This window comes from Spinacia oleracea, chromosome 1 (genome assembly GCF_020520425.1).
Source record: "Spinacia oleracea cultivar Varoflay chromosome 1, BTI_SOV_V1, whole genome shotgun sequence".
In the NCBI taxonomy this organism is placed as follows: Eukaryota; Viridiplantae; Streptophyta; class Magnoliopsida; order Caryophyllales; family Amaranthaceae; genus Spinacia; species Spinacia oleracea.
In genome coordinates this window covers 117,867,282-118,010,738 of record NC_079487.1, presented here as the reverse complement: position 1 = coordinate 118,010,738, position 143,457 = coordinate 117,867,282, and the positions used below count along the sequence as shown (strand labels likewise).

Sequence of the window (143,457 nt, the reverse complement as noted above, 5' to 3'; positions counted from 1 at the left end):
ACATATCCGCCAAAGAGAGTGGCTGTAACCTGTAGGACCTTTATTATTGTGTTAGGATATTTTCTTCATCCATTCTCTTACACTGGATTTGCTTTAAAATATAAAGTTAATAACATTTTTTTCCTGCAATAGCGCTGATGCTGTGAATGATAAACGTTTTTTTGACTCCAGAGCCTGGTTAAACTCGAAAGATGGGAAAATATTGTTACCATAGTATCTAGTGACATGCGTCATTGGGATGCCCCTGAGAAAGCTGACATTTTGGTAACTTTCTGACTGATGTTTTCTTGTGTTTAGATTCTATATCTTGTTATTTACTCTGCTTTATTACATTGATTTTAGGTTAGTGAGCTGTTGGGTTCTTTTGGTGATAATGAACTTTCTCCCGAGTGTCTAGATGGGGCTCAAAGATTTCTGAAACCAGATGGCATCTCTATCCCATCATCGTATGTATAATGTATCTGTTCGCAAGACAAATTTGGCTCACTAGATTTTTGCCTAATGATTTAAAATAGTATTGAATGTCATTAACCAGCTGCTGCTCAAATTTAGATGCCGCAAAGGGGGCTTTCTATTTTGTTGATTACATTTCTTATTCTCTCAGGTACACGAGCTTTTTCCAACCCATTACAAGCACCAAATTATATAATGATGTATGTACCTTGGCATCCTTATCTGACTTTGTTAATTTCCTTGGCATCCAAATTGTAAAATTTGACTTTCTTCGTGTCTGTTGTAGGTTAAAGTACACAAAGATCTTGCGCACTTGGAAACACCTTATGTGGTAAAACTACACAAAGTAGCAAGGCTTGCTCCATGTCAGCCAGTAAGTCCCACCCCCAAGATATAAAGAAAAAAATTGACCTCCCTCACCCACCCTTTTTTGTGAGCTCCACTGTTCCTGTCCTGACTTCGATTTTTGTAGTGAAGTTGTTTGGATATTTATAGCTGTGTCAATAGATTAACAGTCCTCGAGTAACAAGATCCATCTTGTTTATCACTCACAGGTCTTTACTTTTGTCCATCCCGACAATTCTCCCAGCAAAGACAATCAACGTTACACAAAGCTGAAGTTTGACATACCTGGTGATACTGGGTCGACATTGGTGCATGGTATGTCTTGAGACTGTTGACTGCCATTTGACATTTTAGGTGAATGAAATTATTGTAATTAAGGGACTGAATTGCTCTGTAGTTAAATTACCTAGGATTGCTCTAATACTAGCTATGTATTAGTAGTTCACTACTTGGTATGTAACTGCCAATTTCTTTTCAAGTGAATGAAATCAGTTTAATCACAGGACTGAAAATGACGATGTGCTCACATTTAATCCAAAAAAGTAGTTCAATTTCTAAAATCGAAGTATAAAAACCTTTAAAGCTTGTTGTATGCTGAGGTCTTGATCTAATCTAACTTTTATAGTTATAACTATAGTCTTTCAGTTCTCATTTTCAGAAGATGACCACTAGGTTTAGATGTTACCATTGGGACATATTAATTTAAATTTATATGGAGGATTCGGCAGTGCTTTATGTTCCTTTTTGTTTGTTAATAATTTCGGTCTATTACTTGCTTGGCAGGCTTTGCTGGGTACTTTGATGCTATTCTCTACAAAGATGTACATCTTGGTATAGAACCGACAATGGCAACACCCAATATGTTTAGCTGGTATGTGATGTAAATCTCTTTCAAGTTATTTTATCCGATTTTCGCGCATAGGCATTGACCCTTCATCCCCCAAATTGTTACTCTCAGCTGATATGCTACTCCGTATGTGGTTAGTTTTAGTGTGGTACCCCATTTCATATGGAAGACTGCCTGGTATAAGTTTTAATAAAAATTATAGGTTAAATTGCTTAAAAATGAACTCAGCGCATAGTTGCGAATTGTCCTGTAAAAACTGCACTTCAAATCTCAGACATCAACTCTCTGCATTTTTGTCTTTTCATTGGCTTTTTTCCATTTTCACCCCCTTCCTCATTTGGGCTTGTCAAGTTACTGACTGAATCTTACTCCGTTCAAAATCAACTTCACACTTTATTTGGGGGTATCTCGAACCTTACATTAAAATTTTGTACTCCCTTCAAATTTTTATTTTACATTATAATGTGCCGATCCCGAGTGTGAAGTCATAGGAATATGAGACATGATTTGCACCTCATCTACAGTGTGTTTTGGAAGCAAGATAGAAGGGGAGAGGAGGAAGGAGAGGGTTTCCCTTCCCTCTGCCTTCGTCTTATGCAACAGCTGTTCCTGTATCACAAGTTCCATGTTTATATTATTACTGTTTTTGAACCTTACAAGTGCATCATTGAGGTCTGCTTTATGATGCTCTGCCTCTTTCGTTTTTAGGTTTCCAATCTTCTTCCCGTTGAGGACGCCAGTGTGCGTCCGTCCAGACAACCCTTTAGAAGTTCATGTCTGGCGGTGTTCGGGCTCTACAAAGGTAAAACCATCCTCCCCCCTTCCCTTCCCTTTCCTCCTTTCGTATCATCGCTTTAACTGAGCAACGCTGAGATGAGTTTTCAATTGGATACAGGTTTGGTATGAGTGGTGTGTTGCTTCTCCTTCCCCGTCACCCATTCATAATAGCCAAGGCCGTTCATACTGGGTTGGTCTTTAGTTTGTCAACCCTTTACATCTACATTCAGAAGGGCACATGAAATGACGAGCTCAAGCTTTGAGAAAGGCACAGGAAAGTATAATACCATGTGTGCAGAAAGGCAATGGCTTGCAGCAGCTTATCCTAATCTTCATGGTGAAAATCTGGTGGTCATGCACCAAGTGCTTGATTTGATTCATGTTGGAAAAAGCGATCTTATTTTTGCTCTAAAAGTGAAGTATATAAAAGGGAGCGCCAATCGATCTTATTCATGTTGTTAAGAGCTTTCGCGGTGAGTCTTACATGAGCAGAAAATAGAATAGGAATCTGTATATTTCTGCTGAAGCTGCAGTTAAGTTATGGTTGTACTCAGAAAGTCGCAGTGATGGTATTGTTTTATTTTAGCAGTACATTGGAAGCCATTGTGCATCGGGGTTATTCCAGATTTTGTAGCATATGTTGAAGGGAATGAATGAGTGATGCTAATATCTTTATTAGATCCGTTTATGCATTTCCATATACTCCCTCCGTCTCGGAATACTCGACCCGATTTTACCGGCACAGAGTTTAAGGGACTTGAATTGACTTATTTAATTTAAAAGGTAGTAGTTGATAGTGGGGTATTATTTTAATGTAGTTAGTGAAATGTGGGTTAAAATGTGGGGTTGAGGGAGAGTAGGGGTTGAATTTTTAATTATTTTTTGTATGGAGTAGGGGGTAGGTGGATTAATAGGGGTGGAGTGAGAAATAATATAATATTGTTTGAATATTTCAATTTTTAGAAACAGATCAAGTATTAAGGGACGGCCCGATAAGAAAAACAGGTCAAGTATTCCGGAACAGAGGTAGTATTATTTAACCGTTTCAAGATCCAAATTTGTAACGAATATTCTTTTTATGAATAGCTATTGCAGAAAATTTAAAATAAAAAATCTGATTCTGAAAAGGCATATGGAATATACACAGGGGTGATACGTTAGTTTTTAAGTTTTTAGATGGCAAGTGGTTGAAAACAAATCACTAGTCACTGCGAGGAGGCCTATGAATGATACATATTTGACATTCGTATCTGCTTGGCAAGCTATCAACCTAAATCCACATGAAAACTAACTGAATTTAACTATATACTCCCTCCTTCCAAAATTATAGTCCTACTTTCTAAATCGAGCATTCCAAAATTATACGTCTGTTTCTAATTTTGGCTATTAAAGTCCTCATTTTCTCGTGTACTATACTCCCTCCTTTCCAAAATTATAGTCTTATTTTCTAAATTGGGTGTCCCAAAATTATAGTCTTGTTTCTAATTTAGCTATTAAAGTCTCCACTTTCTCATGTAATATATTAATGAAAAATGCATTGAAAATTCACCAAAGTACTATATTACACTTTCCTATGTACTACTCCCTCCGTCTCTTTTTGTTTTTTACGTTTGGTATTTTGCACGCGTTTTAACGACTAATTAATGTGCATTGAGATTCTTATAAGTTTTTCATGTAAACGAGGAAAATTACGTTTATTTATAATGTTTTCACTATTATCAAAATTCTGATATTGGGAAAATGAAAAAAAGTTAATGTCTTTATGGAAAAGTCTGGGGGATTAAATGACCCAATGGATTTAATTAGTTAATATAATAACTTGCACAAATTTTGATAAAATATTAAATCATTTATGTGATAATATAAAAGGAAATGTAAAGAACATTTTGAAACACCCAAAAAGAAAAACGTAAAAAACAAAAAGAGACGGAGGGAATATATTCTAATTTTCATGTACTTTATTCTACTTTTCCATCCAACTCAATCATCATTCGTACTTTATTCAACTTTTCCTTGTACTTTATTCCACTTTTTCATCAAACTCAATCATAATTTGTACTTAATTCTACTTTTCCATTTACTATATTCCATTTTTCTTAAAACCCGTATTTTTTATCAAACGGGACTATAAATATGGGACGGACTTCATATATTTAATTTCATCCTGGCATGTTATAATAGTTTGGATACCTAGATAATATAAGTTTTTTTATTTCGTTCGGTCAAGTTATAATAGGTTGTGTACGGTCGAATATATTACAATTTTGGGTTAATTTTGAGTCATCTAAGTAAAGGTATCGAATATGAATTGGATTGGAGTTTGATAGGTGTGGACTCATGGTAAGTAACAAGGTTTACCGTGTGCAACACATATTGATAGTTTGCTACTGCTATCTCGATTAAGATTAGTAAAGATTCTAATGTTTGGTGAGTCGGCGCGTTATGAAATAAATACCGTAAAAGTGTGCAAAACCAAATAATCACACTCAATTTCACCCCCTTTCTATTCTCCGCAAATCTCTCTCTACTAGTCTACTTTCTTTTCTTCAATAGGTACGTTAATGGTTTGATTCTTCGTTTCTTCTGTTTAGTTTTCAAGCAATTCTGTACATATTCTGTCGATCGTATTGTTCAATTGATGCATCTAGTGTCAGTTAGGGTTTAAAATCATTGAATTTGACGCAAATATGCCTTGATTTTGCTTGAGATTCGTATAATTTCTCTTATGTCAAGTTGAAAACCCTAACCATCCAATTTCGTCTGTTCGTCAGCTTAATTAAATAGCCGATTAAACTTGCGTAATTGTTGTTCGCTTTGCTAATATTGACAATTTACAGTGGTTTGAATCAAGATGTATAACGGGATAGGGATACAGACGCCAAGGGGTTCAGGAACAAACGGGTATGTCCAATCCAACAAGTTTTTGATTCGAGGGAAGACGTCGAAAGTGGCACTCGATGGAAACAATGGGTTTGTTCGTGAGAGTGGTGATCAGGGTATGGATGGTATAAGCTCGAAGACGAACAAGGCGATTTCGGAGCACGATCGAAAGCGTCAAATTGAGCTCAAGATTGTGATGTTGGAGGACAAGCTTAGTGAAGATGGTTACACTGATGCTGAGATCTCCGAGAAGTGTGCGGAGCTTCGACGTAAACTCGAAGCGGGGGCTGATGTGGATTGTTAAGGAGGCATGCATATTATAGTTGTTAACTTTTGTCCAATTAAGGGTTAATACTCCTAAAAGAGGAAAACTCCAATTAATCACCTAGATATATGTAACTAGATTAATCCCGTGCACGCACGGATTTTGATTTTTTTTTCCCACAAAATATTTAACTGAATATCTCCCAAACTATTGTATAGTTATAACATTTTTAACATACTTTTAAATTTATTCATTTAATATGCAGATTCAAAATGCTAATATGACAATTTGACCAAAATATTGAGTGATATATATTCCATTATTTTGACTAAAATATTACCAATTTAGAAAAATTATTATTACATCGTATCTATTATTACCATAATTTATAAACTAAAATTTGTTTCCATACATAAATAGTTTATAAAAAAGGTAAAGAATAAAAATAAAATAAAACATACTTCCTCCGTCTTTTAATACTCGCAACGTTTGTTAGTTTCACGAATGCCAATGCACAACTTTGATCATTTATATCTTAAATTCTCTTTATGCAAAAATTATAAAAAGTTGATATTTTGAAAATACACATTGAGACGAATCTAACAAGATCCCACATGACTATGTTTTATCTTATATAAAAAAAACACTACAAATAGTCAAAGTAGATTATATGAATAGTGGTAAAAGTCCAAACGTTGCGAGTATTAAAAGACGGAGGAAGTATAAACTTTTTTGGGAAAGTGTCATTCTTGGTGTCTCTTTTAGTGTATATAGTAATAGACTATTTTCAGGGGAGATTTACGTAAATTCATTTGATGTAAATTTTCTTGATTTTTTTATTTTTTTCCTGAATCATCATCAGGAAACGCCAGGAACTCACAATAATCATCAGATCATCAAACCAAACCAGAATATCAAAACACCGATCTAAAACAGCAGAACCAGCAACATCAGAATCACGCAGTAGCATCACACCGGCACAAGCATTACAGACCGGTTCTTAAGCTATGGAAAAAAAAAATTAAGTCTCTACTAGTTGATTTTATTATTCCTTCTTGATGTGTTCGTGTTAATTAAACCTTGTTCTTCTAAGATTTATTTAGCTGAATTGAACTATACTCATCAAAATTATTGTCATATGCTGGAAGAGTATAACTTATTAAGCCTGTGTAACTGTGTTGCTACCAATGATGTTTTGGTCTAGTGGTTAAGAGTGAGGGTCTGTGTACAATAGGTCAAGGTTCGAATCCCCCCGCCCTCATTTATAATTTACATTACCCTTATAACTCATTCGCACCAAAAAAAATTAAACATCTGTTGCTAGGAGTACAAACTTATTGGTGCCAAGTTTTTCTTTTGCCGAAGAAAGTGATTAAAATGCATGTTACAAACAACATGCAGGACTTTCTTGTAGAATACTAGCTCGATCTAATGTCAAAAAGGGCTCTAGTAGCTTGGGATAGGGATGGTCACCCCAAAATTGGTGGTGGTCTAAATGTTATTGCAATTGAAGTATGAAACAACGATGCCATCTACAAGCTGTTTTGAAACATCGCTCAAAAGAAAGATAAACTTTGGGTTAAGAAGGATCCATAAATATAATGTGAAAGGGAGAAATGTTACCACCATGCTAGCAGGCCCGTTCCTGAGTTTATGGGGGTCCTAGGCGAAATAAGGGATTAGGGTCCCTTTCGGAAAAAAAATACATCAAAATTTTCGTCCGATCTGCTACATATTCAGATTCAAATAATACAAAATTATTTTATCCCCTTTTAAAATTTTACTGGCCTGCTCCAAACACTTGCAAATTATTAGTAAAACAGATAATCACTTAATTACGGTATTAGGTAGTCAATATGAATAAATAGGTTTATTATTTTATCCACAAAATTTATTTTAGTATCATTATTTTTATATTAGTAGTTCTTTACATTTGCTACATTAAAGTTCGAACATCTCAACGCCTTACCACTGAGCCAAGGATTTTTTTTTTTTTTGTTAATTTGCTCGTTTATTAATTATTATACTAATATACTGTACATATTTCTATTTTTGGCCCCTAGGCGGCTGCACTCCCCGCCTACCCTCAGGGTCGGGGCTGCATGCTAGTGCCAAATCAGGCCTCATGGGTGGTAAAGAAGATATTTACTGCAAAATCCTATGCCACTAGTAATGTAAACATGCTTCAGCAACCAAAATTCTCTATTAGCCTCTTATATAGAGAAATTAGAGGATCTATGCAAAAGGTGCCTTGGAAGAAGATGCTCTATACAGGGTCAGTCTTGACTTTTTGGTAGTCTATGGGTAAAATAATAAATGGGGCCCATACTTTAAAATGGTTCAAGGACAAAAATAATTTGCTCATAGACGTGCTGTTATTTTTATTGGAAAAAATATTCTGTAAATCATAGAATTTTCACTTTTTAGACTTAATACTCAATCGAAAAGATGGATGGAAAAATATTTAAGGGAGAATGAAATTAAAATTGAGACGATAGTGATGTAGTAGCAGATCATCCAAAAGTTTTTGTAACTAGGTTATTATACAAAGGATTTTTTTTTAAAAGGGCAACATCAAGAATGGATCCCGCGTCCCTGTTGTAGCACAACTCTATCAAAACCATTGTTGTACCTTTTTTGTATTTTTTTAAGTTTGCACACCCCGTTTACCACTCCGACTACATCCCGATCCAACCCGAGTCGGACACCTTGCATATAGTGGTTGAGTCTCAAAACAAGAATTTCTGCATACAGCGAGGCTCGAACACGAAACCTCCCTTAAGAAATACGTAGTATCAATTAAGCAGCTTAACACTTGAGCTAACTCTATGTTGGTGTATACCTTTGTTATCAATATACTCTATAGTAGAGGAATATTTTCAAAGCTTACCTAAATTAGCCTAACAGAATATTGCGCCTTAATTTGTCTTAGTGCCCAGGGCGATCGCCCCAGAGTCGGGCTTTTGCTCTGCAATAATCAACTCCTCTTAAGTGCAACTTTATCGTTTGGCTCACAATATTAAGTCGCCTGACTACGTGTGATAATATGATCAAAATTGGAGTGCAATGTGATCCAATATGTACTTTTTGCAACAAAGAGATTGAGATAATTGGTCGTCTCTTCTTCTCATGAGATTTTTGTGCTGAGTGTTGGAATTTAAAGATGGAAAAGCGCTCAAAACCTGCCTGCCAGGTTTTGGAAAACCGGTAGGTTTTCCCAAAACCTGTCTGCCAGGTTTTCCAAAACCGGCAGGTTTCGAGCGTGAGTTGAAAAACGGACTTAAAAGGCATTTTTTGAAGTGCACCGAAAACCGGCCGGTTTTGAGAAACCGGCAGGTTTCGAGATCGGCTCTTAGTGTTGTCCGTTTTTGATCTTCTCTTTGGATTCCTCTTTTATGATAACCTTTTAAGTATGATTTATGGACAATTATCATTCTGATTATGATGATTAAGTTGGTCCATTATTTCTCTTGATTATGGGGGTTATAAACCCTTCATTATCATGGATTTAATTGGTGATTCAATACCATTGGATTCTTTTGAGTCCTTTGGTTTCTTTGGGTTGTTTTGTATTCTCCTCTAATCCTATAAATACATGCTTCATTTCTTGATTTGTTTACAGAAAATCATTCCCTTATCATCTCCCTTTCTTCCTCTCTTTTGGGCATAAGTTCTGGTAACTCCATCTCACACCCAAGAGTGCCATTGTGTGTTGAGAGTTGTGTAAACCTTAGGGAACGAATCGGTGAATACAATTGTGCACCCCGGTTGCACCGAATCTCGTTTTCAAGGCAGTGGTTTGGTTACCACGGCACAACAAGTTCCGTAAGTCTTACTTTCTTGTTCTTCATTTTAGCCTTGAAAACTCTTAATCTACAACAATTTGAAAACGAGATATTATGTCTATTGTTATGGCTAACTCTATGATGAACAAGACCCTTCCCGACCTCTCTAAGTTGGAGCCTCTTGATGGCAAGAACTACAAGAGATGGTCACAAAAATTATTGATCTTTTTTGAGCAACTTGAAATAGATTATGTGCTCTATGAGGATGTGATTGAAGCAATTGAAGCAAGCAAGGCGGTAGCACCGGATCCCTCCCTTTCGGCGGAAGATGTCAAGAAGGCGGCCGAAGCATTGACCAAGAAGGAGAAAGACAACAAACTTGTTCGGGCTCACATTCTCCATCATGTGAATGGAATCTTGTTTGACCTCCTCATCACCAATCGGTCAAGCAAGTCCATTTGGGACACCTTGCAAAAGAAGTATGGAGCCGATGATGCCGGTAAGAAAAAGTATGTTATTGGTAAGTGGATCAATTTCAAGATGACGGATGACAAGTCCATCATGGATCAAGTCCATGATTACGAGAACATCGTCACCGACATCTTGGGGGAAGGTATGAAGATGTGTGAAACTCTCCAATCCAATGTACTCTTGGAGAAATTTCCACCATCATGGAATGACTACCGCAATTCTTTGAAGCACAAGAAGAAGGACATGAACCTTCAAGAACTCATTGGTCATATGAGGACCGAAGAGGCTAACCGCCTCAAGGATAAGTTTGAATCCCTTTCTTTGAATTCTTCTAAAGCTAACTTGGTTGAATCTAGTGCTCCTATGGCTAAAAACAGGTTCAAAGGCAAGAAGAAAAATCATTCAACCAAAGGAAACTTCACTAACAACCACAAGATTCAAAAGACCAAAGGAGCTTGTTATGTGTGTGGAAAGATAGGACACAAAGCCTATCAATGTGACCACCGCCACAAGAGAAACTCCAATGGTGCCTCCCAAGCCAACCTTGTTGAAAAGAAAGAGGTGATAGCCGCGGTGGTGGTTGAAGCCAATTTGGTGGAGAACAAGGTAGAATGGATCTTGGATACGGGAGCATCAAGACACTTTTGTGCTAACAAGGCTATCATGACGGAATTTGAGGATGCTACCGATGGAGACCATGTTTACATGGGAAATAGTAGCACCGCCGGAGTTCTTGGCAAAGGAAAGGTCCACCTTAAACTCACTTCCGGAAAAACTTTGTTTTTGAATAATGTCTTGTATGTTCCCTCCCTAAGGAGGAATCTTGTTTCGGGTGCCCTTCTCAACAAAGCCGGCCTAAAACTTGTCTTTGAGGCGGATAAGATTGTTATCTCTAAGAATGGAGACTTTGTTGGGAAAGGCTACCTTAGTGAAGGCTTTTTTGTGTTGAATGTTTTGAACAATAATGAAAGTACTTCTTCTTTTGCTTACATCGTTGAGTCTATGGATGTTTGGCACAATCGATTAGGACATTTAAATGTTTCTTACATGGAAAAGTTAAAAAACATGAACTTAATTTCTTTTGATAAAATTGACAAAGCCTCTAAATGTCCTATTTGTGTTGAGGCCAAACATACTAAGAAACCTTTTAAGCAAGTGACAACGAGAAGTACTAAATTGTTAGAGTTGATTCACTCGGATTTAGCGGACTTTAAAAATTGCACTACTAGTAGAGGAGGGAAAAATTACTACATAACTTTTGTTGATGACTTTTCAAGGTTTACTAAAGTATATCTTTTGAAAACTAAGGATGAGGCCGAAAGTGCATTTTTAAAGTATAAAGCCGAGGTTGAAAATCAACTTGACCTTAAAATCAAAAGAGTTAGAACCGATAGAGGTGGTGAATATGGAAAATGGTCTTTAAAAGAATTTTGTGAAACCAATGGAATTATCCATGAGCTAAGTTCTCCTTACACCCCACAACAAAATGGTATTGCCGAAAGGAAAAACAAATCTTTAAAAGAGACTATGAATGCCATGCTTCTAAGTTCTGGATTATCCAACAACATGTGGGGGGAGGCGGTTTTATCCGCTTGTTATGTACTCAACAGAGTGCCCCATAAGAAGTTGGATAAGACACCCTATGAGCTTTGGAAGGGTTATAGTCCTAACATGAGTATTTTGAAAGTGTGGGGGTGCTTAGCCAAGGTTGCTTTTCCAGATTTTAAGAAAACCACCATTGGGTCTAAAACTTTTGATTGTGTGTTCATTGGTTATGCTCATAATAGTGCCGCATATAGATTCATGCTTTTGAGTGATCATTCTATTTGTGAATCTAGGGATGCAGTTTTCTTTGAGCATATTTTCCCGTTGAAATCCTCTTTGTCTTCTCATGTGCATGAGTCAAGTGTTGATGTGCCTTTGGATGTTTCTTTGCCTAGTCCTAGTGTTCCTCCTCCTCCCACTATAGTGGAAGAAGTCCAACCTAGGAAGAGTAAAAGGCTTAGAGTAGAGACTACCTTTGGACCAGATTTCTTAACCGTTTTTCTTGTAGAAGACTTTGATGTGGATTATTTGAGTGAAATTGTTGTTTCTTTGTTTCTCTTAGAAGAAGACCCAAAGACTTATAGTGAAGCTATGAAATCCATAGATGTTAGTTTTTGGAAAGAGGCCATTAAAAGTGAATTAGATTCAATCATGTCTAATCATACTTGGGACTTATGTGATTTGCCTAAGGGGTCTAAACCCATAAGTAATAAATGGATCTTTACTAAGAAGAAGAAACCCTATGGCTCTATTGATAAGTTTAAGGCTAGACTTGTTATTAGAGGTTTCACTCAAAAAGAGGGAATTGACTTTTTTGATACCTACTCACCTGTGACTAAGATTGCCACCATTAGGACTTTGGTTGCTTTAGCGGCAATTCATGACTTAGTGGTCCATCAAATGGATGTTAAAACGACCTTTCTTAATGGTGATCTTGATGAGGAAATTTACATGACTCAACCGGAAGGCTTTGTAGTTAAGGGTCAAGAGCATAAGGTGTGTAGACTTAAAAAGTCTTTGTATGGTTTGAAACAAGCTCCTAAGCAATGGTATGAAATGTTTGATTGTACTCTTAGGAGTGATGGCTTTGTGACTAATTCTTCGGACTCTTGTGTGTATTCTAAAGTGTTTGATTCCTCTTGTGTTATTATTTGTCTCTATGTTGATGACATGCTTATTATGGGCACTAACCTTGAGGTTGTGAATTACACTAAAGATTTTTTGTCTACTAAGTTTGAAATGAAGGATTTAGGTGAAGCCGATGTGATCCTTGGTATTCGTTTGACCAAATCCAAGGATGGGTTCTCAATGAGTCAATCTCACTATGTGGAGAAAATCTTGAAGAAGTTCGATTGCTATGATGTGGAGCCTGAAGGAAATAATGCCCTTGGTCCAAGTATGCATTCTATGTTAAGTCTAATAAATGCGGTTCAGTATTAATTAACAAGTTAATAATTCAGTGAGATCAAGTGAGCTGAATGCCTAGCTAGAGGCCGCTTCAGTTCAAGTGGAATTAATGATATTAATCCACAGCTTACTCTTGACTGAACCCGTAGGGTCACACAAATAGTACGTAAACGGATCAAGTATTTAATGGCATTAAATACTCCATCTATGAATATTCGGAACCGACGGATCTTGGTTTCAGTGGGAGCTAAGATCGTCACAGGCAAGAAATGAATACTCCGGAAACGATGATATTGCCGGAAACGGAAATATGGATCGTATCGGAAATATGAATATTATCCAAGTCGTAGATGTTGCCGGAAACGGAAACATGGTACGTATCGGAAAATATTATTGGAAATGGAAATATTACCAGAATCGGAAATATTGCCGGAAACGGAAATATTGTCAGAATCGGAAATATTACCGGAATCGGAAAATAATTCCGGAAACGGAAATATTAAATATTTGTTCGAAACGGAAATTAATTCCGGAATCGGAAATATTGAATATTGTTCGTATCGGAAATAGATTCCGGAAATGGAAATTTAATCGGAAGCGTATCGTACGAATTAGCATCGGACGAGGCCTGCCGGACGAAGGCCCAGCACGAAGCCAGGCCATCGCCCAGCAAGCACGCACGCCACAGCCCAGCGCGCACAAGGCCACGCATGCGTGGGCCGCGCTGCGTGGGCTGCTGCTCGCATGCGTGGGCAGCCCTTGTGGCTGCCGTGTGTGTGTGAGTTTGAGCTCATGCGAGATTCCTGAATCTGCAAGAGTCAGTGTATGATTAAATGTCTATTCCTATTGGATAAATTGATTAAGTAGAATTCATGTAGAATTCTAATTCCAATTAATTCGCATCCTACTAGGATTACGATTCCTTTTCCATAACTCTATAAATAAAGGCCTAGGGGTCATAATTTATACACAAGTTTCAAAGTATTCAAAAGTGAGTTTTTTGAGAGAAAATTCAAACACCCATCTTGCCCCAAAAGTGCCGAATTTTCTGAGTACCTTAAGGGCGATTCTAGTTGGTCAATCTTAAGGCGGATCCGGACGTGCTGTGGACTTTCTACGGAGGGACGACACTTGGAGTCCTAAAAGACTTGTTCTTGTTCGGTTCGGGCGCAGCTAGGGAAGGCACGCAACAAAGAGTATGCATCTAAACTATGCTAAATGATTATGTGTAAATAATATGTTTCCTGGGTTAATGGTTGTTTCCGCATGATCTATGTAATGTCATATGTATCATAACCTAACAGTGGTATCACGAGCCCCTTATTATTTTCATAATCTAAATTGCATGAACATGGTTAAATATTACAAATTTGCAAGAATTAAAAGGGGTGATTAATTTTCGTAATTGTTAATTAATTGCAAATTGCGTTTATTTAATTATATGTACGCAGTTTTTCGGCAGTTTCTTCATTACTCATCCGAATTGAGTGATTTTTGTGTCAATTCCGCATGTAAAAGGCATTCTAAAATTTTGACAAAAATAGTGTTTTTCTGCCGAACCCAGAATTCTCAAATTCGAAGCCTAACTATGACTTTTCGAAGGTTTTAGTTTTTCGGATGCAAAATTTCGTAAATTTAAGATGTTAAATTAAATATTTGCGATTCCTGTTGATAAATCTTGAATTTTTGATTGACCTACTGCATATGTTTAACAAGTTTGAATGCCTAGTCTTGTTAATTATGCAATCTAATTTGTAATTATGATTAATTTGTTGAAAATTAGAATAATTTAGAATTAATTTGATTTTCATAATTAATTGTAATTTAATTAGAAACCTATGATTAAAAACCACCATAAAAATTGTAAATTTATGATAAATTTTAAATTTTTATGACCTAGACTTGAATCCATATCAATCGGAAATCAATTGGATAATAAATTTTCGATTTTTCGCCCTAAAATTATGAAATTAATATTATTTATTAATTTGTCATTAATTTTAAATATAAATTTTAAATTTTTATGCGATTCGTTCAAATAACTTGCACGCACGAAGCAATGGACGCTTCGTGTTACCCTTAAGGGGTGTTGTATAATGCGGGCATGCGACGACGAGCAAGGGAGCTCGTCGCCCGTGCGGCACGAATGCAATGAGCAAGGCCGTAGTGCACGAGCACAAGGCAGCAGCCCTGCCTTGTGTCGTGTGCCACGAGCAATGAACGTATGGGCATGGGCGAGGGGCGAGCCAAGGCAGTCGCGTGTGGGCAGCAAGCGAGCTGCGCCACAGCGCGCGCTGCCTCGCACAACAGCGCGCAGCCTCGTGCGCAGCGAGCGCAAGCTCGCGTGCCACGAGCGCTGCGCCCAGCATCACTCGCGCGCACCAGCGAGCGATCTCGCGCGCCAGCGCGCGATCTCGCGCGCCAGCGAGCGATGCAGCGCCCCAGCGAGCGATGGCTCGCGCGCACCAGCGAGCGATCTCGCGCGCCAGCGCGCGATCTCGCGCGCCAGCGAGCGATGCAGCGCCCCAGCGAGCGATGGCTCGCGCGCACCAGCGAGCGATCTCGCGCACCAGCGAGCGCGGTAACGCGCGCGCGCTGCGAGCGATAGCTCGCGTGCGGTGGGCGCTGTGCGGAGGCTTGCGTATGGGACAGCAGCAGCTATGCAACGAGCGCATGGGCTGCGCGCACATGGCCAGCAATGGCTGTGTGCGTACAGCCCATGGGCGTGCAACGCGTAGGTGTTTGCGTTACGATTAGATCGTTTTGAATGTTTAATTTGAAAATTTCAGTTCACGTAATTTTTAATTGATTTTAAAATTAATAATTTGAATTAATTTCTTGGATTTTAATTTTGAATATTATAATTATAATAAATGGCATTTATTCTAATTATTTTACTAAAATTAAAATCATAAATTAATTTAAATGTGACTGAAATTAAAATTAAATTTTTGGATTCAATTATAAATTTATATGAGCTTTAAATTTTAATTAAATTTGTATGTTTCCGGTTAGACTAGAAATACAATTTTATGTTTAAAATTAGTAAAGCATATGAATTTATTGGTTTGAGTGGGAGTGCTTTTAGTCATAAACTCTTGATTAGGTCTACAAATCCTTAAGGTTAAAACAACTCGATTAGAATTAATAAGGACTGAATAATTGGTAGATTATTGGTGCCCTTGATTAATTGCTGCAAATGTTTACGTGATGCATAATGTGTTTAACTAACCAGCTATGTGGGCCATTCATGATAATGAATGGGTGAATGGTATATATTGTATATGTACTGTTTTGCAGGTTATGAAGTGACTAGTATGGCCCAAATAGGATAGAAAATATGGTCTGCGTACCATTAATTTGAATGTAATTGGTCTAAAGTACCAAAGTTGTTTTTCAATTCAAATATGGTCTGCGTACCATCAAATAGTTGTAATTAGTTATAACTTATCCTATTTGAAGAAAATGGTGCCTCCCACGGAGATTTTCAAGACGGACTTTGAAGTCAAAGCTTCAAGATGAAGTCGGGCCATACTAGATCACAAATATCTTATGCATGTTTTAAGTTATTTATTGCTTTAAATATGTCTTAAAATGCATGAGATCAAAAGCTTGATTATGTTGCATGATTAAGGATTTTAGTTCACTTAAAATCTAACCAACATAGTAAGAGCCTTAAGTTCCAAACTTAAAAATTGAGTTAAAAGGTGCCATGCCAAAATATACACTTGCTTGGATATCCTTTACATCAATCTAGTAATAGTTTTCGCTCAGCGAGGTGTTACTTATTGGTCCTAAAGGGGCAAGGTACACAAATAATTGTGAGTACATGTTAGTTTTGGTGAAACTCAACGATATAAGTAAGGAGTCCTTTTATGTCGTGGCAAATTCGATAGGTTTACCTAATAAGTTCTTAGACGTACCTATCAACCAAGAATAGTTTCTAGACTATTAGCAAAAGGCTTTTGCTTACCTAAGATGTTCTAGGATTAAGTCGACAAACTGTGCTTAGTTCTTCAATGATTTTAGGATCTTGGAATCATTTTATTCACACCTGCCGGAACACATAACTTGAATAAAATGCTTAATAAACATTGAATTATGCATGTATGCTAGAATTTAAGTTTATTAAGAGAAACTGTGAATGGTTATTTATTTGTTTATTCTTTTCAATTGTAGTTTTAATATGGCAAACAACAATCAAAACATCATCATGGGTTCTGAGCTTATGGTCAAGCTGAACCTGACAAATTTTCTTGAATGGGAAGCTAAGCTAGTTGAAATAGTCAAACTCAATGGACTTGAGTATGTACTATCACATCCCATGCCAAGCTACTATGCCAGAGACATGACCCCTGAGAGATTTTACGCCTGGGATGCGGATCTCAAAAAGGTTATGAGTCTCATGCTGAACAATATCCCTGATGATTGGGCTAGAAGGTTTGTAGCCTATGAACCTTTTACGCTCATCAAGAATCTGAGGGATATCTGTCGTGGAAGTACGGAGGACAGGGACTTGAACGTCCATGAGTTGATTGAATCAATGTCTGGGCTAAAGGTTGGTTCTCCCAACAGGTGTTATAGGATGGAGGTCCAAGAAACACATGTTCAGCTCCTTCGCACTAAACAGAGGGTAGGCGTCCCACTGAGGTTCCATGTGGATCTTATGTGTTCATATTTTGATCGCCTAAGTCTACTAGGAACACCAATAAGCGAAAGGATGGCAGTCTCTGTCTTGCTCAATTCACTACACAGTGGGTTTGGTCGCTTCAAGCAACAATACCTAAGTGAACCAAGAGAAGAAACAGTTGCAGAATTTATTCACCTTGTCAGAAAGGCTGAAATAGTACTGGACTGTGAAGCCAAAGATTTACTCAAGGCTAGAAAGAGACCATTCAAGAAAGGTGGAAAGTCCAAGGGCAATGCTAAATCAAAGCAGGACAAGTCCACATCAAGCTGTCTTTATTGTGATGGAATAGGCCATTACAAAAAGGAATGTCCAAAGCTAAAGGAAGATCAGAAGAACGGAACAGTCGTTCCATCTTCAGGTATTTTCGTTATAGACTGTATACTTGCTAATTCAACTTCTTGGGTATTAGATACAGGTTGTGGCTCACACTTATGTTCCAATCCACAGGGACTAAGAAGAAGTAGAAAGTTAAGCAAGGGTGAAGTCGACCTACGAGTGGGAAATGGAGCACGGATTGCTGCATTAGCTGTAGGAACATACTATTTGTCGTTGCCCTCCGGGCTAGTTTTGGAACTGGAAGAATGTTTCCATGTTCCAAGTCTTACTAAAAACATCATTTCAGTTTCTTGCTTAGATGCTAAGGGATTTTCCTTTATAATAAAAGACAATAGTTGTTCGTTTTATTTTAAAGAGATGTTTTATGGATCTGCTAGATTAGTCAATGGACTTTATTTATTAGATCACGACAAACAAGTATATAACATAAATACCAAAAAGGCCAAAAAGGATGATTCAGATCTCACCTATCTGTGGCATTGTCGATTAGGCCATATAAACTTGAAACGCTTAGAAAGACTTCAAAGGGAAGGAATTCTAGAACCATTTGACTTAGAGGATTATGGTAAATGCGAATCATGTTTACTTGGCAAAATGACAAAGCAACCTTTCTCTAAAGTTGGAGAAAGAGCAAATGAACTATTGGGTTTAATCCATACAGATGTATGTGGACCAATGAGTACAAATGCTAGAGGTGGTTTCAGCTACTTTATCACTTTCACTGATGACTTCAGTAGGTATGGTTATGTCTACCTAATGAAGCATAAGTCTGAATCCTTTGACAAATTCAAGGAATTTCAGAGTGAAGTAGAGAATCAATTAGGCAAGAAGATCAAGGCACTGCGGTCTGATAGAGGCGGTGAATATCTGAGCTATGAATTTGATGACCATCTGAAAGAATGTGGAATTCTATCAGAATTGACTCCTCCTGGAACACCACAATGGAACGGTGTGTCAGAACGGAGGAACAGAACCTTGCTAGACATGGTCAGGTCAATGATGGGTCAGGCCGAACTTCCATTAGAATTTTGGGGACATGCACTAAATACAGCTGCACTCACTATAAATAGAGCTCCGTCTAAAGCTGTCGAAAAGACTCCATACGAATTATGGTTTGGAAAGCCTCCAAATGTGTCTTTTCTTAAGATTTGGGGATGTGAAGTATACGTCAAACGATTAATTTCAGACAAACTTCATCCAAAATCTGACAAATGTATCCTTGTGGGCTATCCAAAGGAAACAAAGGGGTATTACTTCTACAATACATCTGAGAACAAAGTGTTTGTTGCTCGAGATGGTGTCTTTTTGGAGAAAGATCACATTTCCAAAATGACAAGTGGGAGAAAAGTAGACCTCGAAGAAATTCGAGTCGAACAACAAACTCTAGAGAATGCTCAAGATGACATTCAGGATGAAACTCAGAGATCTTTAGAAGAATCTGGTGAGAATCATGGTCAATCTAGAAATGTTACCCCGCGTAGATCGCAAAGATATAGATCTCAACCGGAAAGGTACTTAGGTATTTTGACGAACGAGAGCTATGACGTTCTATTACTTGAAAGTGATGAACCTGCGACTTACAAGCAAGCTATGACGAGCCCTAGCTCCAAGCAATGGCAAGAAGCCATGCAATCTGAATTAGACTCCATGTCTGAAAACCAAGTATGGGATTTGGTCGATTTGCCAGATGGCTACCAAGCCATTGGAAGCAAATGGGTTTTCAAACTGAAAAAGGACAAGGATGGGAAACTTGAAGTTTTCAAAGCTAGATTGGTTGCGAAAGGTTACAGGCAAGTCCACGGTGTGGATTACGATGAAACCTTTTCACCAGTTGCAATGCTAAAGTCTATTCGAATAATGTTAGCAATCGCTGCATATTACGATTACGAAATATGGCAGATGGATGTCAAAACTGCTTTCTTAAACGGCGTTTTAACAGAAACTGTGTTTATGACACAGCCTGAAGGTTTTGAGGATCCAAAGAATGCTAAAAAGGTATGCAAGCTAAAGAAGTCAATCTACGGATTGAAGCAGGCATCCAGGAGCTGGAATATACGTTTTGATGAAGCAGTCAGTGACTTTGGTTTCATCAAGAACGCGGACGAATCTTGTGTATACAAGAAGGTCAGTGGGAGCAAAATTGCTTTCCTAGTATTATATGTCGACGACATATTGCTTATCGGAAATGACATTCCTATGTTGAACTCTGTCAAGATTTGGCTTGGGAAATGTTTTTCGATGAAGGATCTAGGAGAAGCACAGTACATATTGGGCATCAAGATTTACAGAGATAGATCTAAAAAGATGATTGGACTTAGTCAAAGCACTTATATCAATAAGGTGCTTGATAGGTTCAAGATGGCGGACTCCAAGCGAGGCTACCTACCCATGTCTCATGGAATGACTCTAAGCAAGACTCAGTGCCCAAAAACACTTGATGAGCGTAGACGAATGAATGGGATTCCATATGCATCATTGATTGGTTCAATAATGTATGCTATGATATGTACACGCCCGGATGTTGCGTACGCACTCAGTGCTACGAGCAGATACCAGTCAGACCCAGGAGAGGCGCATTGGACTGCTGCCAAGAATATTCTGAAGTACCTGAAAAGGCACAAAGATGACTTCCTGGTCTATGGTGGAGATGATGAATTAATTGTTAAAGGCTATACGGACGCAAGTTTCCAAACCGACAAAGATGATTTCAGATCACAGTCTGGGTTTGTCTTCTGCCTCAACGGAGGAGCAGTAAGCTGGAAAAGTGCTAAGCAAAGCACCATTGCGGATTCTACAACTGAAGCGGAGTACATTGCTGCACATGAAGCAGCAAAGGAAGCTATATGGCTAAGGAAGTTCATAGGAGAACTTGGTGTAGTCCCCTCCATTAAAGGACCAATAGCCCTGTATTGTGATAATAACGGAGCTATTGCACAGGCAAAAGAGCCTAGACACCACCAGAGAGTCAAGCATGTACTTCGTAGATTTCACCTTCTACGAGAGTTCGTTGAAAGAAAAGAAGTCGAGATAAGCAAAATTGGAACTGATGACAACATATCAGATCCATTAACTAAACCTCTGCCGCAAGCGAAGCACAACTCGCACACTGCAGCTATGGGAATCAAGCATATTGGAGAATGGCTTTGATGTCTCTGTTTAATGTTTTAAAGTTTTAGAGTTTAAATCTTTGTAAAACATTATTGGTTAATCATTCACAATAAATGAAAGGAATTCATTTTTCCATTTAATTTGTGGTTTATTAAATGATGAGTCCCTTCAACTTGACGATATATTCAAGATAGACTGTCAGGACCAGTCCTGTGACTAAGAAATGTCTATCAAGTGAACTTGAATGTCAAAGGTTGAAAATGGTCCCTAGTCGGAGTTTTCTATAAAATTGGACGCATAGAAAACGTTAGACGATTAGAATGCAAGATGACTAGTAGTTCTGTTTCTTGAACTATGTGGACATGGCAATGTCATAATCATTTGCATAGATACTTACTTTGGGAAGACTAGTATCGGACAAGACCTATGAAACTTTACTGTAAGAGATGAAAGTCTGTCATAAGTAAATTTCATTAAATTATTAGACACTAAATCCTCAATACCTGAGTGATTTGAGATTACTTGTTTGAGAACTGGTTGCTTTGACGTTGACCAACCGTCGCACCGTAAAAGGAGGCTATAAAGGCAACGCTCAGGTAATCACCTATCAAACGAAGTCTAATCTCAAGATCGCAAGATTGGGATTGTCCTCCCATAAATCGGGATGAGATGCTTAAAAGTTGTACAAGGCCACTCGGAGAGCTAGAAACTGTGAAATGCATGGCCGTGCTCGGATGAATCATAGGCTATGATTATCTGTTTATTTGATCAGTTGAACTCTGAAACCGAGGAACACCTCTGGACATAATAAGGATGACAACTCTTACCTTATGTTCAAGAGCAAGCATCGAGCGACAAAGGAATTAGGAAATGCACACTTGTCCCTAAGGACAAGTGGGAGACTGAAGGAAATAATGCCCTTGGTCCAAGTATGCATTCTATGTTAAGTCTAATAAATGCGGTTCAGTATTAATTAACAAGTTAATAATTCAGTGAGATCAAGTGAGCTGAATGCCTAGCTAGAGGCCGCTTCAGTTCAAGTGGAATTAATGATATTAATCCACAGCTTACTCTTGACTGAACCCGTAGGGTCACACAAATAGTACGTAAACGGATCAAGTATTTAATGGCATTAAATACTCCATCTATGAATATTCGGAACCGACGGATCTTGGTTTCAGTGGGAGCTAAGATCGTCACAGGCAAGAAATGAATACTCCGGAAACGATGATATTGCCGGAAACGGAAATATGGATCGTATCGGAAATATGAATATTATCCAAGTCGTAGATGTTGCCGGAAACGGAAACATGGTACGTATCGGAAAATATTATTGGAAATGGAAATATTACCAGAATCGGAAATATTGCCGGAAACGGAAATATTGTCAGAATCGGAAATATTACCGGAATCGGAAAATAATTCCGGAAACGGAAATATTAAATATTTGTTCGAAACGGAAATTAATTCCGGAATCGGAAATATTGAATATTGTTCGTATCGGAAATAGATTCCGGAAATGGAAATTTAATCGGAAGCGTATCGTACAAATTAGCATCGGACGAGGCCTGCCGGACGAAGGCCCAGCACGAAGCCAGGCCATCGCCCAGCAAGCACGCACGCCACAGCCCAGCGCGCACAAGGCCACGCATGCGTGGGCCGCGCTGCGTGGGCTGCTGCTCGCATGCGTGGGCAGCCCTTGTGGCTGCCGTGTGTGTGTGAGTTTGAGCTCATGCGAGATTCCTGAATCTGCAAGAGTCAGTGTATGATTAAATGTCTATTCCTATTGGATAAATTGATTAAGTAGAATTCATGTAGAATTCTAATTCCAATTAATTCGCATCCTACTAGGATTACGATTCCTTTTCCATAACTCTATAAATAAAGGCCTAGGGGTCATAATTTATACACAAGTTTCAAAGTATTCAAAAGTGAGTTTTTTGAGAGAAAATTCAAACACCCATCTTGCCCCAAAAGTGCCGAATTTTCTGAGTACCTTAAGGGCGATTCTAGTTGGTCAATCTTAAGGCGGATCCGGACGTGCTGTGGACTTTCTACGGAGGGACGACACTTGGAGTCCTAAAAGACTTGTTCTTGTTCGGTTCGGGCGCAGCTAGGGAAGGCACGCAACAAAGAGTATGCATCTAAACTATGCTAAATGATTATGTGTAAATAATATGTTTCCTGGGTTAATGGTTGTTTCCGCATGATCTATGTAATGTCATATGTATCATAACCTAACAGAGCCATGTAAGACTCCTTATGATGCAAGTGTAAAGCTTACAAAGAATAAGGGTTCAAGCGTATCTCAAGAGCAATATGCCAAGGTAATAGGAAGTGTAATGTTTTTGATGAATTGCACACGTCCCGACATTGCCTATGCGGTAAGTAGATTAAGTCGATATACTCACAATCCTAGTAGTGAACATTGGAAAGCACTTCATCGATTACTTGGGTACCTAAGGGGTACCATGGAGGTATGTTTGCATTTTAATCGCTTTCCTAATGTTTTGGAAGGTTATTGTGATGCTAATTGGGTGTCCGATAATGATGAAGTGGTTTCTACTAGTGGTTATGTGTTTATGTTGGGTGGAGGTGCTATTTCATGGAAGTCCTCAAAACAACCATGTTTAGCCCGCTCCACCATGGAATCTGAATTCATTGCTCTTGAGTTGGCAGGTCAAGAAGCGGATTGGTTAAGGAGCCTCCTAGCCGATATCCCATTGTGGGGGGAGAGAACTTCCTCGGTATCCTTGCATTGTGATTCTCAAGCGGCAATTGGTGTGGCTAATAATAGCAACTATAATGGTAAGAAGAGGCACATACGCCTTAGACATAGTTCGGTGAGGCAACTACTCAAAAATGGAGTGATTGCATTGAACTATGTAAGGTCCGAAAGAAATTTGGCGGATCCTTTGACTAAGGGGTTGGCAAGGAACCAAGTTCTTGACTCGTCGAGGGGAATGGGGCTTAAGCCCATGAAGTGAATATGATAAGCATTACTAATATTCCATTCCTATGGCAGTTTGTGTTTGTAATGCTTAGTGTGGGTTGAATTCGTTGGAATTCTTAATGGATTTATACTTACGTGGTAGGTGCTCTAGCTAAGCATTTGAGAAATCCACCGTTGTAATTTATGTGGAGGTTGAGTTTGTTTAAACTCTTAATGAATCCTAAGAGATGTTTTGTGCTATTGAGAAGCACAAGGGATTCACCTACGTGGTTGTGAAGACTCGCCATCTTCCATGGAAACTTGGGCGGTTTCCTAGAGCTTCCATGAGAACTAAGGTAAACGCATGGCTTAAAACGCGTTCACTTTGCGGAGTTTACTAGATCTTTGGGGTGATGTATGTGTTGTGGGGGGCTTGACTTAAATCTTAGAGTTTCAAGGTTAGTCCACTCTTTGATCAAAAGTTTAAGGGTTTCAAGGTTAGTCCACCCTTGGACTTGTAAGTCATTGTTCCACTTCACTAAACATTTGGTTTCAATTTACTTAAATGTAACACCGAATGCTATGTATTGATCTCCTCTTATGCCCAATATTTTCCTCTTCCATTTGATATCTTTTCTCATCTTTAGTGGGGGATTGTTGGAATTTAAAGATGGAAAAGCGCTCAAAACCTGCCTGCCAGGTTTTGGAAAACCGGCAGGTTTTCCCAAAACCTGTCTGCCAGGTTTTCCAAAACCGGCAGGTTTCGAGCGTGAGTTGAAAAACGGACTTAAAAGGCATTTTTTGAAGTGCACCGAAAACCGGCCGGTTTTGAGAAACCGGCAGGTTTCGAGAACGGCTCTTAGTGTTGTCCGTTTTTGATCTTCTCTTTGGATTCCTCTTTTATGATAACCTTTTAAGTATGATTTATGGACAATTATCATTCTGATTATGATGATTAAGTTGGTCCATTATTTCTCTTGATTATGGGGGTTATAAACCCTTCATTATCATGGATTTAATTGGTGATTCAATACCATTGGATTCTTTTGAGTCCTTTGGTTTCTTTGGGTTGTTTTGTATTCTCCTCTAATCCTATAAATACATGCTTCATTTCTTGATTTGTTTACAGAAAATCATTCCCTTATCATCTCCCTTTCTTCCTCTCTTTTGGGCATAAGTTCTGGTAACTCCATCTCACACCCAAGAGTGCCGTTGTGTGTTGAGAGTTGTGTAAACCTTAGGGAACGAATCGGTGAATACAATTGTGCACCCCGGTTGCACCGAATCTCGTTTTCAAGGCAGTGGTTTGGTTACCACGGCACAACAAGTTCCGTAAGTCTTACTTTCTTGTTCTTCATTTTAGCCTTGAAAACTCTTAATCTACAACACTGAGGATTGGGGAGCTAATCTGAAATGGCTTGGTTTTTAGAGAAATATTGTAACTTGGTTTGATGAAATGCGTACGATTGAACAGCATAACAACGATTCTGTGTCACACAATATTTACAGGATGGTTGTGTCTATTTCTGTTTATGTGTTATACATGGGCAGAAAGAAAATGCTCAAAAGTTCTTGTGAGTTCTTCAAGGTGCTAATGTAGTAGTAAGTCATACTCTAACACTTATTTATGCTAGGGCCATATTGTAAAGAAGTTATATAGAGCTGTGTATGCTTCTTTTATTTCTTTTGCCTCTGCTTTATTGCAGTTTGAGTTGTTTGTTGTGTATTATGATAATAATAAATGCATAGAGAATTAGAGATGAACATTGCAATATGATAACAATAAAGTTTAACATTAAATAATAAATAAAGTAATAAGATGAGATTATTAAAAACGAAGATGAGCACAACACCATTATTTTGAAGTGAACTAAGCTGGAAGGAACTGAAATTAAGTAAAAATAAACAGAGTCTAAGTGGATTAACTCGAAAAAGTCCAAAGAATAAAAACAAAACATATTTAAAGTATTTTTTTTTATCTTTACTCTGCAGTATACAAATTAACTCTTAACTCTTAAGGATTTTAATCCATTTTTATAATTTCTTACTATATCTTTACTCACAAGTCTAATTATAAATGTATATAAAAATAAATAAAATAAAAACATCTTCATCTGTATTTAGAAAAAAGTAATTAATTTAAACGGTTTTTTCATGAAATACCCCTGAGGTTTCACGAAATTCACCAAATACCCCTGCGCGTTTCAAAATACATAATATACCCCTATTTTTTTCCTATTGTTCACCAAATACCCCTATTTTGACTTTCCGTTAGTCCTCCGTTATGTCATGTTTATAATTCACTAAATGCACCTATTTATACACTTTTTGCACAATATACACCTATTTGTAAACTTGTTTGCACCAAATACCCAAACTGCTTTTAAACTGCATAATTTAAATCTTACGGCTTTGCAGTTCTAATCAGAGCTGTTTGTAACAAATTAGAGCAGTAAATAGGGATTATATTCCATAAAAGATGATTAATTTGCATAGTAACTTTACAAAAACTTTGATTGCCATAATCTATTTGTGCATAAGGTTTAGGAATCAAAGCTGAATTTTGGTTAGTCCAACTTATATTGCAATGAGCTTTGTCTCCTGGACAAACATCAGCAATCTGGCTTTTGGATGGCACATCTTTTTGTGGCTTCCCTAATCTGTCCCAAACACTTTTCCATGGTTGGTTGATATCGGAAGACGGAACTACTGGAAGTATAGAATAAAGAAAAAAAATCAAGGGAGCAGAACGCATTTGTGAACACTTTGCTACAAACAAAAAGTATTAGAAGAAGGCAATGCTTGTGAAAGCCTTCGGTTGTATGACTTTGCAAACTTGACAAACCCCTGTTATTCCTTGTCCTAGATCGCAAGCCTTTTATTTTAGTTTAATCCTTCACTTGCCGCACAAGAGTGTGTTGGAAATTTATATGGAATAACATATGATGAAGTTTCATTTTCTTTTGAGAAAACGCAAACTAAGGATTTACTCTGATCTTCTCAAAGTTCTGCTCCTCATTTGATCAAGAAATTCCCATTAAAAGTTTTAATCTGTTTTTCGCAAAATATACACAATGGATTGACACCCAATCCCTTATATTATAAAAAAAAACAAAATCTCACTCTTAAGAACTGACTTCTTGCACCTCATATGACCAGAAATTTCAAATTAAAAAAGTGAATGCTGAGCACTTTTATTCTGATTTTAACAAAATATACACAAAGGATTAACACTCAATCCATGTTTTGTTTGATCTTGATGATCTTCTCAAAGTGCTGCAAGTCATTTGATCAGGAAATTCACATTAAAAAAGTGAACATTGAACATTTTTATTCTGTTTTTTTCCCAAAATACACACAGAGGATTATCATTCAATCCCTTTAGCAAAATACACACAAAAAATGACATTGAAAAGCCTGCCAATCCCTTGCAAACCAATTAGCTTTTCGAACGTGATATTTGATCAAAATAGTGTTGAGTGGTTCCGTTCGAAATTATAATAATGCAATTGCAATTTGCAAGGTCTTAGATCGCAATGTATTACCAAAAAGCTTCTTATACCTTCAGCTTGCTCAGCCAATTTGGCCAAGTACACATTCTCTTCCCGAGATCCTTCTACAGGCGACATTGTTTCTCACTTCAAGCAAAAATTAACGACCCAGGAAAGCATTCGGGTCAGGGTTCCTCCGTCTGGAGTTTGGTAGGGAGAAGGAGGTGGTTTGAGGAGAGAGAATTGAGAAGGCGTCGCCGTCTTCTCCTTCATTCTCTTCCGTCGCGCTTAACCCTCTCCTCCCAATGAATTTGTCCAGTAAAATGGATTCGTCGGACTTCCTCGATCTCTTCTCGCCGCCAGCCTTCAAGTCTTCAACCTTCATCGGCGGAAATGGTGGATTCGCCGGACTTCCCACCACCTGCACTACCCAATCACCGGAAGAAGAGGCTTGTATTTCTGGGTAGTTTGAGGTGAATCAATGGCTATTGATGAATTGGGTGTGAGATCGAAGATGGGTTAGAACTAGGAGATGAGAGGGGAGAGAAGAAATGAGATTTATTTTTTTAAGTTAAAATATAGAATATTAGGTAAATAAGGGTATAATCGTAAATTAAAGCTAACGGAGAACTAACGGTCGTTAAATACAAGGGTATTTGGTGCACTTTAAGTTTAAATAGGGGTATATTATGTATTTTGAAACGCGCAGGGGTATTTGGTGAATTTCGTGAAACCTCAGGGGCATTTAATGAAAAATATTTTTCAATCTAACTTAATTGGCGAATACTCAATACGAAGTATTCGTATTATCGTATACAGGGTTGTTAAAATTTGGGCCGATCCAAAAACCCAACCTGAACTGATCGAACCTGTAACCGACCATGACCCAAAATTTTGGTAAAATATGTAACCCGGAACCTGACCTGTACCCGACCCGAAAATACCGATAACCGATTTTAACCCCACGGTGTATGACCCGAACCCGAACCGACACTCGACCGAAAGATAACCGATAACCGAACTGACCAGACTGAATAATGATCCAACCGGATTCGATACCCGACAATGACCTTAACCCGATTTTTACCACATAACCTGTTATGACTTGACTTGTGGAGTAAATATTTTACGATTGAAAATTTTAAGATGACTAAATCAGATATTTATTCGATCTTAACCCGTGTCCGAGAGTGAATTCGTCCTGAATTTTAACCGACCCAAAAATTATCCGATCCGAACTTGATCCCAAACACGAGATTAACCGATTCAAACCCGAACCCGAAATTGAACCCGACCCGAACATGACTCGACCCGAACCCAAACTGTACCCGAAATGGGGAAAAACCCGACATGGTCCGACCGAAAATCAACCCGACCGAACCCGACCTGCACCCGAGTGATAAATGACCCGACACTACCCGAACAGATCATGACCCGAGATGACCCGACCCAGACCTGACCCGATGGTTTGTTTTGACAACTCTAACCGTATAAAGTTACATACAACTGCACAAACACTAAACTTCCATGTAGTGAACCAAAAAACCTTTAATATTCATAAACGAGCTGAGATTGTTATTCCCCCGTTCCTTTTTTTATTGTCCCATGTTATTCTTTAAGACATTCCTTTGATATTGCTACGTACCTTAGTTTGTAAATTTTCTCAATTGCTCTCTCTATCTATTTTATTTATTTATTTAGGTAAGAAAAAAGAACCCACTAAACCAACACATATTACATGTTAGCAAACCCATTTATGTAGGTTTTTGCTTGAGTCATCTTCAAGCATTTCGTAGGTAATGTTGATCGACCATGTGCACAACTCCACGAACTTAATTGTAATGTACATATTTTACACTGAATTTTTAAATAAATTGAATTTTAATAAAGGGGCAATTAGAAAACGACGGAGAGGAAGCATACACATGTGTTAATGTGACTGTTTTCTTAGAAGGTAATAATAACTTTTTTAAATCTTTTTTTGGTTACTATGAACATATTTCAAACTATCTTGGAATTATATTTTAGCAGTTTTCTAAGCTTTCATAATTCATTAGGCTAAGTTAGGATTAGTTCGACATTGATTTTTGTTTTCATTTGTTTATTTTTACAAAATTTAAAAAATAAAATAAAAACTAGAAAAAAATACTCGCTTGAGCTGCGTAGTACTCCCTCCGTATTTATTTAAGAGATACACTTAATCGGACACGGGTATTAAGAAAAAGAATTGAATGAAATAAAGTAATAAAACATGTGGGGTTGGGTAGATATTTTAATAAGTAAAACAAGTGGGGACCATGTGATTTTAGGGGGATGGGGGTGGGGGTGGGGTGTAGCCGTGTAGATAGATTATTTAATTAGATGGTGGGGTTGATAAATTACTAAAAATGGCAAGTGTATCTCTTAAATAAATACGGCCGGAAAAGACAAGTGTATCTCTCGCGTAAATAGTGATTGTCTGCTTTACCATTTACTAAAATTAGAAAAATAAAAACAAACTAAACACTAAAGTATTTTATACGAAGTATTAATTACCATATATAAAACTAAGAATAAATTATCAACGAAAGGAAAAAGTAATTAATCAAATAAGTATTATTGTGTGTGCGTTTTTAAAAGCACACATCACGTGCATAGAAAGTTAGTTACTATAGGTATGGCCATTTTTTAATTCATGATTCAATTTTAAATCGTCATTTCTAATAATTTGCATTAATTCTTAAAAAAGAAACTCAAAATACAAACTACGAAAGTACTAGGCTCTGTTCTATTGGACTTATTTTGACTGAACTTATATTATCTGAATTATCTGAACTTATTTTATATGAAATAAACTTATTTGTGTGTGGAAATATTTGAAATTTTTTTATTTTTGCTGAACTTATTTTTATCTGAATTTCACTGAATTTAACTAAACTTATTTAAACTTTTAACTGAAGTCAAAATAAGTTGAATATAGGAGTCAACTACAAAAAAAAAAAAAAAAAAAAAGTTCCAATAGAAGAGAGCCTAAAAGTTCCCGAAAAAACAATAACGGCAGAACCTAGCCCTTAAATTACCAAACATAGCATTCGGAGAAATTTAGACCACCAGACCGGTTGGGTACGTTTTGAAGCTTTTTTAGGTTAAACAAGCGCACGAAATCAAATTTCAAGTATCACACTTTCACCCCCTTTCTCTCTCCTCCCGGAAAATCATCTTTATACTCAACTCTCCAGGTTTGTCGATTTTAATTCTTCATTTTGCTTGTTCAACTTTTGATTTCTCGAATCAATTTCGTCAATTATTTTGTTAATCGCATTGTTCAATACGATGCATTAAGCATGTAGTTAGGGATTAAATCGTTTAATTTGACGCATTTAGACCTTCATTTTGTTTTTAATTCGTTTAATTTCGCTGTTATCACCCCTAATTTCTTCAATTTTGTTGAATTTTCTGCTTCAATAACGTTTTTTTTAATTGTTATTCGATTTGCTAATTTTAGGGGTTTCTACACTTTGCAGTGGTTTGAATCAAGATGTATAATGGGATAGGGTTACAGACGCCAAGGGGTTCTGGAACAAATGGATATGTCCAAACCAACAAGTTTTTGATTCGGGGGAAGACATCGAAAGTGGCGGTGGATGGAAACAAGGGATTTGGCCCTGATCAGGGTATGGGTGGTATCAGCAAGAAGGCGAACAAGGAGATTCTGGAGCACGATCGAAAGCGTCAGATCGAGCTCAAGCTCGTGATCTTGGAGGATAAGCTTAGTGAACAGGGTTACACTGATTCTGAGATTGCTGAGAAGTGTGAGGAGCTTCGGTGTAAGCTCGAAGCTGAGGCTACTGATTCTGCTCCGGATGGTTATGGCGGTGGCGCTCTTCTTTCAGATAAGAAGTAAGTTGAAGATATATTTTTCATTTTTCATTCTTTCTGTGTGTCAAATAGAAGCAATTCTGACGATAATATATTAAAGAAAGTACCAGCATTCCCCCAAGTTTTATGTAGTTCTTCCTGTTAAATGGGGTTCCTGTTTATCTTCCACAATTAGCTCTAGGTACCTGTAAAGAAGTTGACTGGAGGATGAGAACTTGGGAGTATAGAAGTTGAAGATCTGTTTTTACTTACCAAATAACATAGCAGATTGAAAGTACGTTGAAACTGACATTTGTGATACTACAAATGAAATATTAATTGGAGACCGGTATGATTGAAACCGTCCTGTGATTCTGAACAAGCGTTCCATCCAGACAAGAGAGCTCAGGAGCCAAAATATTACAATTTTAATAGTGTGCTATCCTAGTGAGACTCAAAATCAAACTCTTAATTATTTAATTGAGCTTGTGAGGATTTCTATATGTTTCTGGATGAACTTCATCTCCGACACAAATTAGTTTCCATGATCTTTGTTGTTTTATTTTCTGAAAATGTATCATGTTCTGCATTTACTTTCATTACTTTCACTTCCCCCCCTCTTCCTTGTTTACTCTTTTAACTTCCCGTTCCTATCTTGTTTGTTTGGTCACATTGACGATCTCCTATGTCGATTCATGTTAGCCGACCCCAAATCATTTTGGGACTAAGGCTTTGTTGTTGTTGTTTGTATCATGTTCTGCATTTGTTTTATCTTGACCCAATTAAGGGACAAGGAATGAGCATTATGCAACAAGATTTGAATAATGTTTTATTCTTTCTATTGAAATTTTCCTTAGAATTAGGGAATGACAGTTGGTTGTTGGCATTCATGGGAAACAAACCCTCCGTTTTAGAAGGAAGTTCCACTTTGATTCTGGCACGTATACTTGATGTATCTCCATGACATTGCATATTTTCCCCTTGGAAAACAAGGTGAATAATCTGGCAACATCTTTTGCGAATACATGTATGATTACTACCTTGTTAAAGAAACTGAATCTTTTGCTTGGAAATCCAGAAAAAGTAAAGTTATGGATTGTGATTAATTTGCTCTAGTTATTTGGATTTTCATTTAAAAATTTGCTTTATTTTCTGCATATATGTATATAGATTTATATTGTGGGTCAATGGTTTGATAACAAGCTTTGTGTACACTTGTTTCTTGCTTAGGGTATCAGATACTGAAACTCACCAAATTGCGGCTCGGAAAGAGATGCAAATGGAAAAACTGAGATTTGCCCTTGGAATTACGGAACCTAATGTTGATGCAATCAAGCATATTGATGACAACAGTGAAAGGGAAGAAGGGGAAATTTTGCATGATGAATCCGGTGATGAGGATGTGAAGATTGAGAGGCATTATGATGATGATGACATAAGCAAGAATCAACGGGAGAACACGAGAAAGGAAGAAAAAAGGAAAAAGGGTGACCGTGAGTCTCCTGATTCTGAAAGTACAGAGGAGAGCAGTGATTCAGAAGCTGATTCTGATCGAGAAACGGAGAGGAAGCAAAGATCCACCAGGTTGCCAAAGAAAAATATCTCTAACGACAAGCATGACTGGGATAGAGGGCGTCAAAAGGAGGTTGGCAAGCATGTGTCGAAAAGGCATGATCCAAGCAGTGATTCAGATCATAGCAATAAGTCTTCTGATGATAAAACTATGAAGTCTGAGCAGCATTTGACAAGAATTAGACATGATTCTGGCAATGAGCGTACTGATACTTACAAGAAGAGATCCACTTCTGATAGAGGGATGCGATCAGTTGAAAGCAACAGGAGCAAGATAAATGATGTTGATAGGGATGATAGAGGCAGAAGACACGAGGATAACTACTACAAGAGCTCTGATTATTCTGGTCAAGGCACAAAGGTGCTTGAACCTGAGAGAAGTAAAAAAGGTAAGAGTTATGATACCGATGAGGATGTTTCTGATTCAGACTATGAAGAAAAAAAGGAGAAGAGTCGCAGGAGAGGAAGGCATGGTTCTGGGGATGATGATTCTGATGTTGAAACAAAAGCATATGAAAATAGTAAGAATAAAGAGAAGCATTCAAGCTATCCAAAGAGCCAGACAGACTCAAAGACGAAAGGAACTGATAAGGAGCTCGGTGGTGATGGAGGAAGAACTGTGCATGAGCATGCTGATGACAGGAGAACGCATAAGAGGATTGATGATGAACAACGTTATAGAAAGCATGAGAGGTTGGGCGCTGATGATGGAAGTAGGAAGCGTGAAAAGAGAGCAGATGGTGAGCATGCCAGTAGGAGACATGAAAACAGAGAGGACGCCTTGCAAGGAGGCAGAAAGCAGGAAAAGGAGGATATTGACCAAGAAAGGAGAAAATGGGAAAAGAAGGTGCCAGATGATCTTGAAAGGAGAAAGAAGGTGCCAGATGATCTTGAAAGGAGAAAGAAGGATGTGGACGAGGATGACTACAATCGGCGAAAGATAGAAAGGGAGGAAAAGGTGATGCATGTAAAAAGAGGCCGGGAAAGAAGAGAGGAGGATGGGTCGCTAAAGAGAAAGCTGGAAAGGAGAAAGGACGATGATGAGGAAAGGGAGGTAGACGAATACAAAAGTAGTAAGCGTGAAAGAAGGGAGGAGTTTGAGCAGGGAGGAAGAAAGAGGGGAAGTAGGGAAGATGATTTAAATCAAGGAAGGAATTCGGAGAGGAGGGAGGATGATGAGCATGCTAGTAAAAATGATGATCAGGAGCTTCGCAAGAAGAGAGAGCAGAAGGAGGATGATGAATTTAGAGGTAGAAAGCACGAAAGAAAGGAAGAGTATGAGCAGGGAGGAAGAAAGGATAATCAAGAGCTTCTAAGAAAGAAAGAGCTGAAGGAGGAGGATGAGTTCAGAGGTAAAAAGCACGAAAAAAAGGAAGAGTATGAGCAGGGAGGAAGAAAGAGGGAAAGTAAGCAAGAAGATGGGAAGCTGGGAAGGAATTTGGAAAGGAGGGAGGGAGATGAGTATGTTAGTAGAAAGCGTGAGAGAGGGGAAGAAGAGCAAGGAGGCAGTAAGCGGGTTAGGCAGGATGAAGAAGACCATGGAGGTAATTATCGAGAAAGAAGAGACCAAGAGCAGAAAAGTAGAAATGAGAGGAAGGAGCAAGATAGGCATGAACGGAAAAATAGAGATAGACTGGATGAGGAAGATCACGAAAGGAAAAGACATGAAAAGGAAGAAGGTTCTCCCAGGAAACATGAGACACACCGACGTGATGATGTTCGTAGGAAACATTGATGCAACTGGCAGGTAATGTATGTCCATCTAATAATCACTTTGTAGTTTTTCATTTTATTAATTTTTTGAATCATTTATTAGTTCGAGTAACAGAGGGACACAGTGTTCAGCAAACTAATACATAAGGAAGACAATCCATTACTTGCTTTCACAGCTAAGTATGGGCCTTAAATATCTATTTGCCACTGTTTTAGCTTGGTTTAGGTACTCCCTGTAATGATGTCCGACAATAATATCCGTTTTGTAGCTTGCACACAAAATTAAATGCCCTATGTCAGGGGCGGACCCAGGAATTTATATTTGGGGGTCCAAAAAAATATGATTTACTTTCTTTTTAGTGGGTTGTTAAAGTTGAAAGGGGAATTGTCCAAATATTATAAACGTCGTAATAAAATATGTGGAAAATTAAGGAACTTAAATTTTGGATTTTTATAACAGTAAAACTCAATACCTAGTTCAAATTACAACACTAACTTGGCGCGATATCAATTTAAAATGTAAGAAATAATATTTTCATACTTTGAATGAAATTTACTTTATTACAATAATTGTCACTGAACAAATAACACACAAAGACATTAGCTTCTGGGGCATTATAAATCTATATATGAATTGAAGTAATCAATTAGACCTCTACAAATTTCAAAGTAACAGACAACTATAAGTCTATTAAAGTAGAGTATTAAAAAATATTACTAGAAGTATATATATTATAGAAATTACAAAATCTTTTGAAGGAAAAAATAACACTACTATTTTTTTGTATTTTTGTAAATAAAAATCATGAATTATTATAGAACAACAAAATTAAAAATAAAAAGTGATGAAGAAAAAACGACTTACCAAGGAAAAATGAAAAACAAAAAACTATGAAATTAAAAAATCATGTTAAATGACCTCTTAGGGATTCGAACCCAGACTGCCTACATAAAACACTAGTCAAGCAACCACCATGCCAAAGGTATTTAATTGTCATAATTGTAACTTAATTATATATATTTGAATTACGTAAAGTGCAATTAATTACCCCAACACCAGTTACGTTTAACAATTTTTTTTGAAAATAATGGGGGTCCCTTTGGACCCCTTTGGGGACACATAGGTCCGCCCATGCCCTATGTGAATCCTTTAAATGAAGTTGGGATGCCTTTTAAGTAGCTTCACAACAGGTGGATTATGAGCAAAGCATGCCTTTATTCCCCTCCCCCAAATATTGAGTTGTATTTTCATAGTTATACAAGTTGCTTCTACATAAATTACTTTTCCTGCCATTCCAATTGGTTTACCGAATTACCATGAAGGCACTGCAATCTTTACAAACATCATTTAATGAAAGAATTGCCTAGTTTAATTCCAATCAACCTTCTTTCCAGAAGTCACAGTGATATTATAAATTTACAACTCTTTCAAGTTTAGTCGTCAAATACCAATATTTCTTTCTTAAAAATCACATGCCAATTAATGATCAACAGTTGCTATATTTAGTCAGAGAGCCTGTTGAATTGGGTGTTCATGGAGCTTTTGGCTTTCTTTAGTCAATATTTATTTATTTTTTGGCAAGAGTCTTTAGTCAATATATATATATATATATATATATATATATATATATATATATATATATATATATATATATATATATATGTTTTTTTCTTGGCAAGAGTCTTTAGTCAATATACTGTGGTCTTTATATTGTATGTAGTCCAGAATATGCTTGGATATAATTTTAATAGGTATAAATTTTATATTTTTTTGTAACTGATGCGCTTGGATTACTCATCATTTATTAATTTTTCTTATTTGTTGTTATGTAGGCAGCTAAAGAAACCGGCAGGAAGTATAAAGTTTATGCTGTGGAGAAAATTCCTAATTGCCTTAATTACCCTTCATGTAAGTTGCAAACTCATTCAAAATTTTAACATCATTTACCCAATACTTTTTCTCTATTGTTTTGAAAATATTCTTCATTTTCAGATATTCTAATTGAAGAAAGGACTGAATCATTTAGCAATTTTTATCTTATATCTTAAAAGTCAATATCATTGGGATTAAATAACTGAAATATGTTACTATTTCGACTAACTGATTCTCATTATCTACTTTGTGTTGCTTAACTGTGTGAAGTTGACTTTATTATGCGACTTGGCTTCTTTGACACAATGATCCTTTTGACGTGTTGATGATATTCTATGCCAATCTGCATGATTCTGATGTCTGTTGCCTTTTCTTCCTAGGGAGAGTTTCAAATAGTTCAATATGGTAAAAAGACTGATTTTCGTGTTTGTCACATGATTTAATGTGATTTTGACTTGTTGTTTGGATTTAAAGGGTTCATGGTTATGTTCACTTCTTTGATGGGACATATGGGAGTTAGATAGAGCTGATAGAATGGTTTCTGGCAGAGCAACTAGCGTCTGGAGCTGAATGTTTCTAGTGTTACTATGAGTATGCTGGGGAGTGTTGGCTACTTGGCTGACCTTTCATAGTAGGTTACCTTGCTAACCTCTTTTTCATCTGTTGGATGCTTTGCTTATTTGCTTTCAGCCGCCCAGCATGATCGTCACACTTTCTCTTTTCTAAAGAAGACACTTAGTTCGCTTGATTTGCACTACTGTTTTTCCTATAGTTGATAATTTTTTTCTTAGAAATAAATTCCATATAAGTGCTTCAAGGTATAGCCGTTTAGCATAATGCTTCCTCCTTTTCCTTTTTGTTGCAAAGTTTCTAATTGGCAAACAAATTTAAGAGGGATGACTGGATGAGAGAGATGAAATTAGTTAGTAAAAACTGGTTAGAAGATGAAATTAGTTACCCATTGTTCACTTTACATGGTCGTGGATCATGTTTTCTTTGCTGAATCAGGTTGTGGTAATCATCTTGTAATTGGTAGATTGATTCCTGAAGGCCCGTTATTCTTTCTGAGTTGTTTTAATTCATCTGCAAATTTCAGTTTCCAATCTGGTCACTGAGAATGCCCTTCTAAGGTTTAGCTAGTTAGTGTTTCTGAAGAATGGGTCACTTATGAGTCTGGTCCTTGTCATTGCAGGAAAAACAGTATGACATGCTGGAATCTTGTAGGTCTGCTGGTGGTGTTTTATATGCAATGTGAGTTCAACAGATATCTCCAGGTTCATGCACACTAAATTTCGTTTTATTCTCTTTTGCTGTTTTATTTGGGGAGTTGTAACCTCACCCTTTCAGGCTGTATGTAAATGTTGCCTGCTTTTGTAATTCATATTGTGAGGTCTGGCTGTCTGTGTTGATTACTAAGACATCCACTGCACTGTTTTATCCTATAACATCCCGTTGATACATTATAAGTCTTCGCCAGAGTTTTTGCACCGTGTTCGTTTATGTATGAGCAGAATTTCGGTTTTGTAGCTTGATGATTATGGCCTATATGGAGACAGAAATGAGTTGGTATTTTAAGTGTATAGAACTTATTCTCCGAGGTGGATGATCATGGATTCATGGTGCCTTCTTTACACATTTCCATTACTATAATGATGTATCGCGAGGTCGAATTTGAAATAGGTCTGAATTTTTCAAATGGTCATTATTGGGATGAAGATAGGAAATTATTTCTTAAACCCAACAAGGAAGATAAAATTGTTGAATGCTTTTCCTGTTTCGTGTAACGGTTGGGTTTAACTGTTTAAGAAATACTCTAGCTAGAACCCAAGGAACCATGTCAAGGGGGGGATTTTTTATTAAAGGACTCGTTAGTACTTTTTTTAGATAGGTCTCGTGTAATGGTTGGGTTTAAGAATTACTCTAAGATTTTTTTAAAATAGGTAAGAAGAAGGATCTTTACTGAACTAGCACCTAGCATAGGTTAACCAATCCAACTATGCACGTCATCACTTGAGTCACTCCCAAGCATTTTGCAGTTGATGGGCTAGACTATGTGACCTTCAAGTCACAAGGTGAGTTTCTCATTAACTCCACCAACTTATGTTATCAACACAAATGAATAGAGAAGAGTAGAGAGTAAGTTAAACGCTGGGAAAAGAAAATTTGGTGGAAGAAAAAGGAAACAATATAAATTATTGGGCAGCTCTATCATCATATATGTTCGGCAAAGTTGGTTTTAACTACCTTTCTGATATCTCATTTCCTTTACTCCGTATTATTTTAATTAGCTTCGCCATACAGTTACGAATAAACTAATTGTCACTTTGATTATTATACACTAAGACCCTCTTCTGTTCACCTTATTTTCACTTATTTCAGGAAAAATAAGTTCAGTTGAGTTCAAATAAGTTCAGATGAGATAAGTTCAGGAAAAATAAAGATTGACCAAGTACAACTTATAAGTGAATAGGACACGCACCCTAAGTGAAATTTAAGTGTATGTATTTTTTTTAAATCAGCCCTTTCCTCACCTTAGTGGCGAGTTGATGGGCCGCTGACAAACCCATGTTTCTATTAACTTTAATACAGACAAGTAGACAACACAAGTCACAAGTGCATGTCATGGACACCAATTGAGGTTGGTATGAGTGGTTAAGGGTCTCTTGCTCTTTAATCAAGGTCTTGATTTTGAGTCTCGGGTATGGATAATATTTCAACTGAGAGGGATGCTGCTCATCAGCCCCGGCCCTAGGGCAGGGCATAAGGGGCGGTCGCCCTGGGCCCAAAGAAAAAGGCCCAAAATCCTGTAACAAACTCCTATAGTAATGTATAGATATATTTTCGTGTAAAAGAAGAACCAAAAACAAGGTAGCTCAACTGGTTTATCAACGTTATTCTCTTCTGCTGAGTATTTAAGGGTCGCGAGTTCGAACCCTCTCCCGGTAGATTTCAATTTCTTTTTTTCATTATAACAGAAGTATGATATTATTCTTTTAATTTGTTAATTTAATCACATGTCACGTCTTATTAAAATCTTTGACTATCTAGTATCTACTGCTACATCAACTTCTGTTAAAACTCATTTTTTCACCTAACTTTGCGTGTCGTATATATGTCACCGTTAAGTTGTTATGAAATTATCTAATGTTAATTAGTTTGAAATATTAGAATTCATTTTTTTAATGGTACAGAAGAAAGTTTAATTAACAAAGTAGTATTAAAAGGTGAAAAATCGATAATTTATAGATCAATCTTTCAAATAAAAATTAAGTCATCCTATTTACGAGCATATTTTTTATTTGCTACATATTTTTAAATGTATAGGGCCCTAATTTATTATTTCGCCCCGGGCCACCAAAATGTTAGGGACGGCCCTGTTCTTAATGTATTATTCTACTTACTTTTCAAAAAAAAAATGCTTAGTAACTTTTCGTACGGAATAATAAATTATTAAGAGAAAATTAAGTTGACTTAAAGAAATATTAGGATAAGCCTTGTCACCTTAAAACTTTGTGAAAAAAGTGGTATACATCTTTCTGATCGAGTCGATGGTTATTGGGAAGTAGTCTTACCTGTTACTTCATATGTGATTTTGTCTTAATCGATTGAGTAAACTATGAACCTACCACTATAAATCTTATTATACATCAATAATGATCAAATTATGATTCTTAGATATTATATTCGTCTTTGTCTTTATTACATAAGACAATATATTCTTGAAGAGTTTGTAGTCTTATTGAATCTGAAGACTAATTATCCTACCATATGGGAACTTACTATACTCAAACGATGTAATTTTATTGAATTTGAAGACAAAAACATAAATAATTAAACTAAAAGGGTCGGAATAGCCAAATTTCCATTTCCGACCTAAAAGCATTTGAGATTGTAAACCCTAGAGAGAAAAAATGAGGAGACGACTAGGGGTTTTTTTTTTTTTTTAAATAATTTCGGAGTAATTATTTTTTCACCAATAAGTTAATTAAGGTCTTGACCGAGAAGTTAAGAGTTAATATTGAGAGTTTGTACACACGATTGATTATAAGTTCGAATTACAACTTCATCCTTTGTAATTTGTATACTACTTGTGGATCATTCGCATAAAAAGGATATCTCAGTTTTGACTTTCTAGTCGGCACGTACTTCATTTCATTTAGTCTAAATGGTGAAGCATAACTACAAAATGAGTTATTATTAGATTCCACACAATCTGATTCCTCAACGGTTGATAATGATGAGCTTAATAATTGTATAGAATATACACACATAATTTTGTACCAGTTAGCAACCAACTTGATGATTAAACTTATTATTTTTGTGTTTGTACGATTAGAAACAGGCTTAATTTCCCGTGTTCAGCAGTGTTCATTCCGTGTTTGTTTCCAATTATTTCTAACTTAATTTATATGGACTTTTTCTTTTCAGTACGTTGTTGTACCCAAAATTCAACTGTCCTAATACATTGTCTGGCAGCCGTACGGCGAATTCCTATTGCTCCAAATACGTAACCAACTAAGTTGTGTCAAACCGTCAACTAATTAACTTAATTGGTTAAAATCATGGGGTGATACTGTATCTATCACTGCTACATGACTTGTTTGCCCTAGCTTCGTGGCTCTAGCTCTCTACATCAAACAAATAAGAGTATGTCATTAGGCTCGGCCTAGGAAAGTGCTGGACCGCGGGGCGGGCTTTGCTATGGTAGTCCCGCTGCGGCCTCTGACAGTCTGTCCTGTTTCATGGGGCCCAATGATTACTCCTTTTACTACACTGTTATATGCGTAAGATCGCTGATATCACATTAAAAAAACTATTTGATTGGAGAGTATAGTTAATAGTAGACGTTCTATTTTCCTTATATGAACCTAAGACGTTTTATAAACAAATAAGTAGATGTCAAATTTTGGTTGTTTATGCTTCAAGAATCAATCGAAACTGTCGTTCCTTCCTCCATTTGAGATTAATAATTCTGTAACATCTTTTGAGAATTAAAAAGAAATAGATTATGAATAGAGTTCAAAACATATTCCCACTCTGTTTGGGGGAGAAACATTATTTTTCACTTTCAATTGAGTTGTGGAGATAATAAAGAAATATGACACGAAACTAAGCAAGTGTTATTATATGACGAATTTGAAATCGTGATGAATCTTGTGTGGGTTTGAAATCATATAAATTAATAAATGTACAATGTGAATATCGATCAATGTGGGTGTTAATTACCTTATGCAAAGTGATAAAGTTTTAAGGGGTGATAAAGGTCATAAAGTCTTAAGGGGGTAACGCCTAAGACGTTTGATCGAATCACGTCTACTCTATTTTCCTTATATGGACCATATGTCTCTTTCTACAAAAAAAAAAAAAAAACTATGAATATCAATGCTATAGATGGGTGCATAAACCTATTTAAATTGATGCCAAATCGTTAGGAATTGATCAAGTTGAAATGTGTATTCTGTGTTAATTGTTAGAAGGCGGCCTCCCTCAGGAAACATACATGACTCTTTTTCTCTTCTTTCTTCTTGATTTCGATACAATACACAACTTCAAACAACTCACAAGTTGCTTATCCAAAATAATACAAATGTACAATACATCTCAATGTATTATGTAGCAATCTATATACTATCTCCGTTCCTTAATGTTCTTTACGCTTTGGAATATGTGTCCAAAGTATGAAAGCTTTGACCGTGGATTCTCACTGTTATATACATCAAAATGTTATCATGTAAGATCTTGTTAGATTGGTCTCGTTGTCTATTTTCAAAATATCAAATTTTTATAATTTTTTCACATACGGAAATGGATATATAAGTCGTTAAATATTGCATTGGATTTCGTGCAAATAGTAACCGTAAAGAACATTAAGGAACGGAGGTAGTATATTATCAAATCTCCAAGACAATCCATGACATCTCTCCACGTATCACGATGATTTGGCAAGTTACATGACATCGTGGCGCCACGTCACACACACATGATTGTTTATTATGTCCTCACAAAAAAATGTTGCTACTCAATCTTTGAACCCATGACCTCTTATTTGTTAATGCTAAGTTTTACCATCACTCCAACAATACAACTTGTGACTCTAAAACAACTAAAAAGGAGAAAAGTCGTATAAAAATTTAATGCCCAAATGTGTTTTTTTCCTCTAAATGTATTTCGACTTTGTAACTCAATATACAATTGTATTTCTTTTTTAAGTTGTAAGTAAAGTATTATAAAAAAATAAATTATACAAATTGAATTACTCAAAAATTTAGTTCAATAATTGTTGTGTATTTGACGCTAATTGATTAATGTAGTAACTCATTTTGAAAAGAAAAAAAAACGTTTTTCTTACAAAAAAAAATCTAAACATGTGAAGACAAATGAATCATTTGAGCATCAACGGCAGGGCCGGCTCCGGCAATTTGGTGGCCCGGTGCTAAGCTTATCAACGAAGCTCATATGAGGCCCCTAAAAAAAAATTTTTTAGCGCAATTATTAACTATAAGCATTATTTATTTATTTATTTTGTAAATAAGACGTACTCCGTGTTTTTATTACACAAGAAAATGCAAAACAATATCCAATCAATGCAAGACACTAAACTGTAGTCTTCATTGTACAGTTTACTACATTCTGCAAAACACTAAACTATCCAATTAATGCAAAACATGGAATTGCAGTCTCAAAAAAAAAAAAAAGCATGCAACAGAACACCCAGCAGTAGCCAATAGAGGAAGCAGCACTGCAGTAGGCAGTAGCCAACAGCACACGCAGCACACGCAGCACAACAGTACTGCAGTAGAGCACGCATCACAGCAGTTGAGTTGTAGAGCCCGCAGCAGCACAAACAAAGCAAACACTCAACAGTTAGCCGAGCAAGCAGCATTGCAGACCAAGCAATCAGCAGAGCAAAGAGCAGGCAGTCAGCACTGCGGCAGTAGAGCACAGCAACAACAAAGACCAATCAGGCAGCCTGTGCACCAGTCAGGCAGCAGATGAGCAGTGCAAGCAGCAGATGAGCAGACACTGGTCTGCAGTAAGCCTGGCAGAGTGGCAGCCTGCACAACAGGAACACTGAACAAGAGGCCTGCACAACAACACAAATGCAAATTTCCTACACAGAACCATCCAACACAACTATCCAACAGAACTATCCAACACAACTGGCCTACACAACAACAACAGATTGGCCTGAGCAAACCAGAGACCAAGACCAAAAACTAAACCAGAATCTAAAGCAACAAAACCAAAGACAAAGCTAATTAAAACTAAGTTATTATTAATGATAACATCTCAACAAAACCATTAAACCAAAGACATTGATCTTTTATTACTTAAAAAGACACATTCGCCTAACATTCTTTGAAGCAAAATCATCAATTATATCTTCATAATCAATTGTTTCCAAAATATCGTTCTCAATTGCCATCATCGCCAATCCATTGAGTCTTTCTTGTGTCATCGTAGATCGCATATATGACTTCAACAACTTCAATTTGGAAAAACTTCTCTCGGCCGATGCAACGGTGACAGGTACAGTCAACAAAATTCTGTATGCAACAAATGTGTTAGGAAAAAAATCATGACCTTTCAAGAACATTAAGATATCTAATGGTCCCATGTTTTGTCGAGGCAAAAATTCTCTAAGTAACCTTAACTCGACATACAGTTCGTCCCCATTAATATCAGATTGCCCACTATTATCCTCAAGTGCAATTACAAAGTTAGCACAACATGACTTCAAACTTTCATCATCAAGTGACTGCAACTTATAAGAAGTAAATAGAAAGCCAAATAGATTTTCATATTCTTGAAATTGCTCAAATCTCCTCTTAAGAGAAACAATGGCTTGATCAATAATGAATAAGAAATAATTTACTCTAAATGACTCCTCTGCAGATTGTGAAACAGATGGTGCATCATCTGGATTCTCATCAAAAAAACGTTTTCTACGAATTTCACGTTTTTGAGGAAAAACAGGATCAACATTCATCTCAAGAGCAATCTCCTTGGCAGTGTTAAGGGCATCATTAAAACCCGTTTCTCTATATTTCTCAAAAAAAGAAGCCAAGCCCTTTATTTTTTCAATAGCAACATCAAGTAGCATATCATCCGATTGTAAATTTTTACTAACCAAGTTAACAGCATATAGTATTTCATACCAAATAACTATTGCTACCAAAAACTCAAAATCACAAAGCTCATTTTCTGCTAAAGATTTAGCTTCACTCAATCCTTTGTTATCATAATCAGTGGTTTCTTCTGCTACTTGGAGTAAAGCTTCACGTATATCAATCATTTGAAATCTAATGGCTTTAACACTATCAACACGACTTTCCCAACGAGTGGATGATAAAGACTTAGGAGTCAATCCTTTAACATTATCTTTCAAAATTTTCCACCTTTTTGTGGAATTTGCAAATATCGTATAAATTCGTTGAATGATCCCAAAAAAATCCCTAGCTTTACCACAAGTATTAGCCATATCACATAGCAACAAGTTTAGACTATGGCAACCGCAAGGAGTATAAAAAGCTCTAGGATTTATATCTAAAAGTCTCTTTTGTACTCCTTGATGTTTTCCTTTCATATTAGCTCCATTATCATAACCTTGTCCACGCACATTATCTATGTCAAGACCAAGATCTTTCAACTCTTTTTGTAAAACATCAAAAAGCCCTTGACCACTTGTGTCATTCACAATTAGGAATCCTAAAAAAGACTCTTCAATAATCATGGGTTTTGAAAAAACATCAACATATCTTATTATTAAAGACATTTGCTCTTGGTGGCTAATATCAGGAGTACAATCAAGAATAACAGAGAAATACTTTGCTTGTTTAACTTTCTTGATAATTTCAGATTTGATTGCAGAACCAAGCAAACGTATTAACTCATTTTGGATGTTATGGCCAAGATAATGAACATGGATTTCATCGTTAGTAATACGCCGAACATGCTCTTGGATAACAGGATCAAATTCTGCCAACGTTTCAACAAATCCCAAGAAAATTCCATTATTACTTTGATATAGTCGCTCATTTGTACCACGAAATGCTAAATTATATTTTGCCAGAAATTTTGTAATTGCAATGATTCTTTGTATAACTTTTTTCCAATGTTCTTTTTCTTTATTAAGTTGTTTTTGAGCGACTTTATCAATAGTCTCATTCTTTTGCAACCTCAGACGCAAATCATACCAAATTCCCATGTTCTTAAAATGCTCAGGACTTGTTTCATGCTCTTTTAGTCTTATACTAACATGTGTCCAATCCCCAAAACCTTCATTAGTTAATTGACTTCTTCCATAACCTTTTTTAAACAATTTGCAACAAAAACAAAAACATTTATCAAGCTCTTTCGAATAAACAAGCCACTCTCTATCGCATTTCTCTCCATTAGATAAGACTCTATAGTATAAAGTTGCAGAAAATCGCTTAGATAATCTATCTTTGGGACCTTTATCAAAGGACAAATCTCTTTTAGGACCTTTGACTGCCAAAATATCAATCATTTTAGAATCAAGGCCATCCCAATTTCTCGGATCAAATATATCTACTGTGTAAAAAAATTCAGATTGGTTTGCATTGTTTTCTTGCCTCACATTATCATCCACATTATTCCCACCATCATTATTTTCATTTTCAAGGTCCATTTCATTGTCGATAGGATGATTATGATCAGATTCATTATTTTCATCTCCACCAACACTATGGTTTTCGTTTAAAAGCACATCATCACCATCATTTCCATTAGCACAATTATCATTTTCATTTAAAGTTTCTACATTCTGCTGCTCTATACCACTAGGTCCACCAATATTATTTTCATTCTCTACAGGTGGTTCCCTTACAACAAACTTATCCAGAGATCCTCTTAGAGACAAATCTAACTCTTCCATTCTTTTTTTCCATTTACGTTTTTCAGAACCAGATTTATGTTTCCTGATTTTAGGAGGCATAATTGATAATTCAATAATTGAAAACTTAAATAAAATAAGTGAATAACTACAATTTAACAATTACAAATACAATATTAAATATTTCAGCATTGAAAAATCAAACAACAATTCAAAAATACATAAAATTATAGCAATAAAATTATAAAAATATAAAAGATTAAAATCATTAAGAACCCAAGAACGAAGAACGAAAGAATTAAAGAAAGTCAGAAAGATATAACCTGGATTCCTTGCCAAACGAAGAACGAATTAACGGAAGAAAAAGATTAAAAGAAGAAATCCGAAATTGCCTTCCTGAGTTCCTGCAGATGCTTCAGCCTTCGGGCCCGGCTTCCAAATTCACAAAGCTCATCCGAATTTCCCCAATTCGTCAATTCCCCTCTTTTGAATTGAAAAGAATTCGAAATTTTGAATTGAAAAGAATTCGAAACTTTGAATTGAAAAGAATTCGAAATTGTAGATGAATAGATCTTGAATCTTGATTCATATATAAATATATGAAATTTGTCCGTTGAACACCACGAATTTGGGTGGGTATTCTCAGAAAATGAATTGAATTGATTGATAGATCTGAAAACGAAGATGAACGGTAATTTTTTCATAATTGTAGGAGAAGAATTCGGTTTTTAGGAGAGATAATTAAGGAAATTAATTATCTAATTGACTGATTTTTGGGAAATCAAAGAATGGGAAGGAGAGAGAATTTGAAGAGTTATTGAGTTTTGAGATTTTGAGGAAGAACTTCACTGGAATCACGGGACTGCGGGAGGGAAGTTAGAAGGAAGATGCTAATTTTTCTTTTTTTTTTTTAACTTTAAAACCGGTTTTAAAAAAAAAAAATGGGCCCCCAAAATTTTGGGCCCGGTGCTGTAGGTCCGACCAGACCTCCTTATGGCCGGGCCTGATCAACGGACCAATAGAAAGCTAAAGAGAATGGTAAAAACAATAAAAAATAGTAAAATAATCAATAATGGAGTCTAGGGTTTCGAGGAGGAAATAAAAAAGAGAAAGGAAGAGAGGCTAGCTGCCTAAGTCATTAGTGCTTGTAAAACCTAAATTATTAAACCAAGTTGGCCGATACAACGTTGTACGAAATCGAATATACCCTTCTCACTAACGGACTAACCTCCAATTCATTCTGTTTAGTTGCTAATCACATACGTTAACCCTAAAATACCCCTCCATTTCGTTTTCCAATTACTTTGTGGACCCACCACATAATAGCAACAAAACCAAAGGTTAAATTTGTCTTTGTATGCCATATCTAACAACCTATGATTAAATTCCCACGTGTTGTTGACTTGTTGCTACCTATGCTATGGCTATAGTAGTAGACTCTTAGTACGATTTGTACTTCTTTTTTTTTTGAAAGAGAGAAGAACCCGAGTGCAATGAAAATCGGGTGCCCAAGTGGGCCTACGATTTGTACTTCTGGTTTTCTAGTTCAGAAATTTACAAATATCAGGTTAGACTTTTTTTTTAACCTTTTAATGAAAACCAGAATTTATCATAAATACTCTTAGTTACACAAATTCTACATTGAAAACTAACTTTTCTTTTATTGAAATTACATATCAGTTGCGCATTAATATACTTTTATTGAAAATATTGGAGTAAATTCTTTCTTAAACATTAATATACTTTTATATTTCTCCATTTAATTTGCCGATAAATTCAATGTCACTATGATGTAGTTGTATCGTAATTTATGAATGTCAATTTCTTAGTTGATTGAAGTTTTAGGACGAGTTTGATAGAACGAGTTTTATGAAGTTTCATGTTAGTGACGTATGGATTCAAAATCCCATGCCAACAATTATACATGCACATATGTTTGATTTAATTATGGAATGAATTCTAGGCCCCCTAGCATTAATCAAATGTGGCTCGACCTGGCCTGCCCAAAAATACTCGGGTTTGGGTAGTAATTTTGTCCTTCATTTCTATCTGGATTTTTTTGGTCCTAACTACTCAAATACGAGGTTTGAATTTCAGCCTGATTGAAAATGTTCAAAATCAATTTTGGCACAAATTTTCTGCTTGACCCGAAACGTTAGGTTGAAACAGACCATCAATTTTTTTCTGCTAAAGCCCTACCTGGCCCATGACCATGTCTACATAGCCTATATTTGAACGTAGAAGGATTGGAGTTATAATTTTTAGGGGCAGTAGAGGTGAGTAGAAATTTCAAGGGGTCACAAATCACAATAGAGTTAATTAGAAATCATTTGGTATCAATTTAATTGGATAAACTCATCAATTACAATTCATTTCCACTTACCCAACCAAACATTAGAATTGAATAAACTCATCAATTACAATCCATTCTAATTTGTCCACCCAAACATGCCCCCCTACTGAGCAAAAATAGATTGAAGTGTGTCTATATCACCATTATTTGCAACTCTTACTAATATTTAACAAATAAAAAAAAGGGTTTTAATACACAATAATTTGAAAAAAAAAACAAAAAAAACAAATTAAAAATCCATGCCTCCTGAAAAGTGCCAAAAGGCCAAAAACCCTTACGACATCAAAATAAATAAAAAATTCAAATATTGGCCCCACCTTTTCACGGTTTTTGCACTCTTTAAAAGCCCTCATCATGTTATTCCATTTTGTTCGACCAAGCTTCTAATCTTCTATGTACCTCTATCTCTTATAAGTTATATCTCTTGCTTCCCATTTCCTAAGGTAAAAAATCAAAACACAAAAGGTAAAAAAATATTGTAAATGCCAAAGAGTAACATAAGCAGCAATCCCGATTCCGATGAGCTTCATGGGAAGACGACGAGATTGCGTCGTCATGATTCTCTTGACCTTGAATCCTCTAATGTCAAAGGCCACTATGCCGGTGCTGGACATTTCGCCAAGGTATTCATTCATTTATCTCTTTCTTTCTTGTCGATATATATAGATTGTACTCTAGGTTAGAGCTGGCAATGGGTTGGGTTGGGTCGAAATCAGGTCGACCCATTTATAAACGGGTTGAGATTTTTCCAACCCAACCCGACCTGTTTAATTAAACGGGTTGAAATTTTCAACCCAACCCAACCCAATTATAAACGGGTTGACCTGAAGTTGACCCGTTTAATTTTTTTTTTTTCACTTTTAAGTGTAAATTGACTTAACTATAGAGTCGCGAGGTGATATTTTTGTGGCATATCTCATAGAAAAAAGTAATACTTAAATATGTATTTGACGTGTATCAAAATGTCAAATAATTATTCATTTTTGAAGGAAAAATGAGAAATAAAATATTTTAAATAAAATTCTACAGATTTATATTACATACTTGCTTGAACTTAAACGGGTTAGGCGGGTTGTTTTCGGGTTGAACATTTCAACCTAACCCAACCCATTTAATTAAACGGGTTGGGTTGGGTTGACCCATTTAATTAAACGGGTTGAAAATCTTGACCCAACCCTTTATTATTGGGTTGGGTTCGGGTTGGGTTGGTGGGTTGGGTCAATTTTTGCCAGCTCTACTCTAGGTGGCCTATATTACATTACATTAAAACAAACATTGAAAATGACACGTCTTTTAGTGTAAAATTAGCCAAACCGTCTTAATCATTTAAATTTAAATTTAAATTTTAACTTAACAATAACATGAATTGCAACAATATAATTTCGTTTGTGGAGCTTTCTCTATACACTATAGGTGGTTTAAAATCAATTTTGAACATACTTCCTTCGTCTTTTTTATGGTTACGCTTAAATTTTATGGTCAAACGTTATAAACTTTGACTGCAAGTACTAGCTATTACAAATATTAAATAACATGTTTGAGATATGTTTTCTATCAATATGTATTTTCAAAATATCAATTGTTTATAAAAAAAAAATCATGTTAATTAGATTATTAATGGTCAAACATGTACTACATCTGTTTCAAAAAGATCTTTACACTTACTATTTGCACGGACTCATGTACAATATTTGACTGTTAATATATTCAATTTTGTACGATAATTTGATATTTATAAAATACAATTTGAGACGAATCTAACAAGATATCTCATAAAATTTTTGATAGATAATAGTGGAAATTTATGGGTAAAGTTTAGATTATTGGACACATTTTTTAAAGCGTAAAGAACTTAGTGAAACGGAGGTAGTACATTAAAGACCGAAAAAAAGAAATTGTAACCATAAAAAAATAACGGAGGAAGTACTACATACGTAGTACATAATATGAGTACGAAATTTTTTACTAAATTGTCTTAAAAAAATTCAACTAGAACAATATACAATAATTATAAGTCAGTGTTATTGTAATTTACTCTTCAAGGTGTACCTTGATTAGTTGATTCATGAATCGGAGAAACTAGCTACGAAGTACATCACATGATTCCCCTATATTCTTTTTATTTCGTCCGTCATCTATGCTTCTAAATTAAAAACTATTCCATTCAATTTAATACTTCGTATATACGGAGTACTATGTAGTACGGAGAGTATTTGTTTATTTTAATATTTTACTTATATATTTTCATAATCCATATAATATATCTTAAGTAACATAATTACACTATTAATTATTACTCCGTACTATCTCTATTATTCTATAAAGTTCTATCCATTTACCATTCATGTTAAAGTTAAAAAAAAGTTGGAACTTTTTCGATACCTGAAAAATCGGATGGTGATCATAAAGATGATGATGAGGAGGAGGAAGATGATACAATGGTCGTCTGCATTTTGAGAAATGAGAGGACAAAGATGGAGAAAGAGAAGTAAAGAACAGAGATTGAGGAAGAGGACAGAGGAATGGAATAAAGTCGTTGGGATGGAACCTACAAATAGAGAGATTTAACGTTTTCTGTTACAAGGTAGTGTTACTAAAACATAGAAGTATCAAACTTATAAAGTAGAAAAATAAAAAAAAAAAAATTATAAGGTATTCACAAAACGTCAAAACTTTAAGGTAGTACTACGTATTTCACAAAATTTACATAAAATTTCATAAAATTCATTGGAGTATGTAGCTAACAGTAATATTATTAAAATAATAATACGGACACCGAACCATTCATGACTTTGGCAGAATATATACATTCCTAAATTAATTTCAATCCTAAATGCCCCGGAATTTGCGTGTAAAATTAACATGACGTATGTGATATTGTGATCCTACCGTTAACTCTCCGTTAGATCTCTCATTTTTATCTTTTTGGGTTAGTAATAACAATTACTTTTTCTTCCCGACTCTTATATATTGGTTTAATATTTTTTTTTCTTAATACAAGTAATTGGTCGATTTAATTTAATGGGTTGTGAATTATGATAATATAGAATGCAAGTTGGGCAGTGGTATTAAGTTTGGCATTTCAAAGTCTTGGAGTGATATATGGAGATATTGGTACGTCGCCACTTTATGTGTTTGCAAGCACCTTCACCGACGGAATTAAACATACAGATGATATTTTGGGTGTTCTTTCTCTCATTTACTACACCATTACTTTGATTCCCGTTATCAAGTACGTCTTCATCGTCTTGAGGGCTAACGACAATGGAAAAGGTAATACTTTCTCTGTTCTTTCAAAAGATTAACGAATTTAATCTCAAATTTTCAGTATTGTTTTCAAGAATTTATCGTTACAAACTAAGCTAACTAACATTTACGATTTCACGTCAAGACTAGCTTCACGGAAGAATATTCCAAAACCAATTTTGTAATAATAATATAAAAATGGTTATTTTATTAGATCAGTTATTGGTATTAGGACTTTGGAGAAATGCGTAAGCAACGGTATCTTTTTGTTATACAACGTTGTACTTGAATTCGTCAAAGATTATTCTAATTATTGACAATCTGACATTAATTATAACTTAATCTTTTCTTTTTCATTTCTTTATTTTTGTCTTATTTCTTAGTATCCTAAAATCTTTTCTATATTTAATTTGTGTATAGGTGGAACATTTGCGTTGTATTCTCTACTATGTCGAAATGCAAAGGTAGGTTTATTACCAAGTCAACAAGTTGAAGATCAAGAAGTGTCGAACTACCAACTTGACTTGCCAACCAAGTGCAACCAATTAGGCGTTTCATTGAAGCTCAAAACCTTCTTAGAAAACAGCAAAATTTCCAAGTACATTCTTTTGATTGTCACTATGCTTTCTACTTCTTTGGTCATTGGAGATGGTGTCCTCACTCCATCTATCTCAGGTTAATTTTATATCATCATCCTCTCAATAATAAATTGTAATTATTCACGTTATCATATGATATTTTAACGATTCAAACTTAACTTAGCGTGTAGCTTGTCGAAGGGACTTTTATTTGATTCAATTTGATATCATTTATCAATATTGTTTGACTTTTAAATTAAAGAACAATTAATTTACCTTTTAGAGATAACTCTAGGTAACTTGCATATTGTGAGTAGGTGAGCATATGCTATGTAGAAAACTCCAATATGTATATGACATTGTCCAATATTATATTTTTGCAATCATCTATGAAAAATATGAATTTATAATTGTCAATCATCATACATTTTATGTCAAAGGTAGTTAGAAGATTTAACCTTCATAAAAGACAAATTTGAAAAGCATTTTTCCTACACCCCCTAAAAGAGAGAGTTAAACAAATCAAATATATATACAAACACATTTCATCAGTTGAACTTACCAGTGAGGTAATGAGGTTTGACCTAGAGGCTATAGGTAAAGAATGACTGCCTATATGGTACTTTCTCTGTATTTATTTAAGGAATACACTTGTCTTTTCCGGCCGTATTTATTTAAGAGATACACTTGCCATTTTTAGTAACTTATCAACCCCGTCATCTAATTAAATAATATATCTACACCCCACCCCCACCCCCCACTCTCTAAAATGATATGGTCCCCACTTGTTTTTTTATTAAAATATCTCATCAACCCCACTTGTTTTATTACTTTATTTCATTCAATTCTTTTTCTTAATAACCGTGACCGGCCAAGTGAATCTCTTAAATAAATACGGAGGGAGTACTCGGAATATACGTTAGGTCATACGGAGTAGTTCAAATTCCACTTCCCCATTTATAATGTATAATACCTATATGAAAAAAGAAAAAAAAAAACTTGGGTTTAATATAATTTTATATTTTGATGTGCAGTTTTGTCTGCCATTGGAGGACTGAAAGGAGCGTCGCCTGTTTTCACCGAAGGTATAGTCTCTACTCCCCTCGACCCAAATTTAATTGTCACATTACTAAATTTTAGTTGTGAAGTTACTAGTTCAAATTACACGATTAATTATAGTAAACGATGTATTTTGAAATACAGGAAGGGTTGTTTGGATATCAATTGGGATATTGATTCTACTATTTTCAGCTCAAAGATTTGGGACAGACAAAGTAGGATATAGTTTTGCACCAATAGTCACAGTTTGGTTTCTATTCAATGCCGGAATTGGTGTCTACAATTTCGCAAAATACGATCCTACAGTTATCAAGGCAGTAAATCCATGGTACATTGTTCAGTATTTTAGAAGGCATGGAAAAGATGCTTGGATCTCCCTTGGTGGTGTTTTCCTTTGTATAACAGGTTTGTCATATTATGTTACTCTGACTCTTCGTTTACGAGTCTGTTACTCATAATTTACATGTATATGTATACGGTATTTGCAGGAACTGAAGCATTATTTGCTGATGTTGGACATTTCTCTGTTAAATCAATCCAACTAAGTATGTCTTTTGTTACATATCCTGCGCTCATGTTAACATACTCGGGCCAAGCCTCTTTCCTTCGCTTGCACCAAAATCAAGTTAAAGATACCTTCTATGACTGCATACCAGGTGAATATGCAATGTTATTTCCTTTCATCTTGTGTTCTTACTACCTCCGTTCCCTAAAAGTTCTTTACATTTACCATTTACACGGACTCCAATGCAATATATATTTAACCACTAACATATCCATTTTATACGTGAAAAAGTTATTAAAAAATGATATTCTAAAAATACATACCGAGACCAATCTAGCAAGATTTTACATGATAACGTTTTGATATGATGGTATATAACAGTGAGAATTTACGGTCAAAGTTTTCATACTTTTGACATATATTCCAAAGCGTAAAAACTTCCAACTTCCAGGAAGGAAGTAATAAATTATAGTCTTTGTGTTCTTCTTACGTTAATTTGGTTATGTTTTATCAGGTCCATTGTACTGGCCAATGTTTGTTGTAGCAGTTCTAGCAACAATAGTAGCAAGTCAAGCTATGATATCCGGAACATTCTCCATCATCCAACAATCTCTTGCTCTAGGATGCTTCCCTCGTGTTAAAGTTGTTCATACATCAGCCAAATACGAAGGCCAAGTTTATATCCCTGAAATTAATTACTTCCTAATGTTGGCTTGTGTTGGCGTCACTCTTGGCTTTAGAACTACCGAAAACATAGGTCATGCTTATGGTAAGTAATTAACCCATAAATCTATCGATCTTAATTAATTTCCAAGATTCGACCTTAATAATATATGCATGATGCCTTTGTATATGCTAGGCATTGCGGTGGCATTTGCAGAGACGATCACATCAGCTTTCATGGTGCTTGTTATGCTTGTAATATGGAAGAAGCACATAGCACTAGTTATCCTATACGTGTGCTGCATTTGGTCGGTGGAGTTAATTTACTTGAGTTCAGTACTCTACAAGTTCCCGCATGGTGGATATTTTCCAATAGCATTAGCTAGTGTCTTCCTTGCTCTAATGGTGATATGGAACTATGTATACCGGAAGAAGTACTACTACGAAATGGACAACAAAATATCACCCAATACTCTAAGAGATATCGCGAATCAAACCAATATGAGTCGTATTCCCGGGTTAGCAATCTTCTACTCGGAGCTTGTTGATGGAATCCCTCCTATCTTCGGCCATTACGTGGAGAACATATCTGTGTTACACTCGGTACTTGTCTTCGCATCTGTTAAATCGTTGCCTATTAGTACAGTCCCAGCAGAAGAGCGGTTTCTATTCCGTAGAGTCCACCCTAGGGAGCTCTATGTGTTCCGTTGTGTGGTAAGGTACGGATATACCGATGCTCGTAACGAGGAAGAACCCTTTGAGAGGTTGTTAATTGATAGATTGAAGGAGTTTATTAAGGATGAGTTCTGGGTTTATACTCAGAAAGATCATCCTCTGAGCCTACAACATGTTCAAGAGCACGAAAGTAGTGATCATATTCATGAAGGTGATCATAATATTGAAAATACGTTGACTAGGGCTAACGAGGAAGCATTAGAAAAGGAAATCGAGGTGGTCGATAAGGCATGGAATTCAGGGGTTGTACACATGATGGGTGAAAGTCAAGTGGTGGCGAACAAAGGAGCTAGTATTGGGAAGAAGATTGTTATTGATTTTGCATTCAATTTTATGAAGAAGAACTTAAGACAAAGTGATAAGATGTTCGACATTCCTCGTAAGCGTTTGCTTAAGGTTGGGATGACCTATGAGCTCTAATCATGGTGAAAACTTAAAACTTTCACTTAACTACTATCTCCGTTTTTTAATTCTTCTGGTTACACTTCTACTTTATTCCTATTTCGATAACCTTTTTAATTTTTATCATACAAAAGTCACTTATTCCCCGTACAACATTCTCAATTTTTCTTTCATTTCTTACGAAACCTCACTCTAACTACACTCTCGCCTACCTATTTCTTAGCCATATATACTCCACTTTTTATACTCTCTCCCATATTCCCATGGTGTTCATATCTACCGTATTTGTAACCAACATTAGAGTCGGAGGTGTACTTTTATTTCAAGCAACAAGTTCTTCTAATCAAATTGATGGTATTTGGGTTAATAACACTTAACTTCGTGTATTTATCATTTGTGAGCATATTTGTTTTGATTTCAATTTGGAAAAGTAATCGCGAAAGCACTAAATACTTTTTCATTTAAATTATATATTATACATTATGTATTATATCTACATTATACTTATGTCATTGTGTGAAATCTGTCTAAAGTACATCCATATATACTAATGTAATAAATCATATTATTACATTTTCAATTTTCTTTCTAAACATCTTTGAAAAAGAGTGGAACCGGATATACAATACAACATATAGTTCGTGTATATGTTGTACACGCTAATATAAAAGGAAATGATGGTCATAACTGTAATTTCATTCGTGTATCACATACTGAAACATCGGAAATGATAGCCATAACCTCTTTTTGGTGTTGCAACGAACATAAGCTTGAGAATAATTAATCTCTGGGACCTAATACTTTAATTCTCCCTCCATTTCTTAACTCCTCTCAAGACAAAATTTTTTCCTGCCCCTGCCCCTCCCTCCTCTAACCTTGATGGCAGAGCTAAATCTTTGCTCTCTGTGCCAAATAAACCAACAATCAGCAATGTAATTATTGGAGATGAACATACTAAATTATCTCCATCCGGTTTCTTCTTCATAATTTCAATATGAGATGAAGGAGGCAAAAGGTAAATGTTGAAAGAGGTGCACAGAAATAGTGGTGTTCAAGCATCAAGGCATCCTATGCCAAATAAATTAATCACATATAGCTGTATCACAAAGAATAAACTCTGTATTGAATACTGGGATTCTTAGGGAGGCATCAATTATCACCAACTTTGATATCTTCTATGAATTCAATAAACTACTAGTGTTATCACTTAAAAAATACATGTGCCCTTAACTGAATTATATGCTTCATGACTATCAACTATTAATACAGGTTTAGTGCTCAGGTGGCAACAGACATGACTTATACCATGCCAATTCCAAGAAAACATTAATTTGTTGTTCATATTCTTTAGCATTCAAAAACTGTCAATTATAGAACATTACATTTGAATCATAAAGAGAAGAACGGAACTAGAATTTACAATGATCATTATACTAGTAGAAGTTATCACATAAAACTATAAAAGTAACGAAAAGGATGAATACATAGAAAGGCACTAGTTGCTGATACTCAGTGAGGCTTTGGAGAAGTGATTTTAAGCATAAACCGAACTACATGAACACATCATACATCAAAAGGAAATAAGAAGCTAATACCTGTCACCCATAGGCTTGAATGTCAACCAAGGCCATAGATGTCACATGTAAATTGTCCATCTTTTGTGTAGGCATTACTTGATGCTCTCATCAACCCACGCGTACAGAACACAATCTCACAAGTTGAAGATGCCCTTGGAAGCTTGAACAAAGACTTACAGAAATTACACACCTTCCATAGTCGGACTTCTTTAGATTCCTTCTTGCTAGTAACATATACATGAAGCTTTGCCAAAACAACTGCATTGCTTAGAATGTAGCCTAGCAACTTGAGGTCATCATCAGTTTCATATAGTTTGCTTATTTCTATTGTCTTAAGCTTATTTACCAAACAATCTGGCACACACCAATTCATGTGATCCATTGGAAGACCATCCCTCATACTTAGGTTCACCTTTAGATGCTTTAAGTTGGGAAAGCATTGCATAGAAAGTAGCAAATCATTCCAGCCAATATATTCCAATTCAGTTATAAGACGGCCTAGATTAGGAAAGATTAACTTAGTCCCAAGATTTAAAGAATTAAGGTAAGGATATAAATTGGTGTTTCCATATGCGATTAGGTCAAGCTTGATAACACTGGACATTCCTCTAACAAACTTGGACAACTGGTGTAGATAATCTTCTTCAGCCGGTTCATATGCCTCATCCCTGGTCAAGTAAATAGATGCTTTGACTAATTTAGTGGGATTCTGGATAAAGTAATAATATGAAGTGTAATCAAATATACAAAGGTTTGCCAATTTTGGTGCATCGATGAAGATTTTGGGTGGTGGTTGGTTTTCGAAGATCTCACAGGAGGACATATGACACATACCTAATCTCAACGACCTTAAATTGAGGGCCGGTATATTCAGAATAATCTGGGTTCCAGCTGACAGAAACGTCAAATCTGCATCTTCCAACCGCGGGCAAGACCTAAATAGACTTTCCAAACAATGAGGGACATACACAAGATGGTCTAAAGTAAGACTCTTCAAATTAGGAAGTTGAATAGCTACATTTTCTGGAAAATCAATCTCAAGCACATTCCTTAAATTCAAAATGACCAGTGATTTTGAATTAAACAGACATGCCGGAATGGGGAGTCGATCCAACAAATTAATCTCTTTGGGATCGACAATGATCTGATCCACATTTCGGCGGCAAACTTCACGGAAGCATGATTCTGCTACACCAGGGTTAAATAAATTGGCCAGCCAGTTCAACTCAAGTTTGAAGACGCGGAGTTTCGGAGAGGTCAACTGTCGTAAGAGGTCGACGACGACGGAAGAAAATTTGTCTGAGGTTACTCTGCAATCGTTACAGTCGAATTTGAAATTGGTAACACCAGTCCAAAGGTGGCGCCACCGGCGGGATAAGACGGAGGTGGCAACGGCACAGTCAATTTGGAGGTGAGAGAGAATGTCGATGAGGAGAGCATCTGGAAGTGAACTCAATCGGTCTTCCTCGCTCAAACTACTGTGCCGTCGTCTGACATAGCACTCCATGCTCCTTCTTTCACTCATTTTCCTAGCTCTCACTCCGGCTGAAATTAATTCTGTATGCAAAACCCTCCTCTATCTCTATCCTTCTGTTGCCCCGTTACTCCGTATTTTCACTTGTTTTGAAAAGGTTAAAGGAAAGGTGGTCGCGGGCCGTGACTTGTGTAGGGCACGCTTTTCTTGGGCCTGGAAAAATCGGCCTACTAGTTTCTTGCTGTTTCGTGTCAAAATTCACAAAAATACGGCCCAGGACATCCAAGCCCACATGCCCCATGCCTTGCCTAAGGCCCTGTTCGGTAAAATTAGCGGTAGCGGTGAATAATATCGGGTAACTAATATGAGTGTTTGGTAAAAGTAGCCGTTGGATTGTAAAATAAAATAAAATTAAATTAAAGCTAGAATATTGTTTAAAACTTTACTATAAACTTGTCAAACGTTACTCGCTACCTTAAAACTACTCCCTTGCCTCCGGAATACTCGAAACACTTTGACCGGCACAGAGTTTAATGCATTGTGTAACGCCCCGACCTCTAAATCACTTATTAAAGCATACTTAGCAGCGGAATTAACCTAATTTGGTCGGGACATTACCTGCCGTAATTCTCTTTTGAGAATTACAAGGCAACATCATACATAAGCCATAAAAAAAACCTCCAATTAGTATAATAATCCTTTATATTCTCAAAATAAAAGTACATAACTTACTAAAAGTCTTTAATTAAACTATTAAAACTTAAGGCATAAACTAGGTGGGAATTATTAAAGTGAAATCCTCGCCACTACTCGTTCCCATCGTTCCCAGCGGTACCTAAAACAGAAAACAAAATAACGGTGAGCCGAAGACTCAGTAACGAACTATTCTAGCAACGTAAATTCATTTCAATTCATTTTATTTAATAACACAGGGAGAATAGAATAATGTAAAATATTTTATAAAGCCCTTTATTTAATTCATTTTCAACTTTAGGGTGCACATGCTAGTCGTGGCAAGTATGACATGGTGGAACGTCTTCCACGATGGACCGCTGTCCATAAACATGGGGCCTTGGCCCGAAAACATGAGAGCCTTGGCTCAATGGGCGGATGCCCCATGGGTACATGCATGACCGAGAATCGTAACCTGTGAACATATACTGCCAAACGGACTAGGAATTTCACTTTCATTTATCATGTTTCGTTTAATTTTACATTTTAATCTTTTTACTTCAGTTGAAGTAACATAATTCCTTTGGATCATAAGATCAAACATCCTTTCTTTCCTGGTTTCTTATAAAGAACATTTTATAAGAAATTCAATCAATCATCATAGCATTTTATAATCAATCATAAAATAAGGAATAATTCCATCAAATCATATTATAATAAATTATTCAATAAAATCATATTTCATTTCCCGCAATTCATAAAACATGTCAAAACATTCATTTAATAAATCAATCATACGTTGTAATTTCATAATCACATTTATAAGGGAATTGCGGGTACTAGCAATAGCCGTTACCTCAACCGTAGTTTTATATTTCCCGTCTGATGGATCGTTCTTCCTGAGCTCCAAGTCCGCTTTCTTTCAAAATATTAAATTTGTTGAATTAGTATTACGACGATAAATAATTTAAAATCAATATTTTATAAATCATAAATTTATAAATAAAGAATTTAATTAACGAATTTTAATAAAAAGTATAATTTCGAAATTTAATGAAAATATTATTATTGAATGAAATTTTAATCGAAATATATATATTTATATTTCATAAAACCGGTTTTCATGAAAATATTATTTAAATTCCGTTTTTAATAAATAAAACTAGTAACTTATTTTCGTAAAATCGATAATAAAACCTGAAAAATAATAAACATTTTATTAGTAATTAATCATTTTATTAAATCATAGGCATTGATATGTTAAAATCTGATAATTATAAATCAACCTTAAATCACCCAAAAAGCCCAAATTGAGAAATGGCCCAACCTAAAATTGGGTTTGAGGGAAGATAAAAGTCAAGGCTATAAAATTAGGAATTGGATTCCTCTTTCTTATTTTTTTTTTTTTTGTTCTCGGTTTCCTGGGAAAACAGGCAAGAACAGGGGAGGGAGTGCGAAGCAGGGGCACGAAGGAGAGGAGGAGAGAAGGGAGGGAAGGATGACTGAGCTGGGCGGCGCAGCAGCGCAAATCCGCGCCGGAGGCGACGGTTATGGTGGTTTGTGCGGTGGTGGTACAGGCGAGGGAAGGGGGAGGGAGTGCGAAGCAAAGGGAGGAAGCAGGGGAGGTTGAGGGGAGAGGAGGTGGCACTGGGTTCGGGTCTTGGGAGGATATAAGGGCGGAGCACCGAGGTTTTGAGACGGAGGTTGGCCGGAGAGAGGAGGAGGGTGACTGGAGGTGGTGGAGCGCGACGGTGGTGGTGCAACGAGGCAGAGGAGGAGGGGAAAGGAACAGGGGAGTGCGGTGCTTCGAGGAGGGGGAAAGGGAAGTGCGGTGAGGTGCGGTGGTGTTTCTGGCTGGCCGAGTGGTGCTGGGGTGGTGGTCGAACAGTGGTGGGAATGGTGGTGGTCGGTGGCTGTTGTGGTGGTTAATGGTGGTGATGGTTCGAAGCAGAGAGGAGGAGGAGAATTGAAAATCAGAATTTGTTTTTGATTGAATTTCCTGAAATGGAAATGCAATTTGTATATCAATATTGAAAAGTTTACTTGGGGTCCAAGGGGTTGAATTTGGACAGAATTGAGGGAAGGAGGGAAGGAAATTTCCTTCCTGGTTTATACGTGGAGAGCAAGGGAATAGGGAAAAAGTGAATTTTTGGTTCCTTGAGGGCATTTTCGTAATTTCACAATATTAGGCAAAAAAATTCAGAAATTGTTGTAATTTTCAGAAATTTATAAAAATAGAAATGTTTAATTATAATCAAGTTTTAAAATAATTCTTTATAAAAAAAAAATATCCTTAACGAAAAATAAATTTAGTTTCCGAATAGAATAAGAACGTTTCGAAATTATTCGATTTTCAAAATAAATTACGAAATAATTAATATTTAAAGAATAGCTCAAGCTCGTAAATTTGAAATTAAATTATAAACTGAAAAAGAAATCGTGTAACAATATTAAAAATTCAAGCGAAATAAAACTTCGTTAATTAAAATAAAGTTCGAATTTAGGACTTAAAATGATTTTAAGTTAAATAAAAATAATTAAGCATAATTAATCGAGTTTTAAAAATTCGGGGTATTACATTCTTACCCCCTTAGAAAAAGTTTCGTCCTCGAAACTTGAAAAATTAGATTTATAAAATGATTGCTGAAAATTGAAAACGCTTGAATAAAGGCATGATGTTTTATTTTAAAACCAAGATCTCACAATTTTATTTCAATCCCGACAATGTCTAGCCTTCGTTCCGCCATCATCTTTTAGGACTCCGCTTCAACTCGAGACCTAGAATCGAAGAGTAAAGAATGCAAAAGGGGCAAAACTATATATTGATCCTTAATCGTCATTAAGGTCAATTACATTTTGCTATCGTCTTTCGTATCTCCACTTGATTTCATATAATAGGATCGAGGAGCAAAGAACGAAAAAAGGGGCAAACTTGTTAGCATAGACTAGGCTCCTATTTTACTTTGCGAGATCCTGTTTGAAAATATTTTCCACCAAAACAGTAGTTTTTAATGCAAAATTATAATTCTGAAAATATATGTATATATAATGAAAATAAATATTTATCTATCAATTGCAAGACTCAAATAGTTGTAAAAGTTATTTATTATAATAATAATCTCGTACTCTGAGCTCGGGAGAACTTCCATTGGAGACGGCTTCCATGTATAACCATTAGTTATTATCAACACAATCATGCCAGCGTAAACATAATCCATAAAGCATATCATAAAGAAATAATTCTTAATTGAAACGTGCACAATTAACATAAGCATAATATTCATATACTAGTGATGGTAACACATCTTAGTTTGAGACTCAATTAGCGCATATCGCTTCCAAAATTTTCATCATTAATTAACCTTATTCATAAAACATCGTGATTCGTAAATCATATCGTTTTTAGGCGATTATTTGGACATATTGCGTTTTCGTTTTGCTCTTGAGCCTCTTTGCTGCAGGAATCTTGTCGTTGTCTTTCTTTATTCGTTTCGTTTTGATTTCGATCTCCAGTCTTTCGTCTATGTTGAGTGACTTCGTTAACTGCGATCGTTGCAGGGGTTCGAATCCAATCACGTGACTAGAAATATATCGTTAGACATATGACTTCGTTACTTATCCTTAGGTCGAAAAATCTCATATTTTGCGAAGAATGTTAAGCCATCAAGCATGCCTTTATCATAAACAATCTAGCTTCTAGAAAACTTAGTTCATCCTACCTGGTTTTACAAACATGTCATTTTGTCAATTTCTATTCTCAACTCCATTTCATTCCTCAATCATTCATAACTCTTTTCGAATTTCATAACATTCATTAATATCATCAACCTGATAGACATAATTCTTGATAACTTATTTCAATGCTTTATATGCAACCTCAATTTCATGTCCTCGCCATAAATCGTACTTTTCCTCATAACATTTTTGCAAAACCTTACATTCTCTAGTTCAACTTCCTTTATGGAGATTATCAAGTATCCTTTTAAATAAATACACAAAAATACTCCCTATTAAAGGCGCGAAAAGGTAAACCAAGAATACCATCAACGTAACTGACATACTAATTCCTGATTACTTGTTTTGGTATAATTCTCAGAACTTCATGTGTACATTCAATTTCATCTTTTCACCATAAATCATATTCTTTCATAACTTTTAAAAGTTCTAGCTTAGCTTCCTTAACATATATGAATACACACTTAGGTACCTACAACCACAAAACAATCATTATGAAGGGTGCGGAAAAGTAACTCATAAATCAATCATAACTTGAACGCTTTAAACCTTGAATAACCTTAATTTAATTGGTGATTCGCCACTTATAAACATACAAACTCATGCTCTTTCGGTAATCTATCCTTTAACCTTATTGACAGACTAATTCTTGATAGCTTTATTTTGGTAAAATCCTCAAGATCTTATTCATGTGTCAACTCAAATAGGTCCTTTATCATAACTTATGTTGGGTTCATAACTTTTCTGTATAACTCCTTAGCTTCCTTAATAGAGGCATAAGGCATACCAATCATCTTCTAGATAATAGACTTTAGTACTCATAAACATTAATGTATTCGTCATGACTAACACGGGGAGGTAACCCTAGAATCAATATCATTCATAACTTTGAACACTTTAAACCTAAAATAACCTCAACTTAATTAGTGATCCATCACTCATGAAATACATCCTTGGTCTCGTTTGGTACTATAATATTTATTCTATCCTTAAAGATTTCATAACCATGAAAATTCCTCAAAACAATTCATATCCACAAAATCTTTGAGTTCGCATCGTGCTTAACTTAACTTCTTCCAAGGAAATGCTTAAACTTTGCCTAGTTTATCTAAGATAGAAAAACTCATAACATGACATGTGACGGTAAACATAAAATCCAGGGAAGTTCGATTCCAAAGCGAGAGGGAGCTAAATCAAAATAATATCGGCGTTGGCGTCATCTTTGTCCTTTATCATGTAATCTCTTACGTATGTTGACGAGCGTGATGGATTTAGCATTGTTGTTGCTTCGTTCATGATTGGTCGAGGTTGATGTTCCGATATTCGTTGGAGGTGGTTTAGGACATTCTTTAACGAAATAATCTTTTCCTTGACATAAATAAAAAGTATTCGTTTTAGCACAATATTCAATTCCATTCGTTAGAGTATTTTGAAAATCTCGAGTAGTTGATCCATATGATTGACCTAGTCTTCAAGTTCCATTGAATTGGCTTGCGATCATAGATTGGTGGATTCGAGGGTGATTAGTGACGCAATTTCGTTTGCATTAGTGACTTTCGTTTTTCGAGAATCTTGACCACTTCAGCTGACAACGTACTTGCAGTTCTTAATCGTTCCATCATCTCCTTGGGGTCTACTATAGATTGCTCGTCATAGAAATCAACGTAGGAAACCTCATTGTGAGCGACGTTATCGTGAATGTTGCGCTTTGTTGTGAGCTTCGTTCGTGGCATCGTTGGTAAGTTCGATAATCGATATTTCGCATAACATATTTAATCAAGAAAACATCAATAACATAAGAAATGAATCCCTTTTATCCCGTGCGTTCCTACGCTCACACTCATTTCATTTTAACTTGACTTGATTTTAACATATTCTTTTTAACTTATTCCTTAAAACTCTTTGCTTAAAGCCTATTGAATTCTACTATGCGCAAAAACCCGTAAGGTTTAGCACTTATGGTCCAGAACCTTTGCTCTGAATACCAAACTGTAACGCCCCGACCTCTAAATCACTTATTAAAGCATACTTAGCAGCGGAATTAACCTAATTTGGTCGGGACATTACCTGCCGTAATTCTCTTTTGAGAATTACAAGGCAACATCATACATAAGCCATAAAAAAAACCTCCAATTAGTATAATAATCCTTTATATTCTCAAAATAAAAGTACATAACTTACTAAAAGTCTTTAATTAAACTATTAAAACTTAAGGCATAAACTAGGTGGGAATTATTAAAGTGAAATCCTCGCCACTACTCGTTCCCATCGTTCCCAGCGGTACCTAAAACAGAAAACAAAATAACGGTGAGCCGAAGACTCAGTAACGAACTATTCTAGCAACGTAAATTCATTTCAATTCATTTTATTTAATAACACAGGGAGAATAGAATAATGTAAAATATTTTATAAAGCCCTTTATTTAATTCATTTTCAACTTTAGGGTGCACATGCTAGTCGTGGCAAGTATGACATGGTGGAACGTCTTCCACGATGGACAACTGTCCATAAACATGGGGCCTTGGCCCGAAAACATGAGAGCCTTGGCTCAATGGGCGGATGCCCCATGGGTACATGCATGACCGAGAATCGTAACCTGTGAACATATACTGCCAAACGGACTAGGAATTTCACTTTCATTTATCATGTTTCGTTTAATTTTACATTTTAATCTTTTTACTTCAGTTGAAGTAACATAATTCCTTTGGATCATAAGATCAAACATCCTTTCTTTCCTGGTTTCTTATAAAGAACATTTTATAAGAAATTCAATCAATCATCATAGCATTTTATAATCAATCATAAAATAAGGAATAATTCCATCAAATCATATTATAATAAATTATTCAATAAAATCATATTTCATTTCCCGCAATTCATAAAACATGTCAAAACATTCATTTAATAAATCAATCATACGTTGTAATTTCATAATCACATTTATAAGGGAATTGCGGGTACTAGCAATAGCCGTTACCTCAACCGTAGTTTTATATTTCCCGTCTGATGGATCGTTCTTCCTGAGCTCCAAGTCCGCTTTCTTTCAAAATATTAAATTTGTTGAATTAGTATTACGACGATAAATAATTTAAAATCAATATTTTATAAATCATAAATTTATAAATAAAGAATTTAATTAACGAATTTTAATAAAAAGTATAATTTCGAAATTTAATGAAAATATTATTATTGAATGAAATTTTAATCGAAATATATATATTTATATTTCATAAAACCGGTTTTCATGAAAATATTATTTAAATTCCGTTTTTAATAAATAAAACTAGTAACTTATTTTCGTAAAATCGATAATAAAACCTGAAAAATAATAAACATTTTATTAGTAATTAATCATTTTATTAAATCATAGGCATTGATATGTTAAAATCTGATAATTATAAATCAACCTTAAATCACCCAAAAAGCCCAAATTGAGAAATGGCCCAACCTAAAATTGGGTTTGAGGGAAGATAAAAGTCAAGGCTATAAAATTAGGAATTGGATTCCTCTTTCTTTTTTTTTTTTTTTTTGTTCTCGGTTTCCTGGGAAAACAGGCAAGAACAGGGGAGGGAGTGCGAAGCAGGGGCACGAAGGAGAGGAGGAGAGAAGGGAGGGAAGGATGACTGAGCTGGGCGGCGCAGCAGCGCAAATCCGCGCCGGAGGCGACGGTTATGGTGGTTTGTGCGGTGGTGGTACAGGCGAGGGAAGGGGGAGGGAGTGCGAAGCAAAGGGAGGAAGCAGGGGAGGTTGAGGGGAGAGGAGGTGGCACTGGGTTCGGGTCTTGGGAGGATATAAGGGCGGAGCAACGAGGTTTTGAGACGGAGGTTGGCCGGAGAGAGGAGGAGGGTGACTGGAGGTGGTGGAGCGCGACGGTGGTGGTGCAACGAGGCAGAGGAGGAGGGGAAAGGAACAGGGGAGTGCGGTGCTTCGAGGAGGGGGAAAGGGAAGTGCGGTGAGGTGCGGTGGTGTTTCTGGCTGGCCGAGTGGTGCTGGGGTGGTGGTCGAACAGTGGTGGGAATGGTGGTGGTCGGTGGCTGTTGTGGTGGTTAATGGTGGTGATGGTTCGAAGCAGAGAGGAGGAGGAGAATTGAAAATCAGAATTTGTTTTTGATTGAATTTCCTGAAATGGAAATGCAATTTGTATATCAATATTGAAAAGTTTACTTGGGGTCCAAGGGGTTGAATTTGGACAGAATTGAGGGAAGGAGGGAAGGAAATTTCCTTCCTGGTTTATACGTGGAGAGCAAGGGAAGAGGGAAAAAGTGAATTTTTGGTTCCTTGAGGGCATTTTCGTAATTTCACAATATTAGGCAAAAAAATTCAGAAATTGTTGTAATTTTCAGAAATTTATAAAAATAGAAATGTTTAATTATAATCAAGTTTTAAAATAATTCTTTATAAAAAAAAAATATCCTTAACGAAAAATAAATTTAGTTTCCGAATAGAATAAGAACGTTTCGAAATTATTCGATTTTCAAAATAAATTACGAAATAATTAATATTTAAAGAATAGCTCAAGCTCGTAAATTTGAAATTAAATTATAAACTGAAAAAGAAATCGTGTAACAATATTAAAAATTCAAGCGAAATAAAACTTCGTTAATTAAAATAAAGTTCGAATTTAGGACTTAAAATGATTTTAAGTTAAATAAAAATAATTAAGCATAATTAATCGAGTTTTAAAAATTCGGGGTATTACACATTGTAATTGACTTATTGTTTAATTAGATGGTAATTAGTAGTGGGTTTTTTTTTTTAATATAGATAGTGGGATAGTGGGTTAACGGGGTATTTTTTAATGTTTTATTTTTAAGGAGTAGAGATGTAGGTGGGTCCTTGGGTAAGTGAGAAGTTGATATAATATTAATAAAAGTTTCCATTTTTAGAAACGTTGCAAGTAATCTAGGACGGCCTTATAAGGAAAGCGTTTCGAGGATATGATTATGGGACGAAGGGAGTACTAATTTTAACGTTTGACAAAAGCTAATCAATCGCTTCTTCTACCGTTAACCGCTATCTTGCCAAACACTCAAAAATATTACAAGTAGCGTCTTAAAAATAGATCAAAACACTACCCGTTACCACCAAACACGCCCTAAGCCAATTTAATTTATTTTTATCATGTTGAGTAGTGTTTGTGGGATTTGTCATGTTTTCTCCCAAAAAAAAAAAAAAAAAAAAACAGATACCCACCGCCCACAACCCACTACTTCTTATCTATGTTGTGTTGTGCTTTATTCCGTATTGTAGTGGTGCAATGATTGGATCGGCGACTTGCTTGACCTAATTTCATCTTTGGGTGACATCCGTGAGACTCATAATGACTATTCTGGGGTATTATACCCTCATCTCCTTTAATTGGATAAACCTTTATCTATACTATTAAAGAAATACTTTGTATGTTACAAATAAAAGATCTTCGACCCTAATTTTCAACCCAAGACAATTCTACTAAAAATAAAACGTGTAATAAAATAAAACATGATTGAGCTCATATAGTAGTACTCTACTACTCGTAGATGACTAATGGTCATATGATGAATTGGTTGTTTTTGAATGATGGATAACCGTGCATCCTTACTTCCTTAGCTCTAGTTTGGATCAAACAAAATTTTAATTCGGCAAAATCACGATCGTTGTAGATGAGATTTGGCAATGATGAATACCCTCTTTCACATCGTTGTTTGATACATCCTTCAACGAGGGGGTCTTTCGATCTATTGTAACTTTGGTATTGAATTAAATCTGATTCAATTGATTGTAGACGTAAGAATGACATCCGTTGTAATCCCGCACAAATCTTTATCAACAAATCAACTTTTCCTGCGAAATTAAAAACATGGCCCCAAACTCTCACAAGGAGAGAAATAAAACCCAATAAATGGGTACAAATAACCCAATAAATGGGTAAAAGCTTAAACTGCATAAGTTAATACCATGGTCGAAGCTAAAAACTCATAAGTCTGTACCATGGTACAAGAAAATTTATAAGCCTGTACTATGGTACAAGCTAGAAATTCATAAGTCTCTTTAAAAAAAATTCCGGAAAAAAACCTCTTGTGAAGACTCGGCTATTTTGTCGCCAACGACGTAATGGTAGTGGTGGTGGCCGGAGGTAGTGGCCGGTGGCGGTGGTTGTTAGATTTGGGGTGGGAAAGTAAATTAGGTTAGGATGGTAAATGTGGAATGAGAGGTAAACAAAAAAGGGTATATGGGTAAATGAATGGGGCGGTTTTGAGTAATTGAGTTCCGTCATAATCCTAATCCATGAGGTCACTTTCATGAAAAATGGCGAAACTAGTTACTCTTTTTAGCAGAAAATCAGGATATGAAATTCCTCGCAACTTTAATCTCTCCCTTCTTTGTCTTCCCATATAAAATCCATCAAATTGCAGATTTTCTCATATAATTCTGGTGGGTTGTTCTTGTAATAATCCATACACTGATACACCCAATTCAATTGTGATTGTGAATGCTGGCTCAAATGCAATTGCAATGTTGTGGTCCCAAATTACCTGCAACTTCCTTCCGTAATTTCCCTTCTACCAGGTCCATATCTTCTACTCCCTCCCTCTCTCTATCAATTTCAATTGATTAATTTCTGGGATTTTAATTGCAAATCAATCAATTGCGTTTATGATTTGGCAAGTTTCAACTTTTAATTTTCTAGATATCTATTGCAATTCATAGAGAGTTTTACTTCCGGGGTTTGAAATTAACGGTAATGTTGATAGTATAATTTGAACCAGTAATGTGACAACTAAATTTGGATGATTTGTGGTTTATCTGTGTTTGCTAGTAGGCCAAGATCTAATTGTGATTTGTGAGTACTGTTCTTGATCACACATCCCCTACGGAATAATTTCTGTTTTTTATTTATTTATTGCTTGTTTTTCTAATGATTTGGGGAAGTAAGTAAAGCTGGTTTGATCTGTTAATTGATATATGGATATGTTGTCAAGGATAATGAATTTTTTATTTGAATGGCAAAGAATGAGTTAAAGGCTTAAAGCTGTTAAACCCAGTGAGTTTTTTATCTAATCAGATTGGTGAAAATCTACATTTTTAAACTCTGATGAGCGTATTCATTTGAGGCATTAAATAATAAATAGTATATATGATGGTATAATATATGAATGATGTTTAATCCATTTTTATGATTCATTCTCTACAATACGAATCAATGATCGTGGTTTATGTGGACATACAATCTTGTCTTTCAGGAAGGTGGTTGATATCATCCAAGTTAGTAAAGATGACTCTACCAAGTCGAATGTAAAAAGGGCTCTTTTAGCTGCCCGGAAGAAGGATAGAATCGAGTTGCCTTTTCGTGAGAATGCTCGTGTTGGCGAAATGTATCACATTAGTCAATTTTTTAAGCATCCAATGGGAGTTGAAGCAATGTTGAATATTAATGCTCTGGAAAATTATGTATTGATCGATGTCAACACATATAGGTGTCTTTTGTTTCTTAGTTCTTTTCTTCTTCTATCATGTTTGTTTATTGTTGCATTTTCTTGGGTTATCTATCACTCTTAGAGCGTTGGTTATTTTTCTGTTCAAAAGTTCTGCTTTTTGAGTTATCAGGTTGTTTGATGAAATTCATTATCTGATTATTTTAAGGACAGTGGTTTAGTATTTTGGAACATTTTCAGATTGCTGCCAAGTTTTCATCATGTAACTACTTAGTGTGACTTTTTTCGGAAGTATATATGTATCTTTTGCAAACATGCTTTGTTTTCTGAACAATATAAAATGAACAAATCACTAAGCTCAACCTGTTTTGAAGTATCCGTCATTTAGTGGAACGGTAACTCCTGTAAATTTTTGTGTGGTCAGTTAGCAAATTTAATTAGCAGATTGAAAAGTGAAAACCTATGGTACCAGAATTTCCAGGGAGAGTTTTCAGGACTTATTTGTTAGGCTTATTCATGAGCTTAGAAAAGTTATCCCGATTGCAATCACTTTGATCATTGGAGAATTTGTTTATTTGTCTGTTTATCGCCCTCCACAAAAGGGAAAATATATGGCAGCTGCCCGCCCCACTATTCAAAAAGATTATAAGATCTTTGCTATGTTCATCAATGTCCTTATGCTGGAAATTTGTGGGCATGACATTCTAGTGTTTTCTCTTTGCAGGTGCAAGCTTCCACCAATCCAGCTTTTGAACTTTGAAGTGGCCCCTGTGCTGGACTTGGAAGTGAGTCCAGCCAGTGAATGGTGTACTGTTGAGCTGTTGTCATGTAAGGTAAAGTTATACGGAATATCTTTTAATTGATTGTGCATCGTTCAAGAGGGGGGGGGGTGTAAAATGAAAATATGTGCTGCTGCCGTGCTGCCTATAGTGAACAAAAAAGGAGACATGATGTGTATGAGTATAAACATACCAATCTTTGGATGGGAAGTTGGAAAGATTCTCTATCCTTGTGCTTTTCTACATCTTGTTTGGTTTGACGGACTGAAGTTCAACAATGTACAAATATTGGATCATCTCCTCAAGTTTTGCATGGTTTTCTCAAACTGGAATCTAGAATGATCACTTTCCCATTGTGCTTTCTTCTGAATGGTTGAAGTAATTAGAAAGAAAGGTACTTTGCATATTTTTGAACATCCTTGAGGCTTTTCCTTTTTTTAAAAACACAAATCCTGTATTTTTCTCTTTAGAAGGCCTTTTGTGCTTAGTCAACACTGCAATTTTTTTTTGTTCTTTTCATAAATAGAAGATATTCCCTGTCCAAGAGTAATAGCAAGAACAGTAATAGTAATCAGAGAATGAAGAACGAACGTAACCTTAAAACGGTACTTTCATGTTCATTTGGCTGATGTCCTCTGAACATGAAAAGCAGAGGAATTGCAGATTTTATGTAGCTTGACAATAAATGTGACTGAAGGAACATATATTAACGAGGAGATAATCATGTAAACTTAGTTAGGCTATATGACTTTTTTGGCTTGATTCTCGATTGGTAGGCCAGTTTTTTGAAGGCGAAGCTCAATTGCATATTTTTAAATTAAGCTCGTGTACTCAATTCTAGATTTATGCCTGTTACCAAGCAAAGAGAAAACTTAACTATGTAAAAACTGCTTATCTTATTTTCATTCTTGCAGTTTGAAGGCTCAGAAATAGTGCAGAATCAGAACAAGTATTTCTCAGGTTGGCTTGAACACAAATCTAGTTGCCGCACTAAATGTATCTACTAAACATTTCTGATGTGCCTTCAGAGGATCTTCCTTTCTGAACTAAACAAATATTTTTGGGAGTGAGATTATTATTGACTTATTGACACGTCACACACATGCACACACTTACAGTACAAGGGGTGCAGAAACTGTTAGGACCTAAGATTAGAACAGACTGATCTGTCATTTCTAATATCTGCTTTTTGATTGTAGCAACCATGAAGAATTTCATAAGTTGGGACAAAACTGGTTCAGGGTCGTTTCTGGATGTTGATGTGAAGTTGAATATCAATCTCGAGGTTGTTAATCTTTTCCTTTCAATACATTCAATGAAAATGCACTTCCTATGACAACGTATTCTAGGTATCGTTTTTTTTTGGGTAAGCAATTAAAATTTCATTTGTAAAAAGCACTTCGTATAAAGGAACCAATAGATACAACACAAGGAAACAACCAGCAAAAACTTAGAGGTGAGCAAATGTTCTAGGAAGGCTCCCTCAGCACTTAGGAAATACAACAACCAAGCCTTAGTCCCAAATGATAAGGAACCGTCCGCGGACGTGAAGCAAGAAAGTAAAAGGTTATGTTAAAGAGAGTAAAACCCTTAGTTCCTCAGCACCTAGGCCTCGAAGAAAATACAAACAACCAACGCAGAGAACAAATTATAGGATCTGTTTTGTTTTAGATTACAAAACCAACTAAGCTCCTCATTTTTCCACTTAGCATTAACCAGACCCTGAATTCTATTACAAATGGCAGCCTTGATTCTGCTGCAAACCTTTGCTGGCACGGGAACAGCTGCTTCCCAGTATGCTTTATTTCTTGCCGTCCAAAAAGAATACACCACTGCAGTAAGGCTAGGCATACAAGCCATTCTTTGCCTCTTACGGTTGTTCTTCTATTTCACTTTTTCCAAATAGGAAGGATAGTGTCATTGCAATCAGTTCTGACTCCAACCCAGGCACCAATATCCTTATAGCACCTGTGACTGAAATTAATCTGAATAACAGGTGTAGAATAGATTCAGATACCAATCTACACAACTAGTAACTAATGTTGGTTGTAATACCAGCATGCTGCAGTCTTTCATTGGTTTTCAGTCAATTCAGAGCAGCTGTCCAAGCAATCATAGACGGCTTTGATATGTCCCATCTATTCCACACCAAAGAGCACAACTTCACTCTTTGTTCATCACCCCTTAACCACTTATACCCAGAAGCGGTACTTGACCGTACTTCTTTGCATTTGCATCCCAGCCATTTATGTGAAAACCCTCCTGCATTTTATCCTCTATAATGCATAAAGTCTTCCATCCACAAGGTAAATCAACTAGTGATTTATAGTCCCACTAGTTAGCATTCTTTATATAGATGTTCCACCAATTTGACTACCCATAGCATATAAGATTTGAGAGCCACTTGCCAAATATACTTTCCTTGGGATGCAATTGCAAGGTCCCAAAGTTGACAGTTCCTTGTGCCATTCTTGTGTTTATGAACCCAGTCCCTGGAAACAGGAGGGGCTTTTGAGAGATTCACGTCCCCTTCCCATAGGAAAGCTCTGCATAATAAGGATGCATGCAGCTGCATAAGGGAGATTTCTACTACTACATCTTTAGATTTTAGCCACAATTCTGTAAAGTAGGACATCACAATCAGCAACATACAGTTTCTTTGAATGCAGAAGAGCCCTCAAGTATCTGAAAGGAAAACATCCTTTCCCGAACCCTGAGATAGAGAGAATTTATCTTGAACTTGCTCCTTCACACTATCAAAGTACACAGTATTGTTATAAGCTTCTGGTGGTCCTGATCTGTTGTCTTTTTATCAATTGCACTGTGGTTAGAAAGCATTATTTCTTTTGAGCTCTAAACTTTGATGGTGCCGAATGTGGTGATTGTTATTATGGATATTCTTTTGTCAAGTTGCTCAAAAGCTACGAGGATGCTCAAGATTGAACCTTGTTTAAGTAAGATTCCACTTGCGAATCAAAACCATCATGTTGTTTAGATGCCATTTCGAAAAAATAAAGTAGGACAAAGCAGACCCTAAGTTAACTAGATAACATGATGATAATTGATAATACATACCTGAATTGACACAAACCTGAGCTAATTCTAATCTACATTCTAGGTGACCTACTCCCCAAAGAAACTGAACGTAAAATCAATCTAACTTTTGACTCCTCATCACATTCCATGAGATTTTTGTATGCGATCTTTTACTCTTTGGCCTAGGCTGATCAAGCTATATTTTCCTTGCATGCAGATTTACAATCAGCCCTTTACTCTGCTGCCTGTATCTGCTATTGAATCCCCTGGAAACGTGTAAGCATGTTTGATATTTCTTTCTTTCTCTTCATTTAGGCACTTAATATTGTTGTGATTTACATTCTCCTGTAGCTGTTAATCCATTTATATACTATATATTGGGTACAGCATGTGCCAAATGCATGGTTTAGGTAATACATATTCTCAGTTAGTACCTGATTACCTATCTGGAGTAGTGGAGTTTTTCATATCAGCTATTGTGCCACTGGACTGAATTATTATCTATAGCACAAACAGGTCTTTATTTGCTGCCTCATACGTATGTTTCAGCTTGATTTGATTTTTGTTCGTGTTGCTTTTAATGTTCCTCAGGCATGAAAATATCTGTAAATATTTTATGCCTTCTGTTCATCATTTTACTTACCTCGCGCTGTATTCATCTTTTCTGTTGTGAAGTGCTCGTATAAGGCAGTGCACGGTCATGCACTTAAAGTTAGATAATGAGCCTTCCAAAATATTTTTCTTGCTGAATAATAAAGTATTTAAAAACAGAAAGAACAACAATAAAAAAAATAATTAAACAAAAAAAAGGGTAGTATTATGGACTCCCCATCACCTTCTAAGTATTTTTGGAAAAACTTTGATTTGAATGCTTTAACTTATTGAAATTTTGACTAATGTCATTTAGTTCACCAATAGCTGGTATACTAATGAAGAGGGCATTGCTAGGATAAGTGTGCTCACCATGAAGTTGATCTTCGTTCTTTCTGCTGCTAGCTTGTGTTTTATAGATATCTGGTGTTTTAACTCTGCCGAGTATACTTGTTCAAGTGTACTGTTTACTGAGTGGTACTGTTTGTTGTGACAAAATCTAAGAGACTGGTGTGGGAAGGGGTGTTTTTTCCTCTTTCAGAGAATCACTTTGATCCTATTTGTTGAGTTATCATGGGATGTACGAAGAAGGTTGAGAATATTATGAGAGATTTTCTCTGGGTAAGGAGTCAAAGGACAAGGAAAAAGTTTAGACGATGGCTTAGGCCCAGCTAAGTTGGGTTAGATCTTGGGTTCCTGGTGACGATGAACATTTCTTTATCAGGGCGATGGCTTTGTTTTTTCCCGTAGAGGCAAATTTATCTCTCATCAAAAATAGATAGGAACATTTGGATATGTTTTTTGTCAGAATCAGTGAAACTGTTATACAAGAACAGACCTCAATGGTTATAGCTGCAAGTTTATTATTGTTATAATCAATTATTTCGGAGATTAGCTTACTTTTATTTTGCTTTTGAACTCTTTCACTGATGCTTATTTAGCCTTCTTGGTCTGCAGAGTTTTGCAGGCACTCCTGGATAGATTTGTTCCACTTCTCTTGCAGCAACTGTTACAAGACTATGATGCTTGGGTTAAACAACAAAGTAAATATCTTCCATAATTCGAGGTTGCAAGCTGTATATATATAGATGGTATGTTTTCTGGAGTCTAATAGTCTGTTTTCACTATATGTCAAATTTAACATAAATTCTTCACTAGTCATAACTTTCATAAAATATTTTTGCTATTATTATTGGATTTTATTGTTTTTTTTTAATATTTTTTTTTCTCTTGAAAACATGTCGGAATCTCTCTTTTGGTATGGACCAATCACGTAACAGTGACAATCTTGACATGATTTTCGCAGTGAAAGTTTTGGAGATTGCAGCATTCTTGTTTATAAGAAACTTATACCTAACATATACTTATAATTTTTATTTTTTATGAAGGTACATATACTTATAAATCGAAGTGCTTCATTATGTTTTTCAGATCATCATCCACCTCGGCTTAGTTAATAAGTGTATCACAATGTAAGTTCGCTTACACGACATCTATAGATAACAATTCAGTCTTGATCCCAGTCAGGTTGATCAAGTTGGAAACTTCAAAGATGGTCAAGAATGAGCTTAATTGGTCGAGTTCCAGATAGAATTACAGTGCTGGATAAATTGTGTAAGGAGTAATGTCAGAAACGTGCATGAGTGACTTTGCAGATAACCTGGGCTGCTGTAACCTGCAGGTATTTGGAGCCAAATAGGTGGTGTCATGGTGTGTTGCATTCTTCACATTTATACAGGTCCTTCGTACCAAGTAAGATTCATTGTGTTAATTACATGCACCGTAAAATCCGATAATATTACTCATGTTATTTACTTGCATTGGAATAAAATTGTATAAGGTTGAACTCTCCCAACTTCACCATTGCGAATAATGGATGGATTCTGGATTTGCGAATAAAATTGTATAGATGATGATTAGGGGATGAAGGGGTAGAATAGAATAAGCTAGAGTTAGGATTAAGAAGAAAAGAAAAGAAAGGGGGGGAATAGTTACCCTCGTTATGGGGTTAATTGTTTCTTGTCGAGTTCTCATTAAGCTTAGAGGAGTACACACTTGTATAGGTTAATGTGCTTTGTTATCTTCACCTTATTCTTATTGTTTATTAGGTTAGACTTTGCCATGCCAGACCATACCAGAAAATAGAAAAATCAGACCATATCAGGTGAAGAGAACAAAGCCTAACTTAATGCTTTATCGTCCGGATTGACCGGATTAGTGATATGATGGTTATTGGTTAGTCTCTCGGGATCTAACCGTCGTCACTGCAGTTTGTGTATATTGCTTGCATTAGAAGAAAATTGCATTCGCTTGAACTTTTTTCAAACGTCACAAACACTAATATTACATTTGAATTAGTAAAAGTCATGTGTTTAGGATTCACCGGAGGAGAAAGAACTAGAACGAAGTACAGAAAAACACTACTACATGCAGTACTATATAGAACATTGATCTAAATACTTCAATTGAATCAGTTCTTGTTCATTTGACATGAAAAGTGATCATATTTGAAGGTGTTTCCTGACACTTCTCGGATGTACTTACCTGAAAAGACAACCTCGCAAGTGGAGGAGCTTCTTGGAAGCTTGAACAAAGACGTACACAACTTATGTTCGACCCATAGTTTCATGGCTTCTTTCCTCTCATCCTTGCTTGTGGATACATATTTTCTATGACGCGACATTTCAATGCACAACTTCTTTAGCACACTTGCATAGCTTATAATGTACTCTATCATCTTCACATCATCATAGCACCCAATGAGTCCACTGATTGTAACCGTCTTGAGCTTACTCGTCAAACAGTCCGGTACCAAATCCGGTGCACACCAATAAATATTTTGAAGTTTTGAATCTCACTGAAAAAATCGATAGTTAGATTCAAGTAGTTTAAATTGAGACCAAATATATTCAATGCATAATCTCCCCCGCGGGGCAAATTAAAGGTTAAATTCAAGTCTTCCAACAATGGGGCGGATCTAAATAGCATATCCATCCATGGAAAAACATCGCGAATTTGGTTCAGAGAAAGCTTTTTCAAACTCGGGAGTCGAATAACACCATTAATTTCAGTAAACACAAGTTTACCACACAGGATCAAACTTACCAGATATTTGGAATCAAACACGCATGTAGGTACATAAAGCACTTCAACGTCGAAATAGATATTCTCCACATTTCTGCGACGAACTTCGCGGAACCATGGTTCTGCAATATCAGCTTCACGCAAATTTGCCGTGATTTCCAAGACAAGATTGAAATCGAGGAGTTTTGGAGATGTCAATTGTCGTATGATATCGCCATTAAAGAGTGTTTCGTATTTTTGACAGTTGAATTCGAAGCGGGTGACTCCAGTCCAGAGGTGACGCCATCGTTGAGATAAGACGGAGGTGGAAGCGGCGATATTGATTGGGAGAAGAGAGAGAATAATGATGAGGATGGCATCCGGAAGCGAACTCAACCGATCTACTCCTTTCATTTCATAATCACTCACAGAGTTACACTCACTATCAATCTAATACGATCGAATAGTGCAAAATTTGAAAGGGTTGTTTAGAGGCAGTTTATGCTTTTCTTTATATGAACTTAAGCAAGCCAGCAAGGCTATAAATATAGCTACTCCGTATGCGAATGTTAAGGGTTGATGTATATTGTGACTTGTGACTTGTGACTTGTGAAGTGGTAAGTCCCCATATTTCCTTCATTAATACTCCATAATTTTGATATTTCCTTCTTCAACATGCGTAAAAATTATGAAAAATTGATACTTTACATTTATATATATATTGTACCAAATCTAAAAAGATATCAAAATTTTGAACTTTATATATCAAAAGTTTTATTTTCCAATTAAAAAGTACGATGCGTCAGTGTCACATCACACAACGACACGTAATATAGGTCAGATCGATTTGCGTTAATCTTGCTTAGTACTCCGTACCGAGGTTGTTTTTTCGGATATCAGATATGTGTGGCAACACACATATCAGCTAAAAGACAAATAGCTAAAAGACAAAAAAGGAAGTACCATTTATGTTAAAAAAGTACCATTCTTTTAAAAAAAGTACCATTCAGTTAAAAAAAGTACCATTTAATTTCTTTTTTATCATTTTTCTTATTTTGTCTTTTACTATGATATGCATTTGCCCACACATATCTGATATCCGAAAATACTTCCTCGTACCAAGTTCAAACGTATGGAGAATATGATGAACCGCTGGGCGTCAAAATAATTCTAGGGACTAGAAAATAATAAAAGTTAAATGCAGTTACGAGTAATAATGAAGGAAATATTGGAACTTACAATTTGAATTCCAATAGTCTGAATAACATTAACCCACACCGGTCACCATTCCCATCTGAATTGCTTATATATGCATGCAATTTCTTAAACATACCAATTAACTACTCCATTAGCTGAGATATTAAATGGAAGGGGAAGTACAAGATCGGTTGAGTTCGCTTCCAGATGCTATTCTCTTCATCAATATCTCAGCAGCTTCAACCTCAGTCTTATCTCAAAGATGGCGTTACCTTTGGACTGGAGTCACCCACTTCAAACTCTGCTGTCAACATTATGAAACACGCTTTATTGGCGATGTCATACAACAACTCACATCTCCAAAACTCTACGACTTCAATCTTGTGTTGTTAGAATTTCAAGTTATTCGACTCCCTAATTTCATATTTGATCTAGGTGATGGATATTCATTTTGTAACATTGTTAAGAATCCGACGAATTTGGTCGATGAAGAAGACGCAAAACCCACACTTACCCCATGGTAAGTCTAATAAGCATACCCACGTCTGCTATTGGTAATTTAATCCCAGTCACTGCCTACTCATCCAACCCCTTCCAAGTCAGCTTTGAAATTTTCATACCTGTTTTAAATTTGAAATTCAAAACTAATTAATATATTTTTGCTTTATTTTTTTCGTTCAGTTATGTCCATGTTTTCAAAGAAGACCTGAAAATTTAATTTGTAGATCAAGACTTGGATGGATGCAAATTTGTGCAATTACAGTTATAAGATGCTTCGTAGGGTAGATTCGTTGCTGCTTCGTCCGTAATTCGTCGGAGATCGATGAAATCGATGGTGTTGTTGATATTCCTAATTATCGATGATACCGAAGTGTAGCAGTGGAAGAAATTTTGTACTATGGTCATACCAATCGATCGGTAAAGGAATTCATTGATTTTGATTTGTTATGCATTTTCGATGATTCCTAAGTGCTATTGTACTTATTGCGATTTTAATTTTTTTTCCTTTATTTGTTTATATTTTTTATATACTTTTTTTTAAAAAAAAAAATTGACATTCAGGTTTTATATATAATTTTTGCCGAATCGAAAACAATTATATCTTTAAACTGAAAAATTAAAATTTCGTAATATATGGAGTCTTAAAAAAAATTTGTAGTTTTTTTAATTTAAAAAATATGGTTTGGGTAGGAGAGGGAAGTTTACATGCGGGAATATTTATGCTCAATGTTTTTGCATAGTAATTGTATCATAAGTTACCAGGAACTAATACGGAGTATATAATAAGAGAATAAAATCGAGACTAAATTATATCATAAAGGTTAATAAAAACAGAAGTATATGATTAGCCATTTATGTTTCAGGAATGAAAATAATTACAACTAGAAATAGAGTTCAAAGAAATTGCATCTTATTAGAAACGATGAAGAAGAAGGCTATAAAAATGCAACGGTGTTTTTTTTTTTTTTTTTTTTTTCTCAGATTGAATTTTGGGCGTTCAAATTGAGTAGAAGTTTAGGCGGTGAGAATCCCGCTAATGAAGAGCACTTGGGCGGAAAAGCTGAAAATTTCCCCCTAAAACAACCATTTTCCCCCCTAAACTTAATTTTTATAAGCTGAGTTGTCATTCCCTTATTGCAGGGTAAGTACACTCATCTTACCGCGGGGTAAGTGTATGAATTCCCTAAAGAAGAAGATTTAGAGGTGGAAGATTATTGGAATGCGTACTTTGAATTAATTTCATTTTACGGTGATTTTGATATATTATCTTCCATGAATTACGTGAAAAACAGAGTTGGGCCTGCTTTTCTGAATATAACCCGTCTTCACATAGATTTCTTTAACCGAGAAGCATCAAAAAATCTTGTGGGTGGTGTGACCGTTCAGGGTCCCAAAAATAGAAGGTGGCACAACTTCTTCCGTGTATGTAGGATTAGGTTGCCTGCTTAGATAATGAAAATCGCACAGAACAAGGTTAAGATTTACCAATTGTCTGTTGGTTTAGTGTTAATTGGGGCTGAACTTGGAAGGAATGACCTGAGATAAAAAAACAGGCGTTGGGGTTTTATTTATATTGAAGATGTTTGTTCAACTGTAAGCATCACGCATGTACTCTATTATTATCTTTTCTCTTTACTATTCCAAGATTTATTTCACCTCTTTCAGTATTCAATAATCTTTTATTTTCCATTAATCCTCAACTTTCACTTTTTAATTTCTCAAGTTCAATACTCACAATCAACGATTTACGAACAACTATATATGTCACAAGAATGGCTAAATGGACTCGCGCCAATGGCAATATATAGAAATTGAAATTTGGAAGAAGTTGATGTTGAACTTGTCATAGATGGGTTTGTATCAAAACATACAAGAAGAGCTTTGCCTTTCAAGTGAATACGTTGGTTATAAACTTATACTTTGTGTTTGAATTGTAATTTGAACTTTAAATATATTCAAATACTACAATCAATATGATAAAGGGCAACAACTTTTTGAAATCGTACAGGACTCTATTTACTTTACCACACCCCTGCAAGAAATTAAGTATCGATCACTTTTAATTTCATGTCCAATGTACCTGAGTTGATTTAAGTTATCAGCATACCTTGTTAGTTGTTAGTCTTGTTACGCATAGCTAGACAATTAATGTTCTATGTAGGTTTTTTTGTTTTTTACTTCGTATTAACCGTAACATATTTGTGTTTTTGTTACTTCCTTCTAGTTCTTTCTCCTCTGGTGAATCCTTAATCGGTTAATCCATTACTTCATGTATTGTTAGTTTGAAGTCGGAAAAAGTTTAAGCAAATGCCATGCCATGCCATGCCATGCAATAGACACGAGTAGTTACAAGTAGTGAATCCTTATTGCCATTTGCCATGCAAGCAATTAATAGACACAAGGAGTGATTGTTACATCGCGAAACAAACATTGTCTAAGATGGTGTTACCAAACCGTCAAAGACTTGAAAAGTATTTAAGGGACCTTTGGTTCAATTCGCAAAGGGGAAAAGAAAGGGTCAGAAGAAGAAAGCAAAAGTCTCAATTATTTGATGTTGGTCATTAAAACATCCTTAGTTAGGTAACAGAACACACAAATCACCTAATAATTTTCACCATTACGTTTCTTTTTTTCCTTACCCCTGCCCCTTCAAAAAAAGTATGTTGACGAGTGTGAAAGGGAGTATTGACTGTGGATAGGCCCGTGTTATGAATCTATGGTTGGGCCTACCCGTTGAGACAATTATGCATGTCGGATCATACAAAAGGTTTCAAACTTTAGAGTCCCCAATTATCATTCGGTGTCTCACGCCGAAAATGCATGGATGAAGAAAGAGAGTTAACAACAACCATGGTTCGTACGTCCCCTGTCTTTCGGTGGGAAACTTTTTCTTATGGAAAAAAGAAGAAAGATACGACACGGTTAATTATCGTCGTGGTTCTCTCAAATACAACTATAAAAAATAACCACTTTACATATTACAATAATTGTGAATTACAACCTTAAAATTAACATCATACATTTATAACTATAACTACGGGGCCAGATTTTGACCAAGCGAGATCACTTAATTGATTCAGATGATACGGGGTATCTCTTTAATATAATAATTTCTATACTAATTATAATGTGTATATAATCTTTTCTAAAAAGTATGTAGCTACACTAAATATATATTTCTATAACTATACAGATTTGACATAAATCCTTAATATAGTTTCTATACTAATTATAATTTGTATATAATCTTTTCTAAAAAGTAGCTACACTAAATCTATATTTCTAATATAGAATTGACATATCCAAAATATATTTCTTTACTAATATAATGTGTATAAAATATTTTCCAAAAAAGCTACAACCAAATCTATATTTCCTTAATATAATTAATTTTGCGTATCATCTGTATACAATGGTATAATATTTTTCCAAAAAGAAATATCGCATAACACCATTGTCTGTATATAAATAAATAGAGTACTCCTTCATTTGTTATAAAAAAAAAAAAAAAAGTTAAGAAACGAAAAAGACTTCCTACATTATTCAGACACATTTTTCACGCTAAAAAATGACAAAACAATCTGCAACAAGTGTCCTACTTATTGCACTCCTTTTCTCAGGTCTGTTTTTTTAAGCTCCTTTTGATATTGTTTTATTAATACTCTATATTACGTACATAATCGTCCCTTTTTCAGTTTACAATTACCGGTTATAAAGTGGCTAAAATATTGTTCGATATTAATATTGTTGTTTGTTATTATTGTGGGCGCAGCAATGATGATGATGATATCTGCACAAAAGATATGTCAACAACCTTTACAAGGAGTTACGTGCGATGAAGGGCAAGGCAGTCTTTATGAATGTGGGCAAAAATGTTACGCATTATTACCAAGCCATCCAAGAGGAATTTGCGTTGAAGATCCTAACAAGCTAGAGCACTACCAATGTGTCTGTTTAGTCCCATGTTGATATCATCATGGGATGTTAAGAGCCTTCATTTAGATCACATGTTATTTAACTTTATTATGTTATGTGTTGCTAATTGCATCACTGATTGATTATTGATAATAATAATGATACATTTTCACCATGGCCCCATAAAATATCAATTGTGATCGAACATCTCACCTTGAAAAAATGGATCTCATATGTGAGGAAAAGTGTTAAATCTAGCCTATACAACATTATACGTGAGTGTTTCACATTTATAGAAGAAGAGAGAGTTACGTTATTAACTTTGTAGCATTGTTAATGGTGAGGAATTTTTTTGCCCAAGGGAAAAAACAAGTGGGGGGAAAAAAGAAATGATATGTTGATGGTGGGGAGATTGTGTTCATAGGGAGATTTTAATGCCTATATTTTATTTTATTTCTTTTGGGTTCTACTACGAGGAGTTTCCACCGCCTTCAGCGAGGTAATCTCCCGTGGCAGTTTGTATGGGTACCTCGATGGGCAGCATCCCTCCCAGTTGAGATTTTTGACCTTGGTTAAGGAGCAAAAGGCCCTTAACCACTCATGCCAACCTCGATTTGTAGATTTTAATGCCTATATTGATAGTCCCTCTCACATTTTCTCCTCTATGTAAGGGTTAAATATGAAAGGATGCACCGGCCACCTAGAAGCACCTTATATGTTATAAAAGGGAGGTTAAAAGTCTGAACAACAAAGGGCATATTGGCCAGTAACATAATGTTGATCTTCTTTCGTCTTTAGTACCTTTAGAATTCCCTACTGGATGTCATAGTGTCAAAGAAAGTACCACTCATTTAAGCAGGACTGACATCAAAAAACAAGTGCATCATTTGTTTGCTTCAGGCTAGGTTCTCTTCACCATATTCTTATTGCTTATTAGAATAGACCATAAAAATCAGACCAAATCAGGCCAGAAAAAACAAAAAACACTCACAGAAAATATTCAAATCAGATAACAACAGAAACTAGAAAAATCAGACCAAACAAATGAAGAGAATAAAGCCTAAAAGAAAGCAAGACGAACACATATTTCATGAATAGTGTTCCAGACTTCCAGTGACCAAAACAAAAAAGTAAAAACAGGATATAAACTCCCAAACTAACAATCTCCAAATCACACGATCAAATTGCAAACTTGATTGAAGAGATACTCAGAGAAAATATCTCAATAACCATTTTGTGCGTCACTGTAAAATCAAGTGTCCTGATTAGAACATCGTACCTGGAAACAAAGAGGCAAAAGAACAAATACAAAGGCAAGCCGGCTCCATTCCAAATTGTGGCAACACTTTCTAGAGCCTCTTGTGCACTTTCTAGAGTCTTTAAACAGAGCTGAGGGATAGCCCAGTACATGTATATGTCCTTTAAACAAATTTTTAACAAGGAAAGGCTTTTGTGCAAAAATATTCTAATGTAAATTTAACATACATTCAGTTTTGATCACTCATGTTTTAAGAGTGCAAAAATCGTTTACTTAAACAATGCTCAGGATCATTTTTCTCACTGCTAATACTAATGGACTTCATCATAACCTAGACAGTAGACAATGACGAGCTGAAGACCATTCATCTCACCAAAATCAATTTCTTAATTCATACAAAAGTTCTTAATTTGTGTCAATCTATGAGGGTTGCCTGCACTATTTACACTTTTTGTGGACTATCAATGCTAAGAAATTTATGCAACCAGATCCAGCACTGGACTTGACATGACATTGTAAGACTCAGCATTTCCTCTCAACAGCTTCTTTGAGTTTCCTACCCAATGCAAAGGCCAAAGGTGGCGGAACTGCATTACCAATCTGCCGGTGCCTGTGTTGGATGTTCCCAGCAAATTTGTAGCTATCTGGAAAACCCTGCAGGCGTAAAGAACCAAGTTAAAAGACTTTAAAATCACCAACAACTTGATCAAAGTAACTTTCATAAGCCTTGACGCATCCGTTTTTTTATCAATGAACTTTCAGAAAGACTGAAATCCTTCTAGAAATGAGCTTTTCGAATGTATAATGGCCTATTCATAGATATTGGTTTTCCCTATTCCAAGAAGGTATTGGTAGGATATCAGATATTCAATAAACTGCAATGACTTACTTGAGATCGAGCACATTCACGAACTGTAACTATCCTATCCTGATCAGGATGAAAGCACATCCCAACTTTGCCCATAGGTTGTGGATCAGTAATAGAGGTTGGAAAGTTTCCTTCCCAATCCAACCTTCCAAATAGACCCTTCCATTGGTTGTGCCTTTCCGCAGTGTTTGGCAGGCACCAAGGAACCAAATCAACCATTTGTCCCGAGGACAGCTTAACCTGCAGAAGAAATAATGTTTGTCAGGACTGTCAGGTCATGGAGTTCCACTAGTTAAGCCTTACTGAGACCACAAAACCAGACAACATATATGATTAAATCATAAATTACAATACTAGAACGAAAATAGGGCATTGAAGAACTATCAAAGGAAGACATCAGATTTGTAATTATTTAGCAACTGGCTCACTATTCACTAAATAGAAAGTTTAGATGGAAGAACCTTCTCGTCTGGCAGTTCTCGCCAGTCAGCACCGGGACGTTTGGGAATTCTTTGACAACGTATCACATTCAACTCGTTCATTTCTTTTGAAATATGATCAGTTAAAGTCACCATATTGCCTCTGATCATATTTTGAAACCAAGATACAGGCTCATTTTTGTACTGCGAAATAAAATCAAAAAAATTGAGAAAATGTAAGGTGCGTTTCCAAATGAAGGAAACGACTGGAGGGGAAAAAAGAAAAAGAATGTCAAGCAACTAAAGCAAGGTATCTCACCTCCATAGTCGCTAAAGAAGCCCCATTTCCTACAGCAGGAAGATCTCCAATAGTGTCTCTGACTGTAATCGAACGGAAGGGGGCACCAGTTGCTGTACTCCGCACTGCAGCATACTGAGTATTGCTGTCCAGATTGACTTTGAGCTCTGGACCAGCAAAAACATGCATTGGCTCAGGCCAATCTGGCAATGTTTCTTCAGGAGATGCAGCCCAAATAAATGCACGTTTACGAGATTGCGAAACACCACAGGCTCCAGCTTCAAGGATACCAAATCTTACCTGACAAATCATTCCACCATAATTTAGAAAGTCACACAGGAACAATTTAGGTTATCCAGAGAACCTCTAAGATAAGTTTAACATTTTCTGAGAAACACATTCTAATTTCTACTAGTCAAGCAGTCATAACTAACTTAGGGATGCTGCCTACTATCATTTCAGGCACCAAAAAAAATATTGGAAATTTGACAATGCAGCCAACCTGATAGCCCATCTCAAGAAGAGAAGCCAGGGTCAAACGAAATGTCTGGCCTTTGTTGAATGACACAAAATTCCTCACGTTCTCCAAAAGAAAATATTTAGGCCGGAAATAATCAGCGAATGATAGAAAAGCTAAGATCATTTCACATTGAACCTTACTCCAGGCACTTTTGTTAAACCTATTCATTCCTGAAAACCCCTGCAACATAATGAAATGTAGATAATTAGTATTTCTCACTAATTCTGAGTTCTGAAAACTGAAAACAAGGTTGAGAGAAAGGAGTTATGCATATACCTGACATGGTGGCCCTCCATTAATAAAATCTACTTGCCCAGGTCTTGGTAAATCATTTATTTCCTTTACATCAAGTTTCTTTGCCTCCTCTGAAGCTTCAGGAGTAGATAAACAGTCATCTTCATCCCCACAAGCTGACATGATTGCACTGTAAAACACCTTTAAAATGAGTACAAATAGAATGTGATGCCATTGTCCATAATAGCATACTTGCAATACATAGTTTTGATCAAATAAATAGCCTAATTTGTTTATCAGAAAAACTCAGGTGGAAGGGTCCAAGCATAAGCCAGAAGGTCCTTGTTTTCAGAAAATGTTTCAGAAAGAATTATACAAAATTATACTTTCGAATAAAAAAAACAAACAGAAAACAGGGAGAAAAAGTTGCTTGAAATTAATATCAACCCCCAAAGGCCAAACAAAACCCTGATACAACTTTAACATTTAGTATAAATGTAATCCATTCTGCATCTTAAAAGGCAGGCATACCTGAGAATCACATTGCAATTGTTAATAAACACTGAAGCTCCTGGGTGATTGAGTTTGAATGCTTCACCTGCAGGTTCTTCGTACTCAATTGCCCATTTAGTTTGTGACACACCTGCGGGCAGTTACCAATGGAACTTATTAAGCAGTTATAAACATCTTATATAAGCAATGGCAAGTTTTAGCACTGTGAAAACTGCATTCAAGCTACCTGATTGCTCCAAACCTTCAGACAGGCCACCACAACCAGCAAAGATATCGAGAGTAGACAACCGCTTCTTCAAAGATTCATCTTTTTGTTTGATAGTTTCAGCATCCTCACCTTCTACACCCTTTCCTTTCTTCCTTCTCAAAATTGACTCATCAACCATTGAGTTAAGCCTGACATTGCTAGGCAGCTGCAAGTAACAAATTAGAAAGATGCGTGTCGCACATAGCCTTTTGGCCCTTTCGAAAAAACAATTTGAAACTAAGATTGATGTATTAATTACTGTATTATGTATCAAAATTGATGCTAACTTAATTTTATCTAGTCATAGGCTTCACCTGTTTGATAGCTCCACTATCCGGGTCATAAAGATGTTCACAGAAGAAGACATGATCGTAGACAGCAGGATAATTTAATGATGACAGGTCATGCTTTTTTCTGACTTGACACTTTCCTCTTACAGCAGCTACAGCCAGCAAATGTGTTTGCTCACTGAAGTAAACCTGAAAGTTAACAGTTGAAGAATCATCACATGATCACAAGTTAAAAGTAGTAATATGACAAAACAATCTGGCATATGCACTGGTAAGCATACTAATCATATAGCCGTAAAGTAACAACAAAAACCAGATTTGATGCCAGCACTAATACCAAGTACAAGATATGTTACCTCACGAATGTCGGAACGATATGCCTTCTCTGTAGAAATGTCTTCGGGTCTGAAATATCTCCGTGCTTTAATTTTTATGGACTCTGGGTCAGATTTTCGAGAAGCCTTAGGCATCTGAATCTCCAAAATCTGACAAATCACATAGGGTTTCAAGCCCACGTTCCTGCCACTCTTAAATTTTTCATTCTCTTTCTCATCCTCAGCAAAATATCGTGGGGCTACATAAAAAAAGTCCTCAATATTGTACGCAGCTCCTTCATAAACCAAACAATCTTTAGACGAATTAACCTTTAGGGATTTTTGCTCCTTCTCAGCATCTTTAGTTTTGCAAGCACAACAGACACCATTTCCACTTCCCATTGAGTTAGGGAGACAAATGAATGCTCCTTTATCAGGCTGATAAAAGCTTTTGCAGTAATATTCTAATGGCAATCCTTTGGACTTTCTCTCCTCTGCATTTGTCTGGTCAATCTTATCATTTATAGCATTAGCCTTGCGGTGTTGATATCCCCATGGAACCTGGCGAATTTCGATCTGTATGCTTTGCTTAACATTCCCTAGTTCAAAGTCCAAGCAGTTTTCTGTCAAGAACACCTCCCTCTCATTAGCAGCATTTCCAAGCACTGTTTGAGATCCTCTAAGCATCAATCGCCCGTGGACCATTTTCTTCCCACCTGATTTCTCAAACATATATTCAACAAAATAAATAGGAAGCAGCTCTACTGATTCATCTGATTCAACAAGGACACAACCCCCAACAACAACTGAATTTCCAAACACATTAGCTTGTTGGTAGAAGGCCTCACTGCCACAGGTTTCCTGAACTTGCTCTCCTTCCCATTTGATGTCCTGAGACGAAGAGTTGAGCTTTCTCTTCCCACTTGCTTTAGGTGTTTTGTCTGTTTTCTCAACTGAGACTCTCTCTTCTTGCTCCTCCTCGAGATTTTCTTCCAGTTCTTCTTCCTCCTCTACCAGAACTTCTTCCTCTTTCAGTTCAGCAACGGCTTCCTTGGACTCCTCCGGTGAATAATTTGAATAGAACTCTCCCCATATTCTGTTGATCAATCTAGTGGTTGTGGCTGGCATTAATTTCCTTTTTGCAATAGGGACCATTTTAGCCACTGGATTCAAGTTTGTGCCTTTCCTTGTAACCGCCTTTTTCTTCACTGTCCATTTTGTGTGATGCCTTGCAACCATTTGATCATAAAGTCCAGTAACAAAAGGACAGTTACGGATGGCATTATCTGGATACTCCACAAACTGTTGCAATAATATCTGGCCATGGACCACCACATACCGTTCTACCATACCTGGATTAGATGATATAAAAGCAGGATGATCCTTTCCAAATTCTGCCACTCTTTTTATGATTTCAGCAAAGCACAGACGTGCAACACGACTCTGCTCCTTCAATAGTGTAATGATGCTAACAGTAAGCCTTGCAGTTTTCATAACTGTTTCATACCATGGAGCGTATTGTTTTGATGGCTTTCCAAGCCTATACCTGTAATAGACAAGTTACGAAACTCATAAGCACTACGATAACAAATTGCAGATGTGGAGAGTTGCAAAAAAGACACTGCAAAGAGCTTTATATGGCAGGGCAATATGATTCAGTTGTTTAACAATATTAGAACAATACAACATCCAAAAAAATGCAAAATTAAGGAGCAAGGAATTTTCTTAAGAAATATAACTAGATAAGTTTTGGTTTGTGCATGTGAAACCACATTAAAGTGAATTCCAGGTTCAAAAAGGTTCTCCTGGAGAAAAAATTCCAATTAATGAAACCATTCGTGAATTTAGATATGCTATCCTTATCGGAACTGGGCTAGGAAACATGATGTTAGGACAAATAAAAGGATACAAACCTACAAAGTAAAACTTTTGACAATGAAAACCCTGAATCCCAACAATTAAACATATCAGCTAAATTCAAATAACAAAATATGCATTTACCAGGCCATATCTGTTCTGATAGATATGAAGACCATGGAAGCTCCAATCTCAATCATCCATTCCTTTATTGCACTCAAATAAATAGGGATTCCACCCACATCCTGAGCCTCAGAAGAAGCTGATGAAGATTGATTATCAGCATCAAGACAAAAACCACTTCCGTCATCATCTGTGACAATCCCCGACCCAAAGATGGTAACATCAATGTCATCACAAGGCTTCATCGGAAGAAGCTCCAAAGAAACTAATCGTGAGTCAGAGTTATAAAGCGACCAATTATGAAGCATGCTTCTGGGTAGTTCATCTGGATTAGTGACATCCATGTCATTGTCAAAGATGATGAACTCATCAGTTTCTTCATTGTTAGGCTTGTAGTAATCAGGGAGTGGGTAGTCAAAAGCAATCTCATCTTCATTAATTTTAATATAGTACTTGTTTGAAGCAGCTTGGCGTCTTCCCTTTCTTTGATTCATAGATTTCCATTCTTCTTCCTCCTGTAACAATCTGGCCAATTTTGCATCCTCATCTTCTTCAGCCTCAAGCTTTTCAGGCTCATTTTTCTTTTCTACATCCCCAATTTTCAGACTCCCACCAGTAGCCAGGCTCAGGGGAACAACGGTTTCTTGTGCATATGCCATATTCTTTTTACACTCATCACGAAGGGTGACAAGCACAGGCAGATCAGAAAACTTCTGATCTTTCTTGTTGGATGTAATGTCCAATCCGATTAGCTGGTTGTAAATAAACTCACCCCGTGAAACAATGAACTCTTTGATGGATGCACCCGGTGGGAAGTTTTTACTACCACTCATTGAGCGAACTAGTGAAGCAATCAATTCATCAAGAGTTATATCCGGGTTACCCCCTAGAGGCCTTGACATTTTCTTGTAGATTTCAATGCATGCACGTGCCTTCTCATAGAAAAGTCCATATATTTTCCTGTAGGTGGCAGCTGGCTTCCCACAATCATAATCACCTATCTCTGTGGATATCCAAATGGTTGGCTCACCATCTTCATAGCCAGAGATATCCCATGTTTCAATCCGACCAAAGCCCTCACATCTTACTCCCTTGTCTTTACTCGGGTCACCACTAGGCTCTAGTGGCAAGATCACACCTGTTATAAACAGGTCAGTAACTTCCAGAATCTCCACCGGTTGTGCTTTCCCATCTTCATCGTGAAAAATGAAGTCTATGAGGCGGCGATTGGGTCTGGGATCATCATGGCCTGTGGTCAAGCCAATAGCAGCTATCTCATTGTCAACAACAGGCTCCCTTTTTCTATCCACAAGGTGATCTTTATCTGATAATCGAAGATTTTTTTCCTTAAAGTCCGAACATGCTGCAACACGCTTTGGCATTCTCCGGGAAGCCAATGCATTTTCCCCATTGGGCTCATTTCTATCTCTCTTTTTCTGCTTTCCTTTTGAGGTTTTAATACTAGGCTCATTTTCTTTAGAATCATCAAGAGCCACATCTCCAACACTTTCATTATTTTTCGTCCCCATTCCTGAAAATATAAAGAAACCAAATCACAACTAACGCACACCAATTGATGAGCGACTACCTAAAAAGGAACTTTTCAATTGATATGTCATAAGTATCCTGACAGGCTGACACCATACTATCTTTGACAATTATGAAACCAAGCACATTCTCAAAACTACAAATACTACAAGCATGAAGAAGGCATCTGTGAAAGCATGATAGTACAATCCCTTTTTATATATCCATCAATCCATGTAGTTTAATTAATGCATCCTTAATATTAATATATCATGCTCCAATAGATTGAATAGACAAACCTAAAATAGTAAAGCGGTGGCAAGTGAGGTAATGGCACAAAGGGAAGGATCCAAGACATTGATGGAGAGGCGTATTACAGATAATAATTCTTTTTTTTTTTTTGAAGTTACATATAACACTCCCAAAATGAACAAAGGAAGAAGTGTTCCTTCTCTAAAAATTGACAAGGTTGCTTAGCCATTGGCTTCGATATCTTAGTCTTTCGTTAGTTACATGCATGATTTGTCATAACTTATCAGATACTACCAGGTTTATTAACATTTAAATTATGAGAATAAAGAAAAGAACACAGTGACAGATGCAGAAATTCGTAAACGGGGGTGTAAATACAATATCAAACAGACCAGTTACAAAAGCAAAGTCCGTCGTTCAATTGACAACTTGAAGTAAAATCAAATTCTTCATCTTGTATGTTACTCTGTATTTGACAATCATAATTTACAAATAACCATATTTTCATCTTTTTTTTTATTTATTTAAATAGAATCCACGCTAAAGCTCGTTGCAACATGATATCCATAAAACCAGAACTCATTACAATCAAAGATGTAAAACTCACTACACATAAACACACTCATGGAACCGAATTAATAAACACCCTCGCACCATGCCCATCCCTCGGCCAAGGCAAGTGGAGCACCCGCCTTGGGCCAAAATGATAATATGATTTTCAAGTACAATTATGAACTAGGTACTATCAATTAGTAGAAGATACACCCGGTTGCATGTGGCTCTACAAGTCTACATGCAACCGGGTCATTTTGTATTTTTAATCCTCTAAAAGAACATTTTTTTTTTGTTTAAAAGCAAACATTTAACGATTAAAAGCACATTTTTACAACAAAAAAAAAAAAAAAACAATCCGTTTTAAAAGCACATATTAAGTACAACACAATCAATGAAATAAAAAGAACATTGAAAAAATGTATATGTTTTAAAACCGTAAAAATGTGCTTTTAAATTGTAAAATTGTGTTTGTAACTGCAAAATTGTGTTTTTAAATTGAAAAAAAATGTGTTTTTAAACCGTAAAAATGCGCTTTTTAACCTAGTTGCAGGTAGAGCTACATGCAACCGGATACACCTTCTAATTTGTGGACTAATTAGGCGATAATCAAGTACAAATGTACAATTATGAACTGGGTGTAGACTAATTAGACATAAAATGACACCAAAACAAAGCCAACAAAAACCCAACAGAATACATTTAACAACAACATCATATCAGGCAAAAATAATGTAATTAAACACTTTTTAGATCCAATGTGAGGAAAAAACAAATCAACAGAAATTCTTCCGAAAAAAACAAACCAATACAAATTTTTCCGAAAAAAATGGATACAAAATAGATAAATGAGGAAAATAGATGAGTAAAAGAAGCTATACCGGTCCTCAACGCGGATAGTAGCAGCGGCGGAGAAGGAGAGGTGATCGGAAGTTCCCAAATTGAAAATCCACAATGGCAGCGACACCGCCGAGTAACTGTGGTGATACGACCAGGAAATGGTGGTGGTATTGGAGGGTTTTAAGACTAGAAATGGGGGTTTTTACGGAGGAGTGCGTACTTATACACTTGCCAAATTTTGGGAGGAGTTGGGCGGGTAAAGTGAGAGGGAAATTTTCAGCATATGGGAGGGAAACTTTTCAGTATATGAGAATGGGAGTGTTAGATCGACGGCTCTTATCTTTTATCGCAATCGGAATGTGTCCGTGTTAATGTACGGGATAATGTACGGGATAAATTAGTTAAAACATTATTACAAACTTGTATAATGGGGATTCAAGAACTTTATAATTGTGTCGAATTTAAATTACATATCCATTTATTCTTGTATTAGTTATATTGCCCATTGGCGTTGGATGGGAGGTTAAGCTTGAAAAGTTCGTAGTAAATATGCTTAAATACTCAATTCATAATACTTCGTTTTAGACTGGCACTAATTTAGAAATAGGGTCCTGTGTAATCAGGTCCAACTAAGGTTTTGTGCATCCTGATCTTTTGCACAAGCCCCGGAATTTTTTAGGGTCAGAAAATTAGGAGGCTAGTTATTTAAAAAAAAAATCATTTTTTCCTCCTCTTTCCAACCGTCAAATTAAACACTCAACTCACTCCAAATTCTTCTGCTAATTGCTTATTGTTTCTTGCAATTCTTTCAATTCCAGCAAGCGAACGCAAATTATCACATCTTCCATATTCCATTGATTCTAATTTCTCATTACTTTTTTTTTTTTTAACCAAACTTTCCATTAACTTTTCTTGTTTTTCTTGTATATATATTGTTGTTAATGGAATAATTAAATTCAATTTCTTCTCAACTAAATCACTCATTCTTTGTATATCAAACAATTAGAATATTTACCCCTATTCATAAAAAAATAAACAATTCAATTATCTACTTTTTTTTCATTGAGACAAAAGAAAAGTCATATTTAAGTTCTCATTCTCCAATTAAATGTTTTAATTACTTCTTTTGGAGTTGTTGGTAGTTAAAATGTTCGAAAGGAGAAAGGACTCAGACCCCTTTTTTCTGGCTTAATTTTGATTTTATGGCTTATTTTTCGGTTCAGTTCAATTCATTTTAGTTTAGTTAAGTTAAGTTCATTTTAGGAGAAGAAATGACTCTTGCGTAGAGCCCGCTGGTATACCTATCGAAGTCTGGAGATTTGAGAGAACCCCTTGTCATGGAGTTAAGCCTGCATATATAAATGGTGGAACATATAGATTAGTACATTGATTTTTAATTTAAATAACTATTAATAAAAATTGACGAATGTTTGTTAATATTGTTTACCTTTGCCTTTTTTTATTGTATCATTGGGGAATCATTGTTATCTTCCTTAGTATCACTTTCATCATGAGGACGTTTTTTGTTGTCTACAACTTTCTCGTCCTTTGTTGCATATATACAAAGGGTAAAACCAAAAGATTAATACATTGATTCTTAATTTAAGGATGAATGAGTAAAAGTATAAATATATTTATAAGTATTTATTAATAAGTAAGAAATCTTTGTGAATATTATATACCTTTGACTTTTTTGATGCGTTGTTGGACGAATCATTGGTATCCCCCTTATAAGCACTATCATCCTTAGAAAGGTTAATTGTCTTCCATTTCCTTGTCCTTTGTTGCCTTATCATTGTCCTTCAAGTAATATAGTGATTTTAGGTGATAAAATCCCATTAATGGTCAAAATAAAACAGGCACATGTATTTAAATATATTTTTTATTTGAAAATATTAAATGATTACAAACTATTGAACATTTAATAATTACCTCAATTAAAGTTGGATCGATAATTTTTATCACAGTACAAATTTGTCTTTTTATTTTACGGTTATAAGCAGTGATTTTAACTTTGAATATCAATTCTCTCCCTATATTATTTTCAATGATTTTCGGAATTTCTGCATCATCGTTGTCGCTACCATCATTGGTGCTAGTAGCCTGCAAAGATTAATTAGTGCTAAGTTATAAAAGCATTTGAAAGACATTGTTAAGAAGAAAACAAAAAAGGATCTATTTGAAAAACCTTTTCATAAATATGTGCCTCAAAAAGAGTACTTGCATCTTGTCCAATAAGTTTCTTAGCTTCTTCATCAAAAATCACAAATATTCTAGATCCACTATGATCAAGAACACCAAACTCCAAATGGTACCTAAGAAAAAAAATATAAATGTTTGTAAAAAAAGGAGTATATGATAATTACTTGTTGAGAACATTGAATTTAAATGATACGAACCATGGAATTGGCCTTTCGGTTTGTTTCTCACAAGATATGCACCAGAAATCTGTTTTTCTTGGTGTTATGCGTCTTTTACACCCTGGACATGAGATATAATACCAACTATTTTCACCGAAAATTTCAATCACTTTAGCCTTGCAATAGAAGATTAAGTCATGTATATGCCAAAAATTAATAATTAAGATTTAGTTAATATATGAAGTTGGGTCCACATGCAAAATGGCAACAAAATGTAAAGAGAGTAGTTAACGTAAGAGTTCTATTTTCTTCCTGATTCATCCCAGCGATTTGAAATTGTATATGAAATTGTATATGGAATATCACATTTGCAGCATAATAGTAATTACTCATCTGAACATATCTCATGTGCCAATTTTACATCGATCTTACACTCAAGAAATTAGAATAAATAATTAATTAATTATGTATACGAAATACTGCTTATAGATCTTATATATAAAGAAGGCTAATTAATTAGTGATCGGGTTATTTAAGCCTATTTATGTAACTTTTCGAATTATTGATATATTATAGTGCATTTAATCTTACATTTTCAACGGTTTTTTGAACATGATAAATAAGAGTTGAAATATGAATTTTCTTTGAAATAATATCTTCTGCATTCATGGTGGTATGTTGTATGTCAAGCTTCCCAATAGTAGTATTCTCTAACTTTTCACTGCAACAACGACGAAGGACATGGGTCAAGATTATTTGATTTGAAAGCAAACTTTTATACATCCAAAATAATACTATCTGCATACCTTAATATAGCTTTCAACTCAACAACATCAGAGACTTCAAGATTTATATATATATATATTAGTTGACGAAGAAGTACATAGATTAAGTTTACCTATACCATAAATGTAACACCCCGACAATTCCCTTTTTCTAAAACAACCCTTTTATAAATATAACTATAGAGAATTATCAAGGCATTATCGCCCGTGTGAAAACGTACGGCTTATTCAGAATTTTGCAGCGGAAAACATAAAACTAACTTTTAGGTTCATAAATAATCGATTACATATTAAGTCCAAAACCAATTAACGGAAATAAGGAAATACGAATAGTACGACAACTTTCAAATCTAAGTTAACAAACCAAATCACTTAATAAAACAAATATAACTACAAGCTCTCTAATCCCGATCCCAATGATGCATCATCTTCAAACCTGTAGATGGGCAACGCTTATTGATCCTTAGAGATTGCTCACCAAAGTTGGGTCATCACAGGATCAATAAGGCATAGCCATGATCAACACGCACAAACAAAGCACGTAATCAGCAAAGCTGAGTACTACATACTAAAACAATAATAATCCTAACATGATACTATTAAACGAACCATCCTAACATGATACTAATGAACATAAATAAGGGCAGACAAACATGATAATTTGACGACTATACTTGACTAGGCTAGGCTAGACTTATAACAATAATATTATTTTAGTTGAAATAGACAATGAACCGAGTTTCCTAGCTAGAGGCTTCACTAAGGAAGACGAGGTACGGGCGCGACTCCGTAACCTCAGTGACCTGCGATATCGAGAAACGTTTGAATAAAAATAGGACACGGTGATCAATCCGGTCCGAATTAAAGGCCATGGGCTACCACCATGAACCCCAACTCCTGTTTGTCCGTCACTTTAGACGTGCACAGTCTAAAGCTATTGCTACTCAGTTTCACTTTACATGATTTACAAATTGAATATCTGTTATGACTCAACAATCATATAAGGCATACAATCCACATTTATTCACAACTGTTTTTATCTTGGAATTAAGTAAGTGATCACAAAGGTATCAAACAAGGCTCATTCCAATTAAATCCAACCTTTCCTTTAATACTGATCAACCCCTCTATATGGGTATAAGGTTTCAACTTACTAAATAAGGTCCTCGGCCCTCATAAAGTAGTGAAAAACTAAAAGGGAACAACAATCAATCAATCTGAATCAATATATATAAAGTAATCTAGTGTTCCCAATCAAACATGTTTGCATCAATCATCTACTAACATGTTATAATCCTCATAACGAAATATATATGTTCAACATGTCCATCCAACAATATTAAACATGAAATTCCAACATAATCAAGTCCATCAACAACTTTCAACTTGGTTTCAACAGATAACACACATTCCAAGCACACAGGTATGTACGTACCTTGTGTAAATAACTGCAAGACCACTTTAATAATTCAAAAGTCGCCTACAGAGAATTCTCCACCTAAAAACAACCAACAAGGATTCCAAATCAACTTCTAATCGTTCACAGCTATAATAGCACATTCTAACTACATCCTAAACATATTTAGAACCTTCCCCAATATCAAAACTTAAACATTTGATTCCCTAGCATCATAATTATTGAATTAGTGATTGAAATTCGTTGAAAACTTTTTTGCAAACATCGTACTTTAAATTTTCAGCAATATAAATTCATTTAAAAGCTTCACCAAGGTCAATCTACGTTCCTAGTATCTCAAAACAACAAATTTAATAATTTATACTCAACCTACCATGATTTACAATCATAAAAACCTTGAAAATTCATGCTTTAATAATTAAAATTCTTATTTTAAATTAATTATATAGTCTGAAAATTAATAAATTTCATTATGCAAAACAGATAATCTGATTTCTATATTTACATAATTAAAACCATAAATTTAAATCATGAAAAACATTAATTAAATAACTAAAAAAAAATCAAAAGTTTAGGGTTTTAAAGAAATAACCAAAAGAGAGAGAAGGAGGAATGCTGGTCGGTGGCAGGGCGGCGCCGCAGCAGCGTCATCGGCGGCTGGAGGCACGCGCTGGTGGTGGTGGCTGGAAGTCAGTACGTATGCAGCAACGTGGGAAGGGGAAGCAATGCACGAAGGAACACGAAGAGGAAGGAGAGAAAGAGAACCGGCTTGGCGGCTGTCTGCAGGGACGACGGCGGTTGAAGGAAGCGTCGCCGGTGGAGTATGGATGGCGGTACTCGGTGGAGGTTGGCTGCAAGCGGTGGTGTTGTGCGGCAAACAAACATCACAGTTAAGGAGGAGGGAAAGAACGAGGGGAGAAAGGGAAGAAACGAAAAGGAATAGGAGGAGGGAAGAGTTTACCGGACGGTGGAGGGAAGCCAAAACACCGGCGATCGTGTGGTGGTTGCTCGACGGAGGTGGCGGCTGAAGCAATGAAGGAGAGCAACCATTCACGTGAATAGAGGAGAGCAAAACAATTTACGTGATTTTGTTTGTGGGTTTGTGGGTTGAGAGGAGAGAGAATAATTGTGAGTAACTTTGGGGTTTGGGGTTTATTTACTTGGGCTTTACTACTTGGGCTAGGATTAGATTGGGTTTTAATGCTTGAAATCAAACCGATTATTATTGCTTTCCAAATTCAAAGTGTTTTTGTAATTCAAATTCTTTTCAAAATAAAATTCTAAAATTATTTTTAAATTTCATAAATCGTTAAAATATTAAAAATGTAATTAACTAAAATAAATACACGTTAATTATATATTTCTTATTAAAATTCGTAAATTCTATTAAAATATAAATAACTATACGTTAAAATATATAAATAAAATGTATAAATTTACGGGGGATTACAATAAAAGTAAAGGAGAAAGTTATCAAGCAATGATAAGAGCTATTGTAGTGTTTAATATTATAAGTATAATACTTACCATTAAATTATTTGAACATGGTAGAAGTAACGACTATAAAAAAAAGGCTTAGTAGAGTCACTAATTAAGTCTTTTTGTTTTGAGTACTCAACAAAGCAATCGTTCCAAAACTTGATTTGGATGCGTTGTCCCATGAACATATTTTATAATTCAATTAAACATATTATCATTATTATTATTATTATTATTATTATTATTATTTTATTATTATTATTAATTATTATTAATACTATTAAAATAAAATAAAATTGTATGTACCATTTGTCTTATATTTTGATTGAGTCTCCGACTTCGTTCACAACCACACCAACCACATCTGATAAGAAAATAAACAAAAGGGGTGAGTCAGTTATAATTTTAGATGCATGATCGAGTTGGAATAAAAAAATATAAAGGGGATAAATATATAGCAGGGAGTACTGCATTACTACGGAATTGGTTCCTCGCTCTTGTCGCCACTAGGCAAGAGTTCCCCTTTTTAATCAAACGCTTGCTCGTGCCTCTACGATCCCCAAGACATCATTACGCACAAGGCTTGCATCCTTGCGCCAAAAAAGGCAAATGTGTGCCGCACGGATCTGGTGTCAAAACATTTGTGGCACATGGTTTCAAAAGGTACCAAGGGAGTAGTCTTGGTAAATGTGAAGGACAAAGTTATATTTTTTTTTTGAAGAATTACCAATTTGGCATTTCCTAAATACGAAGTAATAACTATTCAAGTCTAGCCGGTCCAAAATCGCCCAGGGACCGATCTCTGCACCAAGAATTTCTAGGATTTCAGTTCCGGTCCATTTTAGTTTTTGGTTTGGATTAGACCGGTTTTGGACCGGTTCACACTCCAACTAACTCCATTACGAGTCTGTTCTTAAATGGTAAATCAGATGGTTATTGTGAAGTTTTCTCCTCAAAAAAATTATTTCATATTGATAGTTAGGGAAAAGGGGCATGATTTTAAAGTGACACGATCAAATTTGGTAGCTTTATATTCACATGAAATAGATAAATATATACAGATTATTCTGAGTCTGCTTCAGTTGCTTCAACAATTGGGATAGCAGGTGCATCACAAGCTCTTGGGTTCTGTTTTCCAGTAAGAATAGGCTTAACAAATTTACACGTTGAAACCGCGGGACCATCTTTTCCATTGTATGTCAAGTCTATTTCACTGAGTTCCACTTTGTCACAGGGCGCGCCGCTGCTGCAAATCAGCTGCACAGCGTCCTTGGTACCTGATATTCCCTTCACGTTCTTGAACCGAATGTAAGCAATCTTAACTTTGGACGGGGTCTTTTTGTTGCAATGATTTTGGGGGCAATATTCTTGATCAACAATGACAGGAAATGTAACATTTTGGATAGTGATACCCTCAAAATGCAGCAAAGTGGCAGAAGATACATAAGAGTCGGGCCATGTTTTAACTCGAACACCGTTCATAGTGTTCTTGAATGTACAATCTCTTACAGTGATATTTGACACTGGCTCCTCATTGGGGTATCTACCTAGACTCCCCACGCTAATGCCGTGGCCAGGACCACAAGTGACATGCTCAACAAGCATGTTCTTGGACCCATCACCGAAGGAGATACAATCATCTCCAGTTGCAATCTTGGCTCCTCTAATGGTAATGTCACTTGAACGTCCAATGTGAATGCCGTCTGTGTTAGGGCTATCTCCTGGGGCAATTATAGTCATGTAAGTCATTTCCACGTTCTTACACCCTTGGAGGGTCATGTGAAACAACTTGCTGTTTAGTGAAGTTATGCCACTAATTTTAGAATTCGTTAGCGAGTTGAACCTAAAGTTCTGTAATACAAAGCATAAAAAATTAGTCATTGTATCATTTTGCAAACAATATTGACATCCTAACATTCTCATGCCAAATATATTTCCATGATCTAAATTGGGCTTACATGAGGAAGGGAGTGGCAGCTGTTGTCATTCTTTACGCAATGGTTACTTTTCCAACCTTCTTGTCCTTGGCCATCAAACACACCTGCTCCTTTTGGAGCTGTGATTGTTAGACTATCGACGTTATCTATCTCAAACCATGCATCCTCCCCCTTAAATGATTCCAATTTTGGAGAGGCCTTAAAATTGCCTAAAATTTCTATTATAGTTTGTGTCTGGCATGGACCTTTAAGCGTAATAGGACCTAGAAAGTATTGTCCTTTAGGAACTAACACCTTGCTTCTTTTTTTTGATGCACATGCATCAGTCCACGCGCGCATAAAATCCTAAAACGATCAACAAACCAAATACTATCAATTAAAAATGGAGTTAATAGATTCTATACGTAAGTAATTTTTTCAAATTATAGTATTAGACTGCATCATGTTATGTGATGGAAAATGTCGCCTCATTTCTCAATAAAAGCCATCCATTAAACCCTTTAGTTTCAAATATAGAAACTAGCTTCTCTTATGATTTTACATCGAATTTTTCGAGTATTCCATTACCTTTGCAACATCAGTATTAGGCTTAGCTCCATTCTTGGTTATGTCAAATACAATGGTATCACCCACAGGAACGAGCACACTTTTTATTCCTAGGATGAGCAAATAAAATGTAAGGAAAAACAATGTACAAGTGTAATTTGATTTAGCAGCCATTTTCTTCTTAGTTATAAATAGTTTTATGTGCATTTCTTTGTTAAAAAAATGCGATTAATATATAATGATCCAGGAAAGCATAAAATTAGGGGATAATTTATTTAATTTTCTAAATAAGGAGTATATCACTGGATGTAAAACAGAAGTTAACCATAATCTATATTAAGATATTAATCTATTTGCAATATCAAACATAAAGTCATTTGCAATTTTACATCCATCATTTACTATAGTATCCGTGCGATGCTATCAATCGGTCCATGGAGAGTACCCGTGCGATCTAGTATTACACCCGTGCCATGCACGATTTTTTATATAAATATTAACTTTTTACTAAACTATAGTTGTAGACAATTGTCACAAAAATAAAGCTTATAGATAATCTTCTTATTAAGACTAATGATGGATAGATTTGTTACTGCCCCATTCTGTGTCTTATATTTAACAAATTAAAAAATATAAAATAAGAGTAAATAGATAAATTTAAGTTCTTCCCCTTTCATAACCCATGCATGTTAAACATAAATTTATTCTCATACACTATTTACTTCGACAGTCATACCCATTTAATACTCCTCTACCATTTACATCATTATCCTATCATTTAACACATACCTCCACCATATACCTTATTCAGCTAGAGATAACTTCGAAGCGGGGTGGGGCTGGTCTCTGGGCCCATGTGCCTGCTTTAATTTCTCGTCCCCATGTCTGTCACCAAGATAAGTATGATACTCATCATTGTCCTAATCCCCGCCTAGCTGGTGAAAAATAAAATTAACCCCGCTTCATCACTGTAATACCTCGTATTTTTCTGAATTTATAAATATATTTTAATGTACTTATAAAGTATTTTTACGAATTTTAGAATTTAAATTGAATTTAATATGCATTTAAGTGTGGTTTTTAATTAAATAAAATATTGATTATTTTTATTTAATTCCGAATTAAAATTAAATGAATTTATTATTTTATTATTTAAGTCGGGAATTTATTGGGTAGTATTTCAAAACTATTTTAATTAAATTCCGAGCCCAGTCCAATTCAGCTGGTGAACCCAACAAAGCTTTTAAGTATTTAATTCTAACTTTAACCCAATTGCAAAGCCCAATGCAAAACCCTAACCTAAGCCCATTAGGGACTAGAAACCTATAAATAAGACCCCTCCCTTCACTTGATCCCCTCACAAAAATTAAAAAATCTCTCTCTTTTTCTCTCGTGCCTCTCGCACCCCTTCGTCCCTCTCTCGTCGCACATCAGCACAGCCGAGTGTTGTTGCTGCGTGTTGTTGTTGTCGAGTGCTGCACCTCACCCTCACACTCGCATCTCTTTCTCTCTTCCCTCGTGCATGTTGCGCCGAGCCGAAACCCCGCCCTGCTGCTGCTTGCCTTGCTGCCGCGCACAACACACGCACTCGTGCATGTGTTGTGTGTGTTGTTGTTTGTGTTCCGATTAATTCTTTTGCGCCCAATCACATCAAATTCTTGATTGTACCTTTCTATAGGCCGGTTTGGTATAATTCTCTTCTTCCTTGCCTATTCTATTTCAATTATGTATTTTAAAATTATATTATTATTATTGGTTTTGATTAATGAAACTGTTGGGAACGATTATGAACACCGTATTGTGATGTTTTACGTGTTAAAATTCATGAGGATGATTTTAATTAAAAGTGTTATTATTTTCAGATTTAATAAATTAATAAAGTGTCAATTTTTGATGTGCTAAAGTGATTTTTATGATTATTTAATACTAGGGTTTTAATCCTACTTTAATAAATGATTGATTTCCGTAATTAATTTGATTATGATTCAAATTAAGGAAATCAAACTTAATTTTCATATTTAATCTAAAGCTTTAATGTGTTGATTTTAATGTTTTTAAAGGCCAAAAATCAAAGTTTTTATACTAGGACCTTAATCGGCCAATTGAGGCTATTATTTTTTTTTTATTTTTTTTTTGACATTGGCTTAATTTGCATAAATAAAACAAACTATTACAAACTACAACTACAAACTATCAGGGTTACACAAAACACTAACAACAAACTTCTAAAAGACATAAGGGTAGCATGTTCTTCGCTTGTAGCCTCGTGGTCGTTGTCGTGACTTTGTTTGCAACGCCGTATTATGCATAGCGTGCCAAAGCCAATTCCGCTTCTGTTTTCCTTATTTGAAATTGAGTCGTAGCTGGATTGGTAAACCTTGAGAGATTCCTTTGAACACCTGTGAAACTTGGATAGCCAAGAAAGGAAAGGAAGAGAAGTAATGACTTGAATTGGTTGCATATGACTTGTGAATTGCTCACAAGCCTCATGAATCACTATAAGTGATTCGGGGAGCATACTATGAACCTCCGAAAGGAGAGCAGCGTTCAAATAAGATTTTTTGAAAGTGATGAGAAACATTATAATCACTAACCTAAATTGAGAATCAACATAAGTTAACCTTAAAGACCAACTAGCAACCAAAATCCATGGACACCAAAACCCCCTCCCACATAAACCTCCTATCCCTGACATGAAACTCAAAACTTTACCTCCAAGACCACAAACAAGGAAAATTGATTCCTCCTTAACACACAACACACCTCCTCCAACATCCAAACACCATTCTTGAGAAGAAGGAAGGATACCAATTAACAACATCTCTCCATACCAAATAACTAATTCCAACTCAACAACAAACCAATATGGACAACCCCACATTGGAAGTCCAATTAAACAACAAGTGACCACATTAAAAGAGAAACTACTGCAAACCCCGAACATTTGAAGGAAACCACACAAAAAAAAACTAAATAAACCACACAACAACCTGACACCAACGAGGAGAACGATAGCGGGACAAAACCTTGGCACACAAAGTCTGAAGGGACAACGAATTTGGCTATACTACACCAACACAGAAACCCTAACCTAGTCTACACCTTTATCGTCAAGATCGGGGTTACCGAAACCGCAAGAACAACGGCAACTAGGAAAGCACCGATGAAAATAGCCAAAACCCCTAAAAACCAGACCTCTAGTCTTTACCAACCGTCAAGATCGGGGTTACCGAAACCGCAAGACAACAACAACTAGGAATACCATTAAAACACTAAAACCCCGCAAGAAATCAGACCCAACAACCCTAAGCTAACACTACCTAATCCAAATTAGAAACTCTAACCCTAACTTTACCTTTACCGGCGTGTTTAACGGCGGCGGCGCTCGGGATAGCTTTGGAATTAGGTCACCCAAGGTTGAAGAAATTCAGATCCGATTAATCCTCTCGCTCATACTCCGGTGACACGAACTAGAACTCGGCGAGAAGGGGCGACGAACTAAGAGAAGGTAGAAGCGATGCTTGGCTCCTCTTTCGACTTCTCCACCGAGAGAAACAACCGTACTACGACGATGCAGACCCTAAGCTATGAATAGAGAAGCTAGCCGGCAACCCGAACTGGACGGCAAAATCAGGCCGCCGACAAGCCAAAGAAGATCTAGGGTTTTGGTGTTTTTTTTAGAGAGAAGGGAGAGAAAACCTTTTAGAGAGAGAAGCGTTTTTTAAGTTCAGAATTCCTGGTGTGCTATGTCAACTATTATTTTAAAATTGTAGCTTCTCAATGAGTTCCACTTGACAAAGATTAGATTAATCCTTTATAAAATATCGTTAACGAAAAATAAATAAATTTTCGTTTAAAATAAATCGTAAAAACGATTAAAATAACGAAATTCGTTTATTCGTAATTATTTAAAACGAAATCAAGCTAATAAATATTTTTAATTTTAATAAATCAAGTTTAAAAATTTTGGGGTATTACAATAGTGGTATGAAATTTTAGATATTATCACAAAAATGGGATAAAATATATCTTTTTGAATATTCCTTTTCATCCGCAAAAAATTGAAAATCCTTGTGCAATTCTAGTGTAACTTTTTTTATCTACTCTTTTAATAAATCTGAAATTAGTTAATTATAACTGATGACATGGAAGTCTTATATGGCGCTCCGAAATCTCTTGAAAAAACCTCCCTTTATATATATATATATATATATATATATATATATATATATATATATATATATATATATATATATATATATATATATACTAGTTTTGAAGCCCGTGCGATGCACGAGTTTTTATTAAAAAAATATCCGAATTACTAAATATGATATCTTCGGATTTTCATCAAACAACGTATTATCTATAATTCTTATAACTTTAGCTTTAGCACTCAATGTCATAATATTCATAAAAGCAAATGTTGAAGAAATTGATCCTCACTAATCTGCATATACACCCCGTGTATATTATGTCGTTTGGCAGGGATCCTAACTAATTTGATTTCTATGCATGGCCTAACTATATATATGAAGCATACTACTATGTAGTTCAGTCCTAATTGAATTCTTCTTGAAATTTTCTTTTTATGTTTACTTTAATATAATAATAGCCAAGTTTATTTTTGTTTGTTTAGATATGATAAATCATGAGACACTAAGTTTATCTTTCAATTAAAGGTATTTGTTATATGTGATCATGAACTCATTTTATCTTTTTTAATTAATTTAAAATATATTAATAATGATTTTGTGACTGGATATTCTTACGTGAAGGCACTACACGAGTTAATTTAATTATTATTTTGTGTGTTTTACTATTACAGACTAATTTTTTTTATTGGCTGGTCTGAAACCCAATATTATTCGAACATAAGGTTTGTATTTAGAAAATATGCTTTTCAAATGATACTGATAATGATTGTTTCTTTTATATATTTAACAACAATAAATACTCCGCGTAACAGGATATAGACGACTTAGCTAGACATCTAATTAAATTTACAACATGATTCAATCTTTATATTTTTGCATTTTTTATGTTAATCTTTGAAATTTTTCATTGAGAGGGAGGCCGGGACGGGGATATTTATCTTTGATGTCAACTGCTTAACCATAAATGTGTTTGCCTCCCTTCTTCAACAACTACAACAAAAAAAAACAAATTAAATACGTCACACATTTCGTGAAACTTTTATCCTATAATTTTTGTAATTGGATGATACCAAATTTTTGATGCAAAAGATAAATAGAAAATTAATCATACCTAGAAATTGTTGTACATAAGTATAATATTTAATAATTTTATAGGATTTCATTAAAAAAAAATATTGTTGTACATAAGTATAACATTTGACAATTTTATAGGATTCCATTAAAAAAAATATAGAATATTTTTGTTGAGTTGAGTTCTAAAGGTTGAAACCTGTAAAATTTAAAAGACTACTCATATAAATTAAGTCTTGATGGTAAACAACACTATATGTGTTTAATAATTGAAATATTTACACATACTAAATACTACGTAGTAAACCTAGAGTATGATAATTTCTTACGATTTTAAACCCTGCTTATATGGAGAACTATCATATACATAATTAATTAATAGGGAATGAACAAAATACTTAGTACTAAAATTTTAAACTTGTTAAGAAAGTAATCATAATTAATTGGTTGCAGCAGGCTACACATTTTTCTGGATGCTTAGCAAATATCACCTCCCGATTTGAGTCTCTAGCCACGACTCACAATCAACAAACACAATATCTACACAATGAACAATAATCATTAACTACGGACAAATAAATGTAATATGAACTCAACTTACTTTGAACAAAACAAATTCATTCAACAAAAGATAAAGTATTAAAATTAAAAATAAAAGGAAAAATATAGGAAGAAAAACCAAAGAAAACCGAATAAACATATAGTTGTGGGAACTATGATTAACATTTGACAATTAATGACATTGGTTTATATATAGATCATCAACCAAAAAAAAAAAGTATATTAAAATCTGAAATTTTAATATCTTTTGTTTATTTTACAAAATTTATCTTTTTGTCATTTTACAAAATTTTATCTTTTTGTTTGTTGGACTCAGATTTGTAGACGGATTACAAACTATTTCAAAGTTTTTTTTTTTTTTTTTCCATTTTTACTTTATCTAATATTTATTTGAAATTACACTTAATGACATGACCATCCTATGTGACACTCCAAAATCTCTCCAAAAAACTCCCCTATATACTACGTTACTCCGTATATTTTAGCCCATGCGATGCACGGATTCTAATAAATTGTTAAGTTAAAATAAAACTTTTATATATACCAACTATTATATTCATATATTAGATTAGATTTATTTTATTTTGGATTGAATTTCATTTTAGATTTATTTTTTAATTTTTAGAGTGTTTGATTTTGGATGAAATTGTATATGCGTAATATTAATAATTAATTAATAAAATATCTACGTGGCGCCTAATTATTTATCTACATGGCACTCGACTCTTTTAATTCAAAAATAATTTGAAAATATTATTTTTCATTGGCCGAAAGCATTAGATTTCCTGCGTGGCGCTCTAATATTGGATTAGTGTTTGATTTTATATTGAATTTTATTTTAGATTAGTGTTTGATTTTGGATGAATTTTATTTTAGATTAGTGTTTGATTTTGGATGAATTTTATTTTAGATTTATTTTTTAATTATTAAAGTGTTTGATTTTGGATGGAGTTGTATATATTAGTAATTAATTAATTAAAATATCTACGTGACACCTAATTAATTATCTATGTGGCACTTGATTTATTTAATTTCTAAAATAAATTAAAAATCTTATTTTTCATTGGTCGAAATCAATAGTAATCGTAGGTGGCGCTCTAATATTTCAGCAAATATGTCTCATTTATATATACTTCCCCATTAGATTAGATTGAACGAGCTTTTATACGTTTTTTTTTGGCAATTGAGCTTTTATATGTTTAGTCAATACTGTAACTTAAACAAAGTTTATTCACCACTTTACGACTACGGTCTACGGGAAGCTCTGCTCATTTACACCCTCTTCAAAGTGTAGTGTCTATGGTAAAATTGTCCCTTTATCCTCCTTTTTCCCAAGAGCTGTTCATAAACTCAGAAAGATTGAAGCAGGTGGCGCGCAGAAATCCCGAATAAACAAGATCATCTCCCTCAATTTTCTATCTCCACTCGCCATTGTTGATTTCTGGAAGAACTCGGGAAATTAGAACTTTTCTCCCTCATTATCACATTCAAAATCGAGCCAAAATGGCGGAAAACAACTACTCTTTCTACTCTTCTCTCGACGATAGCCTCCTCGAATTCGACCGTTACGTCTCTAACCCTAACCCTAATTCCAATCAAATTTTAGGTTTAAACTCTGATAATCCAATTGAACAACCAAATCTTGATTCTCAATCATTTTCGAGCTTCAATGTCAGCTATTCTGATCCTAGCACCTCCGGAGATCTTCTCACTCTTACCATCCCCCGAAAACGACGTCGTGGGAGGCCTCGGAGCAATATCTCCTCAATTCCTTCTTACAGACAGGTATTTTCAATTCCTCAGATTTATGGCAATTCTGTTGATTCTAGTAGTAATTCTGTTAGTGGTAGAGCTCAATTTGGGAAATCCAATTTGCAATTGAACCCTAGTTTGGTGGATTTGTCCGAGGATATTATTGTGATTAATAGGGAAGCTACGGCCGAGGCGCTGACTGCGCTTACGGCTGGGTTTCCTGCTGATTCTGTGACTGATGAGGAGATTGATGCGGGTGTATTGCCTGTAGTTGGGGGGATTGAACAGGTTAATTATATTTTGATTAGGAACCATATAATTACGAAATGGAGAGAGAATGTGTCGAATTGGGTTGCCAAGGAGATGTTTCTTGATGTTATACCAAAGCATTGTCACTGGCTTTTAGATACGGCATATGATTTCTTGGTGTCTCATGGGTATGTTAATTTCGGGGTTGCATCAGCTATTAAGGAAAGGTTTCCAATGGATCCTACTAAGGGGAGTGTTATTGTTATTGGGGCAGGGTTGGCTGGATTGTCGGCTGCCAGGCAGTTAATGCGTTTTGGGTTCAAAGTGACTGTTTTGGAGGGTCGGAAGCGTGCTGGAGGAAGGGTTTATACGAAGAAGATGGAGGGGTTAAACAAGATTGCTGCTGCAGATTTAGGTGGGAGTGTTTTGACGGGTACCCTTGGCAATCCACTCGGGATTTTGGCCCGGCAATTGTCTTATCCCCTTCATAAGATAAGGGATAAGTGCCCTATTTATCGGGTTGATGGATCACCAGTTGACCCTATCTTAGATTCTAAGGTGGAAAATGCTTTTAATAAGCTTCTAGATAAAGCAAGTCGCCTGCGGCAGTTGATGGGGGAGGTCTCACAGGATGTTTCTTTAGGGGCTGCATTGGAGACCTTTAGTCAAGGGTGTGGGGCTACAGTGACTGACGAGGAGAAGAATTTGTTTAATTGGCACTTTGCTAATTTGGAATATGCAAATGCTGGTTTGCTTACAAAGCTCTCTCTTGCATTCTGGGACCAAGATGACCCTTATGATATGGGTGGGGATCATTGTTTTTTGTCTGGTGGAAATGGAAGATTGGTGCAGGCTCTGACAGAAAACGTACCAATCATGTATGAAAAAACAGTTACTTCGATTCGCTATGGTAGTGATGGGGTTCAGGTCGCTGCTGGAAATCAAGTTTTTGAAGGTGAAATGGTTCTGTGCACCGTCCCGTTGGGAGTTCTGAAATCTGGCTCCATTAAGTTTATACCTGAGTTACCTCAGAAGAAGCTTGATGGAATAAAGAGATTGGGTTTTGGGTGTTTGAACAAAGTTGCCATGCTTTTCCCCCATGTCTTTTGGGGCACAGATCTTGATACATTTGGTCATCTATCTGATGACCCTCTTCGCCGAGGAGAGTTTTTTCTTTTCTACAGCTATGCAACTGTTGCCGGGGGACCTCTTTTACTAGCTTTAGTTGCCGGAGAAGCTGCATACAAGTTTGAGTCGATGCCTCCTACTGATGCTGTAACACATGTTCTTCAAATTCTCAGGGGTATGATTTTCTTCTCAGTTTCTTACCACAATACTCATGACTTGAAGCAAGGGGTTCTGCCTCGAGCACTCATTTGGTGTGTGACTACACAACTTTTGGATGGGAATGCATTCTTAATCTTCTGTTTCCACGTTACTGTATCTGTTATCAATAGTTTATGTTATTCTGTATTCCTTGTTTATAAAAGAAGGCCCTCACTTTCCTTTCTGCAGTCTCTAGATACGGAGTATAATTTATGTCCCGTGAAGCAGCTGATGCTGTTTGTTCAATTATTTTTAAAAAGACTAAGCACCCTTGAACTGAGAGTAGCCCGTATTATCTCAGCTTTTACGCACCTCAAAAGGAGTACTTCCTTTATGCATAAGTTTCTGTGAAAAAAATGGAATAGGTCCTGTAGATACAACTAATTTATGTTTATATCTGTAAAAGGGAATACCAATCAAATTTAAAGCAAAGAAGTGGAACAAGTAACACATTCTCTGTTGTTGATGCAAAATGGCAATCACCTCGCCTGTTGGTGGGAAAATTTCTAGGACTGCATTTTTGTGACCTTGTAATAGATTTCTTCAGCCTCTCAAAAAAAAAAAAAAAGCTTTTGTAAGTAACTGAACGATAGAGTGCCATTTTTTGTCATTAGACAAACATCTTAAAATATGTGTTGCCGATGAGTCTTAAATTTTGCGTTGCTGATCTTTGATATTTCTCTTGATTATTTTCTTTGCGGAATTTGAAGAAATTGTCAGTTAGAATAAGTTGATATACTAGGGAAACAGAAAATTTATCAAGGTGTTTGTTTTGACATCATCAGCCTTCATTTGACATGAGGATTTTGTGCAGTGGACTTATTTTGCAAACCACTGTTGATGATTGATTTTTGCATAGTGTACTCAGTTGTGCATCTCATCACTGATTGTGAGTCCTTTTGTCTAAATGGCCTTATAGGAATTTATGAACCACAAGGAATTACCGTCCCAGAACCAATCCAAACAGTCTGTACTAGATGGGGCAGTGACCCCTTCTGTCTAGGCTCTTACTCTAATGTGGCAGTAGGTGCTTCAGGAGATGACTATGATATACTAGCAGAAACTGTGGGAGATGGTAGACTATTTTTTGCCGGAGAGGCAACAACAAGGAGATATCCTGCAACCATGCATGGAGCCTTTCTCAGCGGGCTTCGAGAAGCTGCCAACATGGCACATTATGCTAGTGCACGAGCTTTGAATTTTAAAATCGAAAGGTGTCCCTCAAAAAATGCTCATACTTGTGCCTCACTTCTTGCCGACCTTTTCAGAGAGCCTAATCTAGAATTTGGAAGCTTTTCTGTTATTTTTGAAAAGGACAATGCTGATCCCAAGTCAAGTGTAATACTAAGGGTTACTTTTACTGAACCTCGAAAGAAGAGCCACGAGGGTACAAAAGCAGATACGATGCACTCAAAAAAATTGCTTTTCCAGCAGCTTCAGTCACATTTCAATGAGAAGCAACAAATTCATGTTTACACATTGCTATCAAGACAACAAGCACTTGAGCTAAGAGAAGTCAGAGGTGGCGATGATATGAGGTTACATTACCTATCTGAAAAACTTGGTATTAAGCTGGTTGGAAGAAAGGGTCTCGGACCCACAGCAGATGCTGTTATTGCTTCTATTAAAGCAGAAAGGGGCAGTCACAAAACTGCTTCACCAACCGTAGCTGTGAAATCAGGTATCTTTTTTAGCCTAGTTTCAATTCAAGTTATTTATTTTTATTATCATTTGACGGAATCCATTAACATATTATGTTTTTCTTTAGAAGAAATGTTGAAACCAAAAGGAGCTTCTGAAAAGCGAAGGATGATCAGGTATTAGTTGAAAGATTTTCTTCCATATATGTAGCTTCATTCCCATCTCTTTTGCTAAGGTTAATTAATTGCCCATTGCAGGAGAGCTAAAGTAATCAGAAATGGCAGTGTTCCGAATACTGGGGGAAATTATAATGGTATAATGCCGCATTCTAAAGGGGAAGGCAGCAATGGCTTAAGCACTCCTATTAAAGTAGTGGCAGGTGAAAACTCTCCAATGTCATCCGAAGCAACTGGAAGTGCTGATGCGCCAACTTCTTCTGTAGCTACACATTGTGACAATGGTTTGTTGCCATCTACTAATGCAAATACGGATGCCGAGACTAATATCACTGCTTCGCGGAGTCTGAATATGTCCTTTGACAAAGTACCAGAAGACAAAATTGGGCCTTCTGAATTTTCATGATCATGCATGGTATATGGGGATATATCTGTTGTTTCACATGCAGATCGACTTGTTAGTGTAAATGTTGTTCAGTGAATTGGGGTGCTGCATGATCTGGTAAAACCCATCTTCATTCCTCGGTCAGGATCTCAATTTCCATCTCATTTTCTGGGAGGGTATTGAAGTGCATTGGTACATGCAAATTCAGCTGGACAAAGAGCTTGGATGTGTCAAAACCTGTTGAGAATAACTGAAGCTCGACTCAGATGCATTAACATGGGAGTGAAATAAAGTAGGTGTTTGCTCTCTCAAAATTGATTATTTAGAACGAAGCTTCTATTTCTAGTAGCTTCACCTCTGTATCTTCATCAGCAGGCAGCAGCCCACTAAACATTACCCTTGTCGTGGCGTGGCTCGATGGAGGTGGGTAAAGACTACCGTTGTCGGTCGCTATTCACTGGAAGGCGTACGTCGTCGTTGTATAGTATTTCTAATTATGGATACATTATTTTTAAATTGCTATTGCTCCCCTGCTTCCCACCGTAGAGTAGGTCATTTAATCGGAGGTTATTTTGTAGGACCGGAATTCAACTAATTCTTACATCTTCACCGAACATGTTGTAGGCCTTTTTTTTTTCTTCTTCTAATTCTTTGTCAAAGGTATTAGTGTATTTTTTCGTTTCATAATGATGTTATAGTTTCTACATGTATATATCATTTTTCATCTTTAGTTACATTGTTAAATATGATATTTTCGTCGACTTGGCCTTGCAATTAGTTACCAGAAATCTTTTCTTTCTACGACTGGTTGTGCCGAGTTTGCCAAGCGCTTCCGGGTTCGTAACCTCAGTGAATGAAAAATGATAATTTTTTGTTGATATTCTTAAAGTACATATTTTTCAACGAATTAAACAAGACATCACATGATTTATAATTTTGTTCTTATATAATGGAAAGAACTTAGAAGATTCTCTCTAAGTATAAACAGTGTCAAAATTCTAAACCGGAACGTAAATTTTTGCAGTACAATTTGGACATAAATTCACTTGATTCAATTCGTGCTTCAACTTCAAAAAATATATTGTACGACAACCATTTTAAAACAATACATAAAATCAAGGGTATTTTAGGTATTATAGGTGGATACCGTGCTCCTACGAATTGAATTATTCGACCAAATAATAAATTGCCACTATTTTGAGAACCTATTTTTGAATTAAACAAATAAGCGCAAAACTAGATTATCTCTACGTGGCCAAGCCCAAATAGAAACGCCAAAACACTAAAAGAATATTAAAAGATTACAAAAGCTTCAAAGCATATTACATCAATACTGCTCATATACTTAGGCAGGATAGAGCGAATTCGCCCTGCTTATATATAAAAGAGACAGGTTTGCTGAATTATTAGAGCGCCACGTAGGAAATCTAATGGTTTCGGCCAATATAAAAATAAGATTTCTAATTTATTTTTCGAATAAAAAAATTGGGTGCCACGTAGATAATTAATTAGGTGTCACATAAATATTTTAATTAATTACTAATATATAGAACTCCATCCAAAATCAAACACTCTAGTAATTAAAAAATAAATCTAAAATAAAATTCATCCAAAATCAAACAGTAATCTAAAATAAAATTCTTTCCAAAATCAAACATTAATCAAATATTAGAGTGTCACGTACGAAATCTAATGGTTTCGGCCAAAGAAAAATAAGATTTCGACATTATTTTTAATTAAAATAAGAGTTTTAATCCACAATTAAAACTGCACAATAATAAAACTCCTTTCAATTAAATAGAGTTGTCATTAGCAACGTGCCAACGCACAATAGTTATCTTATATAACTAGTTTAATCTTGTGTAATGTATCGATCTTTCGTATTATTTGGACATTGATTTGTATTAAGTTGAGTAATTTTCAAATTCCTAACACGTACTACTGTATATACTAGGTTCATGCAAGCAATTATTCCCATCAAAATAGTAGATATCAATTCGAAGAGAAAGTTGTAATTAATTAGAACTTAATTCCAAGGAAGAGTTTTGATGCACAACGATAACTGCACAAATGCACAATCATAATACTCCTCTCCAACAAAGTTATAATATTATCTAGCAACGAAAAATACTTATCTACTTAATTAATTATCTTATGTATAATTTGCGATGTCATATAATTTATTATTAACGATATTATTTTTTCCGTTAAAAAAATATCTTATGCATTAACATACGTAGTAGTATAGGTTGAGTAATTCTCAAACTCCTTACACGTACTAGTATATATATGGTGGGTTCATGCAAGCTTTTATTCTCACCCAACTAGAAGAGATCAATTGAGTTGGCCTTTGAGAAAACAAAAAATAACAATGGCTCGTCAATTGTTCGTTCTCTTAGCCTTCACAACACTTTTGTTCGTCTCAATGTGTTCCGTTTCCTTAGCAACCGACACTTCGGCCATGGATTTCGTCCAGAAAATCTGCAATGACGCTTCATATGACACCCTTTGCTTAGATACCCTCGTCCCAAAAGCCAGCAATATAAGTGGTAACCCCAAAAGTGCAACCCGTTTTGCAATCCAGGCCACAATATCGGAGGTCCAATCTGTGTCAAGTAGTTTCATAAACCTATCAGAACACCCTGAAGAATGGACTAACGAAGTCAAGACCCTTCAAAGATGTGGTACTACAATAGCTTCATCGGTGACACACTTGTTGGATGCATATGAATTGACCACCCACTTGGGCGGCGGAGGTAGGGCTGTCAAGGTGTCGAAGAGGGCAAGTATGGCCAACAGCGTAAATTCAGTACTTAATGCTATGAATACTTGCATGAATCATCTCCAGACATCGAGTGCTACAGACTCACAGATTACAAGAGTTGAAGATATTATGGAACCACTTGCTGAACTTGCTACTAATGCTATTGATATCATTAAACACATGCCGTTTTAAGTCTAATATTACTTTAGACAGGCCTATTAATAAGTAGTTTATTTATTTATTTAGTTTCAAATCAATAACATGGATTGCAGACATGTTGCATCCATCATTAGGATTATTAATAAAGGTATGGTAAGGATAAGGAGCTAGATTGTTTGATTTCGATCTTTTCTTATTGTGATTACCGCTTTTTTAAAGTTATTTAATTTAATTGCATTTGTTTTTTCACAGCTTTCGATTTTTCTACCACCAGTATAACAAAAAAAAAAACAGTTGTTAATTTACCGACTAATTTAGAGACGGTCGTTATTTTATAAATTTCCTTCTTTGAGGGAATATTTATGTACATAATATAACTAATATTATGAAAGTTGATATTTTTAAGATATACATAGTACTTAGACGAACAAGTAACAAATTAACTTTTATTTTTTAAGGAACGTAATAGTAATAATATGTCTATACATATAGAAGTATGTCGCAAGGGTTGGTTATTTGTAAGATCCCAACTCTCTCTATCATTAACTTAATTATAATTGTACTAAGTATGATTGATTTAAAATTATCAGATCACTTTCAAACGTTTAACCAACAAAACAGAACAAGGATAGTGGACATCGAATAAACCCTTATTTTCTGTTCCTTGAGCCTTGAGGTAAGATTTATTGTATGGGAATTTTGGAAAACTTGTACAAAAATAAAAATAATTTCAAAATCACAAATTTGTTGCATGAATGTCCATTTGTGAGACAATGTTGTTGTTGAGTGTTGACAAGTACGGAGTAATGTCTACCAGGGGCGAATTATCCACATGGTTTATTTAGGGCTTGGCCCATAATACACAGTCCAAAAAGTTACTAAAGCAACCCAGAAAAAATCCGCGGATTATCCACATGGGTCACTTGGGCTTTTGGAGTTTGGACTTATCTTTAGTGGAGTTAGTGACGACCACGCATGCATGACTATTGTTACACTCATGAGGCTCTTCAGTTGGGCTTGGTGATGAATAGACCTGGTTATCGGGCGGGGCGGGTCAGGGTCGGTGCGGGTCAAAAGAGGGTCGAGTATTGAAAGGAACATTTTTAGCGGGCCGATAATGGGCGGGTTAAAAGCGGGTCGCGGGTCAATAGCGGGTCATTAGTGGGCGGGTCAATAAACGAGCAATGAAAAATAAAAAACAAAAGAGCCATGTGCAAGTGCAAGTAAATACGAAGCTATACACGTAATTTTTTGTATCATTACTATTTTAATTTTCAAAATAATTGTAGTATAAGTTTGACCCTATAATGACCCTGTCCAATAAAGGCCCTGTCCAATAAAAGCCCTACCCAATAAAAGCCCTATTAACTTGATCCTAACCCTATATCCATTGGACTACCCTGTCTAATAACCAGGTCTAGTGATGAATGATGAGGGGTTGAAGCTCTTTCGAGTTAAACCTCAATGTTCGTTTTGTTGGACATCGATATTAACAACGGGAGGTGATAAATCCAATGAAATTTTTACTTTATCCAAGGAAATTTACATTTTTTCAAAGTTGATTTCCTTGGAAGAAGTGAATTCTTCCTTGGATTTATCATTTGCCATTAACAACATATCTCCATGCAATTTCTACCATTGATAATTCACGAACTTTCCCGATAAAATTCATCATTATGCATCACTTAAACTTGAAGAAGTGGAATTAAATTTCATATTGTAATTAGTATTATGTAATACTATTTGAGAAAACTAGATAAAGGAGGTGTGATATTAATCATGTTATGAAATAACACAATTTATAGACAGTTTGGAGCATTAAATAAAAATGCAATCATAATTTAATTTTGGCCATACATTTTAAAATTACTCCATAGAAGGTAAGGCTAGTTAGAAGATAAGATTTTTGCCTCAACATAACTGAATTTGCAATCAATTTTGTTGTTGCAAAAGATTGAAAATACACTGATAAACGACATAGACCAAAGATGTATGTCATGTATCAATGCATAGACTAATTTTTGTTTTGTTGCCCACAATTTTTATCCAAATGAAACAAAGGACAGTTTCAATTAGAAATTCTTTAGAAAATCCGTACTCCATATTAGCTCAAGTGCTCAACCCAAGCGACCCGAGTTAGTTTCCAAAGACCCATCACCCACTTTACCCCAGACCACTGGAGCATCCACTCAAATTAGTTTGGAGTCGGTAGAGAGAGAAAACATAATCAACAAACAACAATGGCGAGAGCAGCAGTCTCAGCATCCCTAATAAAACTCTTCTCCCTCAAATTATCTTCTCAACCTCTCTCCTCCATTCCTGCAACTACCATCTCCTTCAGCACCTTCCACGCTCCTCCGAAAAAGAAGAAGCAGGAAAAGAGGAGAGAGAGTGAGAACAAGAAGACAACTTCTTCGTCTTCTTCTCCCGCCATTGTTGTAGCTTCGGGTTCAGCTTCGTCGGATTCGAAGTCGAAATCCTCTGCTTTGAAATTCGTGAAAAGGAGGACGAGGTCGGACAAGGAATTCGACGAGGATTACATTAAGAAATATGGAGATGAAGAGAGTCATGTTCCTGTTATGCTTGGTGAAGTTTTGGATGTGTTTGATTCTTCATCGTCTTCGTTTCAGCTTCGTTCTTTCGTCGATTGTACCCTAGGTGCCGCTGGTCATTCTTGCGCTGTTAGTTTTCTCGCTCACTTTGAAATTTCATTAAATTGCAATGTTGGTGTTATTTAATTCAGGGTTTCGAAATTTTTAGGGTCTGAAATTGATGATTGTGATACTATTTATCTGATTATTGCATTTTTAATTGAAGAAATGAACTTATTTGATTGAAATGTTGATGGTGGTGCACTGGTGCTTGGTTTTGTTTGTTTGTCAATTTCTGGAGTGGAAAGGAAGACTTAGGGTTATTGTAGCGCTCTCGGGTATGAGTAATAATCTGTGTGTTTGTTCATATTGAGTGAGCTTCTCGCTGGTATGTTGGCAAATGAGTGAAAAATATACTTTGGTTCTGTCATTCTAGGTACACTCGGATGTATGAAAAGAACTAATGAATGTTGGAGAGCCATGTTTGATGATGATTTCATGTAACAGAAATGTCGTTAACTACTCCGTTTGTTGTCTGAACTGAGGAAACACCATAGTGATCTTCTCTGAATATTATATGCCCTCCTTTCTCTATGTGAAGTTGCTCAAGCAACAAACTGGAAAATCTCAAGTCTGAATTATTTAAAAAATGAAGATAGACTTTAATGAAGGGAAGGAACACTATATAATTATACGTAAACACGTTTTATCTTGTTTTGCTTCCTAGTATAGCAGTATATACCTTGTACTGTTCACATGTCTCATGTTAAAGTTCATATATATTCTTCCCCTTTATATGAATACCGATTTAGTCATAGACCCTCAGACCTCAGCTGACATGGAGGTTGCATAAAAAATCTCTATTTCTGCTGCTGAGTTTTTTTAATGCGCTCTACAGATAATTCAAGCTCATCCCGAACTGCAAAAATATGTTGGATTAGATGTTGATCCAGTAGCCCATGAAAAGGCTAAATCTCGAATCAATAATCTGCTGAACAGCAAGTCTGCCTGTTCAAATATCGATTTGAAAGCTCATATGCTTTTGAGGAACTTCAGAGAAATCAAGCAAGCAATTGGCCAGGTTGAGGAAAATCTTTTACTGTCTGGAGTTGATGGGATTTTGATGGACTTGGGAATGTCTTCCATGCAGGTAAGCTTTTGAACACTCTGCAGATTGCAATAGTACAATTGAAGTTTTTCTCTCTGGTTTTTCTGTTAGTCTACATGTGTATGATGATATTGGTCTAGTAAGTAAAGGCTAGCTAAAAGGTTTAAGCTGTTATAGCTGCTGATTTCCTTTTTAGTTGAATACGGTGCCCAACAGATACTCTGAAGGTACATTAATCACTATGAAAAAGTAATGTTAAATAGAGGTGGTTCGTGCTCTTTTTGGAATACTTGCTCTGCTTAGGTGAAAGTAAGGTCAATATTTCCAATTTAGAGTTATCTAATGCATGTCTCAGTTAATATAACCTAAAAGCTGTATAAGATGTGAACCATTGGAACTGATTTTTTTTTTAATTACCTTCTAGATGAAAGTAAATGGATTATTTCTTAATTGATCATTTCTCTTAAAAGTTGATCGGTTTTCTTCTAGCCGGTAGCCTTTTAGTTTTTGTAGTGCACAATTATAGACCATAAACTCCTGATATCCCATTTCTTTTATATTCTTTTGTACTCCGTATTCTTTTTTCTCTTCTTCTTTTCTCCTTCTCTCGCTTGGTGCAAACACATTTGCTCACATACTGAAACTCCTTTTCTCTATGGGGCTACTTCACCTATAATATCAGCAATTTAACTCTGATTTGAATTTGGGCTTGAGATTCATCAGAAAGAGATTAAAGCCTAGAAATTAAGTATGTCCAGTTCCGAGTCCGTGCTTCTTCTTTTTCTTAACAGATTTCCATACCCTTTTGCCTTTTGCTTCTTTTCCATCTCTCTCTTTTTTCTATTTCCTTTGCAAACTTCTCTCATTTTCCTATTTTTATTTTTATTATTTTATCAAAACATATTTTTGCCTCTTCTTTAAACCGGCCTCGTGTTCCCTCTTTTCGTGCCTCGTGTCTACTCTCTTTAACATAACCTCTTTTTTATCTTTTTTTTTTCTCTTACTTCACATTCCGCAGATGGTCCTTATTACGGTTCATGTTAGCCGGCCCCAATCTTTTTGGGCCTAAGACTTGCTGTTTTTGTTGAATTTACGCCTCCAGCAGCTCATCCTGCTACTCTTTTGCATATTTTCTTGTTCTTCCCACCTATTATGTTAGCTCATAGTTTTTGTTTGGCAAACAGTAGGATGGGCAAAAGGAGTAGATTTTACTTCAAATTGTTGACTGGACTAGTCAATCTACTATTTGATGGTGTTAGGTAAAGAGTAGATCGTGGTCAATGTAATCTTTTTCAGTATTGCTGATAAAAGGAGTACTTTAATTAGTAGATTAACCTTGGAATTAAGTCACCCTTTACTTCTTATAATATTAGTAGTTGCCTTATGCTATCTAGAATAAATATTCTTTTTTTTTTTTGCTAATACAAGTCTGCTAATCAGCTAAGTGCCTAAGGTGACATGCATATACAAGAAATTGCGATTGATAAATTGCATCAACCTTTTTATCTTTAGTAGGAAGTGTTTGTCAATTGAAATCATATTTGAAGTTCTATGTTTATTCACTCTACCCAAATTACAAAATTGAAGTTGCAACAGTTAATCTAAAATGTCATAAGTCATATAGTAATTGTGCTTACATTGGATCCATGTTTGGCATGTCAAAATATTAAAGATATGTTTGGATATCTTATTAGTCCTCATCGTGATTCCTCTTCTCATGAGCATGTGGCCACCATTGTAATCTGCAGGTTGATGATCCTAGAAGAGGATTTAGCATGCTTAACAATGGGCCACTAGATATGCGAATGGATCCTAAGGTATGAGCAGGATTTACATATCACCATTTTTTTCTTTCTGCTGGTTGTAAGTTCTATATTGTTGTATTTTTATAGGTAGTAGTGATATATGACTATCTGAAAATAGAATCAGTTTTAGGTTCTTTATTTTGATACATTATCATAAATCTGTAACTACTAAGCTTTAGTATTTTCCTCTGTTTTTTTCTTTATAAACAAACCACCACCCAACACGATTCACAGGTGAAAATGTATTCCATTATTTTTTGAAGTCCAGCAGAGAGGCTATTTGGGGTAGTCTCTTACTTTTCTGAATACAAATAATCATATATGCAACGCTCAAGGAGCTTAAGACTAAGTTGTAAGAGGTTTGCGTATAAGGGACTAAAATTATGCAGTGGTCCAATTGTGGTAGTCACCAACTACTCTTGGACCAATGACTTCTTTATAACGAGAGTTTGATACCATCGTTATTACTAGTGAATGCAGCATAGTAAAATACTAAAATTAGTTAAACCTTATTTGATAAACCCTAATTAATTATCACATGTTGTGAAAATTGTGACTGCCAAACCGATAGATGTAGCATTGATACCCCTACAAAAAATTAGAGGACATTTAGATGTGAATGCAAACTAAGACCAACTAAAGCATTCATTGTGTGACAACCATCTTGTCTGCTTGTTGGCAAATGAAACAATGGTTACCACTTACCAGAGCAACAAGGGAAAAGAAAAGACTAGCAGCAGTGTCTGCAAATAGAGGGTTGTTCATAGAACTATAGATGCATTGAATGCGTAAACAGTAAACATATCTACTTATGAGCCGATAATTTAAACACCAAACTCACCTTTCTATTTACCCTAATCCAACTCATCTTTCTATGAACAATCACCGACTTTTTTCGTGTATCTATAAATAGAGGCTAGTATCCTATTCATTCGAACTACCATAATCCATCCTTTACCCTTTGTATGTATAAATAGAGGTATCATTTTCTTTTCTCTTATCCATCACTTCCTTTTCTTTTTCTCTACAAACAACCATCCATCATTTTCCCAATTCTCTTTACTCCCCATCCAAGGTACAAAATGGCGGACACTACCAAATATGTACATCCCTTCACGAGGGTCATAGTGAATTTGTTGATGGACACCAAAATGGAAACCCTCACGCAAGAGTCTTTCTTCACCGAAGGTTGTATTCTATATCTCGGCTACAAATGTGAGCGAGGTGAAGCCTCAATGGTCTAAGGAAGGTTTCATATGCTATGCATTTATCGGATTCGATATACCTTAAGAACACTACGTCACTACGATTCTGCTACAAATTTGGCACGAAAGTTTGAAGTGGACTGGCATGTGAGAGTTGACTTATAACTTTATGTTGACTTTATATCACTAGGCCATAAAGCCACGTGTTCTTATCTACATTTATTTAGGGGGTCATGTGTGTTTTTCAACTATTGATATAGCATGGAAGATTAGAGTTGACATGGTGGAGGTTGTGCGTGACAATATTTTGGCATACGAAACCATTCCTTCTGACTCTGTTTAACGATCTATAGTTTATACCTTGGGGAAAAAGGACTGGCTACGTAACTACATAAGTATTCCTTTTGTCCCTATTTCTATTTACTTGACACTCTTTTCATATAAAGCCATCTCTAGTTTTGACACGCTTCACTATTTTAAATTATTTATCTCTGTTCACTATAGACCCAATATCTACTAACTATTATAAAGAATCCCCCAATATCCATTAAATAGAATAAAAAAAATACTCCACTACCAACTATCACAAATAAAATATTAAGTCAAAAAGTGTCAAATAATTGGGAACGTAGGGACCAAGGAGTACATAGTTGGGCTGATGCTTTCAAGATTGTGTTCGATGTCTTCTAATCGGGCTTTAGACAACGTCGAATATGTTGTCAAATGATTACCCATAAAATTCCATTAGCTAAACTTAACTGCTTTTCTCCTCTCTTTTTAGATTGAAGTAGTTGGCGAGTCGCGCGCGGTGCCCTTAGGAATAAACTATAGATTGTTAAACAGAGTTTAAAGCAACAGGGATTGTTTTATATGCCGAAATATTGTCATGGACAACCTCTTTGTGTTGACTTTTGTCTGAGGGTGTCATTGGTTTATGAATGCAGGATGTACCTTTATAATGTAGCCTCCTATCTCCTGTGTAAATCCTGATAGATTTTTGGTATTAATTATGTGATTAACTGAATGGAACAGGTCTGTAACAGGGTATTTTAAAAGCAGAGGATATACTGAATTCTTGGCCACCAACTGAAGTTGGGAGAATCCTTCAGGAATATGGAGAAGAAAGTAACTGGTATTCTCTCCAGAACAAGATTGTTAAGGCTCGTCTAGATGGTGGGTTTCATACAACCGGTGATTTGGTGGATCTTATACGCGGCACAACCTCTAGAATGAAAGGTATGACTTTACTAAAGCTGAATGTCCATTGCAAGCCTAAGTTGTTTTCAAAGTTTTTTTTAAAAGATATCCTTGGACCTCAAAAAATCAAAGGGCGCACTTTTGTTAGAACTTAAGGACTATAGCACTCGTTCTCAGATTGTGTTGTCTTTTGCGCCTAAGGTCATTACATGCTGATCTTCTTTCTTATGGTGGTCTCTATGATTTAACACTTGATTATGGGTAGTGTAAAAATTGATTTGCAAGCCAAAACTGTTGTGAGAAATTTATGAACACGTGCTTGGAAAACTGAAAATGCAAAGTGATTTCAACAGGAGGTAGGCAGGGCTGGATAAAGACTGCTGCACGGGTTTTCCAAGCGCTTAGAATAGCAGTTAACGATGAACTCAAAACTTTGGAAAATTCTCTTTACTCTTGCTTTGATTGCCTTGGTCCTGGTGGAAGACTCGCAGTCATATCTTTCCACAGTTTGGAAGACAGGATCGTAAAACAGACTTTTCTCAACATCATCAATAACATTCACAGAAAAGGAGACACGGTTATAAAAGAGGCAGAATTTGGAGCTGAGCCAAGAGAGTTTAACTATTACCCCGCCGAAAAGGAAGTTTGGATTAAGCAAGTAGTAAAAGGCTCTGCTGGGGTAATTCTAACTAAGAGACCTATAACAGCATCTACCGAGGAAGAGAAATTAAACTCGAGGTGTAGGAGTGCGAAGCTCAGAGTGATTCAGAAAATGTAAGATATTACTCAAATTTTGTCAATGGAGGGATATTTTTACTAGAATTATTTGATTAGGGTTTAGGCCTTCACAGGGAAAACTTTTCATTCAAGATTATGCAAGACTTTTATTAATGTGTACAAGTCCACACTTTTTATTTGTTGTGGAGTATTTGCTATTTTTTGTAACAGCATTACTGCGAAGACCGACTGATATCCCATGCTCGTAGGGGTGCGTGTCATCAAGCCGCCGGGCCGGGTGTACTTGTCTTTAAATTTGTAGTTTGTGAACAAAAGGGCAACAACCACGGCTACTTGTAAAACTGTTGAAGGGTCAAATCAATCCACATGCGAAGGAATACTCAGCTCAGCCACCAGAAGGCGGCTTTAATGAGCTCATTTTTGTTTTTAAGTTCGCGTAATTGTTTGACTACTTGAGCATATAAATTGATGGAGGTTAGCTGGGTAGGTGGTGTTGAATGGCAAAATATCCATGCCGCTTTCATGCGTGAGTTGAGTCGGATTGTGACGCTATGTTGAGAAAGTAGTTGTTTTATTCCTTCTGCTTAGAGACCGCATAAAATACAAATAGGAAACTGTTGAATTGTTTAAGGAACGTAGAGAGTATCATGGCTAGTTTGCTACTCTGTATTACCCTACGTCCCACTACGATATGATTTTACATTTATCATGACATTCTAGTTTCCATAAAGGTTAAGTTGGTTAGCATCCAAATGATGTTAAACACCTTGTGATTAAAGAAATGAAGTGATGTTATTATGATGTTGAACACCTAAGCAAGTAGAGTTTTTCCATCAACTTTAGCATGGATAAAATTAGATATACCTATACGGCCCATGATGTGGGACCAGATCTTGCTTCATAGATCAAGGAGAATTTGTTATGATCAAGTTCCCAATTCCTTGAATAATGGCTAATAATTAAACTACTTTTCAATCACCTTTTACGACATAATTGCTGTCCAATATTAAAGTGTCACCCACTTTATAATCCAGTACTTCAAATTAAAACTAAGCTCTAGTGTACCAAGACTACCTGTACTTCTATACTAGTCTACTTGAGATTTTGACCAAAGGCCAAAACTTTAGTACTTCGGTTTAAAAGTTAAAACCGTAAAACTACGAGTCTAAGTGACTACAAGTCTACAAGTAGTCGAGTTGGAGTATATGGGAAAGAAAACTAGGCGGACCACCTGAAGAGGCCGAAATATATTATTGGATATATTTCGTATGAAATAAGCTAATCATAATAAATTAACACTTAAACATACCTATAAGCTAATCATAATCTTATTCATATAAGCTTGGAAGTTGAAGTTTCTTACTTTTCTTCATTTCCCTTCACTTTCGCTCTCCAAAAATGAAGCCAGAAAATGAAGAACAAGCTGCAACTTCAGGGGAAACTACTGCAGCAGCTGCTGCTGCTACTGCTGTTGTTTCTGTTTCTGCAAGTTCTGCAAGCAGAAATAATGGAAGATCAAGAACTCCTTCAAGCTTCATCGGTAGACATCGTTTACAAGCTGCAATTTCTCATCTTGATCAGCAAATCCGACTTATCCAGGTTTCTTTGCTCTTCCATTTTGCCCAACTAATCTTTTATTAATAAGTACCCTCTCTGTCCGGAATTAATTAATAGTGTGACAACTAAATTCGGACAAAGGGAGTATATATTTTTATTGGGTTTCTGTTTCTCTATTCTTTTATCCCACTTTAATTAAATAATTATGTTTATTTTTCATTTTTTGGGGTTTTAGGATGAATTAAATGAGCTTGAAACTATGGGTGGACCTTCTACAGTTTGCAATGAGTAAGTAACATTTCTTCATAATTATTACATTTCTAAAATTAAAATTCTGGGATTATTTTATTTTCTAGAACATTATTGTTCTTAATTTTCTGCAATTGTATAAAACAGGTTGATTTCAGGAATTGAATCAGTTCCAGACCCTCTTCTTCCATTGTAAGAACTCAAACAATTTAAATTTGCTATTTGAATCAGAATTATTTACTCTGTTGTAAAGGTAAAATACTAATTGGGCGGACAATAAATATGATCAAACCATTAATATGGTGTATTAATTAAAAATAAATATCTGTGGTTGGATTGTGTTTACAGGACAAAAGGGCCAGTGGATGTAAACTGGGAGAGGTGGTTTGGAGGAGCAAGTAGCTCAAGAAGTCACAGGCGTTGGATTTGATTATTACGGAATACGGAGTATTCAACAACAAACCAAAGCAGTTTCAATGTCACTAATTAGTAATGACTGTTTTATTTGACTAATGTTATATTGTTATGTCGTTAACATGTTTGTTATCTAACGCCTAGTCGAACGACTAAATGATGATTTTTTTTTTCCCTCTCTATCTTCCTCGTCATGTCATTTATTTAATTTTTTAATTTACATTCGGGTATATATTCGTGTATCTTTTGACAATACGGTAATCTTTATTTAGTTTTGCATAAAGATTAATATTTTGTTAACGTGTTATATATCAAACATGTTATAAGGCCCGGTTCTTTAGAGCTGAATTGAACTGAACTGAGCTTAACAGAATAATAAATAATAAATAATAAATAATAAATAATAAATAATAAATAATAAATAATAAATAATAAATAATAAATAATAAATAATAAATAATAAATAATAAATAATAAATAATAAATAATAAATAATAAATAATAAATAATAAATAATAAATAATAAATAATAAATAATAAATAATAAATAATAAATAATAAATAATAAATAATAAATAATAAATAATAAATAATAAATAATAAATAATAAATAATAAATAATAAATAATAAATAATCCCTCAATTCCTAAATGATCTTCCTATTTGGTTTGGGGTAGAAAATAAGAAAATGGAATCTTGTAATGATTGGGTGTAAGAGTAATGATTGGGTGTAAGAGAAAATAATAAATAAATGAAGAAAAGTAATAAAGAAATGAAAGAGAGAGAAGATATTTTTATTAAAGTAATAAAAAATCATAAAAGTGGGGTTGGGTAGGTGAATGGGGAAATGTGAATGAATTAAATAAGGGATGATGGGGAAATTTATGGTAAAAAGTCATGTTCAAAAATAGAAACAGGAAGATCAAATAGGAACGACATTTATAGAAAAAGGAAGATAAAAAAGGAATGGAGGGAGTAATAAATAATAAATAATAAACAATAAACAATAAACAATAAACAATAAACAATAAACAACAAACAACAAACAATAAACAATAAACAATAAACAATAAAAAATAAACAATAAAAAATAAACAATAAACAATAAACAATAAACAATAAACAATAAACAATAACTAATAACTAGTTAATTAAAAAAAAAAAAAAAATGTTAATTAATAAAAATAATAATTAATAAATAAATAACTATATAATAAATAATATAATCTGTAATTGATTACAATAATTATAATAAATGTTAAATATTAATATTAATAATATTACTAATAACTAAATAATTAATAACTAATAATACGTAATTAATTAATAAAATTAATAATTAATTATAAATAATTAATTATATTAATTCATAATAAATAATTAGTTATAATTAATAATAATAATAATAATAATATAAATGTAAATAATAAGTAATATAAATAATATAAATATAAATAATAAGTAATATTATTATGATTATTATATTATTATTATTAAGTTAAATTGAATTGAATTAAACTGAACTGAACTGGCAAATAAGTCCTGAAATTAAGCCAAAAAGAACAGGGCCTTATAGGGTAGTTATTTAAAGTTAAAATTTACTCATCTTCATTTTGTTTTGTACTTTTTTTTTTTATTCAAATGTGGCTATTAAAACCAAACAGAAAGGAAAAATAACGAAAACAAAATTACAAGGAAACCAAACAAACTAACTACGGAGGAATGAGACGAGGAATAGCCACACCACTAATATCCTCCACTAAAATTCTATTCAAATTGCTAGGAACAAAGGTTAAAATTTGAAGAGCGACGCTTTGAGTAACGCCGTGGTTGGTCAACCAATCCGCTTCCCGATTGCCCTCGCGGAACACGTGAATGATTCGAATGGACCATTCTGGTGTGTCTATCAGCTTGAAGCATTGATTCGGTAAGTGTGTGCACTCACCCCTGCCACTATCTCGACTCTTTAGTATTTGCACACATGCCAGTCCAATTGGACCACAAGTTTGGTAATCAGTAAGTCTTTTGCTAGTTCCAGCCTTCGTAGTAAGGCTTTAACCTCCGCCATGAATGATGAGCATTGACCAAAGTTAGCAGTAAGAGCAGATATGAATGTACTTTGATGATCCCGTATTATAGCCCCTCCCCCTGCAGGGCCAGGGGACCCCTTGGCCGCCCCGTCAACATTGAGCGCATACCAACCAATATCTTAATTTTGTGGTAGAATTAAAAAGGTTTCTTTTTAGTTATGTGATAGCAAACATATTAGATGTTTAAAATTAAATTTGTTTGATTATCAACTACGGAGTACGAAGTAATTATGTTTAATAAAAATCAACTTTGTGATCCAAGAGCTTATTCATCCAATTTTTGCAGTATTGGCTAGAATTGACCATGTTTGAACATGTCCAAATTTGGATAGATAAATTAACACAATTCTAAGTAAATTTTTTCTATACTCTCATAACAATTTTTTTATTAGATTACAGTGCACATGAACGCAATCTTACTTTAACTTTCCCATTTTGAACTTTTCTATACTCCCATAAGATGGTTTTATTGGAATATTTTGCGTGTTTTGAACTGATAGGATAATTCTTCTTACCTACCCACTGAAAAAGATGCAGAATTCAGTATGCATAAAATTCCAATCTCAAAGGGAAATTTATGTTTATAATCACAACTTACATTCTGAATTCATGATTAATATGAGAATAACTGTGGAAGAAAATCACTGGAGATTTAGTTATTTTACATGAGATTACCATGACTTGCAACATGAACAATTCGAAAAGTAACTAATGCATAAACCCTCAAGGGCCTCAATTTTTCTATAGTCTTTCATAAGATCGAAACATGAATTAAGTTGAACCATATCAAAGAACACAAACATTTATATAAGGCGACCTTACACAAAAACCACCTTGATGTCAACCATGATTCCTTTTTTATTTTGATTTTTTAGGTTTAGTTTATATTAAGATTCATTACCCCCCATTGCCTCAAAAAAAGCTCCCGCAAGAAGCGGGGTGGGGGGGGGGGGGATCGGGTGTACACAACCTTACCCTTGCAATTGCAGAGAGGTTGTTTTCAATTGACCCAAAAGCGATAACTGGACGACAACGGGACGACCATCTTCTACTTCACGGAAAGGAAGCGAAGATGTTTTAAGAGTCATTTTGATTTAGTCCATTACATCCTATAGTCAAAAGAACAAATGAATCTTTGGCTCCATCTTTTTGAGGCAATGGGGTTAATGATAATGATGTGTTTATATTAATATTTTAAGGTTTCTAAGTTTTAGTTAAAATTTTCTGAATTTTAGTTATAATTTCAGAAGTATAGTTAAGATGTTGGTGAGTTTTAGTAAAAAAAAAATTGAAATTAAGAGTTCAAATGTTTTTAGTTATGATTTTTTTTGAGTTTTATTTAAGCTTTTTTGAGTTTCAGTTAAGATTTTATTAGGTTTAGAGAATTATCTTGTTTTAATTAGTAAAAAGTTTGTTTAAAAATTATAACTATTTGATTCGTAACCATTAACCTAAAGATTTTTTTTTAACCACCTTGCATATGTTAGTTTTTGAAACTTACCATCTTAAAAAAATTATTTTGAAAATTATCACCTTTTGTATAAAAACTTTAAAATTGTTACCGGTTAACGATTTTTATTAGTGTTTCCAATTACTGAATCATACACCCGAGAGTACCGTCCAATTGGTACTCCAGGGGAAAAAAGTAGCAAAAACAAAACAAAACGCGCGCGACCAAATAAAGTTGGGTAACATATGAAATGACAGAAATAACAAAGAAATTAAAGTAACATACGAAATGAAAAAAGTAACATAGCATAACTGTCAAAATTATACTCCCTCCGTCCCTTAATACTCACACCGCTTTCCTTTTCGGGTCGTCCCTTAATACTTGCATCGCTTCTATAAATGGAAATCCTTACCAATATTATATTATTTCTCACACTTACCTACTACCCCACCTACACCCCTGCTCCTTACAAAAAAATCATTTAAAAATTCACACCCCTCACTCACCACTCCCCACCCCTTACACATTTCCCACTAACTATATTAAAAAAATACCCCACTATCAACTAACACCCATTAATTTAATAAGTCAATTCAAATGTCTTAAACTCCGCACCGGAAAAACCGGTGCGAGTATTAAGGGACGGAGGGAGTAACTCATAAATAGACTGAAAAATGAAGAAAAGTAACATAACAGTCAAAATTATAACTTATAAATTAACCAGGGGAAGTAAATAATGATGATGAAGAAGACGAAATCTCAAATAAGAATCCCGAATATAAAGAAAAGTAATTGTTCTCCTAAGCCTAAACCGGAGTAATAATTAATTAAAATTTTGTGTTAATTATGTTATTGTATACGTCATTTCAGTAGCACTTTGTGATATTTGTTTCTTAACCAGGTTAATACTTAATCTGTGATATTCTATTAAAATGCGTATGGTATTCCTGTTACCGTTTATGTTATTAATGTAGAATTATATGTATGTTATTTAGATTATAATACATTTTAACATGTTATTTTACGATTCACGCTTGATTTTTGTTATTATAGTAAAATGCTTGTGTTATTTATGTAGAAATTTATGTTATTTATATTATAATACATGTAAAACCTGTTATTTTATGATTCATGCTTAATTTGTGTTATTCTAGTAAAATATTTGTGTTATTTCTGTTACAGTTGATTTTTTTTTATGTTGAGATGTATGTTATTTAGTTTTCACTACATGTTATTTACCAGCTACATGTTATTTGTTCGCTGGTATCATTGTGTTTTTTGTTTATTTTAATACGTTAATAATTTTCATAAGCATGTTACTTCTTGTCATTAACATATTTCTTAAAAAAGTTATATTATGTTGCTTTATCGTGTAGTTAAGAAACATGTTAATAGATTTATGGTACATATGTTAAATCAATTAAAAAATACATTGTTTTATATATTAAAATTGTTTAACAAGTTATTATTTCAATCAAATAATCTTAGTTTTCATTATATTAATGTTTTTTTATTAGTACACGTGTTATTTTTTACTTAAGCAATGTTATTTTATTTAATTTCCACGTTACTTTATTATAAAACATTAGTAAACAAAAGAACATATTACAACAAAAATAGAAAAAAGAGTAGTATGTAACCACAATTAAAATTATTATTCTCAAAATCACATTTCATTCAATTAATTAGATTTGCAACAACTTTTGGGAAATATATTTATATAAGTTTCTTAAAATTTAGAGATAAGCACTTTTAAACCTATGTTATTTTCCTATAGACTTATGTTATTTTTTTTTATAAATACGTAGTATATGTTATTTTCTCTTCCATATATGTTATTTTTTTTACAAAACTAATGTTATTTTTTTCACAAAAAGCGCAAAGGACACTGTTTTGACGCACGGGAGTACCAAGAGGAAGGTACTCTCGAGTGAAAGTAAAAGTGGTATTTCACTCAAATGGAGCCCACATAACCAATTTTTCCATTTTCTCCCTTATTTCCATGAATTTCTCTTCAACTAATTCTTCTCACCCTCTATATCCACTTCTCACTGCCTCTTCTTCAATTTTCATTCTTCATATTCACCCAACCCTATTAAGTTTCACACACCAACCTACACAAAGCAAGCTTAAATATGAACCCAATAGTTGACAATTATAATTAACTAATTAAGCCTTAATACATGAAAATTAGAAAGGCACAATTCAATTAATTGAAAAACCCTAATTTCAATGAAATGTAAGAATGAGCCTTAGTTTCATGATATCATCCTAATCCACAATTAAGTTATAAATTAACAACCTTAATTCTCAAGGACATTTGAAATTTATGGAAATTAAGGATGACCCATAATTTCATACAAATGATATCATTTGAATCCCCATTTGAAATTGGGTAATCGTTTTTGTTAAAACAACTCAAGTATTGTTGATGTATCCTCCTTATGACCAAATGTAAAAAAAAAAAATAGTCGAAAAAGGCAATTAATAAAATTTAAAAAGTAGGAGCGATTAGTATTTTAGGTATTTCATCATTGATCTTAAAATTATAAAGTTTATCTTATTCTCGGTACATTTGGAAAACACTACATCCGTATTTGTTTGACGTATCCCAAGTACGCATAACTCTAGCTTTCAAATGTAACCGGAAATTAATCAGATGAATAATTTAGTTTTTTCTAATAATTCTTTGAAATTGGGTATTAATATGGGCTTCGAATGCTAAATTTTTTGCATAATCATCAGATTTTCTAGCCATGGAAAAAGTCCACAAATACTTTGTAAAATCATCCAATAAAATAACAAAATATCGATTCCTATTGAACTCAAAACGGAAGATGTCCACAAATCACTGTGAACAATGTCAAATGGTAATAAAGTTTCGAAAATAGAAGGTGCAAACGGCAACTTAATGTGTTTACCATGAACGCATGAACGAAAAAAACTAGAAATACTAGAATTATTACATTCAATGCTATTGTTGTGCCTATGAATTTTTTAAATTAGAAGCTCCCGGATGTCCCAAGCGATCATGCCAAAGAGTGGGAGCCAAAGCAACAAAAGTTGATGGAGTGGTGGATAAATTTGTGGAGGTGGAGATTGGATTAAGATCACCCCGACTATCACATCTCATGAGTGTCATCCCCGTCTTTAATCCTTCACATAAAACCCATAAAGATCAAATTCAACAGTCACGGAATTATCAGTAGTAAATTTACGAACTGATATTAAATTCTTAATAAGTTTAGGAGCATGAAGGATATTTTTTAATGATAAAGGGGGGTTTGGAGGAGGCAAACGACTATGACCACAACCACGAGTTGGAATCGAATAACCTTTCCCATCAACAATACCATTATTATGATAGCTCAGCTTAAAATAAGACGAGAGATTACCGTTCATGGACGTCATATGAGAAGTGGGGCCGATATCCATGTACCAATTTTGATCTGGTTGCCTCAAGGTCATAGTGTGCATCGTCGATTCAATGTCGGTTGGAACATAGGATTGTGGAGGACCAGACGCTGATGCACAGGCCTGTGGGGGCGCTGGCCCAAAATCCCTGGATCTAATTGGCACTGCCTTGTTGGGCCAGCAGGTGGCCTAGCCCATGAAGTAGTGGAGTATGGACAAGGAGGGGGTGGGGGAGCCAAGTGAGGCATCCTTCCCCACCGTCGCAGTGTAAACTGTTGTCCCTGCCACTGTTGCGGCATATGCGTCGTCTGTTGGTTCTCGTCGAAGCCACGACCGCCGCCATTACCGCAACGATTACCACCGCCTGAGCCACCACCATTCTTGTTACCATTTCTAGACCCGCGTTTGTTGTTGCGACCCCAGATGTTATTGTGGTGGTTTAGACCCGAATGCTCACCAGAATCATCAAGATTCCGGTGCGAACCATCCACCATCGCCGATGGTGAATCATCAATCATTTCAACCAAAGCTTTCTCCTTAAGGCAAAATCTCGAGCGGGCTTCTGAAAAAGGAGGAAGGGGCTTGCTCTGTCGGATTTGAGTAACTGCATATTTATATGCCTCAGTGAGGCCTGCAACCAGTTGGAGCACGAGACTGCTTTCAGAGACCGGAGCACCCACACTCTTTAGTTGATCAGCTAATGTCTTGAGCCATTGACAACTAGTCTTATATGCACGCTATGCGTGCGTGAATATAAAACTACAAGTTATGTTATTCTTTTATCAAAACGTATAACACCTAATCGGATCCGAGAGCATTAAAAATAGCAATAGTTGGTTTTAATGAAAATGTAGAAGAATGAAACCATGCCACATTTTTCTTTGCCAGTTTCTTCACTTCATATCTACAATATATTATGGCCTATGGAGTTTATAATTAAAAGGCTTTTGAATAAGAATTGTAATTAAGGTTATACATAATACATGAGTGTAGTTAACTTGTGCATAACATGTAAATAGGAATTAGTAAGTTCATTAATAGGATTCAAATAAATCCTGGTGTGATATCCTATAGACATAAGTGTTCCTATTTGTAGGTGTCGGTTAGAAATGTAATCATACTTCATATATACGAATTATGAATAATATAATCAGAAGTATCGTAATTACGAATCAATCGAGCTCACATTAATACTCCGTTTCAATTCAATCGAATAATGAAATCAAATTTTTTACGAAATTAATAATGAAATCAACACTTTTTTCTTAAACTACTCCGTATCTATTCTAGAATGTAAGAAAACTACTTCTCTCTTTCTTTTTGGTGCCTATCAATTCAACCTAATAATGAAATCAACTTAGCTGTCAAAAAAAATGAAATCAACTTTTTTACCAATTAATAATGAAATCAACTTTTTTTCCCCCTTAAACTATCTATTCTATTGTAAAATGCACGAGAAACTACTTTTCTCTTTCTTTTTGGTGCGTCTCTCTCCTTAAACTGTCAAGAGTCTCAATAGACTAAAATCCTTGCGCATACACTCTCTCTTCTTCCTGCAGACTCCTCTCAAGAGTCTCCACCACTCCAATTGACGCGACCTTCCGACGATAAGATTTGGTAACCACATCTCACATGTTTTTTCCTTGCCAACCAATTACTTCTCTGTGGTATTGCAACTTTTGAAATGTGGCATCTCCGAAATTAGCTTTAATTGGTGTGTATTTTGCTTGTTTGGGGGAAATGACCGGGTCTCAAAAAAAAAAATAACATGTTTTGAGTTTTATGATTTAAGGGTTTTGTAGGATAGATTAAAAAATGATGTGTGCGAAGGATGGAATAATTTTGTTCAAACAATTAATACTGAAAGATATTGATAATTTATAATTTGTTGATTGACAAAAATAATGGAGTAATTTTGGCAAAAATAATGGAGTAATCTTTCCTGATTTGGTGGGTTAATTGATTGAATAATTATTGACTTTTTGTACGAGATTAGCCCATAACGTTGAATCTATTAATTTTCCGGATTTTAATTACTTTCTTTCCGGATTTGGTGGGTTAATTGATTGAATAATTATTGACTTTTTGCACAGGATTAGCCCATAACGTTGAATCAATAAACTTTCCTGTTTTGTTATTGATTTTCAGTTTTTAAAATAAATAAATATTCATATTTTTAAATTAGTAAATAATCAGGTTTTTAATTGAATTAATTGTGAAATAGTGGGGTAATTTAATCTTTTACTTGGGGGACACAAAAAATGTTGTTACGAAAATAATCCTCCCCTCTTGGCTTATATAATAGAGATACAATGCACCTAATTATGTTGCACTAATTATGCTAAATACAATATATGCTTGACTAAGTTATGCTAATGAAATCTGCGCTTAACTTATTTACAACCAATGAATATATTTACATATAATCTAACAATTGCAAATTATATGAACGACCTAAAATTCATTTTTCTAAGGTGAAGAAAATAGTATTTCCCGGAAATGCATATGAATCAAAGGGGTTCCTAGTTAACTCTCTCAGTTAAGAGGGCAGAGTCAACTTACAATACTCCTTGAACATGCTATTTGTTCAAAGTTTTTCTTTGCAGAAATCAAATGCCAAAAATCAAGGTCAAAGGTTCACGCTTACGGGTAATTGATTAAATAAAAAGCCCGAGAAAGTAATGAGCTATAGGATGTACCTGGAAATCTGGAATGGGCAAACAACTTTCGAGAAGACAACAAAAGGCCTCTTCATTGATCAACGGGTATGGCAAGAATCCTAGTAAATTTGTACATATAACTATTATACAGCTCCGTTCAACCATGAACGAAGAAACCAACATAAATACAATAAAATCCACACTCGCAATTGCAAACCCGGATCACAAGGGATTCCTTGACATCAAAATCGATCCCCTTGCCTTTCCTTTCTTCTCATACATCGCAATAAAAACATGCATATTGACCTCATTTCCTGTCAGAAGTACAATCGAAGACAAAGCCAAGAGATTAACCAAAATGAAAGCCCCCCTGCACCACCACAATAACAAGGGAAGAGGAAAAGGGCTTCAGCAAGAGCAACAATGTCTAAATATAGGTAGGATTTTAGGAAACAACGTACGTGAAATTGAAAAGTTAAAGCCCGGTCATCATAAGATTTCAGTTAAAGAAATACTGACAAAATTTCACAAAATATTTTTTTGGCCTAACAACTCTAAACAATATTATAAATAAATTATTTCCTTGGATTCTGCACCTTGCTTTTGTTACACAGTTTACATGCTAATCTTTTGTGAAACAAAGAACTGTTTACAACGCCCCAAAATCACATTGAGCAGAAGTGACTCCTCTTCAAATAAAACAATAGAAAGATAGCAAAGCAAACCAGTTAAAAGGAAAACCCACAATACTCGATCACATGATCATATCTTTGAAAACTAGAGACTTTACTATGACTTCATACCCTTAACTACCACAAAAGTGACATGTTTTAAGTTGCTTTCCCTCTCAAATGACACCTTGTCCTTGAATTCTTTATCTCCCTTTTTTTTGTTGCATGCTCATAAAGATACAGACAAACAGCTAAAAACGAAACCAAAGGACTGATTGATACCAGGAAATACCTGAAGTGTCAACATCGACAACCAACACACACACACACACAAACACTTGATTGAGCAGTAGATTCTCACCTTGAAAAACTCATAAACAAAACAAGGATTTAGAGGCCGATTAACAAAGGTACAATTTAGACAACTTGTGATGTGGAATTGGATGTCAGCAGTGTTCCACGAAATCCTTCTTCAGCTTCTCGCACTTCAAACTTCTGCTCTGAAAGTTCATCTGAGATTTAGAAAAATCAGACCATATATTTTCCAGAATGCCAAAAAGTTATCTACACCATGCTATAATGAATACAAATCCATGATCCATTGCATCCACATGAGAATCTCAAATACAACAAGATCGTATTGAAACTTAAAACAGGTTTTACTTTACAGTGTAAAAATAAGTTGTAGTCATGTATATATTGCAAAGAAAATCTAGGACCTTTCGAAGCTATATGCAGAACGCGCCAAGCAAAAGATAGATATCATTGCAAAAATGCTTAACAAAAGAAGAAAAAGGGAAACAACAACAAAATGATGTCGTGTGTGCAGGTAATAACATAAGCACCCAAAAAATGGCTTATAAAAATGTCCGTCTGGGATGTGCATAAGCCCAAAGTTTCAGTCGCCGAAACGTGTAAGAATCCAGAAATGCATTTAAAAAACCAACAGAAAAGTTTCAAAGTAGGAGAGAGGACCATCTCTGGCATGAATTTCACATCTCCAACCACTTATCTCTCTCTGAACTCAGCACTTGCTCGATTGTTTTCAAGACTTCATATCCAACCAGGTAAGGAGATAATCCGGCTTCTCAAAAAAGGGCAGAGAAACCAGTCAAAGATCATTATTACCTTATCTGTGTCTTGTACTTCTTGTTAATCCAATTATCCAAGGTATATACGGAGTTACTAGATTTTAGTCGAAAGAGTAATAGGAGTACTATTTTAATTTCAGCTGCCAATATTTGTAAATAACCTTCTTTCTTTTCATATAACGAGTAATATTTTTGTCTGCTTTTCAGTATGAAAAAAAAACGGATTTTTCATGAAATGCCCCTGAGGTTTCACGAAATTCACCAAATACACCTGCGTGTTTCAAAATACATAGTATACCCCTATTTTTTTAAAAATGCACCAAATACCCTTATTTTTAACGGAAGTCTAACTCCGTTAATATTAACTCTTAATTAACTACCTAACCCACAATTAACCTACTAAATTACTATATTGCCCCTCCCTTAATATCTCTTCTTCCACTCTCTTCTTTCATTCTCAACCCACTTTCAATTACTACTGCTCCTTTCTCTTCGATCTCCTGCACCATGTCAGCCTCTTGCTCATCCGTCCACCACTACAACTGTCACATTGTCACATTCTCTCCTGACCCTTCGCCGCCCCAACCACCTTCTCGTTCACCACCACCAACGGACCAGCAACCCAAGCTACCGCTCCTTTCTCTTCGATCTCCTGCGCCTAGTAACCACCACCACCAACTCACTGCCCCATTATCCGACCTCCGGCATTCCATCATCAATTAGCACCACCAAAATCCACACAAAACAACTTTTGCAAATCCAAGAACCCTAATTCCCAAATTCAATCACATACCCAAACTTAATTTTTCCTACAAAATGGATTTTGATTCAAACGACGACAATAAACAAAATTCAATCGACGAAACAAACAACCAGAACAATAACCCCCCACTGTCAAAATCAAACCTAACTAATAGAGCGGTGGGTAGCTAGGGCTAGGGGTGTGCAGAATTTGACCGGGTGAATCCGGTCCGAAACCGGACCTGAATCGTCCGGTCCGGTCCGGACCAGTGAATTCAGATCCGGACGCCGGACTTAAAAAATGAGGGATTCCGGTTTCCGGACTGGACCGGACAAAAACCGGAATTTTCCGGTCTGATCCGGAAACCCGGATGAGATATACACTTTTTTTATACTTCGTATAACAAAAGACTCCATTCTCTCCCCTCAAACCTAGCCACTTTCACGCCTCTCTCCTCTACTCCCAACAATTCTCTCTCCTCTCTACCCATAAATCATTACCTACGGATACATATTCAAATTAAGCAAACCCCATAATTGTAGATTTTCCGTCTTCACCAACCCATAACCCTCGACTACTCAGGCAAGCGAACGACGACCAAGAGTGATGATGGATTGGTGGATGAACGAACGTCGAGCGAAATAATTATAAATTACAACTTCCTCAACCTTCTTCCTATCTTATATCAGATCTGGAGATTCTTTCCCAAAATTTTCTTTAATTTAATTAAATCATCATTCTATTTAATTTCAATTTGGATTCCCTGTAATTCTGTTTTGGTTTTGTAATTTTTTTTTCTTTTTCTAGTTACCTGTTTTAAGATTAATCTTCCGCAAGTTGAAGGCTTTTTGGATTTATATGAGATAAGATTCTATAACTAAATGAGAATTTTGGTGTGTATTGGATTAATGGCTGCGATGCGATAACAAAGAACTTCAATTTTTTTTTTTTAATCCAAGAGGCGAGAATCAAAATTAAACAGGTCCAACCGGTCTAAAACCGGTTCAGTCCGGAATAATCAGGTCCGGACCGGTCTTGCCCGGAATTATTCCGGTCCGGGCTCCGGACTTAAAAAATGTTCTATTCCGGTTCCGGTCCGGACCGGACCGGTTTTGGACCGGTGCACACCCCTAGCTAGGGCGTAATTCATCATGATAATGAAATGTTGGGTGGAATTTTGGGTGGCCCGTTTCAATTCATCATCATTAATTGCTACCCACAACTTAATTAGCTAGGTTGATTTTAGGTTTGATTTTGACAGCATGATAATTGGCAAGTAAAGTGAATTGGGTAAAAGAATCAGAAGCACCTCACCCTAAGAAATCCCCATTTGGTGGAACTAAAACCCGTGAATTTAACAAGTGGGAAGAGTTCAGAGTAAGGGATTGAATACTCAGATGAAGAATCAACATGAGGAGTTTCTGTTGCCATTGTTGAAGGAGAGAGAAAATGTGAGTAACAACATCAAGAAATGGGTTTTCTGGGAGATGGATTTCTGGTGTTTACTGATGTAAATAACTATTTATGGGGAATACCATGACTAATGTCTGGGTTCATGATGTTTGATGATGGTGGTGGGGGAGATGTACCAAGCTGTCAGTAATGTCTAGAGGAGAGTGAAAGCAGGGAAGTGGAGAGGAAAAAGAAAGGAAGAAGGATTATTTTTTTAAGGTTAGTTTGTTAATTAGGAATAAATGAGTTAATTAGGAGTAATGGATAACTAATTATATGTTAATTTAGATTGATTCGTGCTAATGACTAACGGCGTTAACGTCGGTTAGCCTTTGAGGGTATTTAGTGCATTATTTTAAAAAATAGGGGTATACTATGTATTTTGAAACAAGCAGGTGTATTTGGTGAATTTCGTGAAACCTCAGGGGCATTTCATGAAAAATCCGAAAAAAAAATTACTTAAATTACAAAATTTTATGATTCCAGCTATGCAAAAATACTTTTTAGAGACACTTTTTTTTGGGCAAGCAATAAGAGATTTTATTCATACGAAGAATTAAAAAACAGAACGAAAAAAAAGAACAAGAACCTTAGATCCTCAACAACAAAAACAGCTAAGAAAATGCCAATGCTATATGCATCCGTGTGAAAGCACTTACACCTTCTAGGAAGGGCCAAGCCTTTCACTCTTCATGTGCAGCACTTGACTTGTTTTTAGAGTTAATCCAATAAGCTGTCCTTGACTTTTGTTTAGTCACAGTAACTCACCGAAGGAAAGAAGAGTGATGAAACCGTGAAATGAACATCCAAGGGCTAGTAATCTAGTATACAGAACCAAATACTAATGCATGCCTAATCCCAGGCTCCCAGACTGTACCTGCTTTTAAATCAAAGAATCACTGTGCCAAAAACCCGGCTCCTGAAGAAAACGTCAGAACCACTTTCCAACTGAAGTAAAGAAATATTTATAGGCACAAGATCACTAAAACCAAGGCCACCCTCCTAATCAACTATTCCAGACCAAAACAATGACTCATAAGCCACTCCGCACCGGAAGCCAAAAAGGGAAACATAAAGAGAAATGTAGAGGTCGGGTAATCTATGAACAGGAATAAAGTGGTTTCAGAGTCGTTTCTCTATTACGGACACTTGTGAGCTTAAGGAGCATTATTGCTTCAATCACTTCCAGTAAAGTGATGTTTATATGCGCCAAATCACTTTAACCAGGCCTGCCACCTCCCTTCCTCCTCTCTCAGAGATCCGGCCCATAAAATAAAAAATAAATAAATAAATCACACATGAGCCACCCCATTCGTCAACCATTACCCTCTCCCTCCTTTCCCTTCTATCAAGTGTTATATACTCCTGTAAACCCAACTTCCTGACATCATTTTCGGAACTCCTTCCATCAAAGTCTATCCAGTCGGCTAATTCTAAGATCCCCATGATCCTAACCCTCTACTTTCCTTACCAATACATCTTCTAATCTCCGTCTCACATCCCCAAGCCAAAACAATCAGTTCTCCCTTACCTAGTTACCTGCATCTCCAACTTTCCTCCTAATATCCTCATTTCTAATTCTATCCTATAACGTATCCCCACTCAACCATCTCAACATACACATCTCTGCTACTCCCATCTTCCTATCTTCCGGAAATGATCATTCATAAATGCCCAATATTCCGACCCATAATAACGCTGGTTTGGTAATCGTCTGATAGAATTTTCCTTCAATTTCCAAGATGTACTATGGTCACTCATTCCATTTGAGCCTCTTATACTTAATCCTGTGGGTCTCATCTAGGTCAATTTCTCCATTCCTCAGCAGAATCGACCCAAGGTACTTAAACCACTCACTCTTAGAAACTCCTTTCGTCCCTTACCTGCCAATGTTACACCCTCACTTGACTCCCTCCTAGTGCTTAAAACGGTAGCCCGTGTACTCAATTCTTCTCCGACTTATTCTGAACCGTCGAGATTCTAGTGTTTGCCTCCACTGCTACAATTCAGCATTACTTGTTCACAAACGCAATATCACCTCTCAAACAACATACACCATATATCTCATTGATAAACCTTGTCAATTCATCCAATACCTTTATTTTCTCTATTAATTGGATTAGTTTCTCTATAAAAGGTACTCATGCTATCTAAAGAAGTTCGTGGTGAGGATCATTTTTTCTTTAATAGAGCAGCTCTAAGACTATTTTTATTCTCTCGCAATCTGTGTGGAACAGACAGAGTGCAAGAGTTGAACTTGCAGAATTTTGGTACCAAGTTTCACCCAAAAGTCCTAAACCCTAAGGAATTTTTCACATACAAACTACATAGCAGGACGAAATGCAACAGTGACTAAGATACTCAGCTAGAGAAAGAGTTGCTGCGAACAGAGGGTTGACACTTGACAGTGACTCCTCCCTCCCTCCCAGACCACAGATCGTCAAAAAAAGTAATGACAATACCAACC

At 35.5% G+C, this 143,457-nt stretch overlaps 13 protein-coding genes and 1 long non-coding RNA gene across 37 annotated transcripts in view; 8 read left to right on the top strand and 6 right to left on the bottom strand.

Moving 5' to 3' along the window:
- Window positions 1-3,100, top strand: part of LOC110783941 (protein arginine N-methyltransferase 1.5) — a 17,620-nt gene extending 14,520 nt beyond the window's left edge. Inside the window, exons 16-23 of the mRNA XM_021988330.2 lie at window positions 172-264; window positions 343-446; window positions 605-653; window positions 740-826; window positions 1,008-1,113; window positions 1,582-1,669; window positions 2,354-2,447; window positions 2,541-3,100. Of these exons, the coding sequence (XP_021844022.1) occupies window positions 172-264; window positions 343-446; window positions 605-653; window positions 740-826; window positions 1,008-1,113; window positions 1,582-1,669; window positions 2,354-2,447; window positions 2,541-2,624 (705 nt within the window). The 3' untranslated portion in view covers window positions 2,625-3,100. The remainder of the gene's footprint in view (window positions 1-171; window positions 265-342; window positions 447-604; window positions 654-739; window positions 827-1,007; window positions 1,114-1,581; window positions 1,670-2,353; window positions 2,448-2,540) is intronic.
- A 27,291-nt stretch (window positions 3,101-30,391) lies between these two features.
- Window positions 30,392-37,814, top strand: LOC110783942 (uncharacterized). Of its 9 annotated transcripts, none has more exons than XM_056841519.1 (6): window positions 30,392-30,550; window positions 30,836-31,211; window positions 32,400-34,488; window positions 36,292-36,363; window positions 36,802-36,958; window positions 37,520-37,814. In XM_056841519.1, the coding sequence occupies exons 2-3, from the start codon at window positions 30,850-30,852 to the stop codon at window positions 34,474-34,476; spliced, it is 2,439 nt and encodes an 812-aa protein (XP_056697497.1). In that variant the 5' UTR covers window positions 30,392-30,550; window positions 30,836-30,849; the 3' UTR covers window positions 34,477-34,488; window positions 36,292-36,363; window positions 36,802-36,958; window positions 37,520-37,814. The 9 variants fall into 9 exon arrangements, with proteins under 9 accessions (XP_056697497.1, XP_056697476.1, XP_056697500.1 ...); XM_056841498.1 differs by having other exon boundaries at window positions 36,288-36,363; XM_056841522.1 differs by having other exon boundaries at window positions 32,400-34,493.
- A 5,769-nt stretch (window positions 37,815-43,583) lies between these two features.
- On the bottom strand, window positions 43,584-47,185 carry LOC130471401 (uncharacterized). Its single transcript, XM_056841486.1, has one exon. The coding sequence runs from the start codon at window positions 46,283-46,285 to the stop codon at window positions 43,655-43,657; it is 2,631 nt and encodes an 876-aa protein (XP_056697464.1). The 5' UTR covers window positions 46,286-47,185; the 3' UTR covers window positions 43,584-43,654.
- Window positions 47,186-48,899: 1,714 nt separating this feature from the next.
- On the top strand, window positions 48,900-56,304 carry LOC110783892 (potassium transporter 5). Its single transcript, XM_021988276.2, has 8 exons — window positions 48,900-49,159; window positions 51,584-51,809; window positions 52,203-52,457; window positions 53,395-53,445; window positions 53,564-53,824; window positions 53,908-54,075; window positions 54,439-54,693; window positions 54,784-56,304. Exons 1-8 carry the CDS (start codon window positions 49,019-49,021, stop codon window positions 55,740-55,742), a joined length of 2,316 nt encoding a protein of 771 aa, XP_021843968.1. The 5' UTR covers window positions 48,900-49,018; the 3' UTR covers window positions 55,743-56,304.
- Window positions 56,305-57,044: 740 nt separating this feature from the next.
- LOC110783893 (F-box/FBD/LRR-repeat protein At5g22660-like) lies at window positions 57,045-58,880 on the bottom strand. The gene has a single exon (XM_021988277.2). The coding sequence runs from the start codon at window positions 58,824-58,826 to the stop codon at window positions 57,342-57,344; it is 1,485 nt and encodes a 494-aa protein (XP_021843969.2). The 5' UTR covers window positions 58,827-58,880; the 3' UTR covers window positions 57,045-57,341.
- A 10,563-nt stretch (window positions 58,881-69,443) lies between these two features.
- Window positions 69,444-78,350, top strand: LOC110783943 (uncharacterized). Of its 11 annotated transcripts, none has more exons than XR_008932061.1 (10): window positions 69,453-69,731; window positions 70,406-70,639; window positions 71,322-71,430; window positions 72,291-72,372; window positions 72,576-72,661; window positions 74,630-74,688; window positions 75,961-76,094; window positions 76,392-76,475; window positions 76,685-76,755; window positions 77,517-77,693. XR_008932061.1 is itself a non-coding variant. In XM_021988334.2 (8 exons), the coding sequence occupies exons 1-7, from the start codon at window positions 69,655-69,657 to the stop codon at window positions 76,061-76,063; spliced, it is 750 nt and encodes a 249-aa protein (XP_021844026.2). In that variant the 5' UTR covers window positions 69,453-69,654; the 3' UTR covers window positions 76,064-76,094; window positions 76,392-76,904. The 11 variants fall into 11 exon arrangements, 5 of the variants coding, with proteins under 5 accessions (XP_056697448.1, XP_056697452.1, XP_021844026.2 ...); XR_008932063.1 differs by having other exon boundaries at window positions 76,435-76,475; window positions 77,517-77,692; XR_008932058.1 differs by having other exon boundaries at window positions 76,392-76,755; window positions 77,517-77,822.
- LOC130471394 (putative F-box/LRR-repeat protein At3g18150) lies at window positions 77,721-78,863 on the bottom strand. The gene is made up of 2 exons (XM_056841480.1): window positions 78,109-78,863; window positions 77,721-77,860 (listed from the first exon to the last, which is right to left on the bottom strand). Exons 1-2 carry the CDS (start codon window positions 78,478-78,480, stop codon window positions 77,858-77,860), a joined length of 375 nt encoding a protein of 124 aa, XP_056697458.1. The 5' UTR covers window positions 78,481-78,863; the 3' UTR covers window positions 77,721-77,857.
- Window positions 78,864-83,196: 4,333 nt separating this feature from the next.
- LOC130466166 (uncharacterized) lies at window positions 83,197-83,852 on the top strand. The gene is made up of 2 exons (XR_008926181.1): window positions 83,197-83,384; window positions 83,537-83,852. It is a non-coding gene; the product is annotated as an uncharacterized lncRNA (long non-coding RNA).
- Window positions 83,853-85,140: 1,288 nt separating this feature from the next.
- LOC110783944 (DNA (cytosine-5)-methyltransferase 1B) lies at window positions 85,141-94,094 on the bottom strand. Its single transcript, XM_021988337.2, has 12 exons — window positions 93,833-94,094; window positions 90,642-92,151; window positions 88,683-90,186; window positions 88,351-88,515; window positions 88,016-88,202; window positions 87,808-87,919; window positions 87,319-87,466; window positions 87,025-87,222; window positions 86,544-86,822; window positions 86,267-86,428; window positions 85,827-86,045; window positions 85,141-85,591 (listed from the first exon to the last, which is right to left on the bottom strand). Exons 2-12 carry the CDS (start codon window positions 92,147-92,149, stop codon window positions 85,460-85,462), a joined length of 4,614 nt encoding a protein of 1,537 aa, XP_021844029.1. The 5' UTR covers window positions 92,150-92,151; window positions 93,833-94,094; the 3' UTR covers window positions 85,141-85,459.
- A 6,800-nt stretch (window positions 94,095-100,894) lies between these two features.
- LOC110784001 (probable galacturan 1,4-alpha-galacturonidase SALK6) lies at window positions 100,895-102,489 on the bottom strand. Its single transcript, XM_056834478.1, has 3 exons — window positions 102,337-102,489; window positions 101,791-102,114; window positions 100,895-101,683 (listed from the first exon to the last, which is right to left on the bottom strand). Exons 1-3 carry the CDS (start codon window positions 102,487-102,489, stop codon window positions 100,895-100,897), a joined length of 1,266 nt encoding a protein of 421 aa, XP_056690456.1.
- A 6,842-nt stretch (window positions 102,490-109,331) lies between these two features.
- LOC110783945 (protein FLOWERING LOCUS D) lies at window positions 109,332-114,363 on the top strand. 2 transcript variants are annotated; one of them, XM_021988339.2, is made up of 4 exons: window positions 109,332-111,408; window positions 112,351-113,112; window positions 113,203-113,248; window positions 113,330-114,363. In XM_021988339.2, exons 1-4 carry the CDS (start codon window positions 109,608-109,610, stop codon window positions 113,652-113,654), a joined length of 2,934 nt encoding a protein of 977 aa, XP_021844031.1. In that variant the 5' UTR covers window positions 109,332-109,607; the 3' UTR covers window positions 113,655-114,363. The 2 variants fall into 2 exon arrangements, with proteins under 2 accessions (XP_021844031.1, XP_021844030.1); XM_021988338.2 differs by having other exon boundaries at window positions 109,333-111,408; window positions 113,200-113,248.
- Window positions 114,364-116,004: 1,641 nt separating this feature from the next.
- Window positions 116,005-116,589, top strand: LOC110784002 (pectinesterase inhibitor 11-like). Its single transcript, XM_021988414.2, has one exon. It carries the CDS (start codon window positions 116,005-116,007, stop codon window positions 116,587-116,589), a length of 585 nt encoding a protein of 194 aa, XP_021844106.2.
- Window positions 116,590-118,699: 2,110 nt separating this feature from the next.
- On the top strand, window positions 118,700-127,602 carry LOC110783946 (uncharacterized). Its single transcript, XM_021988340.2, has 8 exons — window positions 118,700-119,237; window positions 120,046-120,297; window positions 122,004-122,072; window positions 124,309-124,501; window positions 124,816-126,799; window positions 126,993-127,045; window positions 127,154-127,198; window positions 127,355-127,602. Exons 1-5 carry the CDS (start codon window positions 118,797-118,799, stop codon window positions 125,238-125,240), a joined length of 1,380 nt encoding a protein of 459 aa, XP_021844032.2. The 5' UTR covers window positions 118,700-118,796; the 3' UTR covers window positions 125,241-126,799; window positions 126,993-127,045; window positions 127,154-127,198; window positions 127,355-127,602.
- A 9,395-nt stretch (window positions 127,603-136,997) lies between these two features.
- Window positions 136,998-143,457, bottom strand: part of LOC110783947 (ubiquitin carboxyl-terminal hydrolase 26) — a 23,712-nt gene continuing 17,252 nt past the window's right edge. For 2 of the 5 annotated variants that reach the window (XM_021988343.2, XM_021988341.2), the window contains exons 14-15: window positions 138,067-138,217; window positions 136,998-137,404 (exon numbers count right to left, since the gene is read on the bottom strand). In XM_021988343.2, coding sequence (XP_021844035.1) covers window positions 138,123-138,217 — 95 coding nt within the window. In that variant the 3' untranslated portion in view covers window positions 136,998-137,404; window positions 138,067-138,122. The remainder of the gene's footprint in view (window positions 137,405-138,066; window positions 138,218-143,457) is intronic. The other 3 variants (XM_021988342.2, XM_021988344.2, XM_056841439.1) reach the window with 3 other exon arrangements.

Excerpts from the sequence above, each read along its gene's own strand:
- LOC110783942 (XM_056841508.1), top strand. The coding sequence starts at position 30,850 with ATGTATAATGGGATAGGGTTACAGACGCCAAGGGGTTCTGGAACAAAT. Across the intron at positions 31,212-32,399 it reads GCTCTTCTTTCAGATAAGAA|GGTATCAGATACTGAAACTC; the intron begins GTAAGTTGAAGA and ends TTTCTTGCTTAG.
- LOC130471401 (XM_056841486.1), bottom strand. The coding sequence starts at position 46,285 with ATGCCTCCTAAAATCAGGAAACATAAATCTGGTTCTGAAAAACGTAAA.
- LOC110783892 (XM_021988276.2), top strand. The coding sequence starts at position 49,019 with ATGCCAAAGAGTAACATAAGCAGCAATCCCGATTCCGATGAGCTTCAT. Across the intron at positions 52,458-53,394 it reads CCTCACTCCATCTATCTCAG|TTTTGTCTGCCATTGGAGGA; the intron begins GTTAATTTTATA and ends TTTGATGTGCAG. Across the intron at positions 53,825-53,907 it reads TGTTTTCCTTTGTATAACAG|GAACTGAAGCATTATTTGCT; the intron begins GTTTGTCATATT and ends CGGTATTTGCAG.
- LOC110783893 (XM_021988277.2), bottom strand. The coding sequence starts at position 58,826 with ATGAGTGAAAGAAGGAGCATGGAGTGCTATGTCAGACGACGGCACAGT.
- LOC110783943 (XM_021988334.2), top strand. The coding sequence starts at position 69,655 with ATGCTGGCTCAAATGCAATTGCAATGTTGTGGTCCCAAATTACCTGCA. Across the intron at positions 71,431-72,290 it reads TTGAGCTGTTGTCATGTAAG|TTTGAAGGCTCAGAAATAGT; the intron begins GTAAAGTTATAC and ends TCATTCTTGCAG. Across the intron at positions 74,689-75,960 it reads ATTGAATCCCCTGGAAACGT|AGTTTTGCAGGCACTCCTGG; the intron begins GTAAGCATGTTT and ends CTTGGTCTGCAG.
- LOC130471394 (XM_056841480.1), bottom strand. The coding sequence starts at position 78,480 with ATGAAAGGAGTAGATCGGTTGAGTTCGCTTCCGGATGCCATCCTCATC.
- LOC110783944 (XM_021988337.2), bottom strand. The coding sequence starts at position 92,149 with ATGGGGACGAAAAATAATGAAAGTGTTGGAGATGTGGCTCTTGATGAT. Across the intron at positions 87,920-88,015 it reads TGAAGGTTTGGAGCAATCAG|GTGTGTCACAAACTAAATGG; the intron begins GTAGCTTGAATG and ends AACTGCCCGCAG. Across the intron at positions 86,823-87,024 it reads TTCTTGAGATGGGCTATCAG|GTAAGATTTGGTATCCTTGA; the intron begins GTTGGCTGCATT and ends ATGATTTGTCAG.
- LOC110784001 (XM_056834478.1), bottom strand. The coding sequence starts at position 102,489 with ATGGCTGCTAAATCAAATTACACTTGTACATTGTTTTTCCTTACATTT. Across the intron at positions 102,115-102,336 it reads CTAATACTGATGTTGCAAAG|GATTTTATGCGCGCGTGGAC; the intron begins GTAATGGAATAC and ends TGATCGTTTTAG. Across the intron at positions 101,684-101,790 it reads GCTGCCACTCCCTTCCTCAT|AACTTTAGGTTCAACTCGCT; the intron begins GTAAGCCCAATT and ends TTTGTATTACAG.
- LOC110783945 (XM_021988338.2), top strand. The coding sequence starts at position 109,608 with ATGGCGGAAAACAACTACTCTTTCTACTCTTCTCTCGACGATAGCCTC. Across the intron at positions 111,409-112,350 it reads TGTTCTTCAAATTCTCAGGG|GAATTTATGAACCACAAGGA; the intron begins GTATGATTTTCT and ends ATGGCCTTATAG. Across the intron at positions 113,249-113,329 it reads GAAAAGCGAAGGATGATCAG|GAGAGCTAAAGTAATCAGAA; the intron begins GTATTAGTTGAA and ends TGCCCATTGCAG.
- LOC110784002 (XM_021988414.2), top strand. The coding sequence starts at position 116,005 with ATGGCTCGTCAATTGTTCGTTCTCTTAGCCTTCACAACACTTTTGTTC.
- LOC110783946 (XM_021988340.2), top strand. The coding sequence starts at position 118,797 with ATGGCGAGAGCAGCAGTCTCAGCATCCCTAATAAAACTCTTCTCCCTC. Across the intron at positions 119,238-120,045 it reads CCGCTGGTCATTCTTGCGCT|ATAATTCAAGCTCATCCCGA; the intron begins GTTAGTTTTCTC and ends TGCGCTCTACAG. Across the intron at positions 122,073-124,308 it reads ATATGCGAATGGATCCTAAG|GGTATTTTAAAAGCAGAGGA; the intron begins GTATGAGCAGGA and ends GGTCTGTAACAG.